The sequence below is a fragment of the Microchirus variegatus genome, assembly GCF_963457635.1.
Source record: "Microchirus variegatus genome assembly, chromosome: 5".
Lineage (NCBI taxonomy): Eukaryota > Metazoa > Chordata > Actinopteri > Pleuronectiformes > Soleidae > Microchirus > Microchirus variegatus.
Window position 1 is genome coordinate 36,996,064 of NC_139806.1, and position 139,690 is coordinate 37,135,753.

The 139,690-nt window shown below is 40.0% G+C and overlaps 1 protein-coding gene across 1 annotated transcript; it reads left to right on the forward strand.

Annotated features, from left to right (window-relative positions):
- Positions 1-18,871: 18,871 nt before the first annotated feature.
- On the forward strand, positions 18,872-117,073 carry sema5ba (sema domain, seven thrombospondin repeats (type 1 and type 1-like), transmembrane domain (TM) and short cytoplasmic domain, (semaphorin) 5Ba; the record flags this gene model as incomplete). Its single annotated transcript, XM_083889415.1, has 22 exons — positions 18,872-19,088; positions 35,971-36,070; positions 36,514-36,559; positions 63,062-63,124; positions 63,865-63,963; positions 64,085-64,298; positions 69,979-70,264; positions 82,705-82,840; positions 83,496-83,703; positions 84,114-84,321; positions 96,120-96,237; positions 97,368-97,552; positions 99,151-99,294; positions 99,744-99,891; positions 100,637-100,862; positions 102,741-102,953; positions 106,455-106,625; positions 108,620-108,694; positions 109,216-109,353; positions 111,217-111,261; positions 112,363-112,568; positions 116,897-117,073. The coding sequence occupies exons 1-22, from the start codon at positions 18,911-18,913 to the stop codon at positions 117,071-117,073; spliced, it is 3,384 nt and encodes a 1,127-aa protein (XP_083745541.1). The 5' UTR covers positions 18,872-18,910.
- Positions 117,074-139,690: the final 22,617 nt, after the last annotated feature.

Genomic DNA, 139,690 nt, shown 5'->3' on the forward strand with positions numbered 1-139,690 from the left:
AGATTGTGTGTTTCTGTAACAGTGGAATAAATGGCCAAACGGAGTCATTGTCATAATAATGGTGATCATGATTATAGCTGAATAGCTGAAAATGGGTAAAATCTTGTGGTCAGGCTGTGTGGTATTGCTTTTTTCAGCCAATGTTTCACTGATTGATCTTACAACACCAAACAACTCACAGTTAAGAAACTTCAAGTTAATGTTATTTTACATGACTTTTTGAAACACTACGAAAATGAAACAAAAACTATAATACAGCGACGGGACAATGCAGGAGCACATAATATGTACAAAAAAGTGGATTTTGGGTTATATAAACCTATAAATACTACACAGTGTCCCTTTAAAACAATGTTTTAATAATGAGTAGCAGTGCATCCTCCGTTCCAGAGGGGGGAGCTGTGCTTCTGAGAGCGGGTGTGCTGAATATGTCACTTCCAGGTATTGGCCAATCACAAGAATCTATCTTCTGGGTGAGAGAGTTGAGTCTCAAATCTCGCGGCTGGGGAACAGCGTCAGAAAAGAGGATTTCTATCGGCTCGTTTACAGCAACTAGGAGGTTTTTGACCATAAAAACAAGTTAATGTATGTAAGTAGACCTCCATAACTAACATATATGTGCAACAGGACCACTCTATGTGACCTTTAATGGGAAACAGGTAGGAGATGTTCAGTCCAACAGAGGTTTTCTATGATGCAGTCAGGGATTGAGAACAGGAAAGAAAGAGGCAGTAATTCAACATGAATGCCAACTGCTGTGACAACCCCATCACCATCCCAAGGTTTCCTTTAACACTGTGGGAAATCATTTGGTTGCTGCAAAACATTTAGCTGCAGCTCAACTGATAAAATAATGCAATTTATGGCAATAAAATACACAAAAAAACACTTTGATAATTGCTCTAAAATCATATAGCATGAGTGTGAAGAATTGTAGTGAAGCAGCTGAGAAGCCTTCACATTCACAGATCTCTCAAACTTCGCCTCCTTGATCTAATTTAATGTCTCACCAGAGCCTGATGGTGCAGAGCAACACTGGGCTGAAGTTTCTGTGTGAATCCGAGCTTATAGCCTCTGTCAGAAGAAAACAAACCAGGTCTTGCAATGCTGTGATTCCACAGCACAGAAAATACATCCGCGTGTCACCTTGAGCTTTGCTGCTTTTCATGTGTGAAACACTGGTAACGTAAATAAAAAAGCTTTTGAAGTTGTTATTATGTCATGAAGTGATTCTTTTACTGTAGATCAAAAACAATCAAAACGGTGATGTTTCCTTCCTAAACTCCGACGTGCGATATCACATTCACTCATAACTGCAGAGCTGTGGGTGTGAACGCATTTGTGTGAATATATGAAGCTGAAATAGGGGTGTGAGATGTGTGATGAGTGTTCATGTCGACACTGGAAGGTGCAGATTTGATTCATAGCAGCTGTTTGTCGTACAAGAGTGGCAGAATTTCTCTCAATGGTTATAGAGATACGTCTACAGTGAGATGTAGACACTGTGCAGGAAACTCTCCTTCTAAAAAAGTTATTTCAGCATGGGTAACCCCGTTATTTTTTTAATGCATAATCATTTTACGATGTTTCCATAACTAACAGGGGTTGTGAAAATTCTTTAGCATCCTCCACGGGTCTCGTAAGCATTTGTGCATCCACATCAGCAGTGTAGTTGTTTATTTTTATGAGTGTGTGTGTGTGTGTGTGTGATATGGGCACATCTTAATGCTCTCTGGCCCATGGCCCAGGGTGAGTGATCAGAGCAGCCTGTGGTATTGAATCCAGCCAGGTTTGCCTCTCATTCCAGACACAACCGTCTTTCATTGTCCCCCGCCCCCCCCCCCCCCCCCCCCCAGTCTGCCCCTGAGTATGACTCCAGCTGATGGGATCATGGCTATGGATCACTAATGCTAATAACACTTCTCACCCGACTCCCCTTCCTGACAGACGAGGGTATTGCGTGCCTCACAAACACAGCACTTAAATGCCACGTCGGCACACGGCGGTTACCAAAGCTGGGACGATGCAGTGGACGGCGTTTTTGATCCGTGTTATTTTAAGATTCTGCTTTTTGTCAGTTGTAATTTAGTCATTTAAAAAGCAAAATGTAATTTTTTTCGTTTTAGTCGTGCAGATGTTTTATCAATGCATTTTAGGTCAAACAAACAAACAGAAACAGCAGGTAAATAATCAACAGTTGCAGCCCTGCTTGATATTTGTTCAGGTTGGAAGTCGATATCGTAGACATAGACGGATTGCTTCTTTAATAAAAGTGTCTCCAGCTGGACACAGAATAGAGATGCCTGCTTTATGTGACTTGGATGAGAATTATTCCTGAATTTAATCATCTAACACTAAAATAAATAACCGCACGTCATGGAACTTCTGCCAACTCTGCAGCTCATGCAGATATTTTTATCCTCTTTACGGTCATGTTTTTGGTTTTACATATTCAGGTCTCAGCACTCTCGTCAGGCTCGTTTCCAGCAGCTGTTTTCAGAAAAACCAGGAGTGATAAATACGCTGTTCATTACCTGCCCAGCGCCAAAGCAGCTCACACTGAGTCAGAGACCGTTTGCTGGAGAAGGTGAAGAGACAGGGACATATATTTTCCCTCCTCATGGAAACCAGACAATAGCTAAGAGGAAAAAGAGAAGCATTCAGCTCCACATGATTGACTGACATGACTGCTGCTATGGTGCCTGTTTGCTCAAAGATTAGCCATAAAATGGTTACAGACATTTTCTTTATTGTCGCAGTTGTATCAAAATGGTTATATGTTGGAATCAATTATAAAAGTTGAATTGCAATCACTAAACCAGCTCATAAATAATTGAATTGCGTCATAATAAAAAAAATCAAGGGTAACACAGTCCCCTAATTACCAGGTTTTTATCTGGTGAATTCATGGTAACACAAAAGTGTTACTATGTAATTACCAATGGTAATAAGAAAGTAAATACACTGAAACTATGGCCTAAATACTGGCTATTCACCTAGTATCTATATGGTAAATTTTAGTGTATTATTGGGTTATAAACTGGTAATAAGCAGGTACCGACAGTCACCTAATTACTAGCTATTTACCCAAAGGGTAACCTAACCCTAACCCAAACTATGTGTGTAAGAACATGGTAATTACATGGAAACAAGCTTGGCTTTCTTTTACAGTACAGTTTTACTTTACACAGTACATTACTGTGCATTACCCAGTATTTTGGCAACGGTTTCACTGTATTTACTTTCTTATTACCCTTGGTAATTACCTAGTAACACTTCTGTGTTACCATGAATTTACCAGGTAAATACCTGGTAATAAGGGGACTGTAAAAGAAAGCGTCTCCAAATAAATAAACATGTTACTTACTTTTATTAAACACTGATTTGCATTAAAGCGTTTGAAATGCAACACGAGCCGTGCAAACATTATTTACACATGCAAACACGCGGCAGCAGCTGCTTCATAATAAGCTGCTGTGTTTGTGCTGCATATTGCACACAGCGTCATGTATCTGCAGTTTGCCTCATAATATTGTGTGTTAAGTTTTTGGTGCGGCCTCTCTTTTGAAGTCAGATGTAATAAATTTGCTCATCAATTACACTGCCTGGCTCAGCCGTCTGTGTGTGTTTTGTTTGGTGTCTGCTTCAGTTAATTAGAACAGAACATGTCGTGTCATCCTTGAGATAGCAGCTAATAAATGCGAGCTGTCTGAATCGCTGCTTCATAATTCCTGCTTTGCTCTCGACAGCAGAAAGGAGCGGCATGCAGAACAAAGGTGTTATTTAAGCTTTTTTATTTCAAGATAATGCAAAGGCAGTCGTCCTGAACCCCGGCACACCTGTGCACTAAGAGTGTAGCCTCACAGAGACGACCAAAATGCCATGAATGTTTTAGTATAGTGAGTAAATGTGCAGTTGAGTTGAGTTGTATTATTAATTCACCATTTAATTGGACCACTGTCCTTGAATGTCCAACTTTCACCATTTAATTGGACCACTGTCCTTGAATGTCCAACTCTGCGATGTGCATGTTTTGTCCAGTTAAACATATGCAACAGTTATTCAACTCCCAGTTTCATTCCAACTCCATAAATAAGAGTTAGCACAATATCAGACATAGACCAGACGTGTGTGTATTTTTTTTAAAGGTTCAGTTTTAGTTTGACCTAAATGTCATGTAAACTTACTGAGTGTTTTTAACACTTCACATAAACACACTGGTGTTGTGTGAGAGAGCTGGTCTGGAATTCTTCAGATAATTCAACATTGCAACGCCTTGATGTTCAAAGTAAAGAGATAGTACGATGAGTACGATGCCACTATCTTGTGTTATCAGCTGTTATCAGAGCAGCCAACGTTACTCTGCTGTGTCTGTGGCTCATCACAGGAGTGTAAGGGCTACAAATCACCAGGACCACAAATACTTTCAGGCCAGAGAGACCACCAGGGTTATTGACCAGACCTAAAATTGTTGACAGATAAAATTACAAATTTCGTTTTCATTTAAAGGCCAACAATACAATGCATGTCAATCTGTCTGCAACAGTCCTCATTCCACATGTAGTTACAATGCAGTAACAGCCTTAATACAGAGGATGTGGCTCTGCGGTGGAGTGGTCACCCTCCAACTAGAAGTTCAAGGGTTTGATTCCCAGCTCCTCTAGTCTGCTTACTGAAGTGTCCTCTGGTAAAACACTCAAGCCCAAAATTGCTTAATATATCCAGCCACTGGTACACAAGTGTACTCCTGATCACTATCAACAAAAGTGGATAGGAACAAATGTGCTGTGGTGTCGCCTAATCGAAAATGCTGAAAGAGGAGGAAAAAGAAGAATTCCAATATTACATGGTTAGTTGTGTGACAGAGCAGGTGGTCATTAAGGGCTAATGCGACAAATACTTGGAAATTGTAGTCATGTTGGGTTTGGTTATGTTAGTAGGGCCAGCCTGAGAACAGCTGAGTGTATATGAGCTGTATATGTATTTGCAATTCGCATCTCTGTTCAAATTGACCGTCCATTTACACTGCACGTGTCTTTAAACAAGGAAAACAAGCAGTAACCATGGTGACAGTTGGCAAGTGAGAGGGTAACGCAAACTCAATGCAGCTTGTGTTCCAACAGAAACATGTTGGCTGTGGGGGGGGGGGGGGGGCATATAGCTCACCTGGCAGAACTGACCCTCCCTTGGGCCGAAGTCATTTGCAGCAACTGACATTTTAAGTTCATCCTGAGTCCTGTGCTGCCAATCTTTCCTCCCTTTGCATGCTTTCTGTCCTGTCAGGCGGTAAAGGCTGAAAAATGCCCTAACAGAATTTAAACATCCTCTGTAGTGCTCTAATAAGGTTTAAACACTTTACCAAATCAAACAAACTCAAACAAAATCTTAGGGTGAACTGAGTAAAAAAAAAGTTTTTCCTCAGTGATCTATAAACATCTAATCAGTTGTTTTTTGAGCAAGCCCAGAAACCCTGCAGGAGAAAAAAAAAAACCTGCCTCCTCTTTGTGACCTTTGGTTCTACAACTGACGACCTCCACTCTGAGCATCGGCCGCCTCTCTTTTGTGACCGTGTCATGCCAGAAATGTGTTGGACAGAGCTGTTGTTTGAGTGGTTAGTCATGTCTCTGGCTTTTTGTCCACTAATAGCACCTCATCTGGACACTGTCCCTTTGACCTCACCACTCTGACACACTGCTCTGTGGCTGTGAAAAGGAAATGGCCGTAAATCTGGAGATGGTCCACAAATCATACCTGACTAACTGAGTTACTGACGAAATAGTAAACACTGATTTATTTAAGAGAATTGTATTGAATGTATATGATATAAGTAAAGTAATAGGTAGAGTTAGTTTTCATTCCACATAATTCCTTATACCTTTTACACTAAGAACTATTTCAGTTCAATGGGTGAAGTAGTTTGACTGTTACATTCGAATTTTAGTAGTTGGCATTGGTAAATGTATTCAGAGCCTATTTTTTTTTTTCTTTCTTTTTAAAACAAAGAACATATGTGTTTACATATATGTGTGTGTATATACATATATATATACACATTGCCAAGCAGGCTAATGGTCAATTATGCAAATTAGGCGATGACATCGTTTAGCAACTTCGAACTTATCGTTCATTTATCTTTATCGAGGTGAGCTGCTCAATATATGGTGATATTGAGTTGAGGCCATATCGCCCCGGCCCTAGATGAGATATTACATTTAAATATGTCAATTTTGGCTCCTGGATGTTGGGCATTTATCATGGGTAACTAATCAGTAGTTTTAATGAAGGTCTTGGATGTGGCTATCCTAGATGTTTCTTACAAACATATTGGTTCTATTAGCAGATATAATGAAGGAAGCATTACAGGCTGGTGATTGCTTCCAATGAATATCTTGGGCATCCTCAATTAAACAAACAAATTACTTTTTTATATGTCACACTCGCAACAGCTCTGTACATCAGTGTTCAATATCTCATCGTTGGCATTTATACGTTGTTTTTTAAACTAATCTGGGATGAGGTTTTTCTACCGTGAGGACAACTGAAACCCGTTCTCCATTATGTACTTCATCTCAACCTGTTTAGAACTTTCTAATGTAAAAGCGTTGGCAAAAAAATGAACAGTCTGTTTCTCCCTGAGCTTCTGCTGAACGTGTCGGGTGAGTTCAAATCAATACCTGCCTGAGGGCCAGAGTTCACACAATGAAACAGGATCAGGTAGAAACACAGAGAGAAATGCAGTCAATAATGTCACATTATAGTCTCTGTGTGTGAATGAAGGAGTAAGACTGTGGTGAACAGAGCCAAGAACAATCATAATAGAGTTTCTGAGGGTTAGACAGAGTGTGTTATTACAGACTATGATGTGGAAAGGTATGAAAGGCCTGGTTGTTACAGGTGTGTGTTAACATTGGGAGGCTGGTGAGGTTTTAGGTCTCTGTGTATGTCCTTGTCTTTCTATAGTCGTGAAGGCAGTTGTGAGATATTGTGGCCAGTCCTCACAACTTAAAGAGAGTTAAGATGTGGTTTTAGGATCAGAGTAAGAGGTTTAGATTAAGGTTAGGAGATGTGAAATATCTCAATCTGTTTTTCTGTGGCCAATGCTGATTTCGTATCACATAGGATTGATTTCACTTAAAGTGGACCTAGACCGGGAGTTCCAATTAATGCTGTTTTTTAGTGTGTATCTGCATCATTACCTTGTTTAAGAAGACCTGAAGGTTCTAAACAAACAGTTCAGCCACTGCTGAGAACACTGTGTTTTATTGTAATCTGAAAAAACCCGGTCCGGTTACGTAAACACCGGTTCTCCTGAACAGCAGATCCTCCTGCTCCGGGCACTAGTCCGGGCACATCCGGTTGCGTACATTGAACCACAGAAGAAGAATAACGTCCGTTGTGGAGGTGTTTCACGAGCGACAGTGTCTTCTGACTCTGGGTCTGACTCCGGGTCAAAGGTCGTCAAAGGGACTGAGGCGGGGAGTCGTGAAGAAGCTATTTTTAAACACTGTTAAAACACTGTTTTGATAATGAGGAGCAGTGCATCCACCATTCCAGAGGGGGGAGCTGTGCTTCTGAGAGCGGGTGTGCTGAATATGTCACTTCCAGGTATTGGCCAATCACAAGATTCTGTCTTCTGGGTGAGAGAGTTGAGTCTGAAATATCGCGGCTGGGAAACACCGTCAGAAAAGAGGATTTCTATCGGCTCGTTTAAAGCAACTAGGAGGTTTTTGACCATAAAAACAAGTTAATGTATGTAAGTAGACCTCCATAACTAACATATATGTGCAACAGGACCACTCTATGTGACCTTTAATTGATCTCACATGGGGGGAAATTCACTTGTTACAGCAGCAAAAATGGTGAGAAGCACAGTACAATGTGACAAATACAAATTATGGACAAATTATAATTCATTAACATTTATTAAACAACACTTATATTTTGTCTTTACAATCTGCATTTTGCATTATTGCCGCAGCGCAATGTTTTAAATAAAAAAATCAAACTTGTGAATACAAGAAACAGGTTATCAAAAAAGTGAACTTTGTTAAATAAACTTTGGATGACAATTTTTTTGTGCTTTGAGTACCATTTATCAAGGTTTGAATATCAAGGTTTCTTTTGAGAGTAATAATGTGGAAATTTATATATAAAAAGTTTCTGATTCATTTAATAATGATTAGCCCAAAAAGACCTGATGAGTGAAGGTTAAGGTTAGAAGAAGAGTCATTGTGTACCAGTGTTCTCACGACTATAGAAAGACATGGATTTGTGTGTGTGTATCACATGGCTCACACAATTCTCTGTGTGACAGCAAAGAGCGTGTGTGTGTGTGTGTGTGTGTGTGTGTGTGTGTGTGTGTGTGTGTGTGTGTGTGTGTGTGTGTGTGTGTGTGAAAGATGAGAACGACACAGACACAGGACTGTACCTGCCCTCAGCAGTAGCTGTCAGTCAAACCATATAATAGAGTCTGATTTGTGTTTAATGACCAGTATTAGTGTCTGTCTGGCCATGGCTCACTATTCTTGAGTCACACACTCTCCCATTTGCTCCAGGTCAAATTATATGCTTCTCCTTCTGTCTCCTCGTTGATACTGTTGATAACAGTGGTAAACATGTGCAGTGAATCTGAAATTATACAAAAACCTGGTGAAACAAAAAACAAGGGGAGAGATGTAATGATTTCTGCTTTTTGGGCCACGCTGGAAATTACAGTTCTTCAGCAAAGCATAACACATTTCTCAGAACAGACAGCTTTGCGTGCAATTTGCAAAAAAAATAAAAAATAATTTGCATTACTAAGTGCTGTTATATTTTCACACTTCATTTGTCAGGAATTTGATCAATTCCAGTCCCAATTCCAATTCTGCTTGTCCATTCCAGGTCTTCTATTTTACAAATTAGACAATAACATAAATAAATAAATCAGAGAAGTGTTAAAGGAAATATGTTTGAATTAAATATGTCAATAGTACCTACATTCATTCAACAGTTCAAAAATCTGCATATTAGCATGTGCATGTGATCTTTTTGAGTCTGTCCTCTTCAAATGCCTTGGTGGTAATCAGGTGTGGCATTGTGGGAAATTAGAGCCTTGTTGTCATTAACTGCAGTTGCAGAAAAGGTGTCATTTGTTTTTCATGTCATTAATTTGTGTTTGTTAGCTGCACAGCAGAGAAGGATGCAATAATATGGTACCGTTCTGTACCAAAGAGTTGTCCACACTGTTTGTTGTTAGCCCTGACAAGCTGCGCTAAGCTAACAGTTAAGAGCTTATATGGTGAAGGAGGCTGCACCAGAGCTTATATGGTGAAGGAGGCTGCATGCATAAATACCAAGAGGTCTCCTCAAAACTCACTTCAGTGGAGATGGAAGGAGAATGACAGTGGAGTGAGGATGGACCGCAGTGAAAGGATAGTGCAGCTGCAGTGAAAGGCTTCAAGTCCTGGTCATGGTTATTCATATGAATATAGTTGAAATTCAATCAGTTTTCTCCTTTGCTTTTAGCAGTTGTGCAGCTGATTTCACTCCCTCAAGCATTTCATTGGTTTCAGTTGATTGATTATAGATGGATTTCACTGTCAGTCTGCCGCTGCTGGAACTCTTTTTAACTGATCATTAACCTCTGACCTCGGTGCCTATACTGATAGAGATACTTGATATTATATGAGGCTACATGAAATGAGTACAAGAAATTGTAAGTCAAGCCCCATAGTTTTTCATTTTAATGGAACACATCGGTAATTAGTGCTCACAGTTAATTTGAGGATGCAGATTACTGAGCACAAAGTGAACCCCGTGAAACACTGAATTTAAAAGTTGTGAATGAGTGAATGACCAGATATTTAGAAGGAAAAGCACAGGTGTTACTGCTCACAGGATGATGGCTCTGTGAAGCTCTGAAGAAGCCAAATTCAACTCAGACACCAGACATTTGATTATTCAAACACTTTTCCTACTGTAAAAGTCTAAACTGCTGTAACACATAGAGCCCAGCGGCGCCTGACAAAGGATTTAAAACTTGGATCAAGCAAAGTAGTGGATCTTTAACAGATACTGTTTTGCCAACTGTTGTTTACAAAGTTGAGACTGAAATGATTATGCTCATCTGTGTTGTTTTTGTACAGATTTAAGTACAGATTACATTTTGTCTTTTACAGTCTGTTCATTTTGCAGTTTTTATAAAATCATTTCTTAGAGGTAAAGGGGAAAATATTCCCCTGTTGTACAGTGAGTGAGGTGTTACACAGTGTTCTTATCCCCCCCCCCCCCACACACACACACACACACACACACACACACACACACACACACACACACACACACACACACACCTCCAGATTTAGAAACATGGTTGTTGTCCAAAAAGTCTGAGGCTATGCTAAGGAGTCGATTGGACCCACACTGTACAGACAAACTATGTACACATATCCTGTGTCTTTTCATCTTTGTCCCTGTTTTGCTGTCTTACCTTACACCTCTCACATCACATCTCAGTTGTCAGTCCCACAGATGTGTGTGAGTGTGTATCAGGTGCCACTTTCCCTCAGGCACCATAATGCTGTGATTCCACTGCAGCTTCTGATTTGATATCAGACATAATCCAGACAGGTCCTGCCATCCTCGACACTTCATCAGCCCTGTCACTCAATGTCTTACACGCACATGCATGCACGCACACACACACACACACACACACACATTTGCACAGCTATTATTCTTAGGTCCCTGAATCGGCTTCCATTCATTTGGACAGCTTAAACAAGTGTTTACAAGCACACATTGGGGGCCAATTCCAATTCCTATCTTAACCCTCAAGCTCAACTCTTAATCTTAACAGGCCTCAAAACCAAGTGTTGAGGGTTATTTTGTCACTTAGAAATGGGACACCCCTTAAATGCAGATACGTCTTCAGACTGTAGGGGGCAGAATAACGCCAAAGCTGCGTCCAGTCTGTCAACTCCAAAAAAGAAGAAGAAGAAGAAGACATTTACGTCAGGATTATTTATTCTGATCCGTTTGTCAGTCAAGTTATTAGGTTGTCAGTTAGTTATAAGATGATACTCATACAAATATTCAGCTGACAGTTACCACACACCACGACTTATTGAAAAGTAAACCACACCGGCCGACTATTGACAAAAGATGGTCAAATAAAAATGAATGTTACGCAACAATGACGTCAGTAATCCATAATATGGGCCTAAACTAAGATAATACAATGGTTTTCATCATTTTTATATCTCTATTAACAAATAAATACTTAATTTGTAGCGTACTCGTTTCGCTGCTTTCGGCGACATCTTTGTTCAAACACACAATGCATTCTGGGTAGCCCTTGCTCCCAAGGGTGGTCTCGGAAAATCTCAATATTGAGGGCGATACAGCCCTTAAACTTGGCCTCAACTTAATTTTTCTGAGAATCTGGACAGCACTTGCACTAGAGGGTTAAGATTGAGGGTTAAGCAAGGAATTGGAATTCACCCTGGGTCAGCCCATCCTCATTCCTAAAGATCCTTTCTCTGCTTGTGCCTGGCTTCTCAAGCGTGAGTGAAGTGACTCAATAACAAGGGATACGTTCCGACACCCCGGCCATCGCCTTTTCTTTCTGAGAAGAGAAAGAGAAAAATCTGGTCCTTTAACCATCTCCACCACACATTCCTCTGTCCTTCCCCCAAGTGTGTTGTCTGTGTGTTCAGCCCTGCTCCCTAAAGGCTTTTGTTGCCTCTGCCCATCCCACATCACAATGCAGGCATTAAAGAGATTGGTGGGGTTGAGCTATTGAGTTGAATTAGACATGGTCAATGTAGCCTTTGCTGTACCGAAAACCCCCCGAGGATCACAGTGATAGAAGAAGAATAGGATGGAAATATGGTGGCAATATGCAGCCATAGTGTGGTTGTCGGCGTTCATCACGATGTTGTAAAGTCGATTTGATTTCTTAGTTTGATTAAACAGAGACACATGTAAACACACAGGTACTGTATGTGTTTTTTGTTCTTCTTCCAAACTTCTTAGGAAACAAGCTCTGTATGCATTTGACTCTGTGATGAAGCTGCTTCATTTGCATTAAGAATAGAAGGCATTCTTCATCTTGTATTTAGTTCCTTCAGGAAACAGGTGTTATATCCTTCTGTTGCAATTTATTTCAATGTATGTGAGAGTTTTCCTGTGAGCTTTTGGATGTGGAGGTGTTGGTATTCCTCTGCTATAAAAGCTAATGATGTGTGTTTGGAGGATCACAGCATGGCTCTGTAGGAACAACACATCTCTCATTCACTTAAAGCTCTAGAGCGGCTTAACTTAAAATCCTGTTTAACAGTCATGTCTAATCACTGCTAATGAATCAATGGAAACATGGAAAACTCTGGCGTCACCTATGCTGAAATGACCAATTATTTTGTATTTTCTACCTGTGCTGACAGCCCTCGAATGGGTTTGAAAGATGAGTGTTCGAAAATGAAAGGCTGCTTTGAGAGGTCATCAAGACTAGAAAAGTGCTATATATATAAATACAGACCATTTACACACACACACATACACACTTCTGTCCTTTTAAAATGACGTACAATTGTGCTCTTATGTTGGCAACTGCTTCCCTGTAGTTTCGGAAGCAATTTAATCAGTGTCATAATGGATTTGGTTGAGATTGTGTTGAGGGAGTTAGCACTGGCTTGTAATTACAGGTGCTCCCCTTTGCAGACTGGGTTGAAATGAGGTGGCAAACAGCCACCAAAAAGTGCATTGCACATTGGAAACTTCTGGAGCATAACTGACTGCAGAGTGGTGGAGGAAAGAAATTACAGGACAGACTGCAAAGCAAGAAGGAGGTTAAAGCAGAGAAGATTGTTCAATGAATAAAATGAAATGGTCGGGTACAAGCAGCGTAGACACACTTGACATCTGACTGTTGCAGGGAAGAGGAGTTGTTATGGTCCTGGATTCCTTTACGTAGTTGAAGATTAACGCAACATTTGGAGCCAAGGCACCTTATGTGACAGTTCTATGGTTGTTGGACTCACTGAAGTTATATACACTACATTCTTATCTAACTATTACCTCATTTTAACACATTTTTGCACACATTTGTCTACTTCAAGCTTTTCTTTGTCCTCAGCAATCCACTTCCTCGTACTGTGTTGCATCCAGCTCCCACAGGGATACTGTGCTGAAATACATTCAACCTGGTTCCCGCTGCTTGACTACCAACTTGCTGCACTGTTGCCATAGATACATGCTGGCACTGGCAGGGACTTATGAGCGCCTGTGCTAAGGAAAGGTTAAGATTTACTGACTGCCATCTGGATAAAGAGTGGAATTTCTCTTTAAAGAGTGGAGCTTACCTTGTTTATCCAGGTTGAGCTTTCCAAAATTATCTTGGCACCAAGGAACGGTGGTATTTTTTGTTTTTTTTGACAAAAAAGCCACTTGTAGGAAAAAAAAAGATTGGTTGTTTACAAAGCCACTCCCTAGTGAAGCATCCTGCTGAGATATTAATGTATTGTGTGCAATGAATCAATTACCTAGTTACAGACTGTAACAAATGATATTATTTTAAGAGGTAAACCATTTTCAAGAGATACATGTTTGATAAAGGCACCAAAATATAATTTCAAATATATGTTATGTAATAAATCTCAAGTAAAAAGCTAAAAAGAAATTCAGCAAAGCTAGTTGGCGACCCACAACTTATATCATGACCCATCTGTGGGTCCCAGTATCTGGGAATTACTGATATATAACAATAAAAGCAGCAAAAACTTGGTGGATCCAGCAGATATTTGATGTCATGATGGTTGAGTCCAAGCTGAGTGACCATTTATAGCGTTTCCTGGATGCAGGGTTCTCCTGTCAAACAGTTGTTTGTAGTTTTTTTTCTCCATCTTCTTTCTTCTTCTGACCACTCTTTCTCTCTCTCCTCCTCCTCTAACTCTCCTTTGCACTTCCGTGTCACAAAACTGAAACCATAAATGTTGATTGGGTGCAGAAAATCAGCTCCAATCTCTTAAATGTACAAACTGGGTATCCAGACACTTGAGCTATGTCCATGGCCAAAGATATCAGTGGCCAAAACAGGAAGTACATCACCTCTCAGTAACTTTAGACAACATTTTACATCTGCATTTCTACAGCACAGTAAACATTATACTGACTAGTGTATAAAATAAAGACTCAGGAGGACCTTTTTCGAGCATAATCACTAACTTAGTCAGGACCAGTAGTCCTCATGGAGACCAAAACCTGGTCGCAATGAGGCAGAACCTCATTTCTGAGGAACTGGTTGTTTTAATTGTGGTTAGATGAATCTTCTTGGTTCCTTGTTGACAAACACAGCAGGATGGGGAATTGTAAATTGACTCCAGGCCTCTTTGTAGTGGCCCTAAGGAGCCATGCATGGTTTAAAGTCACACTCATACACACACTCATACACACATGGTGTGTGTGGTTCCGCTCGCTTTTTTTCAAAAGTGGATGTTGGCAGAGTCAGTTCTGCCCACTCGCTGTGACCCCAGGATGGAATGTGACCAGCTGTCTGTGGCTGGATTTGCCAGTTTTCAAAGCTGTGTGCCTGTGTATGTGTGTGTGTGTGCACTTCATTTTGCTTGAGCACATCACACAACTTTCTCCAGAATTATTTTTTAAACATCCTCAGACTAACTCTCCTTGCTGCTGACAGTACGGTTCTCCTTGTGTGTGTCAAAGCAGCATAACTCACCCACCAAAGTTGGAAGTTGCCGCAGAATCCTGGTCATTCGTCACGATCTCTAGCCCTTCCTGCTCTCAGTCCAGCTTTTAGACTAATGAGAGGATTTGTAGAGTCAGCCTTTGACTTTCAGGACTCGGTGATTTAATGTGAATTAAGCTCCGGCCAACACAGCTCATGCAGATAATAGAAATTAAGTATTTGGTTGTTTCTACAAAAAAAACGCAACGCACTGTAAGCACTGTGCTCTTCGCTTCATTTCATTTTATCTTCTCATCCTTCACTGTCGCTCCTCATGTTTTCACGTCACTTTCTCCTGTCAGTTATCTAATAATAGTGAATTTCGGAGAAACAGTTTAAAATGTAATCTGCTCAAAGTATATTTTTCAGCAGAGGCCATTTTGGCCGTAATGGTTATGAAATAAACAGGACGTGATGGGAATAAATGGTCCTACTTTGATTTGCCTCAACATTCTGAACAGAACAAGCTCTGCTTCACTGAGGTTAAAGCAGAGCTTTTTGGTTGTTACTCCAAAGGACAAGTGTCAAAATTGTAAAAAAAAATGTTGAGCTTCTGTCTTTAGGGGTCACCCCAGTGGATCATCTGCCTCCATTTTGCCCTATCTCTCACAGTGTTAACAATGAATAATAAAACCAAAATACAGGACAAATATTATAAATTAAGGCATGAACAATTGAAATTTTACAATGTGATGGCATTATTTTGAAAGGACTCTGAAAATGCTGCTAACAACCAGTTGATGCTGCTGTTTTCCTTAAAAGGATGTGTCTACAGCCTACTAAATTGCAATGTTGTGACTTTTATAATACAAGTGTTGTACCAGTTCAATCTGTGCTTCTTTTTATACCAATACATTTTGCATTTCTTATCCAAACAACATTGGTGCCCCACACACACTAGTGGTCTTAGTAAGTCAACTGCCAAGTCTGAAGCCTGTCAAGCGAACCACTGGACATTTTTGCAATTAACAGACAGCCGGATAGACATTTCTTGCAATTATAGATAATTATGTATAGGAAAACTGGAATAGAATAAGCATTAAGCGTTAAGTCAAATGGCATATACTCTAATAAAGTGCAGAGACGATTGCATATTTAAATATACAGAGTATCTTTATGAGTATAATATAAGGATGGCTTATCAGTTTTTACAGTATTAAAACTGGACTCACTCAGCTTCAGTTCTGTCCAGCAAATGGAAATGAGACTGTGATCATGGACACTTCTGTTTTATTAGTGTTTGACCTCTGTGACTTTGATCATCTTAGCACCAAAAAAAACCCAACATAGTTTCACTGAGATAAACACATAACAAAATACAGCCAGACTTCACTGTGAATTATACATGGTAACAAAGTGCAGTCATTGTCACTGTCACTCACGTCGATATTGTTGTGTTGTTGTAAAACTGTTTCTGTCGGTTTCTTGTTTATGTAAATTATACTCTTTACATTGAAAACGGCATTGTTTGTGATTAATGTGGGCCAGAGGGAAAGGGGAAGGCAAAACAACTGATTTGCATGTGTGCTTTAGGTATGGCCCTAAAAACTCATTACTCAAACATCACCTGCAACACAGCTTACAGGTAACAGCTCAAACTGCCATTTTCTGTTTCATTTGGGTTCTACCGCTAAGAGGTAGTTTACTTGGATGTTGGGCAGGTTACTAGTATGAAATAATTACCATTGTCTATGTTCTTAAATCGTTACTGTGATCACAACTGCACTTTATGTTTATCTAGTTGCAATTTTATATTTCAATGTTTTGTTTTGTAAATGTTGCATTTCCTGCTTCTTATTTAACTTTTGATGTGTGATGCTGCCTTTCTTGGCCAGGTCACCCTTGTGAAAGAGATCGTGATCTCAATGGGTCTTTTATCTGGTTAAATAAAGGTTACATAAATAAATAAATAAATAAAACCATGAACAAGCACAACTCTTCGCTCGCTCCATAACAACCTTATGGAGCGACTTGGGAACAGGAGGCAGGAACTTTAGACACATGCTAATGCACAGATGCTGGACATTTACCAAGAGCACGAAGGTTAAGGTAAAGATTTGTGACCGTTTGACCGCTTACAGTAATTAAGTTAGTTAGTAATTGGGTCAGAAAATGAGGTCAGTTGAAGCCTTTACAGTCATAATCACAAGGTTCTAATGAAGAGTAGGGAAGGATGTGGAGAAACAAAGGCAGAGGAGAGAGATAATGTCACCATGTCATGAACACATTTGATGACACTCTCCAGCATTTATATTTGTTTTCTAAATGACTTTAAACATTTTAGAATCATGCCTGCAGTGGCATATTAAAGCTCAAGAGGCCTTTTGAGATGTAAACCTTTTGTTCTATGAGTAAAACAGACTACACCTGTATGACTGAATATCCAATAAAAATAATACATTTTATTAGTATTGAGGAAGTCTTAATGTTACCTTTAAAACCTATTGCGTAATGTGCCTTGAAATTGGTGTATATTTGGTGAGATAAGAATGATAAAAACTTTATATTGTGTTTTAGTGAACATCAAATACTACAATCTAAGGATTTAGCTGGAAGTGTATATATAATCAGGAGAGGACATAATGCATAAGTGAGAGATGTATCACTAAAATCTGATACTGTGGTTTGTATTTCATCTTCTGACTTGTAGTTTTTCCCCCAAGTACAAATACACAGTTTACTAAGTCAAGTCCAGCACATGCTTCCATCTGTATGTTTTTTGAGCAGAAGCTGAGATTCTGTGGACTCAACTGTACGTACAGACAAAAGGACAATGTGCATTTTCCTAATTAGTTACTACCTGTAGTGAAAGAGATAATTGATTGCAGGGCAATATGGTTGATTTGCAGTTAAACCAAGCTAATAATGTGGTATTGATTAAAGCATTAGCACACACACTAAAGAGGGATTCAAGAGTTATATAGATGCCACAGTTATGAAGAAGGTTGATGTTCTTAGTTTTTAATCTCCTTTAGCTGTCACTCCGCAGTGAAGCTTGATGTTCCATTGTCATTAATCAGGTGTACACATACTGAATTTAAAATATGAAAAGCTTTTATTGACCCAAATTGAAGACAAGACAAATAAGAAAAGACTGCAGCCTTTTCAATATAATACATGCTGTATCAGACAAATAATATTAAAAGATACAGCTATAAGACAGCGCTCCTGATGGGTTCACTATGTAAAACAGAAATGCAATCACAGAGCAATCATTTGCAGTTACCTTTTGACCATTATTGAATGTGTGGCTCAGGCTTTGCACGACAGTCTTAACTTGCTTTTGTAGCTGCAGCGATGCAGTATTTACTTAATGATATTACACCTCGCTAAGCTAACATCATAAGGAGTGCAGGGGCGCGAGATGATGAACTGCTGGTTTCAGCTTTGCATTGTGGACTCATATGTTATGACTGAAGGAGATTACATTTACTCTGGAAAGTATCAGCGTGCAGGAACGTTCGTGTGTCTCTCTCTGTCTGTTTTACTGGCTTTACTTACTACATGATGCATGTATTTTGGAGGCCAGACAATGACTGGATATCATTCTCGTGTTAATTTGAAGCACATGTGCATTAAAAATTGTTTTAGGGGTACAGGCATAAATAGTTCTGCAAGTTCTTGCACAGCACTCTGAAAAGTTAACTAACTTCTGCTTCACTGACTTAAGGAATCTTCTGCCCCGTTGAACAGTCCACTATTGTTATCTCTTTTCCAGTTTTAATCAGCCATTGAATTAACCTTTCCAGATTTAATTGCACATCTTAAATAATTATCTCCAGGTTAGAGGTTAGTTATTTCTCGTTCATTGTTAAAGCTTGAGTTTTGTATTTCCTAAGCTCTTTATTTCCTCTGTATTATTTTACTCTGCTTTATATCTTGTCTTTCCATCCACCCACTAGTTACCTAACATACTTGCTTTCATCCCACATTTGTCCAAAACTTTATAGCATGATTTTTTTTTCATTCGCTGTATATATGTATGTGCTGGATTTGGAGATGGGAGCCCTCAGGATTTTTTTTATTTTTTTTTGAGAGGAAATGATTTGGAAGTGACTAAGAGAGAGCTCATTTTTATTTGAAGCAAGGTGTAAAAATGTTGCATTCAGGTGCTGAAGTTGTCTCTTCTCTTCTGCAGCTGTATCCCAGAGGCCCACCTTGGCAGTTAGAGGAGAGGTCATCACCATGACAGCGTCCTCGCAGGACTCCAAACCCTCGTCTATGGCTGGCCTCTTCTTGCTCCTCCTCCTACCGACTGTTTTCACACAGACCTCAGTTCTGACAACTCCGGCCCCCTTGATGTTTGACCCACTAACCCAGTCAGAGTGCACAAAGAAAGAACATCCAAAGGTTTCCATCCAAGGTCAGACATCCTCCGTAACCTCTTGCTAAAAACCTGATCTGCATGGAAACTTACAGTATGTAATGATCATCCTGTTGCAGGGCTACCTGTGCACTACTTTGTTTGCCATGAGCACACTTTCTCACAGTGAGAAATCTGATTCAGGACACAGGGATACTCCTTTGCAGACAAGCAAACACAGCTGTTGACACCGCGGACGTGCAGTTGCTCTAATTATACTAGTTTTTCTACAGCGTGGAGTCCACTCAGAGACCATTTTGTAATAAGCCATTAGAAAAGTCAACTGGAGCTATTTTTAAAGGAGGTTTATGAAGCGTTTTAATTCACATGGTGGTGCAGAGGCTGGCATTGCAAGCAAGAATTTCACTAGTTCAGATCCCGGATTTGACCAAGGGCCTCTTCTGTGTAGAGTTTGCATCTCCTATTGTGTGTGTGGGTTCTCTCCAAGTTTTTGGGCTTTCTACCACAGTCCAAAAACATGCAAATTGGGGATTATGTTTACTGGACACTCTAAATTAACCATAGGTGTGAATGTGAGAGTGAATAGATGATAAACTTGCGACCTGTCCAGGGTGCACCCTGCCTTTCGCCCCATGTCAGCTGGGATTGGCTCCAAACCCCCACGACCTTAAATATGTTTCCCATTTCCTCTGTAAATGTAGGCATCTTTCAATTTAATGCAAAGAGTCCTCTTATATTGTATTGGTATTGCCCCTGTTGGTGATTTAATAAATTCCTTTCTCCTTCCTTCCCGGTTAGTTTGAAACGGTAGACTACGTCAAATTGTTATTATGTGGTAAGGACAGTGTGAGGACTGAGAGTAGCCATGCATTTTTGGAACATTATAGTACCTAGTATTTATCTTATCATGAGTATATTCTTTAATAGTGACCCATGTGATATTATCACAAGGAAAATAACTTAATTTCTGGAACTTTTCAGTCTTTTGATGGTAAATCGTCACATGCTTTCTATTTATGGAAACATACAGTATCTTCACAGAGACAAAGTTAACTTTTTTTTTCCAAAAATACATTTTCCCTGTGCCAAATAAAGCGAGAGGGGACAAGCTATGGACAGAGGGAAAAGATTGTAGATAGAAATGATTGTTTGGAATTGTGGTGCTGACTATCTTGCCCATTCATCTGTACAGTGGACCAAGAAATTAGGTATTTCTCATGGTATGAAATGAAACAGGACAGTTGGAGGCACCGCATCAGATAGATTTGACAGAATGAAATGTAAACATACACAAAATTGCTGTGTTTACTTCTGAATCGGGCTGTTTGTGTTCACCCTGAAGAGCAGTGACTTGGACAGAAACAGAGGTTTTTGTTGTGACTAGAATTATACCAGACATCCTTCAAACCATAGTTTAGACATTTTCGCAAGTGTTTCTTGTTTTCCTTTTTACAGCATCGGTACAGCACTGGTTCAGTGCTTTGGGTCAGCATGCCCATGTTGCCTGGACTGAAGTGGGACATTAAGTGCTCTGTGCTCACACACTTTTTCTTTGTATTATTATTCTGCTTCTGTGTGGTCTTTGTGTACAGAAACAATGTGACAGTATTCTGTATTCTGCATCCTTTATCTGAAAATTAGCTCTGTCAAACAATACTATCAGACCTGACACTTGGCAGTGCCAGCATTTATCAAATTCATTGAGCTGTAGAATTTATTTCTGAAGACATTTTTCTGTTTGCAGCTGTCTAACTTTATTAGCAAAAATGTTCCTGTTGCCAACGTCTTGCTTTGACAAAACAAATCACTTCCTGTGTGCAGTGAGGGTATGCCACAGGGCGACACATGATCTAAACACCACCATATTAAGGAAAGCAGACAGCTCGTGGGCTTAATGGGCATTGTGTCATCTCATTTGACAGTTTGAATGTCACAAACACCTGTTTATATTCAGAGGTTACACGCTACAGATTTAAGAAAACGATAAGTGCAGGTTCTTTCTACTGGAGTTTTAATCCCCAAAACCAATGAAATGGCTATTTTCATTCTCCACAAAGCTGGGCTGAGGTCACCTACGTGCTGCATCTTTCCCTCTGTCCTCCTCTAACCCACCAGGACTCCAGATGTACAGATTAGGTTGGGCTCCATTGAGGCTTCAATTCAAAAGGCATGCCACTTGAGAATGGCTCTCATGGCACAGAGCTGCAGGGCCACTGGTCTGTCAAAGCAGGCAGAGCTGGGCATTATGTGGAGGCAGCCATATAGAAAAGGCCTGCACAATGAAAATGTCAGCAGGAACCTGAGATTAGCCTCTGTGATTGATGAGCGTTTTATAGCGGCTTGTTGAAGCGCTACCTCAGTCACCTGGAGGAGACCAAAGTTTTCATTTGGGCATGGACACATCTGTATGTTCTTTTTAGATATATACAACTATAGGAACAAGTAATTGTGTTTGTTAACTCAACTAAGAAAGATTCTGGCACTTATGTGTGATGCATTGAGATTTAATCCTTGTAGTGTACAGTGTGAGCAGGTGCAGAGATCAGCCGTCTCCCCAGAGCTGGTTGGTTCACTGAAGCATGTTATCTGCATGAAAGCCCAGCTCTTTTTCTCCTTAAGCCTTACAGTCCCTGTAAAGTGATAAAAATATCACTGCTGACTTTTTCACCCCACAGGAAAATGTGTTAGTAACGTCCTCACCAAATGTGACTGATTAAAAAAGTTGCTAAGTGTTTAAGTTAGGTTTTAGATTTTCATTAAAAGTTCATTATCTGCTCTGAGACAGTGGGGGCGTGGCCACTGAACCCATTGTACACAAACGCACACTATTCTGGTCTGCCTGCTCAAGTGGGGACCAGAGTCCGCGATGTTTGTCAGTGTTTGTCAGAATATTTATGGTGTGGTTAAACAGAAAACTCAAATTTATGTTGCTTTTTGGTGTCTCTTCATGTCCTTTTCTATGAATCCCTAAAGTTTCACAACAAACAAGAGACAGTAAGGGACACCTTTGATCCTGCTCTCTAGACAGTGATAAAAATATCACTTATGACTTTGTTACCCCGCAAGAAAATGTGTTAATAACCACCACATTTGAGTGATTAAAATGAAATAAATAAAATAATAAAAATTAGGTTTTAAATCATGTAAAATTCAGCTCCATTCTCTGCTCTCAGACTGGGTGGGCGTGGCCACCTTCACACACACTATTCTGGTCTTCCAGTTCAACTGGGGACCAGAGTCTGTGAACATTGCAGTTCATCATTTGTACAGAATATTAACCCAGTGATAACACGTAGAGAGGCCACATTTTCACCATTTTGATGGCAGTTTAACGACACATGCACATAAACAGAGTGAGTTTAGCAGCAGTCCTCCACCCTCTCCCTCACAGCAGGAGTCTGCTCCTCTTTCTGTTCTCCTCCACTTCATTTCATCTGTAGGAATTTTAGATATAGTGTCAGAGCTTTTCTATGTTTTTACATCCAGGTTAAGACACAGAGCAAAACAAAGGAGCTTCTCTGTTCGTCAGAGAAAGTGCAGCGACTCACGAGGAATGGGGGAAACAGTTAAAGGTGCAAACGGTGTAAACGTTTTTACATCGACACTGTGTTTGAGGAGTTGAGCTAACTGTGGCTCCTGTGCATAAAACATTTTTTTTTATTTTACTGTATTTTCTTTTTCTCATGTTCTTAGCCACTATTTTCTAACACAATGTGTGAAGACAAGAGTAGCTGAGTTTGATTTACAGGATCTTTAAGCAACTTATTTGTGAAATGTTGCGTTAAAGTTTATGATAATATGCATGTATCACTCGTGCATCGACAGTTTAGGTGTGTCATTTCTTTGAGCCTTTCCTAAGAGATGTTGTAGTGTTTTCAAAATGGATATATGACAAAGGTCTACACTGTAAACCATCATGAGCTGATGGTTTGGATACTGTCACCAATTGGCACTTCTTGGGGTCAGTGAAAATACATTTGATAACTTTTAATGTGTCAGACAAGGATAGTAATTGGAAAGATTTTGTTAATCATAATGACATTATTGATTCTGCTTAATTTGTCCAGCTTCTGTATGAAGTGAAGATTCCTTAAACGCCTCATTGGATGCAGAGAGAAGCTGTTTTGGCAGCTGAGCACAGATAAGCTTCCAAACCTCCCAGGGTTACAGCAGCACATGCAACTCAGACAAAATAATCAGTTGAAAATAAGTGATTGAAACGTGCCCAGGTAATCTGCGTGCATGGGCCACCCAAGCTGAGATGACATCTCAACAATGTTGTGTGGAGTTGCTGCTTGGTTGGGAAGCAATGGCTCTCATATAAAATCAAACACATGACATTCCTGGAAGTTAAATCCATGTCATGTAATGTTGAGGTCTGTGCTTATCAGTGGTGTTTCCATCCTTATCTACTCGCATTTTACAGATCGTAAAAGAACTCAAACTTTCAAAACTAGAATTGTTGTCAGTTTTCTTTGTCAAATGAAGTCTTGTCATTCTTCCTCTCTGTCGTGACTTCTTCTCGTGACGAGTTTTCAGCAGCACAGAAGCAAAAGTTTGGTTTTGAGTTTCACACCGGCTGCACGTCTGCTGCGTCTGCTGCATCTCGCTCGCGCTTCTCCCCATGACACCAATAATGTTTATGACAGGTTCAGATTTAGCTCTGACAGGAAGGTTTAAAATGTCATATGATTCTTTTACTCAGATAGACAGAGAGAATCACCTGATTCCATTTTCTCCACATACTTGCTGTAATAGTTTGAAAACCGAACGTGTCACACATGGAAAATAGGCATAACACAAAAATAGTCGTGTGTGTCTCAGGCACATCTCATGCATGCATTGTGAACATGTCAGAACGCAGCAGTGATGCACACACCACACGTGTGATAAATAATAAGCATGTGTTAAAAATAAATAGAGCTGAAACAATTCATCAATGAATCGATTATTAATCGATTACTAAATGAATCCTCAACTATTTTGATAATCGGTTTGAAGCTTTTTTCATGATTAAAACAAGATATCTTATTGTTTTAGCTTCTTAAATTTGAATATTTTTCTGGTTTCTTTGCTCCATATAACAAAGAAATCAAACAGAATTTTTGTTTGTGCACGAAACAAGACATTTGAGAACATTCCAGGTTTGACAAACACTGATCAACATTGTTTTTTATTTTATTTTCTGACATTTCTTGGACCAAAAGATTAATCGATTAATCGTGAAAATAAACGACAGAGTAATTGATTATGAAAATAATCATTAGTTGCAGCTCTAGTTATACACAACAGGAAGTATAAAAAAATATAGAACAAAATATATATTAGCAATAATAAATAAAGAATAATATATACAGTATAAACAGCATTTTAAGCAGGATATTTACAACATGGAAACATTATGTACAGAGTGACCAGTGAAAGGTATTGCACTTGTGAAACACTTGAACTGATATTGCACCTTTAAGGAGATGGAGTTTGTGTGATTTACTGAGAGCGGTGATTTGTGTACAGTCTAACAGCAGCAGGGAGGAATGACCTATAATTCTGCTCCCTCTGACATTTAAGGTGGATCATCATGATTTGATGAAAATGAACAGATATCAGAGAAACAGAGAAAACAATGTCTGCATCCATTCAAACATTAACTTCAGGTGCTTATGAGTCCCATCGCTGAAGTAATGTTTGTTTACATAATAATTTTGTTTTAAACAATCACAGTTACTGAGGAACATTGTTTGTGTGATGACTTTATTTCTGTCCACCTGGCAAAGTCAAAAATTCACTCTTTCAGAGGTTATCTGCTAAATGCTCCAGTATATTCACCTGCATCAGTCACAACCTCTGGTTTCACACAAATCATAATCACCTACCTCAGATTATGAAATGATGATTTTGGCCCACATAGATAGAAAATGAAATACTGCTGTGAGATGGGATGATATGTAAACACAGTAGGTGGCAGCAGCGATGGGCATCGTCAGAAGAATGTGCAGAGACAATCTTGACCAACATTTACTGTGCTGAGAATCAAACTTCTTTATCAACCTCCACAACGTTGTATGTCCCCGATCTGCTTAAACACGTCTTTGTACGCAGTGATGTGTGTCAAAGACACAGCAATGGAATCACGTAACCTCTACCCACAGGCACACGCTTGTACAAACCGCCGGCTTATGATTCAGATGGATGATCTTGGCTCACGGCATGAGACCACAGGGCTGATAAGAGCGTGGCATGAGGGCAGTAACTGGAAAACTAGGGATGCAGATTTGAAACGGTGTTTTGGAAGTTACTAAGTCAGATGGTGCATTTTGGTAAAAGGAAAAGACTCAGATAATTGGAGTAAAGGGTCAACCTGGATTCTGAGTGAAAAAAACTTCGGTGCAGCAGAATCCATCAAAGCAAAGAAGAAGAGGTTGTTGTATGATGGCTCCACAGTATCAGTCGACTGTTCCACTCAAATCATTTCAATGTTCCTTTGCTCTGAAGAGGAACATTACCTTCCTCTGCAAACCTTGTCTTTGCCATTTACTTTTATTCCCTCTCGTATCTCCAGACTGTCTATAGTCGTATGTCTACCCATCTAATCTCTCACCCTCTTACATCTGTTCTCCTCTTCTTACTCCTCCTCAAATTCTCCTTCTCACTTTCTTACTTCATTTAGTCCTCATCTCTTTCTCACATTTTTTCGCTTTATAAAAAGTAAGAAAACCGTATGGTGCACTTTGTACAAACCCCTCGATCTTTTTCATTGTCTGGTTAATGGTGCTGTCATTTAGCCATTGTGTCGCTGTCAGAAAGGCTCCTGAGCATCAGACAAGCAATGCTCCATGTAAGACATGACTTTGCCATGCATTTTTAGTACTTCTGTTTTTCATTATAGATTCTGCTCTGACTCTGTTTTCCACCTCACTCATGATTACAGCGGTGGGTCTAATTGGAACTGTGCTATCAGAGCTTTGGTGAGTTTGCAGCCATCAATCAGGCAGCTGAATGGAGCTGAGTTTAGCATGCATCTGGGGCCAGTCTATCACCCACTGATGGCATGTCAGGATAACTGGCCCAAGAGACAGCAAAGAGGATCAAGGGGATAGAAAACATTTAAAGGCTTTATTGCCTCTTTCACTGAAAAGTGTAAAGGTAGCAGAAATATTGGCCTCTTTGATTTTTGTGTTGGAGCTCTCTCCTGTCACCCTGGGTAGTAAAAACTTGTGCCTATGTGCAACTCAATGTGTGGTTTCACATCTTTATTATTATTATTATTTTGTTTATTTTGTCCAGACATTTATTTTTTTCGTACTATGTCAGCTGGGATTGGCACCAGTTTCCCCAACGACCCTCAAGACCCCAAGATAATTGAGAGTGAGTTTGGTTAAGGAGGCAAATTCACGACATCACAACTACATTTTCCCTAAAACGCAGCTCAATCTTTCGGTTTTGACCTTGGATTTCTTTGCTCAGGGTGCAAAAATAAGTTCCTTAATCTCAGTGAACCTTTATTAACTTGTAGCAGAGAATTAAACCAATTATAAACAATACACATAAAACAATGATTTTCTTTCTTGCATCTGATACTGTGAATCACCATGATCGAGCAACTCTTTCTAACTCAAAATCTTATAATCCCTAAAACCGAAGAGCGTCATAAACTCTCCCTTTAATACATTTGGAAACGTATAATGTAGAAGAGTTAATTCTGACTGAACTCATTTTCATAAATGTCCTACAGTGTGATTATCTCTAGGAAAAAGGTTTACACACTCACAGCGTGAGAGCTCATAAAAGATGAAAAGGTTTGATAATCTAATAACATACTGTTCATGAAAGAAGATTCTTCTTTGTTCTTTTTTACTCACAAACATTAAGAGAACGATTTGAATGTTTGATAAAATAGTAGCTCCAAAGGAAATTAGGAGAGATTTTTTTGATTTATATTCAGCATAAGCTTTTTTGGCTTTAGTTAAGTTTTATCCACATTGTTGTTCAGTGAATACTAATCAAAGGAAAAGTTCCCTCATAGTGGACGTTGTAAGTCACGGTTGTAAAATCTACTGTTAATTAGAACATGACATTATTACACGATCACACAGATGAAACCATCTACTTAACTGTTAGCATCACTGGCTGTTTCTGCTGATGCCACTTTGACAATAATGCTCTCATTTCAGCCAGTTTTACAAGGTGATGCTGACACATTGTCAGCAGTTTTGGATGGTGTTACACCATTTGTTTTGTGAGAGAGAGGCAGACATCTTTACCGGTCTCTGACTGAGAAGCTATTAGCCTCCTGGCCCCAGAGACATTCCTCCCGTGGCTGCTCATTCCCCAAAACATCCTGGCCCTTGAATCAAAACTGTCTGAAGCTCGTGGACCCCTGTATCTGAATTAATTCAACCAGGAGGAGGGGGAGGAGGTGAGAGGACATACAGGTGAAGGAATGAAAGGAGAGAGAATGCTGTGCTTCACTGAGGCACAGCATTCTCTCTCAAACCATCACCCTCTGAAAGTCAGCGACAGTCAGTACGTTTCCATGCACAGTTAAGTCGAGTAACTGTGTTCAATTGGACGACTGTCATTGTCCCAGTATACAAGCGCTAATGAGCAATTGATATATTGAATGAAGTGTGTTCGTCTTCACCATGTGAGGGGAGACACGCCACCTTTCAGCTTGTTAGTATTCAGCTGTTTACAGTTTAGCTGGCGGCTATGGTAGTAAACATGTTAAAGCTCCCATATTATGAAAAATAAAAAATATCATCACTCGTGTTTTTGTGGTCCTCCTCAGTCTAAGAACATGAGATAAAACATGCGATGTTGACTTCCGTGCTCATCGGGGCGTCACAAGACGCTAAATTCCTGGAATTGTTGTCTGGTGGAGCTCTGATTTGTCCGTAAAACATGTAAGAGTGCTGGTGAGGGCAACGACATCCAAAAACCGGAAGTCTGCGAAGTCCGCAAAACGTTCTATTCTTGGCTCCAAAAAACAATTGAAATATATTTTTTTTCAAAATGTTTTGGAAACTCAAGATCTTGACTTTGACACTCAAGATTTAATTTTTTTTTTTTTTTCTCATGTCACTTCAGGGGCTCCGTAAAACAGAGCATTCTGAACAGGGCTGTTTTGGTGATTGAACTGCTGTGGTGCTTCATCCTTAAGGTATTTTGACCAAAGCATGTCATAGACATGTTCATTAGGACACCAGGGAACTAGGTTAACTTGGAGAAATAGGATATAATATGAGACCTTTAAATGCCCTCCATAAACAGAATATGCAATTCTCTAACCTGACAGAGCACAACATTGATCTCTTCATCAGTCTCGAAAAAATATATTGGCCTGAATTTTGCAATGTTTTTGGGGTGAGAACTTCAAAGGTGTTTTTAGTCAGACAAACACAACATTTATTTTCTTTCTAAAGTGGTGTAAATACTTTGGGTGTATATTGAAAGTCAGAACAGACACTGAAGAGCAGATCTGACTGAAGACCGATACGATGAAGACCAAACAAAACAGACTGAGGTAAGAAAAGATGTGGAGTGAAATGTTGCTCCTTTGAAACTCTGTGCAGAACTGTGGAAGTGTATGGTTCTACCTCAGCTTCTATTTGTACAAGACTGTGCTCACAGTAAATGGATATTGTTTGTAAATTTTTTATAGCGCAGAATGTGTTCATTCCTGTGCTATAATGTGGCCACAGTTGTTATTTTCACATTTCTTACTCTCTCGTTGCATCTAAATTTATTCAGAATGCATTTATATATTATATATATGTGCCAACTGGACACTGGAGGTGCAGAGCAGCACATTTTCATGTGACCTGTTTTAACAATATGGGATCGACTAACTTAATATTGCTTTTATTTCACAGAGTTGTGTTCCTATTAGCAAGACAGTGTAGCCCCTGAAGGCAGATTATAATAGACAGCTGCTTTTAGTACAGTATGTGTCATTCATAGCTCATTAAAAACGTCAGTGCTTGAGGGCAGAAATCAAATAGATGCCTGATTATCATGCTAATGGTAAAAAAAATAGCATGTGCAGGGTGTCGTTAGGTAAACATTTGCCGAAATATACTGAAAATAAAAACCCAAAGTGCAGAAAAGAAAGTTTTCTGCATCCGTGCCTCGTTCTTTGCCAGGGATTTGTTTGGCACTTCAACAATTTCGTCTCATTAACAACCACATTGTTCTTCCAGGACTTCTTCTAAATGGAGCTTAAAGCCATCACCCTTGCTAACACACACTCAAACACATTTTAATCCCACTCACCAAATCAATGCCTTTAATGGCACCAGTTCTCTCACTTTGTCTAACTACAACCCCCCACTTTCAATTTATTTCTGTCCCAGCATGGTATTTTATTCTGGAGGCTTTGTTTGCAGCATGTAAACAATATTCCTGTTGGGTAACTGAAAAAGACGGAGCGACTCCGTTCATTTTTTATCAACATGCAGTGAAAGAGCTATAGTTTTTTATCCATATTGTACAAATTGTGCCTTTAAAAGACCATTTCTACACCAGTCAGCAAAAACAAACTTTTATTTCTATCTGTTATGGTCCATCTGTTTCTTCCAAGCTCTGGTTTGTTATAAATAAAGTTTGATGTAATAGAATTATTGCATAGTTTATTTATCACAAATATCACCCAACCCTTTTTTCTGCTCAACTAAAGCCAACAAAAAAATCCTAAATGTCGTTCCATTCACATTGAAACTGAATCATCCAGAGAAGGACATGCTTTATAGACCCAAATACACAAAAGACATACAACGATCCATTGAGAAACCTTTTTGACATAAGCATGCAGACAAATCCACCCGTATGTCATGAAACTTTTGTCATTTTCGTACATCGTCCAACTATTCCTGCAACGCAAGATTCTCGTGGGCAACATGAAAACGAAACAAACTGAGAAACAAAGGGAGAGAATCACGAGGTGCTGATAGGCTCAATCAGCATTGTGTGAGCTCATTTCACTTTAGTTTGAATGAAGCGGACATTCGTTTAAATTAAAAAGTTATGCACTGCAGCTTTACGTGATGAATGGTATGATCCGTGCGTTCTCTTTGTTTGTCTGTGTGTGTCTTTTCCTGCTTTGACTGCTCTGTTTGTGACTCTGTTATCAGATCATGGTCATGGTGCCATTTCACTCTGTCCGCATGCTGGTTGTGTTGGAAAAAAAACAACAACAACAAAAACAAAAAAAAAGCTGAAGGTTCAAAAAGTAGTAGATGGAAGAAGATAGGAAGGTTATGATTTATATCTTTGTGAGACGAGTGTCTTAGCCTCTCTCCTCATTCCTCTGGCAGCCGCAGGCTCACGCATTAATCCGTCTGCCCGGCATTTGCAGGGGGGGAAACGCAATAATCGTTCATCAAGTCCAGCTTGGGGCCCCACGAGTCGACCGTGAGGGAGGGGGGGGCTTTCATATTCATCCCGGCTTTATCGTCCCTTTTTTACCTCACTAACCAACTAGACAGTTATAAGAGCAGGAAGTGAGTCACACATTTAAAAGCACTTGTACACAGAGGGATAAATGTCAGTCAATGAAAGACCCCCTCACTGTTAGAGAGGCCTCTCTACAAGAATAAACAAGGTCATGCTTCATCATGAGCTCTTTTGCATGCTACTAAATCAATTCAATCATGCTTTTGAAGACATATTCATATTGAGAGAAATGTGTATATGCACGTAATGTTCAAATTTCAAGTGATTTGTGCTCCACAATAAACTCTCTGAACTGAACTAACAGCTCCTGTTTTCTCTGTGAGCCGGAAAATGCTTCCGTGGGAATAATTCTCTTGTTTATCTATTTCGCCACTTCGTTTTCTTAGTTTATGAATCACGTCAAATCCTCCGTTTTCACGGCCCTATTTTATGTGGACAATAAGTCAGCTTTTAATAGCCTGCCTTTTCTGCAAATGACATCATTTTCTTTTTCTGGATGTTTTCCAGGTTATAGTTAGTATGTAATGTAGGAGGCAGGTCTCGTCGGGTTTGATGGGTGCTGTATTTTACCACTGCAGGCTGCACAGAGATTAGCTTTGGGTTTCCTTGTACTTTTCATGGGCAGAGGTCCTAGCTGTGTTTTTGCCTCCTTGTTGAATAATCACTCCACGTCTCCACACTTTCACCCCTCGTCGTATGGTAATGTGATCTGACTTTGGAAGTGAGTCAACTGGGAACACAGGCTGAGCCTGTACAGTGTTTGTCAATTAATGTTTCAGATTTCATGGCATCACTACAGAGTTTAGTTTGAACTCTGTGCACCCTAACCCTTTACATTGTGCATACAGATCTGTTATAATGTGTGCTCTTTCTCTGTGCAAACCTCTGAGCGAGCCTGGTTCTTTGTCATCTTCTGGTGTATTTATTGTGAGGCTTAAAGATGGTTTGCAAATTGCACTGCAGCTTCCCTCTGCTCATCCAGGTTTGGCTTCTGCAGCCATTAATCACAGGGGGATGTACAGATGGCCCGTCTCACCTCCTTTCACCAGCTTTGCATGGTTTCTAAACCCACATGACCAAAGATGCATGTTTAAGTTAGAGAAATGGAAACAATCTGTGTGCATATAGTGTTTAATATACACTGTGCACGGTGTATGTGCAATCTAAATGTTTTATTGAAAGAATATGAGAGATGGTCTTGGTGTTACATTTATCTTCCCACATTCAGTAATTCATTGTGTGTGCTGATATGATCAGTGATTTAATTCTGCATGTTTTAAAGTGGTTTACAGTTTATTATTGATTTATAAAGGTTACATTACTTCTCTGTGCCGGCTGGTTCATTAAAATTATGTACGGTAGTTCTCTGTTCATGTTTCACCTATTATGTTCTAAGTGAAACCATGAATTGCTGATATAATTAACCATGCATCATTGTGTTTTTTATACACCCCTGCAGTAACAAAATGGTGGTTTTTCTCAGCTTCTGGGCACCACAGTAAATATGATTATAACATGATTCAAATTGTAATTATATTCTGCCAAAAAACTTCTGTTAAAATCTTTGTCTAACGCAGGGGTTCTGAAAGTTGTGATACCTGAGGCCAATTTAGGAACCCAACAGTGGACTGAGGGTCGCCTTTTAATGACCAGATTGCAGTTGTACAGTTTACACTTATTGGTCTGTATCCAGTAATGTCCAATAAACATTTAACAAGCTTAGTAGCTCCTGGATTAAAACTATCAACTGTAATTCATTGCGAGGCCGCCAGAAATGTTTCTGCGGGCCACCATTGGCCCCCGGGCCGCACTTTGAGAACCAATGGTCTAATGTTTTGGTTTAGGTTATATTGTGCATAATCGATGTAAACCTAAAATAAGTTGCAGTTTTGTGAAAAAAATAAAATAATATACAGATTTACAGATTTTGTTTGTAAGGAATCAAAACACATTTAAATATGTTTATGTTTTTCTCATTATCTAAGAGTTAAAATAAAATAATATATAAAGAGAAAAGCTCCAGCTAAAATGTGGAACTTTCCTGAACCTCCCTGTTGAGCTAATGTTAACGTCCCACAGTGACAGCATGAGCTACTCCACTGCCCTAAACCCTGGAGGTTTGAGTTCAGAGTCATTCAAGAGATTAACTTTAAACACTGTACTCATGTAATGTGTCTAAAGCTTCAACTAGGGGGAAACTACACTGTTCACTGTGTACAGTCTGTCACTGGAAGCTGTTAAATGCTACATTATTCAAACTGTTATATCATTTATTGAAAATGTGCTGCTCTGTTGGTCTTTCTAAGCTGTTGTCTTGTTGCCTTTGAAGAAACTCACACAGAATAGAGTTTCTATCTCTAGCCAAATGATTTGGAAACATTAATGAGTCACTCCACTGGTCTGGTTGACACAATATACAGTAGACTGCCCTGCTGCTGGAAATGATATACAATTAAATGATGTATTGATGATCTATAGTCAGTGTTTGGTAACAGTTTACATTATAGCACAGTAGCTATATAGTAATGTCATTTAGTAACATTAAATGTGTGTGTGGGAGATGAGGGATTATGAAGTTCAACTTTATATTATTACATGATAATTATCAATACTTCCAAAACATTTAAATGATGTGTGATGTCTACACTCATGTTTAAGCCTATGTTACTTTGGAAATAAAATGTATTATATTATCTTACAATTCAAATCAATTAAATTCAGAGGACTTTATTTGTCCTGAGGGACAATTTAAGACACAGAGAGCAAACAGAAGATGGCTTTTTTGTAAGAATAAAAAATACAAATATAAGAACCAGAAACTATATTTACAGAGGTGCACGTTGCAATGGGAATAGAATAGATAAATCAAAATCTAATTGTGTATTATTTACATAAGGTGCAGAGTTGAGATTGCGGTAGATCAGACTATTACCCACTATTGTATTAGCAAGCTGAAAATTGCATTAGAAATACTGTAAAGACAGAATTATCATAATATAATATTACCTCCAGGTCACAAAACTGTTACAATAATATTATCATGTTTCTGGATTTCAACAAAAACCTGGAGTTACAGTAAGTTCAGTCAGAGAGAAGCAAAGTCTTCTCTGCTCCACATCTGGAGAAAGCAGATTGTGGCAGATAACTGTCATTTTCCTGATGTTCCCCGTCAGCACTGACACCCTTACTCATTGAGGGTGTGTGTGTGTGTGTGTGTGTGTGTTCTTGTACTTGCAGCATACTGAGGACCAGTGAGGGTTTTTAACCAACAAAGTGAGGTCATTTTTACGAAGTGAAGACATTTTTGCCGGTCCTCACTATGTTTTCATTTAAATCACTTCCTTAGGTTATAACCATGCTATATTCTGATTTTAGGTCTTCAATTTGGTACAAAAACCTGTTTTCACACACTTTTTGTGTTTTTCTGGGGCTCCACCTGCAGACATGTTATGGTACTGCACCCAGTAGATCTTTATAGATGAAGTAGATATTTGTAATCATGTTGATTTATAAAGTGGAAATGCTGGTCCTCACTTTGTCAGCTCTTACACCCGGTCCTCAGTATGCAGCAAGTACAAGAATGTGTGTGTGTGTGTGTTTGCTGTCTGAATTTTAAATGAAGAGCAACATACTGCAGTTTATCACTCATACCTTTACTTATGTTGCCAGGTGACCGAGCCATATGGGTCCGTTAATCTTAAAATCTCTCAATTTTTTTCCTGCTCCAACGCTTTGATGTCGTCCTTCACTGTGATCGTTAATCCGAGCTTTATTTTTATTGTTTTAAAAATTAAGTTTTAAGGTTTTTAATGTTTGACGTCTGTTTCCATAATGACTGCAGTCATCAGCATGTGTGGATCTTTTTTTTCTTTTTCTTTTTTAATCACAGCACTTTCCCTTTTTGGCCCTTGGTTTACTTGGTTATGTTGTTGTAATTAAACCACAACAATAAAGTTAACAGGTTCACTATGTTGCATTAAGATTCACAGATGTGCAAGGTATTAAAATACCCCCTTTACGGCCACTTCTTTCTGCCTTAAAGGTTTTGTGGCAATAGCTATTTAACACAGCTTTTGGAATTGGTTAAGGGAGTCTGAATTCCCAGTGGCTGCTGTGATTCTGTGTACAACATGGGAAATAGGGCAAATCCCTTTACGCTGCACAAACCTCCCATGTGGTGAGATCCGTTTTAAAAGTCTGCACTCTGGGTCACACTGAGATTTCATAGAAAATGCTCCTTTCCCTGCAGTTTTCAACGTGACATATAAAGCCTTGTCAGATTTGTGGAAGCCGGTTTCAAACTGCGCGCAGGACTCAGTGTGTGTGTGCCACACAGAGCCGTGTTTGTCCGAGTGTCAGCTTGTATCAGGATTGTTGTGTCTGATGTGGTCTGGACATTTTGTCCCTCTCTGCAGGAGACACAATCCCAGTGGTTGAGGGAAGCTCTCCTTACACAAGTCACTGAATTTCATTTTATGACAACTGCAGCTACAACTTTCTCATAACTACCGTATCAGTCACTCGAAAAAATAAATGTATGAACTGATTTGTCAAGGATTAACAGAAACACCCACATTCTAATTTCATTTCGGCGGCTTCAACCAACCAGTTTTGCTTATTTTATAACTCTTGATACACTACTTGTCACTTGTTGCATACATAAAACTTATGACTAGAGTTGTGCATAAACTACAAAATATGAAAAACTATACCATAGGACTGGGTTAAAAAAAATGATTTCAGTCATATCAATCTGCATTTGAAAGAGTGGTTATCGATTCATAAAATTATTTGATTGATCTTCTAATATGTGCCATTTCCTGTATCCTCTTCACAAATCTCGTGAGACTATCAAGACTTGACCGCAAAAGTCTAAGGTGACCGTGAGCTGTTAGCTGAGAGCTAACAGTCGAGCTAACAGCTGAGGCCACAGATGTACTGTATTTATTACTTTGTCGTCTGGTGGAGAACCAGAAATACTTCCACAACCTGCTTTTTGGATACTTAGTGTCGTGATTGACGCCTCACTGTTGTCTTCTTCTGATGAGCAAAGAGGGCAGGCCTAGCTGTGTCCACCAGTGCCCTCTGCTGGACACCTTTGTAGTTACTTCAAACAGTCCGGTGAGCTTCTAAGCTGGATATCTTGAATCAGGATCAGAATTCTGTGGTTTTAACATTAATATTTCAATGATGCATCAGGTTAGAGAGAATTTATATTTCTGAGGACATCTCTTTCATTACCAAGCAAATTTGGTATTGACACGAAAATGTCCCTAAATGAAATGATATTGAATCAAATTAAATGAAATGGGGACCTTGTGAATCATAATCTAGTCAAGTCACAAAATCAGTAGCAGTACGCAGCCCTACTTTATGCTGTTTAACTACTATTGTCTGTAAATGTCACTGCTTTTATGTGATCCTACTAAACTTTTCATTCTTTTCTTTCTTTCTTTTTTCTTTCTTTCAGCTCTCAGTCCATGGATATCCACTTTCTCCCACCCTGATGTGAAAGACTTCTCCCAGCTCACCCTTGACCTGACTAGAAATGAGCTTATTGTGGGTGCCAGGTAAGAAACTGTAAATCCACTCGGCTTTTCACCCCGCGGAGCACATTACTGAGAACATGATACCCTTTTCTCACTCACTCATACATTTCGGATAATGACGGCTCTTAAGTGCTCTGCTGAGCTATAGTTGGACCGTACTCATGCTTTGTGTTTGGCAGAAGGGATGAATTTGAAAGAAATATGTCACGCACGTGTATATGCACGTGTCACTGTCAGTAGCTAACATGAGTTTAAATTTCTCCTGGTTTGACCCTCTTAAAAAACACATGCTTACACAAATGTAACACGTAGACACAAAAACAAACACCACTCAGGCTAAGTTCTATAGCAGCTAAAAATCAAACAAAAAAAATATAGGTATCATCAAACACTTTTTTTTCCTGGATACATTTTTGTCAATATTGTGTAAACACTCAAAAAATGTTTGTCTCTCCTCAATCCAGAAACTACCTGTTCAGACTGGACCTCAGCAACATGTCACTGATACAGGTATGTACATTAAGTCATATATTTCCTTTTTTCTCTCTCTGCTGAGCATAAATATGTTATGGTTAAGCATGCGGTCGAAGAAACTTCTCTAGAAAGTTGTAGTCAACTGAAAAGAGTAATTTTTGAGATTCTGTTACTTCGTGATGGAGATATGGTCATATTTTTATGGTCGTGATCAACATCTGTAGTAGCACCAAATGAGAATCTGTCTTTATTTTGGCAATAGCATCGTCCACTTGTTTGTGTGATTTGAGATGTGGGGACATTGTGTGTGATTCCAGAGGATGGAGGCATGTTTGCCCGATTAAGCCTATTTGACAGAACCCCACATGCAGACACAAGAACTAGTCAAAAGTTAAATCAAAAAATCTTCAGTCAGTCTGAAAACAGTGAAAAAAACTAACTAACAGCAATGCTGGCTCAGCAACAACATCAAAGGAGGCAGACTGTCCAGAACAGACACGGACAAACAGGGTGATCCTGCAAAATAAACAGCTAGGAATAAAAGCTGAGAAGGTGAACATGAAGGCTGAGTGTTAACGGTGAGCAAACAAAACAATCTGGGGAACACTGGTGAGCTGATCAGGCTTTTAAACAGGAGTGACAATCAGAGTAATCAGCTGCAGGTGAGTTGGAGGGAAACCAGGTAAAGGGGTTTCTCTGGCCAGCCTGCAGGGGAAAAGACAAGCAGACACGCCCACAAACACACCCACTCAAGCAGACAGGGGAAAACAGACAGACACACACATAACAGGAGGAAACAGGAGATACATTTTATGTCATAAACATCATCAATTCATTTTCAAAACAGATTAAAATATTTAGCATTTAAAGGTATTTTTTTTTACAGTTTGTGCTTTAGTGAGACTTAATGGTGTAAATTAATCATATGTGTTATGTATCTGTTTCATATGACATGCCATGATACAATTATTTCTAAGGGGTTGTTGACTGTGGAGTGCAACAGTGTGACGCATCTCTAAAGATAGAGCATTACAGCACTCTTTGTCCTGTGATGCTCATTGATTTGACGTTACGTAGCATTTCCTCTGGGATGTATGTGATATTATGCATCTAACATCAGAGCTATAATGTTTGTAACAGCTTGATAAAATGACAAATGATAGCACTTATTAAATGTAAAATTAGCTGCTTTGAAATTCCATATTTACCCAGAATATTGTACATTGTAACAGTGAAAAAAGTATTGGATGCTCCCGTTGACTGATTTAATTGCCAGTTCTGAAGCAAATGCTTCCTGCTGTGACAGAAACCATTTGTCAATATGTGGTCAATATGTGGCTGATAGCAACGTCACCTCTTTCCTTTGATTCCGTCTCAAAACTGTCAGCGATGCGTGTAGTTGAGCCACCGTCATGCTTCAACTGTTGAGCTCTTAGATTGATATAAAAAAAAGAAAGAAAACACATTTCCCAGATCTGCCCAAAGCAATACAGCAGGGTATTAACTGCCACTCTAACAAAATATAAAAGTTGGATCAGTATCACAATTCAACATAATACAGTTCAATTATAACATGAAAGGTTTATTGTAAAAAGCAGAGGGGGGTCGAGGAACTTGAGCAAATGCCTCAGAGCACAACCATTTTGGACACAGTTGAGATGGTTTTGAAACTGATCAATAAAACAGATGCTACCTCCAGCAGATCAGACTGATATTTTCCATCTGTACAGTCTCCTCCTGTTGAAAAGTGTCAGTATACTTATCATGATTGTATCCACTGTGCTGAATAACAGTAGCATCTCACCTTGTCTCATTTGGTCCAATTATGTAAAGGAGCCATATTCCTCTATAAATCCATTATCTCCAGTACAATTAACTTCACATTATAATATGAAACATATCCTGCGTTTACAATAAACTTTTTAACAATACATGATATGCTATAACATGATACTGATCTGTTTTCATTTTTGCTGGAGTGGCAATAATATGCAGCTGTAAAGCAGTATTGCATAATATTGTGAAATTAAATCATAGTATTTTTCATTTGCAGGATATATTTCAATTATGTGGGTGTCATGCATGTATTCACATACACACGTGCACGTCTTTGTGTTATTTGCGTCTTTGTGTGTGTGTGTGTGTGTTCCATGAAAGGCCTTTGGTATTGCGATTACTTTGCAGGAAACTCGCTTCGGTATCGTCAGGAATTTGAGCTCCGGGCACATCGGTTGCCTTCTGATTGCATCAGTCATGTTAAAAGACAAAGCCTCAATCCTCTATAGGATGTAATCTATACTGATATATCACTTGTCAATGAGGAAAGAAAAGCAATCCTCGTATAACCCAGAGGTCAATACGCAGTTTCCTGTAGCACATGCACACTATTCTTTTTAGTCTTTTACGTGTGCAATGCCAAGTTGAATACAATCTTCACTGCTAGCACTGGAAATTAAATGATCACTGTAGTAGTGGTGTTTCAACATGTTTTAGCCAAGAAACAACAATTTGTTTCTCCAAACTTACAGTAAATTTGCAAAATATTAGATAATATATAACATATATCTTAGTGCTGCATTAAAGGAATCTCTAAGCGTTGTTCAATATAGATTTTTCGGAGGGTACAGTATGAAAAAATAACTTGTTTCATTGTATCTTTCTTTTTAAATACAGAACTTATACATAGAACTATGCGATTTCAAAGAGACTCAAGCCTATCAAGCGCCAACCAGAACATGTGTTAACATCACAACCAAAAAACTCTACCTGAGAATGTACTTTGAAACTCTTGAAAGAGAGAGAGCGAAACAAAAGCACAGTCAGCCATGCAGGGTAGGTGTCCAAATGGGAGTCGCTGGGCAGCTGCCAGCATATTACGGGCACTATCAATGCCTTGAGTGGTTAGTTTGCCACTTATTTTCCACTTGTTGGCAATGTGGAGGAATTCCTCTGCACAGGGCTCAGCAATTAGTCGCACATCTGTTTTTTTTTGACAGTCAAGGCAAAAGGATCACAACTTCCAGTCATTGTCAATGAATTGTGCCGTGACACTGAGGTAGTTATCATAGTGCATATAACGTTTGATTTATAAATGATTCCATCCCTCAGCTTCTTAAAATGGAACCTTCCGCCCAACAATCCCTCACCTCCCTCCATCTTCAGCTACTATCTCAGTCTGTCCGATCTGACTGACAACTGTTTCATGTCAGCGCACACCAGAAGCGTTAGTTGCGTTAAATTATTTTATCTTGTTAATCTCGGCTGTATTCATCGGAGCCCTTAAAAAAAAAAATCAATCAATCAATAAACAATGCTGCGCCTGATATTAGCTTTATAAAATGCTGTATCCTTAAAATAAATGAATAAAATGCACTGAAGTGAAAGCAAAGAGGCAGCATCAGTCTGCTCGGTGATGCAGCTTCAGGAAAATGCATTTACGTGCTGCAGTGATTGAGACATCATCATTAGTCCTTTTTCTGCAGAGGCTTGAGTTTTTTCGTTTTCGGATTCCATTTAAAGTAACCAGGAACAGCACGAGAAGCAACAGTTTCATTCTAATTTAAAGGACGAGAGAGAGCCTGCATTATTTTACACAACATTTCCCCACAGGATGAAAGACTCACCAGACTTGACTTTGTCTGACAAAGTCTCCTTTCACAGCAGCACAAGTGAATGACATGATGTGTACAGCTGCCACCCGCGTGTCACTGCCAATATCAATGCAGCCTTTGTGTCTATGTCCTAGTTGTCGAGTTTTGGAGTCAAGACGTTGACTTATGAGGGTTTTTCATTTGTTTTCACCACAGTTGTGTTGTTCTCTGCATCTCCATGAAACCATTCTCTTCACCCTAAAAACACATCTGCTATTACCACATCTTTGTGACATCACACACACACACACACACACACATGCATATTCAGTGAGTGTACAGAAAAACACAAACATGTTACCTAAATGTGTCTTTCTCTCTCACACAAACACACACGCCTACACACATCCTCAGCTTTTTGTGAGCTTAGAGGACAAATGAGGTAGATCCTACAATACTCTGGCCAATGCGGAGGTGTCATCCTGCGATGCCAAGGCTGAAATCAATGTGAACATTATGCAAACGGCCCAATGAAGCAGAGCGGAGGGTCTGTACCCTCACGCTCATTTGCCAGTAAAAGGGAAGCTGTCCAAAGAGACGGAGGAGGGCGGCATCTTAAAATACTCCCTTTCTTTTGTTTTATAATCGAATGGAAAACAAACCCAAAATCTCCCACTTGCCAATCTGAGCCGCTGCTTCTTCACCATCAAAGACTCAAATGCCAGAGGCTTTTAGTTTGGATCCCCAAAGCAGTAATACAGTATGTTGGTTTCTGACAGGTGGTTTGGGTATTTAAACAAGACTGAAAAAAGTAGCTTTTATATTAAAGTGGACCTAGACCGGAAGTTCCAATTAAAACTGTTTTTTAGTGTGTATCTGCATCATTACCTTGTTTATGAAGCCCTGAAGGTTCTAAACAAACAGTTCAGCCACTGCTGAGAACACTGTGTTTTATTGTAATCTCAGGCTCAGTGAGATCTCTGAAAAAACCCGGTTCTCCTGAACAGCAGATCCTCCTGCTCCGGGCACTAGTCCGGGCACATCCGGTTGCGTACATTGAACCACAGAAGAAGAATAACGTCCTGTCAATGTTTTGATAATGAGTAGCAGTGCATCCCCGCTCTCAGGGGAGCTGCGCCTCTGAGAGCGGGGGTACTTCTGGGTACTGGCCAATCACAAGACTCTGTCTTCTGGGTGAGAGAGTTGAGTCTCTAATCTCGCGGCTGGGAAACATCGTCAGATAAGAGGATTTCTATCGGCTTGTTTACAGCAACTAGGAGGTTTTTGAGCATAAAAACAAGTTAATGTATGTAAGTAGACCTCCATAACTAACATATATGTGCAACAGGACCACTCTATGTGAGCTTTAAGTACATTTCAATGTACACAGGAATCGGGTTAATTAAGTTAATGGACAGGTTCATGGACCTCTTGTGTGTTTGAGGTCAACAATTAATTCATTCGTTTGTTCAGTTTAGGGCAATAAAAGTAAAGACTTGTGCCATGACATAAATGCACAGCACTTCCTCCGTTTTGATCAGTTCAGTACAAAACATGACCTACTTATACAAGCGTTATGTATGAAGTTCATTTTCTAGCTCAGTAAACACCAATCTGCTACAGACTCACAGTTTTGTGAATTTTGTTTAGTAAATTTTCGGGGTCCAGCAATGAGGATTCATACAGTGCATCACAATTGCACTAACAGATGCATGTTGGAGATTTTCACATTTACAAAGCTGTTGATTGGGTTCCTATAATGATTCAGTTCACTCCCACTCAGCTTTGTGGAAATAAGTGTTTGTTTGGGTACTGAATATTCACTGTATATTCAAATTTGCTCTGACAGGAGAAAATGTATGATAACATTAATCAGCGAGGCATTTTCTCAAGAGAGTGGTCGAGGTAGAGAAACCTTCATCTTTGCTCTGCAAGTTTTTCCAAACCCCTCACTGCTTTAATCATCAGCGCCTGCCTGCTTTAATTCAATAGTTACTGAGAAGAAGATATCTGATCCCATCAGTCCCAATCTCTCTGTGCTCGCTCTGCAGGGATCATATGCTGGAAGGAATGATGAGTTCAGTGATTTTAAAAAGCTTGACATTAACTGTGCTGATGTGCTGTGTAAGTTAATTTTCCAACATTGATCACTGAGTTTTGAAACTTTACTGTACTTTGACTGGAACCACTGGATGTATTCAGTTTTGTTTAGTTTACTTTGCTTTCAGAGTTGCCATTATTAGGGCTACCACAATTTGAATCGACTACTAAATTAATCCCTGACTATTTTAATTTGAATTGATTACTTGAAAAATGTGTATTATTTATTATGTTCCTTTATGACACCAACAAAGATATTTGTAGGTTGAAAGAAACACTAATGGACATTTGTTCTACACTTTTCTGCATTAAGTGGATGAAATGAGAATAATTCTTAGCTGCGTTAGTCATTGTCATAATAAACAAAATCAGGCAGCCAAAACAAGTGTGTCATTTAGATTAATGCTGCTTTGAAATGTTTACTATATTCCTGACTGTTATTCCTTACTGTTTATGACTGCATGTGGAAATATTCTCAAAGCTCACTCCACGTTGTGATGCACTTTGATCCTTTCTAACATAATTGAAGCTTTTCTCCAGGCCTTTACCTGTGTTTTTTTTTTACCTTATTTGTTTGTACTTTTTGGATGTCACTGTAATGCAGATGACAGAGTCCTCAACCACTTTCACAAAGGTGAAAGCGTATTTTATTGTCAGTCAACTCGTCAACACAGAGCACTCAGGACTTAAACGACTTAAATGTCAAGCATACTGTGTACTTGACTTCTCAAGTCAAGGATACGACCTCATTTGATGGCAGCATCAATGGCTGGTGTGAACGTTAACTGCAGCAGCTCCTCACAAACCAAGTCCACCACCTGTAAAGAAACAGAGGCAGCTCTATGGAACGCAAATAATGACTGGGTTTGCCTCAAAATAATAAGGTTGTCCGACGAGTGCAGGTTAGAGTTGCACTTTAGAAAGGACTTGCTGAGTGATTGAAAATAAAACCAAAGAGGGTGGCCTATTCACAATGCTGCATTTCCCGCTCCTGTCTGTTCATCTATTGAGACTGTTGGGCCTGTGCTTTTCCAGCTGGGCCATTAACAGGCCCTGTAAACACTATAGACTCTGTATATAAAAGGGACATAGTCTTTCAATTTGAAAATTGAAACCAAGGCTGGGTGTAGACGTTAGCCACCAGGGGCTGACTCCGCTTGTTGCAAACGCCAGTATATTTGAAAGGCCACCAAAACCAAATGACTAATTATAGTCTCTGGTAAAATACACACTTCTGTCAGCATCACCATCTTTACCACTTTTTTAGCGTTAAGACATTGTTTGTGATATAATGTGTGTAGATTCCTTGTGTGTCGGCTGCTGTTACATCCATGACAGCACCAAATGGGTCAGTCCAGACCAATCTGTCACAACAACTGACGCCAGAACAACTACGTGTCTGGGTGGAAGCAGAGGAGATAAAGTGCTGGATGTGTTTTGTTTCTTTTATATACAGCTCTCTGTGTATGCGTTTGGAGGCAGACAAGTGTGCACATGCCAGCTTTGCAGTTTTTTTTTTTGTGGTGGCAGAAGGTTTTGAAGGCAGACCATGCCAGGGGAGTGACCAACGTGCTGATGCCAGGGCTTTTAAAGTCTCAGCTCGGGCCGTTGTGTTCAGGCACCTGGGAGAACACCTGCCACAGCTATTAGTGAGCAGGCAAGCGTATAGAAGAATAAATGCGTAGGCAATCAGTGAAGAAAGAGAGCGAGGGAGAGGGAGGAGAGACAGGTAAGGAGAGCTGGGGATAAAGAGGTAGACAGGAGCCACAGAATGAGAGACAGGAAAGATAACGTGAAGAAAAGGAATGTGAAACACAGGCAGAGACTAAGAGAACAAGACAGAGAATCACACCTACGGAGCTGCGATGAAGACAAATGAGAAAGAGAGGAGTGAATATGAGGTGACAAGCTTTCACTCTGCTCAAGAAGTTTTCCTCGTAAACATCTGTGTCTATGAATTCACAGAAAATAATCTCGCCGGGGTTCAGTGCCTGCACACAACGAGTCTCTGGAGAGCGTTCAAAGCCTTCACTGACGCACCTGCAAACACCACCTCCCTGCTGTTGTGTTTTATAGGCGACAAGCACATTTGCAAAGTGTAGATGGTTTCAGTGTCCGAGTGAGTGATTATTTCTCTACTGCCTTGTGAAGAAAAAATAGACACTTTTAGAACTACGTTGAGAGTAAATGTTCACAATAAGTCAACTGGTCCCAGTACTTTATCCACAGGAGGAAACTATTAACAACTTTTACAAACATAATTTGCAATATTTTCCTGTGTTTATTTAAAGGTTAATCCAGGAGCATCACAACTTTTTATTTTGCTAGCTTTGGCAGCCATTTAAAGAGCGCTGAATCCAGCTCCACGGACCATAAAAGCCACACTTGCATTAACAGATTGGCATCAGCACTTTCATTCATGCATCACCATCAGTGGCTCATTCATCTGCCGTCGTCAGGCTGCCAGCTGAATTTTACTAGCAGTCATATTTATCCGAGTGCAGTGGGTGGCAGTTGTAAGGCATTACTCTGGTCACTCATGTTCATGTCTTTATCCCTTTTGTGCTACAGTTTTAAGTATCGTTGACTCAAATACGTTTACATACAGTATGCATGTGTCAATGGGATTGATGGACACTCTCAATCAAATCTAACTTGATAACAATGCACTGTAATTGCTCACAGAGTATTTACTAACAGCTCTATAAAGAAGTCTGACAGGTCATGAAATGTTAACAGACAGATCATCTGATTGGGTTGTAAACACTGACATTATTACCCATGGTAACTGTCTCCTGTAAACATCCATTACAGTTTAAAGAGAGACCTCGTGGCTCAACTTTCAGGGAAAGTACCCACTGTAAAGTCTATTTGACCTTCTGACCACTTGCAATCAAGCTTTGCTTTTTGCAAGTTTTATGATACTAAGGGCCAATTCCAATTTCTATCTTAACCCTCAAGCTCAACCCTTAATCTTAACTGACCCTCAAAACCAAGTGTTGAGGGTTATTTTGTCACTTAGAAATGGGACACCCCTTAAATGCAGATACGTCTTCAGACTGTAGGGGGCAGAATAACGCCAAAGCTGCGTCCGGTCTGTCAACTCCAAAAAAGAAGAAGAAGAAGAACACATTTACGTCACGATTATTTATATACTCATACAAATATTCAGCTGACAGTTACCACACACCACGACTTATTGAAAAGTCAAAGATCGTAAAATAAATGTTATGCAACAATGACCTGGGTTATGGGCTAACCCTCTATTAACAAAGAAAATACTTAATTTGTATTGGCGCCATCTTTGTTACGTGAAAACAGGCAATGCATTCTGGGTAGCCCTTGCTCCCAAGGGTGGTCTCGGAAAATCTCAATATTGAGGGCGATACAGCTCTTAAACTTGACCCTCAACTTAATTTTTCTGAGAATCGGGACAGCACTTGGACTAGAGGGAGAACATTTTTGAGATTGAGGATTAAGATTGAGGGTTAAGCAAGTAATTGGAATTCACCCAAAGTGATAGATCAGATGATGATGAGCCAGTCGGCCAAGGTCCAGTGTGTAGGAACTAGTGACATCTAATGGTGAGACTGTAGATTGTAACAAACAGATGCTCACCCCTCCGTTTCCCAAGTGTGTCAGGGAAGTACAGTGGCCATCGAATACCTGAAAGGATGTTGTTCTTCTTGGTTTACTCTAGCTTTGCCTTTAAAACACAAAAACGTACACTGTGACTGCTTTGATCATTCAAGCAGCCATGGGAACATGGCGGCACAAGATGGTGGCGTCTTGCGTAAATGCAAGACACTTGCAGCCTGCTGCTTCATAGTCTTAGAATTTGGCGTCCAGTTTTCTACATTCATTTTTAAACCCTTCACTCGCTCTCCCTGACTGTTTTGGAAGATGTAGTGCTGGTAGTAGGTCTGATTGCAATCCACCCACCAGCTCTGTCCTAGAAGTACCTTCCAACAGAGCTCTCTCTTGCTTCCTCCCTCTCTCGCTGTCTCTCTCCCTCACTGATGTGCTGGTCGGCATGAACTCCACCGCAATCAGAACAGCGGGGGGAAGGCGGTGGGAGGTTTGTGTGTGTGTGTGTGTGTGTGTGTGTGCGCTGAAATTCTCAAGTGTTCAGTGGGTGGGAGGGAACGGGGGGGGGGGGGGGGGGGTCTGAGGCAAAGGCTCTGTTTTTGTCATCTGTGTCATTCATGTTTATTTTTCTTTGTATCACGATGCAGATCTGCCAGATGTGCAGTATGTGCATTTCCACTGCTGTCAAGAAAAAAGGACATTTTGAAATAACAGGAACTTTTGATTGGCAAAGTTTTGTGGTGGAATTGAATGCACGCTTCTCCTCCTCCTTCCTTTTCTCTCACCTTCTTTTGTAGTCTGAAAGTAACATAGAACAGAACGCAGCCCTCGTTTCGGCTTTTTCCTCCATCCTCGTGTTGCCAGGTACTAACAGGAGATAGAATAGAGTATTGATTTGTCTCCCACTAAGACCACAGAGCTACAGAACTGTACTGGATGTCTCTGTTTTTTGGCTGGATGGCTTTTCTTTGTTGTGTGTCTGCGTCATGATAATCAGCATTGGCCTTGTTAGTCTGTATCAGTTACAACTGAGGTTTTGTTTTTTCCTTTGTCGGCTTGTTATACAAAGAAATGCACTGATACTTGAAGGCCATTTTGTCACACACACTCAAACAGTGACATAATTACTAAAAACTATGACGTGTACTCTTAAATCCGTTTACCCTTCTCACTCTTTTTGCCATATACACTCACAGGTGTGTAGTTATCTGACAGTGTCAAGGAATAAAAGGCACCTGCAGTATCTTTGGTGAAAAATGTAACTCATGTATGAACCACTTAGTCCTTACAGGGTCACAAATGTACTGTCCCCGTCTTTTATTGAGCCTCAGTACCAGCATTAGAGAAAATATGGAAGGTAATTAGTCGAGGAAAAAGACGATTATGTAGAAAGAGTAATATCACAACCTGATCTTTGCAGACAGAGACAAAATACATGCGTTTTGTATCCAAGCAGCTAAAAGAATCGCACGTTTTGTAAATTGAAACACACATTCTTATAGCATAGGTTTAAAGAAAGAAATAATCTGCCATTCTGCAGCAAAGTGTAGCTTCTTTGAAAAGGGACAGCAGCTGGAGTCAGTGTGGAATCACAGCAGTTGGTTGGAAAGATTCCATCCATCACAAAGCTGAAGTTGCAAGTTGATCTCAACCCACTCATGCAGGATATTCCTCTTCTCAGTGGTCTTTTCTTACGCTCAATAAGTTCCAAACACTTTTTCCCAAAATGTTAAAATTCATTGAGAATTATCTTCTACAAGCCACTCGAAGAGCTAGAACTAGTGAATAGTTTACCAGTCATTGGTTTAATGGCTTAAACACATTAAGAAGGAAATTGGGATTAGCAGTTTCAGGTTTACGTGAACCCAGAATGTCCCAAAAGACAGTTTTCTTTCTCATTCTGTACATAATCTGCGAAAAACAATTCACTACATAGGCTAATTCCAGCAAACAAACAAAACATTATTTCAAGATGTTTGGTATTCTAACCCAGACAGCAAAACAAATATTTAAAATAAATACAGCCTGCAGAGCTAGGAAAAAAGTTTTGCTTGTATCAGAAGGAAAATAATTGAAACTGAATGAAGGGACCTGTAATAACAAAGCAGCACACACATATTCAAGGTGAACTTACACTCAACAAATATTGCATTTTTGTAAGAGAAGGTTAATAAAAGGAAGAAAACAAACACAGTAAACAAATATATCATTTGAATGTTTCTTAATAACAGATGTGAATTCTCCTCTTACTGATGTGTGCAAATGTGAAAAAGTAAAGGCAGCAGATGGGAGGAGGTGGAGGAAGAGGGGGAGGAAGAGGTGGAGGAAGAGGGGGAGGAGAGAGGTATTTGTCAGGCCATCAGATTACCTTTGCATAGATAACAACGGTGGAATGTAAACACCATATTATTGTCTGGATCTCCACATAATCTGTCTCCATCCATCCAACGGACTTAACACTTCACCATCTCACCTCTATCAATTCTACATTCTTAAAGTCTACTGGAAAAGAAAATCACAAGGCATCCATCTACAAGACTGTTGTTGTAGAGCTGCAGTTGTGCTTCTGGCCATGTTCCCCCCATGTTCTCCATCGTGTGGAACAATCAGTCTGTACATTAATATGCAGACTTTTACTCCATAAGTACAACTCGAGAGTTGTGTGTGCTCATTTCAGCTCTGCAGACAATAATAAATGTGCTTGGCAACGCTGCTCATTTATCCACATCAGTGTCTCGTGTAGCTGTAAAGCCAAGATGTTTTCAGATGGGACTGGAAAACGTGCAGGAGGAGTTCATACTGTTAATCTTGACTTTCCAATTTTGTTTCCTTCGGATCCAAAATACACAGCATCCGCCATATCATGTAGGTTTGCTGATGTTGAGCTGCAGTCTTTCACAGTTTCCCTCTGATTGGTTTGCCCTTTTTCTAAATACATGAGGTTACTGAGGTTATAGAAGGGTAAATATAGACTTTTTTGTAGCTCATAAGGGAATAAACAAAATGAAGAGCCATTAGTCCTTATATGAAGGGACTCAAAGTGGGCTCTTGTTATTTTCCAGGCTGAAACTTGAGGTCACTACTAATTTGTTGTGTCTTTATTTTCCATGTGGGGGGGGGGGGGGGGGGGGGAGAGGGCTTCTTGTCACTGAGAAAATGCCAGAAGTTCTGAAGCACGAGTGATCCCCCGTGTGTCAGTGTCCTGGGATTTGTCCTTGACGTGGTGTTTGTGTTTGGGTTGTTTGACGTGAGCTGTGGTCTCTGGCTCCCGCAGCCAGCTGATGATGAGAAGCCCCCAGGTGATTGACCCGCTGGGCGACATGATGGTCTGTCAGGCTGGGATGTGGGATACAGGCTAACTGTGAGGTTTCACTCTGACACCTGTCTTTTTAGCTCACAGAGAAGAATATTATTTTTCTCCTTGCAGTTGTGATTTTGTAAGTGGGTATAAATTATATTATGTCTGTGCATATATCACATAGAAAATTATTTTTGAAATTTACTCTCATTTATGTCCCACACAACCAACCTATTACTTGGTGAAATAAGATGGTATTGCCAAATAATTACCGTCCTATTACAAAATGATCAATATATTATTAGCTTATTGGTACTGTTCTGTAATTTAAAGTCACTTTCAGTGATGACGAAAGAGGGGAATGGAGCTCCTGAATTAGAATAACATCATATTTAATGTAGTCATTCATTCTCATCCTTTAGATCCAAAGCCAACATTAGAAGTACCAAAAACTCTGAATGCTTTGTGCTAAAACTTGACAGTAGTGAACAGTCTGTGTCATAAACAGTATGTCACTGAAATGACAGTTACAGCTGGATGAAGGCAGCTGGTTTGTCTGTTTGCTGTTGCTTGATCCCAATGTGTATCACGTCCTTCTGGTTGATCACAGCCAGGGGAGCAGCGCTGACCTCAAGGGTCAATGGGTGAACTGCCACTGTTTTCTCATTTAAACAGGAAATGCCTTGTATCATCAACATCCCAGAACACGAGTAGAGAAAATAAATGCAGCTGCCATCGAGGTGTTTTTGCTGGACGCTTGATATTCCCTTGGGGCAAGAGGAATCAGCATGTGGTTAATCTGACGACAGACTGACCTTTTCTCATGCCGGTCGTATTTGCAGGAGTAATTCAGGGTCTTCCATGATCTCACATCAACATTATGCATGTCACATATAGCTACAGTCACACTGCTAAAGGGCAGAGTAGATTCACAGAGAAAGTCAGGGTTTGAAATGATTGAAAGGCCAAAGCACAGACATTAAACTGACCCCTCTCAGATATTCATACCCGTATCATGCTCCACTCTCTTGCCCTGACTTTGATGAGTCATAGCTGATTTCATTCACACTCTTCATTAATTTCTGTGCCGCAATTTGGCCAGAGATTTAATTATTGATGCGGTCTTTGTCAGAATGGACGGATATTCTCTGAGCCGCAGAGATGAGAGCAAGAGGGAGCTTTACTCTGTAATGCGCTGCATCTCAGTCTGCAAGCTGGCAGAGAATAACTATCACTCCTGGTGCTTTTCCATTATACAATTCTATTTCTATTCTTTTTTTTGCTTTTCCATTACGTGATACCAGGTGCTTTTTTTTTGGTACTTGCTCTGGCGAGGTTTCAGGCAAGCTGAGACGATACTATGTGTGACATGTGATATGTGACGCCAACAGACGTGCCGGATACTGATTGGTCAGAGTGTTATCATTGAAAGAGTCATGAGCGCGATGTTCGATTCAAGAACCAAACCCACCATTTTTAAAAACCGGCAATAGCTTTACAGTGAGATGCCTGATGGCTACTGCGTGACTGCTGTCCGCAAAAATACGCTGTGGTCTGTCGATGAGGAGCAGTCGTTCCTGTGGTTGGTGGCTGACAAGAGGATCCAGCATGTTTGTGTATAAAACAACGTCACGGCAGTTATGTAGTTTTGCACAGCCGTGCTATGACTAACCCGCCACATTGAGGAGGTAGTACTGGAAAACATGCTGATACCCAAACCGAGTAGAGTCGAGTGGTGCTAGTGCTTGTAGCGCTAACTGTATGGAGATACGCCATATGTTTGTGTGTGATGGTGGTCGTGCACTGCAAGTATGCATAGATGAGCACTGATTTAATTTCCCACACTAGCATGTTATTATGTTTGCTGCAAGAGAGAAATATGACATGCAATGCATCAGGTTCAAATGAGAACTGCCATCAGTCACTCAATGCTCTCTTATTGGCATCTATACCTATATTCAAAAAGGTTAATAAAACATTAAATTAATAGGTGGATTTTTCTCTACCAAAAATAATAACCTGATTACACAATGGCAGTCTGACACCTCATTACATCCAGCTGCAGAGAATAATCTCTCTGATAGACATGCACATAGATACACATAGTGTATTTTGCCTGGTTAACCTGGGGAAACATAACATGTTCGCTGTCTACATGTCAGCGGGTTTTACATCCATCCTCTGCTGGTAATTACACAGAATAATGATGTATGGGTAAATGACATGTACGAGAATGGAAACAGATATTATGGATTATTTAAAACATTTTAATTGGTCAAATTATTTTGCAATTAACTGACTGGTCGTATTCAGAAATGTTATCAAACTTTTTAATTGGCATCATCCTCATACATTATGAGAATGTACCTGAACACACCATCTTATTACAAACAGTGGTAAACTGTCTGCAAACCTGCCCATAAGATATGCTATCTATGTGCATGAGCAAAAATAACTGAGTATTCTTGTAATCCATACATACAAATGCAAAGACAAAAGGAAAACAATGATTGAAGTATTTGAGTGTCAAACCTTTTAATTTTCCATTTGTAGCGTTTTTGCTTTAATAATAATAAGCTCACAAATACGAGCCCCATGTAAACACTCCATAGTTTGCCCATTTGACTACATTACCTGCATCTTTGTCTGTATGAGTGGGTGCAAACAGTACAGTAAGTGTCTGTGGATGAGACGGAGTAATCCACCGTGCTGGTTGACTGGTCACAGAGAGATGGTCTGTTTTCACCTGCCATCTTCCCTAATGTGGAATTACAGTGAGTGAGTGGGAGGCAGCAGCAGGCTGAGTGGGCAAACAAATGCAGACTGTTAGGGTAGGATGTATTCAACCTAACATTAGAGGGGGAAACAGCTTCCTGTTCCTATCTGTCAGTACGCATATGTTTGTTGTTGTAAGACACCCACAACTGTGACTGTAAAACTGTGACTTCTCAGATTCTGCTCCTTCCAACATTTGCAATTATAAAGAACTCCACTTTCTTGGTTGGGCTAAAATCCGTTCAGTTCTTCAGCTTTGAACATCACATTACTCAGTTTGTTTACTCGGCCATGGCGGCAGGAAAGGATTCTGAAAAAATGAATGATGCCAATGGCAGTTTGAAGTCAGAGTGTGCTGCACAGTCTAAATCCATAGAGATCGAGCAATATATCTCAGAACCTGACCGACTGAATATGTTTGACCCCATAATGCCCCCGAATCGCTTATCATGAGAATGGGAACAGCCAGAAAAGACATTATTTCAGACCTGCAGTATTCTAACATCTCCCTCTTTCTACTGCGGAGAATATCGCAATAACATCATATACAATTAAAAAGATATGTTAGTTGGCATTGGAACCTATGATATGAAGTGATCACTACACAAACCGACGTTTTTTCGATGTCTAACGATCTTTGGTGACCTGGTAAAATTCTCTCCTGTTTGCTTTTCACAAAATGGTTTGGCATCACATTGCAGCTATCCACCATCTTCATCTTTTTATTAAAAACTGCCGGTGAAGAGATGAGTTGCCTGACATATTAACTGATATACAAGCTGCTAGTAACATATGTCTGGATTTGCCAAAATTGCTTTGTTTTGGTTCCAACCACTACATGACAGGATTGTGTCATGTCAGCTCTATAGTCCTTTATTCATGATTATAGTATAACGATGTAATAAAAGTAGGATATTTTTTAGTTCACTATAGATCACTGAGGATAGTACATCCTTAAAAGATGTTCTATGACAGACTCATTTTACATTTTATATTGATTGTTTAAAATGTAAGTATGACTCTTTATCAGAGGTGGACAGTTATTTTGCCCAAGGGGGAATTTGATCTCTTAGCAGTAAATTGTATTGTTTTGGTGTAAATTAGGCACCATACACACACAATAAAGAAAATTAAGATAAATGCAAATTTTATTCAATTATAACTAAATATCAAATCACTACACTATATCATGAATACTATTACACTAAACTACTATAGTGTAGTGTTGTGAATAAATTGTCTGACACAACCTCAACAATAACAATAAACACACAAAGGACTAAGTAGCAGCACTTGTTGATGCCAGAGGTCAGAGGAGAATAACCAGACTGGTGCAAAGTGATAAAAAAAGCAACAATAATAACTCTCAACAGTGACTCAAGTAACCATAATTACTTGTTACGACTGAGGTGTGCACAAAACTATCCCCGAATGCACAACACATTGAACATTGAAGCAGATGGGCAACAGCAGCAAAAGAGCATGCAGGTGCCATCACTCCTTCTGTTTTAATAGGTGTGCTGTGCACCTAATTAAGTGGCCAGTGAGTGCATACAAATTACCAAATAAGAAAATAAATCAGTCACTAGTAGCATGATGGTGCAAGTTAAATGCCCCAAGCTTAGACTGTTGGTATTGCTATCTTTGCACACGTGCTGTATATCTCCAAGGTAAACAGGCTAAACCTGCACATACACAGACAGATGACAGGTTCAAAGCACCTCCACTGTGTAATTTCCTTGGCGGACACACAATCTAAGTAACAGATCAGTGGTTGCCAACGGGAATAGAATATATCAAAGGATCCTCTTATGGAGAATTTGATCATCGTAGAAACGTTTTGATGCTGATTTAGAAGATGGGATTGGAGAAGATTTCCCCATCAGAAGAATTATTCAATTAATAACAGGGAGGTGAAATCATTAGCTGCTATAGGGACACGTTTTGGTGTGTGAATCTGGGTTGTGAAATGATTCCTCAGGAATGCATCATACTGTGTCCTGCCTTTGTGGAAAAATGAAACATTTTCAGTAGGGTCAGCCACACTTAAATATACATTGAACTGACTTCTGTGACTTAAAAGTGCACTGGGTATACAGTGTTTATGTAAATGCTGCTTTTCATGCTTGAAGTTGAAGCTGAAGTGGCACAAGTTCATGTAAAGGATCATTTACGTGGCTGAAAGAGTGTCTCCTGCTGCTGGCAGTCTGTGCTGCTGTCTGCACACATAACTGTTCTCCTTGACAATGTGAACATTTAGTGAGAACACCCTGAAATTGTGTTTGCTGGAGTGAGTCAGGTCAATCCACAGGACTGGGACTTCATCCAATACAGACATCCCCCCCACCCCCCCCACTAAATGTTTTATTTAGTGTCAACTCTACAAAGATTGTATTTCCAGTACTATATGTCAGTGTCCCTTTCTGTTTCATTAAAGCGCTGACATCAACATTGTCCACGTGTGAAATGCTAATAGAAAACACATACTGTAAATTTGGATTAGTTTTGATATGAATGTAATGCACTCTGTGTGTAAAGCACACTGAAGTGCTATATACATTACCTTTTATTATTATTATTACTGCAGCTCATTATGTAAATAAACAGCAGTCTGCAGTTAAAGAATGCAATCAGAGAAGTGAATTCAAGCAGAGGTGTGCAAAGAAAATGGTTCATATACAGTTCAGTGAGATTTGGCCTTTGCATCACAGATTTCAGGTTCTGCTGTCACAGTTTGAAACTACATGCTGGGGTTTACTAACCATGCTAATGCTAACCAAGCCTGAACAATCACACTGATGCTTAGTACCGAAGGACGGATATTTCCAATGACATTCTTGATGACGCTGCAATTTTAGCTCCCAAGCAAACATGCAACCCCTCAGCAGATTTTCAAGATCTCTGCAAAATTCTGCCCAAACGTTAAGATCTGGAAGGTCACTGCTCATCCAACGATGAGGTGAAGTGAGATCGCAAAAATATTTACACACCAGTGATTTCAGAGAAGTAGGAGGGAGTCCAAATGTGTGTCGCCCAAATCAGCATTTGCCATGTTTACTATTAGTTGGGGGCAGCTTCAGGTTAGCGGGAGGAGGTAACGTCTAGTGGTGCTACAATGGCAGCACGTCACATTGTGGGCGTGGTTAAATCCAAAGGTTGAGATTTTGGCGTCGTTTTGATCAATATTCAATGAGATTGTGACATCCCTATTACCTAAGGTGTTTTTGTGTGAAAATTGAGGCACCAGGATTACACAGGTGCCATGGATGCCACAGAAAAGCTTCCTTTACTTCCCTATTAGATATATATTTTTTTATAATGTTTCATATTTTATTAATATTGTGGTAGTGACCAATAAAACAGATTCCAATATAAAAATGCCTTTAGCAACTGCATTAAACAACAAGTCAATGTTTGTGTTGCACTCATGCACTGGGTGATGAATTAATAATGTACACGTGCACTGCAATGGATTTACCAAGGTAACTGTACACTGTGTTAACAAGTATTGCCCTATATTATATCCAATATATTTACAGTGGATCATAATATAGCTCACAGTTAAATAAACTCATCTACTGCCAACTTAACACTAATATTTACAGGATGCTTCTTCCTCCGCTTGCACATCACTGATTAGCATTTCAGGCTCTTTTGTATGCAGGTCACACAAGTCATGTTTTTGCCCCTGGGCTGGAGACAGTCATAGCCATAGGCATAAAGCTGAGACAACATACATAATGCACATCCATTAAGCTACAAATTTAAGGTTGAGTTTCCTGTAATTCAAACCACCATCACTATCATCCACTATCATTGTCATTTTGTCCAAAGCAGAAGGTTGTGTGATTTTTATAAAATGGCTGCAGAGAATAATTATATGGAGCCAAAGTGATGGAGCAGTGACTTTGCCTGTGTTTTAAAATAGCATTTCAAATCACATTGCATACGAGTCACTGACACATACACTGTAATGATCTCAATTATATTGGAAATCTGTAATAAAATGTTCCAATATGAGTTTTCTGGCTGAGGCTGAACAATCATTTTCAAATCAAAATTGCCGTATGAAACAATGTCAGCACTAAATTGCAAAGGATGTAACTTAATTGTTCTATTTTTTAAGTTGTTTGTTGTGTTTTGCCAAATTTATTAAATAAAATGCACACATGTTGTACACATTTGATATATTTAACTTATCCTGGCATTAGAGTACAGTAGTTCATATTTTGATTCACAGATAATATCTCACAGACACACAGAATTAGAAAGGAAATTGCAAACAAATTGCAATATAGACAGAAACATTGCAATGACATATTTTCTCCAAATTGTTCAGCCCTATTTCCAGCATCACAATATTTACACAAGTATATAACAAGTGTAAGATGCATCATCACAGCAGAGTTTACTCCACCACCTCCAACTGAGCGCCAGTTTGTGCCAAAATCTGCCATATTGTCAAGTTGTGACTTTACAGTATGTGATATCTAAAAGTGAAACATTGATATAGTGTTGGATGTGGGCTAGAGTGTGAGATGCTTTGAAGTGAGTGCACCTTAGGTAGGTGGGTGGGTGGGTGAGAATGCAGAAAAAAAGGTTGAACAGCAGATCGTCCTGCTCTGGGTACATCCGGTTGCGTACATTGAACCACAGAAGAAGAATAACGTCCGTTGTAGAGGTGTTTCACGAGCGACAGTGTCTTCTGACTCTGGGTCTGACGAAGGGACTGAGGCGGGGAGTTGTGACGAAGCTATTTTTAAACATTTGATAATGAGTAGCAGTGCATCCACCGTTCCAGAGGGGGGAGCTGTGCTTCTGAAGGCTGGTCTGCTAATTACGTCACTTCCAGGTATTGGCCAATCACAAGACAGTTGGGAAAGCTCTCGCTGGCTGGCCAATCACAACACAGTCTGTCTTCTGTTGGGTGAAGAAGACAGACTGTGACAGTCTGAATCAGTGCGGCTGACAAGAGCTTCAGTAAGGAGAGATTTCTAACTGCTCATTTACAGCAACTAGGAGGTTTTTGACCTCCATAACTCACATATATGTGCGATAGGACCACTCTATGGGCGCTTTAAAAGAATGAAGTCAAGAGAAATATTTCCAGGAGATGACTTCCCTAAATACTTTCTAAGTTCTAAATGTTCATTATTGATCCTTACAGAGCTATAACCCTCAGAGTATGCCGGCAGAATGGACTATTACAGAGTTCAATGCTGGACATACAAATCAACATTTTTAGAGCTTTAATCATGTATATGTTGCTTGTCACACAACCGAATAATATCACTTTATTTCCCATTTCCTAGTGCATTCTAGAGGTTGCTTGCTATGCCGTCAAATCTACTTTGAGATGTTATCACTCATCTTGCACATGGGGAAGTTGCATCCAATCAAGAGGTGTATGATTGTTTCAATGTCCTGCCCCACCCCACCATGACCTACAATTCAGATATATTAATTCCATCGCGGGGATGAGCCTGCGTCGCTCATGGTCTCTCCCTCCTCTGCTGCTCCGCCGCCGTGGCCTCATTTCAGAAAATGTCTTTATCACCATCATCATATTCCTCAGAAGCGTCAATCTGTCACAACAGAGAGCGAGCTGCCTTTTCTGTTAATCTACAATATGTCATCGTTGTAATGCGCGTTCAGTGGCGTTTGGCTACTCAATATGGCCACAGAACTGGATATGCATTACATAAATATGTGGAGCCATGTCATGAGGACTTTAGTGAATATATGTTGCTCATAATAGGCTATAGTTTGGATGTTGAAATTATTAGTCTCCATATTCAAAGAATAGTCCAATTTACACACACACACACACACATACTGGTTTATATGTTTCCTGGGGACCAACTTTTTAATCAGCACTTGTGGGGACCACCCTTTCTAGAGGTCTTAGAGGTGTGAAAACAATGAGTACTTGCTGTATACTGAGGACTTGGTTGCTGACAAAGTGAGGACCAGAATTTCCACTTTATAAATCAACACAATTACAAATATCTACTTCATGAATGACATCTACAAAGAACTACTGGTTGCAGAACCATAAAATGTCTGCAGGTGGAGCCCCAGAGCAAAAGAGCTGGAAAACTTTTTTTTGTTTTTGTTTTTTTGGTCCAAAATTTGACAAAAATGTCATACTATACTATGTCGTCCAAAATTTGAAAAAATCGTTGACAAAAAAGTTTTGGTCCAAAATTTGACAGAAACATCATACTATACTATGTTGACCAAAATTTCCCAAAAAAAAATTCCAAAATTTTTGGTCCCAAATTTGACAAAAATGTCATACTAAACTATGTCGTCTAAACATTTTTTTTTTTACAAATTGAGTATAGCATGCTATAGCAACCTAAGGAAGTGAATTCATTGAAAACAAAGTGAGGACCGGCCAAAATATCCTCACTCCGTAAAAATTACCTCACTTTGTTTGTTAAACACCCTCACTGGGCCTCAGTATGCCACAAGTACAAGAACACACACACACACACACACACACACACACACACATAGAGAGTGAAACATACTCTATATCTTTAATACAGTTAGGTCAAATTCCACTGCACAGGTATAACAACTCTTCACTGTCCAAAGTGCCTGCTCCTATTCAAACAACCATTACTCTCTTGACATTCTTATTTACAATATTCATGAGTTATAATTAGTTGTCACACATGATGTTAGTGGTTTGTCAGTGAGAGGAAACCTTATCAACACAGCACCACATTTCAGGAACATGCATTTGCTGCCTTCACTGCTCACTTTACTTCATTAGTGTTTCCTGCTCTCCATCTCTCTCTCTCTCTCTCTCTCTCTCTCTCTCTCTCTCTCTCTCTCTCTCTTTCCATTTCTCATGGAAATAGAATTCATTTTCGAGGCTCGGTCGCAATCTTTCTTCACTAAAAAGTGATGAATCCTCATTCCTGCTGTACTAATTGTGTTTCTGGAAATGTATGCACACCCACCCACCCAAAAGAGATGCCTGCGGCGAGATATTCTTGTGCATGAGGAGCGCTGAAACTGAGAGAGATTAGATGTCAGGTTTGGAGGGTGTGTGCTGCACATGGTTGTTGCCTTGTTAATAGATGGAAATGAACTCTAACATACATCTGTGGCTACAGGCACAAACAATAACAGGCTCTGTGGCCTTGGGCTTTATTCAAGCATGTAAAATGTTTGGAACTCATCTCAGTCAGACTTTTTAATTGTCTGGTATTTTGTGCTTTTGGGGCCATTGTTATTATTACTCTTAATACATTTCCAGTTAATCTGCAATTTTAATACTGTATTGTATTGTGTATTGACTGTCACAAAAACTACAGTATTCATTGTTTATTCCTCTCATTACAAGCACATCTAGGGACTGTGTAAATTGTAGAAATACTGACTGTGATATGGTGCCAAAAAACCTCTTAACCCTCATTACAACTTCTCCATCAAATTACAGTCGTTGTTCTAATGTCCACCGGATAGAAAGCAGATTATGTTTGAACAGTCAGTGGCTCAGGAATGTTTCCAACATGTTTGGGGGTGTTTGACAACTATTTTTAAGCAAATGAGTGAATCTGAAACTAGGTGCAACAGGCTGTCCTGTCTTTATTTTTCTGTCAGTAGCCTTTTTAAGAGAAGTGACAAACAAAAACAAATGTGGATGATACAGGATAAAAAACCTTGTCCTGTAATCATAGAGCACAAAAGCAAACTTGATTGAAGTGCTTAATATGCCAGTGTTTGCTGAATGTAAAAGTGAACTGAACTTGAATCAGTGATGTTTATTGTGAATGTAAGATGACTTAAAAGGAACAATTTGGCACATCTGTTGGTTAGGTTGTGGTCATTTCCAGTGAACTATAAATGCTCCGTCCTTCTCACACAGTTTGCTGCTTTTATTCAGGCCATTCATGGTTTAGTACAGAAAGAAGGTATTTGAAAGACAGAGAGAGGATGTGGAGGCAAAATCTGTATTCTAACAGACGCCGTGTGAGTGTGGCTTTGTTCCAAAGTGGTGTGAAGAAGAAGAAGAGATGGACGGGGAAAGGAGGGGAGGAGGAGGAGGAGGAGGAGAGGAGGAGGAGGAGGAGAGGAGGAGAGGAGGCACTTTTTGGTGAAGGTCAGCGGGTTAAGCCGAGAGGAATCCTTGGAGACGGGGTCTTGCCAAAAAGATGGTAATGCCCCAAGCAATGATTCATTGCGATGGCATCCGTGTGTGTGTGTGTGTGTGTGTGTGTGTGTGTGTGTGTGTGTGTGTGTGTGTGTGTGTGTGTGTGTGTGTGTGTGTGTGTGTGTGTGTGTGTGTGTTTACAATGACGTCATCTCATCAGTCCCTGGGCTGTCAGGGTCTGACAGACAGTGTCTGTGGAGGAGCAGCGTTTTCATTTCAACAGGCAGGATGATTGACTGCCAACAGAGGGGGTGGAGCTGCTCTCTGAGTGGCAGGTGTCATGCTGTTCACTGTGCTCATGGGAAGTGGATTTGCGGATTATTGACTGTCTGAGCAGTGTTTGCCGAGCTCTACCACGACTAGCTGAGCTCCTGTAGAGCACATTAACTACTCTATAGTATTTTTTTTATTTACTTTTTGTTCGGCGTCTGTAGCTCAAGTTTCATTGTAATCACAGTGTACTTTATATAGCTGTATATACGGCCTCTCTCTCCAGTGCTGTCTGAAGCAGGTTAATTGAAGGGGGTCTGATGTGGGAGGTAGGGAGAGGAGCTGTAACTATCAATATGGACCAGAACCTACTTACTGTTGCTGTACCAGCTGCAGGAGCTAAACATAGCTTTATAGCACTAATGAAACTGTCTTATTCTCAATCTCTAACCTGTTCTTACATAAGGTTGTAGCTTGTAAAGTTTTATTTGGTTTTTAATGTGTGGCTGAGCCTGGTTGCTTGAATCAACATTTCTACATAAATAAGTGTGTACATGTCTTATAATTATTATTATTATTATTATATTACAAATAATTATTATTATTGGACACTGTAGCACCTTCCAGCACTTTTGCTCAGCCAACAGCTGTCCTGTCCCCAGCTTTCTCACCATCCTTGTTTTTAAATGAAGAAACAGTGTTTATAACTACGTTGTTGAACCTCTAGCAGCAAATAACCAGATATTTCCCTACATTTGCTTCTTTAGAGACACATAATGTAACACATAGATAAGTTTTAAGGCGCCTTGTTCTTGTTATTCTAACTTGTTTATACTTGTATTCCTTGAAAGTTGGACCTGTGCTTCACTGCCATCTTATTTTTGAGAAACTGTTTTTCACCAGTATTCAAAGGACCCTAGAATAGAATAATCTGGCGTGAGAGGGATTCAGCCATTGGAGCATGTGTTGCTCTGGGATAGAAGAACATTTTATGCATTTGAAGGAGCCCTTGAAATTAGACCAGTGCCAGTTATGACACTTTCATTTGTACAATCATTGCTGAAGTGCGACATGATCTGTGAAATCAATCATCTCATTATACTCAGTGAATACCAAGTAGATTTGCATTCTGCCCTGAGGATCTGAAAGTTGAAAGGTGACGGACTGATAAAAAAAATTGTATTTTGTTAGCTGGAACTTCTTGGGGCTATGCAGTTTTTATTTTTGGTAACGCTTTCTTTTACAGTCCCCTAATTACCTGGTATTTACCTGGTAAATTCATGGTAACACTAAAGTGTTGCTAGGTAATTACCAAGGGTAATAAGATAAGTAAATACAGTGAAACCGTTGCCAAAATACTGGGTAATGCACGGTAATGTACTCGGTAAGTAAAGTAAAACTGTACTGTAAAAGAAAGCCAAGCTTGTTTCCATGTAATTACACACATTTTTAGGGTTAGGTTTGTTAGATTACCCCTTGGGTAAATAGCTAGTAATTAGGGGACTGTAGGTACCTGCTTATTACCAGTTTATAACCCAATAATACACTTACATTTACCATAGTTTTGCCATAGTTTAGCTGTACATACCTTCTTATTAACAGCAATAATAACACGCTATAATTAACTATATAGTTACCAGGTAAATGCCCAGTATTTTGGCAACAGTTTCACTGTATTTACTTTCTTATTACCATTGGTAATTACCTAGTAACACTTTGGTGTTACCATGAATTTACCAGGTAAATACCTGGTAATTAGGGGACTGTAAAAGAAAGCGTTACCTTATTTTTTGTTACAGATTAGCTGTGGGTGGTGGTTTTTTTCATTATTATTATTTCCATGGAGTTTATGGTTTGTTTGAGTTCTCCATTTGGCTCATGTATTACTGACCCAGTTTAGTACTGACTGTTGTTTGGCCTCAGTTGGCACAGACTCGTGCTGAACGTTGGGTCTCAACTTTGTCCCACTGCCCAATATTGTGGGGAGAACAGTTTGAAAGATCTAGATAATTATCAGCAACTGTTTTGTCACGTGCATGACAATAATCCACCTTAGAGCGGAAAGAAAATAAAGAAAGAACAACATGACAAAGTAAAAGTAGGAAGACTGGTGTCATATAATAAAGTAATAGCAGACTCTTTTAAAAACGTATACTTGGGTAACAGGATCACTGAAGGGGGGGGAGAGTAAAATGAGGCCACTGACACACAGCGGGGTTCCCCTGGCACCTTACATATCATGCCAGAAAAGGGGGAGATCAATCCTCTTAACCAGAGCCAGAGTTGCTCTGTTCACCAGGCAGCATGTGTGCACATGCATCAGTGTGTTTGCAGTGCAGTCGTGCAGCGCTGCTGCTGCCTGCATCTATAATTAAGCCCAAGACACAACCATCAACAGGAGTTGGCCGGTAATAGTGAAGGGGGGGGGGGGGGGGGGGAGGGGGGGGGGAAGGGGGGGGGGCAGGAGTGGAGGCGAGTGCTGCAAACTTTCAGATGTAGAGCGGGAATAAAAGAAGGGAGAGGGTGGAGAGAAATCTATTTACATGCTAATGCCATCCTCAGCCCTTCAACTGCCTCGTTGGGTACCTTGCCCATTACCCTCGAATAAGCTCTTGGCTGCTAAAGTGGTCGCCATGTTTACACAATAAACAAACAGCAATGAGGTTTGAGTCTTTTCATGCATTTTTTTTTTGTGATTGCCTACATAACTAGCAACAGTTGTTGCAAAACTGTTTTGTAGTATGTGAAGGACTCAGCTGACTGCTTTTCTGGCTTCTGGACTTTTTGTTTTTGTTTTTGTTTCCTAGGCAACAGAATGGGCACCGGACGAGGAAACCAGGAGATCCTGTCAGAGCAAAGGCAAAACAGAGGTAACCTCGATTTCGCCCCCAATTACAGCACTTCATGTCAGCACTGCCTGGCTCACAGAGAAGCCATCTTGATATCTTCTGGGTTTTGTGGTCAGGTCCTTATGTGCCCTGTGGGAGGGCTCTGTACAACAAGCATTTTAGACACTTCAATCCTTGAGTTGTTTTCTTTCCTTAGAGAGAGAACGAGGGCAACAGGAAGGGAAGAGAAATATGCAAAACAGCTTAGAGCGAGAGAGCGATTTACACAAAAGAACTTTATTTCAAATATGTCTGATAACCAGTTACATAAACAGTTCCAGTCCCATGTGAATTATTTTTGAGAAATGATTGCAACATGTGTTTTTTTTTTTTTATCCAATTGTCCCGATCGACCAAAAGTGTGATACAAAATACACAAAACTGAAAATGTGTCCTCTTTGAAACCAGTCCCTGCAATTACTGCAGTTTTTCTTCACAAACAAAGGAGTACAATTCACACAAAAAAAATGATACAGAAAAGTCCAAATAAATCAATGTCAAACATTTGTTCAAATATACTTGGCATTTTTCCCCGACACATTTCTGATGTACTGTAGAGCATCTGTCAATGACAGAAATACGCTTCCATTCATATTTTTGAACAATAGACTTACAAGAGGGAAAAAAAGAGTCTTTTTTAGTAAACGTTGAAAAGTATTTATTTAACCACCTAGTGTGTAAAAAAACATGTCTTTGAAAGGCTTCCTTCTACTTCTCTGCAGATTGAGTGTCAGAACTACATCAGAGTTCTGCTTGTGAACAAGACCGAGGTCATGACCTGTGGAACCAATGCTTTCCAGCCACTGTGTATTACTCGAGAGGTAAGGATAAATGTGTGATTGCTGTCACAAATCAGTGAAAAAACCTGTAAGCCTGCCTTGTTACTTCCCTTCCCCTGCACGTCTTTTTTCCTCCATGTCACGACCTTTTCATCCTGCACAGGTGGGCAACATGAGCAGCGTGCTTGAGCGGGTGAACGGTGTGGCGCGATGTCCATATGATCCTCGTCACAATTCCACTGCAGTGGTGACAGAGAGCGGAGAGCTGTTCGCCGCCACCGTCATCGACTTCTCCGGCCGTGACCCCGTCATATACCGCAGCCTTGGTGGGATGCCACCTCTTCGTACAGCCCAGTACAACTCAAAATGGCTCAATGGTACAGTAACGCGGCGATAAATGCCACATGTACATTTTCTGTGAGTTAATTTGAGCATCATTTATTTCTTTGTCTCTTTTTCTGTGCTGCAGAACAATGATTCATTTCATTATGACAAAAGGAGGCTTAATGTTGTCAATGAGCAGATGCTATTGCAACCCTTTCAAAAAACTAATGGTCACATTAACATTTGAACCAACAAATGTAATTTTTGCTTCATACTTGAGCACATTTTTTTGATAAAGTGTTGATTTGGAGCATTTAGAGTCCTGTGAACTGAGCATAAGGAGTGATGAAATATTGGTGAGAGTTAAAACATTGAGTGTTTTTTTTTTTCTTAGGATCAGTATCTTGGGGGTCGTACATATGTTCCCCGGGTCCTGTGTTCCCCGTTTTTCCCAAAAAAGGTCCACTTTGTATGTGACAGGGGAACATAGGACCCTGGGAACATAGATACGGTCCCGTATCTTGTCTCTAGTTCATATCTACAGTCCCCGAAGTGACATGAGAAAAAAAAGATGAAAAAAAATATATATATATTGAAATCTCGAGTTTCCCCCCCCAAATTTTTTTTTTTTTTTTTCAAATTTTTTTGAAAAAAGAAAAAAATAAATAATTTTTTTAAATTTTTTTTCATCATCTTTTGGAAACCCGAGATCTCGAGTTTCAAAGTCAAGATCTAGTTTCCAAAAAAAAATAAAAAAAATAATTTTCCATTTTTTGGGGGGGGAACTCGAGATTTCAACTTTGAAAGTCGAGATTTCATTTTTTTTTTTTCGTCTTTTTTTTTTTTATCATGTCACTTCGGGGGCTCCGTACATATCAGCTGTAAAAAAAAAAAAAAATTAAACGAATAGGATTAGGATTAGTAATCTCATCATGTCTCAACTGAGCACCAGGTGAAATTACTCGTCTCTGAAAATGCCTGTTACTTAAAGCATTTTCCTCGGCCTGGCTGCTGCAGCAGCTCAAGTCTGCACTTTTGCATCCAATATAATCATCTCTTTTGTTAGAGCCAAGCTAGATCAATTTGACATGGTTGTTTTTCAAAGGATTAGAAAGACTGTTTGGAAATGAAGGTGTGTATAGAACACACAGTACAGGTTAGACAGAGGAATGGTGGGATTCATTTAATGGCGAGGAACATGAAATGCTGGTGTCGGTGTCAATAATCTCCCTGCTGCTGACACTGTGCCTTTATATTTGACCGTACTGCAGGTGAAAATCCGTTCTCACACATTCTGACGTCTGCAGAAATATTGATGGACTTTCCGCTCGAGGCTGTGGAAATCCTTTGATATGCAGAAAAGCTTAGATTATTTGATTTATTGAGCTATATGGAGCAGTGGAATGAAACAGATTATCTGCATAACAGATGATGTTAAGTGAGAGGGGCATATTTTAAGATCAGGGTAATTTTATGTGAAGACAAATAGCGTTAAATGCAGTTGTGTAACAAGGATAGACACTCAAACTTGAGCCATAGTCATATTTTTCTATATTATCATTTAATTTGTTCTAAATTAATCCTAGACGACAATCATTCAAGAAAAATACCTTTTTCTGCTTTGTTCGATATTGAATTGTTCCTTACTTTCCTGTTATATGACGAATGCATTAATCAGTAACAATCAGCTCTAAATGTGTCTCTGTATAATTCAGACCTCAGCTGTATGATGATGAGAAGTAGTTGGCGAAAGAGTTGGACTTTATAGGGAGTTTGCTTGAATAAAGGAAAATGGAGAGGCAGGAGTGAATGGAAAGAAAAGGTAGAAGGTGGAAGTGCCAAGGTGTACGATGTGTGATGACGCCAGTTATGGGGCAGAGGAGACGATGAGAGGATGAGAGGGAAGTGGAGAAGATAGACTGAAGATTCAGTGAGAAATGTAATTATTCCTCTCAGCAGGGAGAGGGTGAAATTACAGCGTGCTGCATGTTTCCTACCAGAGGGGGACTCTTGACGCTTGTGTCTGCGCGTGACTTACTGTATGTGGTGACTGTATGCAAAATATCTGTGCCTCTGTGTGTGTGTGTTCAAACACTGTGTGTGTGTGTTCAAACACTGTGTGTGTGCGGCGCTGCTCTGTAACACAAACATACACACACACACACACACACACATAGTGCTGCAAAAGGAAGGAAGATGAGTGGCAAAGTCGATTGTGTCCTCATCAGCATAATCATAAGTGGCTGCACACACAGAAACACACAAAACACACATTGCAGTCCACTCCAGCTACATAGCTGCACACACACACACACACACACACACACACACACACAAACACACACACACACACACTCACACCTGCCATCACAAAGCGTGCTTCCCTTCATGGCTGATTGTGCTAAGGATATGACTCTATGTTCCTGCTGGATTTGGAGTGTGAATGAAAATCTAATTTCCAGCCCTAAGCCTCACAGTTGAGGAGAACTGGAGACAGGGAGGAGGTTCTGGATCTAATTAATCTGTTCCCTAATTGGATTGGGGTCCTGCCAGGTGCTGACCAACTGTTTTCCCATCATGCATCTGAATGACATGAATCTCAATTCATATTTCTGTTATTTGTGCTCAGTTTTTTAATGTAAAAAAAAACAACAACAAACAAACAAAACACAGTGTTTTGGAATAAGAAGAATATCACACCAACATAACACGTGTGTGTGTGTGTGTGTGAGCTGACTGGTGTGTTGAAACTGGCAGGGAAATGAAGAGATGAAAGGATCTTTCTGAGAAAACAAAAACACATCTTGTTGTTCAGGGGTTTACACATGAATGAAAAATGCAATTCTAAATATTATGTTCAATTTCTACCAACAGATCCTGTTATCCTGCACACTTGTACTATGGTGTTGTGGTCCAGCATACAAATAAAAATAGTCTAAATATGATGTCTTTCTGCAGCAGCTCAATAACATTTGCTATTTTCTTATTCCACGACAGTAGACGTTATCCACTTCAGTCTGCACATATTAAGAGTAAAAACACAGCAGCAAATACATTACCATTAGATTAAATTAAACAAAACAATAAAAAATAAATAAATACAAATGTGGCAAAGCCTGCAAGCTGAACTGTAGTAAATATTAACTACACATCCATCTCTCTCTGTCATTCCATTAGTCGCCTCGTTCCAGCTTCACCGTCTGTTCTGTAGCTCCACCACCACTCCAGCATCACCTGTAGGCTCTGAAAGGTGGTTTAAGATCTCATCGCTCACCCCCCTCATATATAATGCAAAGCTCAAAACACGAGTTGTCTTCACTCCGACCAGACCCAATCGATCCATCACACACTATACTGATCCCTGAGCACAAACGGATCATTCTAACATCCTCTTATCTGAATATCAATTAGCACTTGCTCATACTGTAACTCTTTGATCTAAAGTGTCGTGATGACGATTGAGGCTTCACTCCTTCACCACACAAACAGTGAGATATAATAACAGTGCCAGATTGAACAGTCTGTTTACCACTCAGCAGGGTGCTGGAATAACTCATCGTAACACATCCCTCACCCACGCAGCTTCAGTTATAATAATATGCTGGAATATCTGTCAGCTCCATCTGCTGAAACAGGTACAGTATGTAAACACAAGTGTGCACACACACACACAGAAATATGTTATGCACACACACTTATATATACAAACTTTAAATACCAGAGACGTGGAAGCACAATTAGCTCCTGTGGCTGCAGAAGGAATAGCAGCCCTGCATTATGATAGTTGTCACATGACAGCTCTCCCCTGATTTACTGTCACGCTTGTTAGCGGCAGGTTATGACTGCACTTCATGTGTCATTAATTTAACCTTTAAAAGATAACTATATATATGCTCAATAAAGATTTTATGCTTCAGTAAATATAAATTACGTTCTGTAGATATCAGTACGACTGTGTTGTTTTATTGGTTCATATTTTAGTTTTTTCGCCGCTGTTTCTCGTTATTTGTGAAACTACACAAACAGGAATAGAAAGGAGTGAATCGGCTTCTTGTTTACACACAGGTCAAATGATATGTATTTCTAGGCATGTCAGTGTCGATGCAGATCACTTCTGATAAAGTTCTCTTCTGAATATTTGCATTTATTTATCCAAAATTAAAATATAGCTGTGTTTTATCAGTGTGAGATCTTTCCATATGTACTTCAGTAATGCTTCACAACGTTACAGTCATCCCCGAAGCTGTTTGGTCCCTAAAATGTTCTCCGTTTCACTAAAAGTGTGCTCATATAGTGTGGTCAGTCCAAGATTGTTTTTTTTAATAGTATGAAATGTCATTGAAAATGAAATTAAATGAAATTAAGCTGCTGCAACAGCATTTCACATTTCTCAGAAGCCCCTGAGGCGAATTCCATCAAAGCTGTTAACAGATCATCTCATCAGTGTGTGTGTGTGTGCGCGAGTGTGTGTGCGCGCGCGGGATGACAGAGAGAGTTTATAGGTGTGCATGAATCGGTGCAAGATAAGGATTAGTTCTCTATCTGTGTGTGTGTGTGTGTGTGTGTTTGCTTGGCTCATATCACTTCCAGTAAATGCGTCTCAGAGGAAACCAAGTGATAAGAGCAGGAGTATTTTCATAGTGATGAAACCACAGAAAACTGTCAGAACATCATTGAGAATAGTGTCCTTTTTTTGACAATTTAGCCATAAACTCAACAAAGAACTGAATGCAAGTGAGATTTGAATGTGGACTAATGAACTAATTGTGAATTAGTTTTTAATAATGCTGGGGTCACTTTAGTTGTACACCTGTTGAAGTTTGCGTTGTTGTTTTGGAATTATCTGAAAATAGACATGGATTTATTTATTAGTTTTCTATTTTTATGAACATGTAAAAAGATTGAGACGACTTCTGTAGGTTTTATCAAAAATGTGATGCTACATAATCAAACATAACGTACATATTTTTTTAGTTTTCAGTTGAATTTTGTGCACAAGAAAATCCCCTCAAATAGAAAGCAATGAGGCATCAGCAGAAGTGTCTGATACAAATATCCTCCAAAACTACTGTTTAAGCACAGTTATAAACAAGAGGGAAAGTTAGATATTAAAATAAACCAAATCTTTAAGCTGTATCTACAATATTAGCATAAATGAGATGGATTTACAGAATGACAGTAGCATCCCATTAAAGCCATGATTCACTCTGCTTTACCTGATAACCCGACTATCACGTAGGGCAATGAATCATCCCTTGCATCACCATGAGGGCAATAAAAGCGTTGTGAGCATCCAGTTACACAGACATTGCTGAGTTACCATCAAAACATCAGACAGATTTATTAGTAACCATTTTTTATCTTCTCCTCTCCGCCTCGTGCTGCACCTTCCCTCATTTACACGTTTGACATTGACACTCTTTTTCAGACCGTCATAAACAGGAATGCAACATTATAATTTTGAAGTTTTTATTGCAATCAATAATAAGGAGTACAGGGGTCAAAGCAACAACATCGAGAAGATAAATGTTGCAAATATTTCTTTTTTTCCCCCTGGAGTCATCATGTAATGATTCCTCTCCCTCCTCCTTCTCCCTTCTTCTTCTTCTTCTTCTTCTTCTTCTTCTTCTTCTTCTTCTTCTTCTTCTTCTTCTTCTTCTTCTTCTCCTTCTTCTTCTTCTTCTTCTCCTTCTCCCTTCTTCTTCTTCTTCTTCTTCGTCTTCCTCCTTGCAGAGCCCCACTTCATCTCAGCCTACGACATCGGCCTCTTCACCTTCTTCTTCCTGAGGGAGAACGCGGTGGAGCACGACTGCGGCAAGACGGTCTATTCGCGCATAGCACGAGTCTGCAAGAACGACATCGGTGGGCGGTTTCTCCTGGAGGACACGTGGACCACGTTCATGAAGGCGAGGCTCAACTGCTCGCGCTCCGGGGAGATTCCTTTCTACTACAACGAGCTGCAGAGCACCTTCTACCTGCCCGAGCAAGACCTCATCTACGGCATCTTCACAACTAATGTGTAAGTGAATGTTAATGAACATTTGTTCCAGCAGCTGTTTACACATGTGATGAACGTTAATGATGCTTGTAATGCAGGAAACACACACACACACACACGCACACATACATACTGTATGTAGTTATATGTAGATATGCATTCATGAAGAGCAGGAATTAAATGTTGCATTGTCAGTGCTCATTGATTTGATTTTCTTATTTATGACTTGAAATGTATAATCTAGCAATAATTAGAACCATAGACACTATTCAAACCTAATAAGTTTCTATTTAGCATATATGTATCTTAAAAAGGTCTATATTGGCAGAAGCCTAATGTATGTATGCTGTATATGTACTTTAGGCCCTTTCTTTATAGAGGTTCTACAGCAGCCTGAAGAGAAACACTAAATAGTGTGTGTTCCTCGTTTCTTATGACTCAAACTTAGAAGATCAGCATCTTCTCTTGTATGTGAAGGTCACTGTAGTTGACTGACATGATTGGGAAAGTGAGGTCTGCAATCTGCTGTTGCTGTTTCAATACAATAACACTTTGTTAAAAAGGTTTGAGTGAGTTTTCCCTTAGAGCAGAGAGAGTGTCAAACTCATTTTAGTTCAGGGGTCGCATACAACGCAATTTGATCTCAAGTGGGCCGGACCAGTAAAATAATAATAATAATAATAATGACAAGATCTCCAAAGTGTTCCCTTTGTTTTGAATTTAATGAAGTATCTTTTTTCAAAATGTATGATGAACAACTTGATTTTCTGGAGGAAAATAAGTTGCAATACTATGCAAAAGTTTACACATGAATAGCAACTTACAAATTACAGTGAATCTACAAAAACATTTAGTCACAGGTATCTGAAACTGACAATGTAGTTTTTGTACATTATGAGCAGACTGTAATCATTATGTGACATTTTAACAAATTCATCGTGCGGGGCGGATTGGACCGTTGGGTGGATTGGACCACCTTTGCCTTAGACCTTCATTGTGATTGTGAACTGAAGGAATAAGCTTTGGTGTTGAGACCCTGGAAGGAAACAGATCACCATGAAATCATTCCTATTAGTTTGGTGCTATGAAGACTTTGACACTGATGGTGGTGATGAGGAGAGGAAATCTTATGCATGGGTTTGGGTTTGACAGATGAAGGCATTTTTGGAAGGATGGACAATATGACGAAAAACACTATGTCAATAAAAGATCATTTATATTTGTGATAAAGGTCATATAAATAAAGATTGATTTTGGAACTGGTCAATGATGGTTTGAAACATCTTCATGCAGAAAATGACAGAGAAACATTCAACATTCTGAACTTATGTTATGTTATTGTGGGTCAAACAGTGATGATGATGCTGAAATGACAGCTGATGTGTAACTGGTTCATGGTGAGCATGAGCATGTTGGTTCTGACTGAATTAAAACAATAATGTGCAGGTTGAGCTTATGCTTGTGACTTAGGAGGCGTGAGCAGAAAGTGAGTTAGCAAAGAGTTCTAATTTGTTACCATTAGAGCTCTTTGTTTGCTCCATTCCTGTGGCTGACTGAGTCACTTGTTGAGAACATCTTCTCACATTTGCCACTTTATTTTTGGAGTTCACATTTTTTTGCTGTGAAATATTGTGCCACACAAGCTCAGCTATGAGCAGGCACTTTATCCAGGAAAGTAATTGGAAGCAGTAGTTGCAGCTGAATAGTTGATCCACTTATCTTGTCATTATAACAGCATTTCAAGGTCAGTCTGTGGGATTTAGTTTGGTGTTCATGCAAATGAGGTTTCAAGAATTTGTCTTTGATTCAGCTCATATTATCTGTAGCAATCTGTCACCACACAGTCAGACAAGCTAAAAAAAAAAAGAAAAAACTCCTGGGTTCTAACAAATGCCATCTTTTTTCCTCCTCTTAGAACAGGAAACGATTTTGATGAGAATTCATTGAAATAACAGGATCTAATTTCCCCGATTCCATATCCTGCCACAGTTTATTTCATCTGTAAAGGAAGAACTGATTTGTCAGCACATTGTTCATTACTCAAAGACAATTGAATGTATCTCATTACTTATAATTACTCATTTCAAAAGCCCATTACCTTGATAATTACAAAATGTGCACCTAAAAAAGCTTAGCTCAGATCATTTATTTTTCGAGGAATAATAAAATTGGTAACCAGGCACAGACTCTACTATCGCTATGGTTTCAATGTGTGTTTCATGTAGAGGAGAAAAAGTCTTGACATTTATATGACTGCTGTGTCTGTCTGTCTGTGACGGAAGTTGGAAATGAATGCAAAGAGTAGAGTGGATGCACTTGGACATCATTTCATCTGAAGTTACTCTCTGAACAAATCAGTCACAGCAGATGATGAGCTTCATGCAGCACAAACTGAGAACAAAGCAGTATATGAGCATTATAAATGGAAAATCATTGTAATGTGATACATCTCTCTGCTTTGCTCCTCAACATCGTCTTCGCTGTCGGATAGAAAAGATGAACAAGTCTAACAGAACCAGCTGCAGCGGTGCTGAAAAAGCCTTTTAATACCAACAAGAATATTAATGTGGGAGAGTGACAGACACACTAGAAACCCATTTTCATTTTAGCCCTCAGATTCCATCACTTCAGTTGTTTTTTTGTTTTTTCCACTCTAACATTCCCCCCATACAGACAGATTTTTTTTTTTTTCCGAGGGTTTAGAGCCTCCCTGCTGCTGTTAATGATCAGTGTGTATGCATGCAGCTCTCAGTCGAGCTGGATATACAGACTGACTCACACTGCCTCTGGTGTTTGATTGCTCCGAGTGGGGGCATCACAGACTTCATTACAGCGACAAAAACACTGAGCGACAAGCTGTGTCGTTTTGTGCTTTTTTTCCATGTTAAGTGAAAGTGTAAGTGCATCACATTGAAGTCTAACATGTCAAGATACTGCTGGCTACACTGACGATTAAAAAGTATTCCTGTTTCCCAGAGGATGGCCACTCCTGGGACTTCATGATCTTTCATCTAAAGTCACCACCAGGTCAAAATTCCAAAATAATTATACTCAACTTTAATCATATAACTTTTCATAATGCCTCTGAGAAGCTGGTGCTTTTTTTTTTTTTTTTAATTAAATACTAGTGTGATGAAATTCTATGCACATTCCTGCCCTCCAGAGGATCATTTATTCTTATGCACAGAAATCACTAAATAACAAAGACACAATGAGACCGATCATGTCGTCTTAGGCTGGAGGCCACACTGGATGACTGCAGTTCACAGCAAAATCGACAGTGAAAAGCTACATTCAGATTATCATCCACTTTGTTCAACTTACAATACAATTGATTACAGATCAGATTTGATGGTTCACATTCATGATTTCTAGTGTCTTGAATCTGACTTTTATATCAATGCAGCCGCTCTCTCAAATGGCACGTTTGCAGAAAAGTCAACATTTGTAAGACCCCTCTGTATTGAAGTGGGCAAAATATAAGATAAGATGTACCATTATTGATTGACCATAAGAAATAATACTAGTATAGTAAATAGAAATACAAATGTTATTTCTATTTTCTCTTGCGTTATGTGTGTGTGTGAGAAGATGTACTCTGTGTACTATCAGGGGAGAAGCTGAATCCTGTCTTGCTCTCTCACCTGTAAAACTGCAGGGATTCTCAACCACACGGCAGATTCCTCAGCCTGCGTTTCTCTTTAGTGATTGGTAGAATGGAAAATGGATGGGAGACAAAAGAAAAGACAGAGGGATAAAGATGGAGATGGAGAGAAAGAGGAAATGAGAAGCAGTAATGAGAAAAATCAGGGAGCTCCAAGCTTTTGTTCATTGTCTTTTGTCTCCTCCTTCATTGCCCTTCCTTTCTGAAGCAAACTCATTGAACCTCCCCCCAAAAAACCACCTCTCTCATTGAGGTTGGATATGTTAATGCAATCACCACAAACACTGTCACTATCTGCATGGCCTAAATTGAACAGGCTCACAGCTGCTCATGGGAGTTCAGGGATGTAAAACACAACAAGAGAAGTTGGAACAAAGTACGCTCTTTGTCTGCTTGCGATCTGGGCCAAGTCCCTCACACCCACAGAGGGATAGTTCCTACAATACTGTTAAAATGTATCTCGTGAATTTAGTCTTCAGACTGGGCCGTAACAATTAAAGCTGCAGTAGACCAGTTTGTTTCATCATGCGGCTCGTTGTCCTCCTCTCATCAGACGTGCACAGTATGAACATTTTTAGGCAATCTTCCATCCCTGTTACTCACTGTTGTTTATTCTCATACTCTATTTTAGGCCTTGCCCTTTTTTCAGGTTTCTTTGCAGTGTAGGCAGCTGTTGCTGATGCTGGAAGTGCAGTCACCTGTCAGCAGAGAAATTCAGCTGACCTATCTGTTAACAGAGCCCAGAGAAGATGCAGAAGTAGTTATCCCTTGACACACTTCATACTGAAAGGGCATATCTAATATTGATCAATAACTGAAAAAGATTAATTCTGATAATGAATTAATCTGCTCAAGTCATCAATGAAGCAGAAATTACAACTTTCTTTTTAGCTTTTTCTTGAATGAGGGTATTTGCTGCTTTCTGCTTTATTTAATTGTACATGTAATATCCTGGCTCAGATATCAGAAAAGGGAGAATAGCATTTGTCTGCATTTTCTTAAATGTTAAACGGTTAAGGGAACACTCCACTGGTTCAGTGTTAATGTCTAATTTATAGTAGACTTAAATGGAAAAGAAATGTCAACTGCAACCAAACCTGCAATCCATAGTGCAAATGAGCGTGTCTTAGTTGTACAATGTCTGCTCAGCCTGAGGAATAAAAAAAAAAAGAGCTGCTTTAGTCCTCTCACCCATGATGCATTTAGGGACAGCAGAAGTGTAGGTCATCCACATGTCAGTGGTCACTGTGGTAACGTACAAGTGTAGCACAGAATAACCTAAATCTCAAGTAAGTGCAAGCATCCAGTGAACTAACATGTCGTCATGCACCCTGTGCACCAGCTCTGCTGATTCAAATATTTGCAAAGCAAGATTTCTGACCGAAAATTAATAGTTGTGAAAACAAACCCTGTTTAAAAACAACCAGGTTTTTTTAAAAGCATCCCAGACGTGTGAGCTGGCAGTATTTTTGGGAGTGTTGGGTAAAAGCGAGTACTCGCAGACACTCAGGTTCAACTGCCTCCATATTTTGTCACTTTCCTTATTGGTGCCATTGTTAACCAAATCAATAATCCATAGTTTAGGGGCAGCAACAGAGAAGGCTGGGTTGCACCACATTTTTTAAACTGGTCTTATGTACATCCAAAAGCAACCAGTTAGTTGAGCTTTAAAAATCAAAAACAACACAGGAGTGATGTGGTCTTATTTCCAGTCAAGAGGTGAGCAGACACATTCTGGACAAACTGGAGTCTTTGATGCATGACTGGTCTAAACCCACATACAAAGAATTAGAATAATCCAGCTGCGAAGATAGGGAGATAGGCCTTCACGCTGGTGGAAAAAAGCTAGACTTGATGATATCCGAGATCACCAAGGCTCTTAGCTGACAAGTGGGTTTTTGGTGCTCGAGAGCCCAATGCACCCACATCCACATTGATCCAGTCAAATAAAGGCTTGCGAGAGTTCCTGTTCCCCATTTCAGTGGCAGGAAAATTTGTACATCAGCAAAACCATGGAAAGTGACTGCATATTTTTGAAAACGCAAAAGCCCATTTACAACTGTTGTGCACACGATTTTTCAAGCAGGTTAGGAGGATTGTGTGGTCAGTGGTGTCAAAGGCAGCAGTTAGGCCCAGGAGGACCAATATGGCAGAGTCTGGGGAGTCTTAAGAAAGCAGTTTTTGGTGCTATGACATGGTTTGAACCCGGACTGGAACTTTTCAAGTACTTCATTATTGATTAAAATCCACTTCCAGGACTTTGGACAAGAAGGGAATTTACAGTTCCGCATAGTTATTTTAATATAAGCCATTTTCACTTGTAGTTGTAAAAAAAAAAGAAAAGATTTTTGATGTGTAAAATTGGCCAACAAAATGATGAATTAATCAGTTGCTCAAGGCTAGCTTCATGAGATTTTTTTTTTTTTTCTTAAAAAGGAATAGAATGATTTAGCTGAGATGAGAAGGAACCAGCAGAGCCTGTCGGCCTCTGTCGACAGTTGTTACACGGTGAAGGCTTTTAGTATTCTATCATAAACTGGACATTTAAAGCACAGCCAGGTCTTTTAATTAACTCCAGGCCCTTTTTGGCAGAGTCTCTTTCACATGTGCTTAAAAAAGCCTGCTGAGGTGTAACCTGTCATTTCTATTTAATTATGAAGCTTATCTATTTCTGTGACTTCAGTTACACTCTGCACAGTATTTGAAGGGTCTCATATCTGAGAGGTTTTGGCCGGGGATGAGAAACAATGACAGAATTTCCAGTTGGAAGATCAAGTTAATATATTTGCAATACACAATTATGATTAGTGATATGTCTTTTCAAGGTTATTCCTCCTGATTAAATATGAGTTAATAGTTCTCACTTTAAATCATTTTATGAACTGAAAATAAATAAAAATAGATATGGAAATATAAAAGGAAAGTAGCATTACATTTCTTCCAGATATTTTTAATGATTCAAATACTTTGCTTATTTAAAACATAATAATAAAGTGTCAGTGCAGGATTGAAGAGGTGAAATTCATTTGTGTGGCTGAGTTCAGCACAGCTGTGCAGGTCAAGTGAAAGGCCAGACTATGCTGGAAAAGCATTGGTTTGTAACTATCGATTATTTGAATAGCAAAACATTTTCACTGTCATTGTGCAGGCAAAATGCAAAAAGCAGACTGTCACAGGCAAACAAATTCAAGTCTGATAAAAAAAAAAGTCTGGGGAGTTCAGCTGGCAGGTGGTTACGTGGGCTCAGCTCAGACTCAACAGACAGACAAGGCAACTGAAGTGAAGTCTTGAAGCTGAGAGGAACATCTGAGTGGGACTTTTCAGGAAGACAACAACAAAAGTCTGGTAAACACACTTGTAACTGTGGGCTAGAGTCACACACAAACTACAATGATCCAGCAGAGACTGGCAGTAGGAGCAGGCTTCTTAAGGTTAGTTAATCAGGTCGTCTGCAGGTGTTCTTGATTGGTGAGCAGGTGTGAGGAGAGTAGAGGGCAGGACTTAAACACCATAACCACTCCCACCACAGTCCAAAGAAAAAAAAAAAAGACCAGTCGAGTGTCACAGGTGGGTCGTGACAGTCTCAGGTGGAGTGAAAAGCTGATCTATAGATAGAGATACATATCATTTAAGTCTGGGGATATTTGCTGCTGATTTTCAGACTTTCTCTTCTGACAGGCATTCATAGTTTTGTGAACATTAAGTGACAGAAATTGTTGATAACTGGGGTAAAAAAAAAAAAAGATAAACCTTTTACTTTTTCGCCTCCACATACGTGGCAGATTGCTGTGTCAAGTGGATGTGAATTGGATTGTTGCTTACAGTTGCAGAAATGGTTGCTCGTGGCATCAGACAGATTTAAATGGCAATTCAGTGTGATTATCGGTCTAAGTAATGATCGTTTGCAACACTAATAAAGAGTTTAAGTGGCAAACGGGAAATGGTCCGTATTTATATGGCACTTTTATAGTCTTGACAACCACTCAAAGTGCAGTTTCACCATCACGCCCATTCATACAGTTAATCCATATGCAACACTCATTTCTTTTGCACATCGTTCACACTCTGCCGGCACAGCTCTCTGGGTAGTTTGGGGTTCAGCAAGCAGACTGAAGGCATCAAACCAACGACCTTCTGATTAGCGGGCGGCCCAGACTTCCTCCTGAGTCACACCTCTGTTGTTTGTCACCTTTTCCTGCTTTTGAAATTCACTGAGACGTGACGCATGTGCAATTGGACATATACAGACCACCTCCCGGGAATCTTGAAGGCCTTCCTCTACATGGAAAATATATGTGACTGACTCCAAGTGAGATCAGATTTGACGTGGATGATAAATGATGTGCTGGCCAGCCAAGTAAAGCAGGCCACATAACTGTATGGTATTTCTGGTTTTAAACGACTCCTCATATCAAATTTACCTTGAAATGAACTGCAAGCCCCCAGTGGAAGACTGGGCCTGATCTGAATGCAGTTTGACAAGTGGCTGCTCGTGGACCAGTAGATTTATCATTCCCGTCACAGATATTCTTGAAATGACCACTTCTCTGATTTCCCCTCAGGTGCATTTTTTTTTTTGAATGTGAAAACAGATAATGCAAAGCTTAGGCTAAAAAACATATTGTTTCACCTCAAATGTTAACAATGGCGTTATACTCCAACTGTGAACTGTGCACTTCCTTGCGAAAGCTTAAATCTAACACCTGGGGTATTGTGCAACTGATTGTACCTGGTGTTGTTTTATTGTTTGGTGTATGTGCTGCTGACTCTGACTGAGTCAGCAGTGACTTTTTTGGGCCAAAGCTTTTGCTTTTGCTGGCGTATTGTTGTATAGTATAAAAATATGTATGGATAATCCTGCATGGTTCAATTTCTGCAGCCATGCATCTCTGCTTAGTGGACCATTTTTCAATTTTTGCTGTGATACAGGTATTTACTGAAGATGACTCATTGGTTTTATTGTACTTTTAGATGATTTTTTTTTTTTTGCACATAAATTGAGGTCAGGTGCATTGGCCTAGAACCTCAGGTCTCAGCTAGACATGACTGTGTTCTCTCTGCTTTGGTACACTGATGCAATTCTTATGGACAGCTTTTTTCTTGTCAAGTTTTTATTTTGCACAAAACCACTGACCAGACTTTTGAGTCTGATAAAAAATAATGCAGTTACAACATCCAGTCGAAAGAAGATAAAGTTTTCATGTGAGATGGATATAAACTACTTTCTAACACTTCATTTATTTGGTGCTGAACTGATCACAATTGTAAAACAGTCCTGGCATTGACACTGTTGTGTTCCGGTTGCTGAGGTTTTCTGTCACATGCACTGGCAGAGAAAAACCCAAGAGAACGACGAAACAGGATTCAGTTTCAGGAAGGTTTGATTTATTAAGTCAAAGTCAGCGTTTGAAACGAGGTCAAAAAATATCAGGATATCACTCCATTCACTCGCAATCAAAAAAAAAATGCTATAATGCTGGAGCACTTGGAAACCTCCTGGCAAGAGGCAAAAGTAAGGTGAATGTGGACTAATGTATAATTAGAGAAACTAATGAGGAGATGAGCTGCAGGTGATTTGAAGGGTTGGGGAAGGGAATGACTTGATTGCATGGAGAGCAGGATCTGAAATGACATGAGAGTTTGTGAAATTACATACAAGCAAAACTAGGGGCCACTGTCCATGAATCCTTCTTGAAGAAACAATTGGGTATATAGTCTGATACAAATGCTACTCAAAAAGAAGTGAATCCACTACAGCAATGTAACGCAATTATCTACACAAGTACTTTCAATAAGACTTAGGGTGAATTCCAATTCCTTGCTTAACCCTTAATCTTAACCCTCAATGTCAAAAATGTGCTGTCCCGATTCTCAGAAAAATTAAGTTGAGGGGCGAGTTTAAGGGCTGTATCGCCCTCAATATTGAGATTTTTCCGAGACCACACTTGGGAGCAAGGGCTACCCAGAATGCATTGCGTGTTTTGACAGAACAAAGATGGCGCCGAAAGCAGCGAAACAAGTACGCTACAAATTAAGTATTTTCTTGTAAATAGAGATATAAAAATGATGAAAACCATTGTATTATCTTAGTTTAGGCCCATATTATGGATTACTGACGTCATTGTTGAGTAACATTTATTTTTATTTTACGATCTTTTGTCAATAGTCGGCCGGTGTGGTTTACTTTTCAATAAGTCGTGGTGTGTGGTAACTGTCAGCTGAATATTTGTATGAGTATCATCTTATAACTAACTGACAACCTAATAACTTGACTGACAAACGGATCAGAATAAATAATCCTGACGTAAATGTGTTCTTCTTCTTCTTTTTTGGAGTTGACAGACTGGACGCAGCTGAAGACGTATCTGCATTTAAGGGGTGTCCCATTTCTAAGTGACAAAATAACCCTCAACACTTGGTTTTGAGGGCCAGTTAAGATTAAGGGTTGAGCTTGAGGGTTAAGATAGGAATTGGAATTGGCCCTTAATGTGAGTAAAGTACAGTACATTGAAGAACATGGCACACTGGGGACACACCTGTACACACTGATCTCTCTGGTCTGAGATATCACAGAACAGTGACAAGGCATTTTTCTCTTTCATCCAGGTGACACAGCAAGAGCAATCACTATGTGTGATATGAAGATCTGATAAAGGGGTTTCAAAAAAAAAAAAAATGATTTCAAGGCACAGAAAAGAAAAAGTAGAGACATGACAGAGGTTGAATTCTATACATTTTATATAAATTCTATAAAACCATGCACACACAAAAAAAAGATATCAGACATCAGTGACATCAGATGGGCTTTTGGGACGAGATGAATCACTTGGAGAAATAGCTTTACTTTCATCATGGTGCTGGACCTGAGAGAGAACCAATAGCAAACAACAGCAGCTGTCAAACAGCTTTCATTCACTTCCCAGGGCTTTAAAGCAGACTCTGAACATATGTGGAGCAACCGTTTGAGCAATAGACTGTATTTCTCCCACTGCTTCCTTTTACTCTGCTCACTTTGTGTTATGTGCAGAAAACCACTGCTGAGGAAGACATGTCAAATAAAGTAGATTCATGTCAGGTGTGTGTCGATGTATGGCTTCACTGCAAACTGTAGAAGAGTGTGACCACAAAGCCACAGTTTAACTTCCCAATGTGTGTGTGTGTGTGTGTGTGGTTACTGCTCAGTTATTGCAGCTTATTTGCCTGTGGTTTTCCTCCAGTTGGGATTTTGTTACCACAGCATTTTACTTATTCTGATTCACACACTCTCCACTAGAGCCATTGACAAAAACAAATCAAGAGAGAGAGAATGAATTAAGTATTTTTTTTTTTGCTTCCTCCTTTGTTTGACCAGAGCTGAGCTGAACAGACCTCTGTGATCTGGAATTCTTAAAAATGAAATTAGCACAGCTACACATTTGTCATAGATATCTTAAGAATATTCTTTTAAGTCTTAAAGTCCTAAATATCTCATCCTTATCTTAAGGTTTATTAAGATAAGGATGAGTCTCGCAGATATTAAAAAAGGATCATAAATATATTTTAAACTTAGAATCCAAATAATGACTTTCGTTATCCGTGATCAGAGACTTTCTTGACAGAGATGAGAACAGAGGTCGTAGATAAACTCACTACAACTTCTATGTTTTTTCCTTTACTTTGATGTGTGCTTAAGATAAATCTCACACTAATTAGTATGTTGAACATTATTTTCACTACATTTACACGAACTTCAGTGCACAGTCCACAACCCCGTCATGATCTGAAATTGTATACTTCAAGTCTTTGTATTGCCTCTTGATGAGCAAAGTTTTGTTTTGTTTCAAAAATCCCCTAAAACTGCTGTCACTGTAATAATAATGTGGTTTGCTAAGCTCAGAGATTAATGAATAATGTCATAACAAAATGGAAATTAAGAGAGTGAAAATCAAGCAAAAGGCAGCCCACTGGTTGCCAATCACATGCTTGGCCTCACCAAAAAACATTTCCCACATAAGAAAAGTCACATTTTACTGAGCCTGTTGTGCCTCAGACGTGTCAGACAGACACTTTCACTGATTAATACTTTTCCCAAGGAACCAAAACAGACCACTTTAGTCATTCTGTTCCTCCCTCACTGTCAAGATCTCTGCTGTTATTGCTGTTTCTCTCTCCGCGATTCTCTTGCGCTCTGCCCGATAATGTGATCACTGCATATCTTCTAACTGATGGTCTATCATCATCTCACAAGCATGTCAACATGGCCAGATGCATAGTAATAAGTCTGAGGTGTAAAAACAGTCTGCAGAGGCAGGAAGTCAAGACGCTCATTACTGTGCAGCATAATTGTGACCAGAGAGCGTCACGATATTATAGTCACTCTTGCTGTCAGTTTAGCAGGGTTTTACTCTTGTTGGTAACACCTGTGAGGTGGATGTGTGTGTGTATATGTGTTTGTACGTAATCTGTGCAATTACCTCCTGTATCCTCAGTTTAATATTGTCCCCATTCACAGCACAACGCTGATAGCATAGCTCACCCTACAGCCAAATAAAGCTAACAACATTGCTCCCATGCAGTGCTGGTATAAAAGAGAGGACTTCCTTTACAAAATGGCTTCATTACACAGCTGGAGGCTGTTGATTTCTGATATGGTTTCACTTTAAATTCCAACATGTAATGATATGAACACTAGTGTTGAAGTAATATCTTTATTTTTACCTTCTTTTCTTCTCTCCTCCTTCAATCATTCCTTAACCTCCCTTTCCTTTCCTTTCCTTCCCCTTTCGACCTTGTGCTGTCTGTTCATTTCTCTATAAAGCAACAGTATTGCAGCATCTGCGGTGTGTGCCTTCAACCTAAGCGCCATAACGCAGGCGTTCAACGGGCCCTTCCGCTCCCAGGAAAACCCTCGCTCCACCTGGCTTCCTACACCCAACCCCATCCACAACTTCCAGGTTAGTTCAACTGCGTAAGTGACAAAAACTGTCACCTAGAAAAAGGTATCATAGTCCATTTAGGAAGTTGATCCAATACCCACAATTGTCTATACATACATCTAATCTGAAGCAGATAATTGTTTAGGAAAATAATCGAATAATTCATTATCCTTAAACAGACATTATCCTTAATTATCCTTATTATTAATACTTCAGAAAGATGCTACTAATCCAGTATTACAGACACTTTCTACATTTCTTAAATCATTGCTCTTCTTCCAAAATGTGTCTGTAACTGCAGATGCCAAAGAGAATTTGAATGCTTCAGCAAATCAATGTCATTTCAAGTAATCAGGAATGAGCAGAAGCTGCAATCCAAAGCTGAGTCCTGTAACCCAAACAGAAAAAGCTTTTCAAAAGACTGTCATTTCATATTTATTTTTCTACAGTGTATCATTATGTCGCTCTGTTGTTGCTTTGGTCAAATCACAGTCAAAGAGTCATTTTGAAAAAGTTTCCCTTTCTGAGAATAGAACTGGAGAACAGGCAGGGCTTATTGATTTAGACAGGTGTGTTCAAAACTTCCTCATTGTTTGGCTTTTCCTTCTTTCTTTCTACCATCTCACTGCATGAACTCACATAATTATCTGACTCCTCCCGATTGTCTTTCCAGTGTGGCACCATCGATGATGAGGGTCCCAACGAGGGTCTCACAGAGCGCAGTCTGCAGGATGCTCAGAGGCTCTACCTGATGAATGACGTGGTCCAGCCAGAGTCTGTTGATCCTCTGGTGATGCAGGATGACGTTCGCTTTTCCAACCTGGTTGTTGACATCGTTCAGGGCATGGACACGCTCTACCATGTCATGTATATCAGCACAGGTTAGCATACGAGAACAAAACTGTGACTTCCTTCTACAGACTTCATGTATTAAAGGTCTGGTGTGTAACATTTTGAAGGGCTTATTGACAGAAACTGAATATTCAACCCATAATGATGTTGTATAAAATATAAATAATTTGTTTTTTGTAGCCTTAGAATAAACTTTGTACTTCTACTTTAGGCAAGGGCTTGATAGAGGTCGCCATCTTGTGCTGCTATGTTTCTGTTGCAACACAAATGTGTCAAGTTTTAAGAATAAGAATCAGAATCCACTGTTTGCAGTCTTAAAATGGGATGTACACATTCTTATACATATACTGGGCCTTTACATAGAAACAGCCATATATTCTATATGATAATGCCTACTGTAAATATGTGAAATATCTCTGATATCCTCTTGTCAAATCAGAATATGGCACCATTCTGAAGGCTCTGGCTACACCCAACAAGAACCTACAAGGCTGTTACCTAGAGGAGATGGAGCTTCTCCCACCAGGTGTCCGAGAACCCATCCTAAGTCTGCAGATCCTGCACAGTGACAGGTCACTCTTCGTGGGACTTAACAACAGAGTCCTTAAGATCCCGCTTGAGAGGTGTTCCAACTACAAAACTGAGACGTAAGTCCAGCAAAAAAAATTGGCACAGACTTGATTGATACAACTTTGAATGCAGTTTTCACATCCATTAAATTACCAGGATCTGTCTCATGTTCTGATGACGGTCATTTTTATCCAGCTATTCATTATAGCTGTGGTACTGGACTAAACAAGGTAGTCCAAACATATTTTCCAGCTTTTCTCTTGGGGGGATCATAAATTGTCCCCAAACTGGATACACAACTTCCAGTAAAAATTCTACCCCAGTTTACACAAGGCTCTCTTTTCAGTTGGATATGCTCAAATTACCTCCAAGGGCCCATTGACCTGAGCTCCTGCTGGATGTCCCTCACTATATAATAAGGCTGAGCCGAGATATACATGATGAAGGATGCTCATTTTTGGAAATTTGTATCTGTGACACTATTTCTTCCAGTCTCAATCCAGAGCTGAGGAGGATCTGGATGTAGATTAACATCTTGTTCAATTCTTCAATTCTCTTCTTCTCAGCCAACCCCTGTTCAGGTTTCCCTAAGTCTGAGTCCACAGTTTTACCCTGAAACTTGCAATCTTCTACAAACCAGATCACACAACTTTTGTTCATGATCTTCAGTTTCAGTTTGTATGCTCCTCTCTTCTTTCAGTTCAGCAGCTCCTTCATACTGCTGACAATCCAGGGCTTTTTGTTTGGGACTTTCTGAAGTTGTTGTCGTTGACCTTACTTTCAGGGGACAGAAGGCACAACTGAGTAATTGTGAGATATACGTAGGGTATATCCTATTGTTTAAATTCTGCATTTCGGCAGTTAATTAATTTTAATGTGGGTGGTCCTATTAAAGGTAATTTTCTGTCGTCACCTGGGATTAATGTCTGGGAGACCTCACCTATAATCACTAAAGTCCTTATGGAACCTGATTAATGGCCGTGGAAGCATCTGCTCGCAAAGAAAGTTAATTTGTTGTGCTGTATTTTTCCCCGGTAATGAAGTTCACACAGACAGGGAAAGCACAGCTTTGGCTTTTGTTTGTGTCTGAATCAGAGGCTAAACAATGGTGTGTGTGTGTGTGTGTGTGCATGCGTGTGTGTGTGTGTGTGTGTGTGTGTGTGTGTGTGTGTGTGTGTGTGTGTGTGTGTGTGTGTGTGTGTGTGTGTGTGTGTGTGTGTGTGTGTGTGTGTGTGTGTGTGTGTGTGTGTGTGTGTGTGTGAGATGCTACAATGTACACTGGCAAGTAGGTTTGTTTGTGAGAGAGAGAAGGAGTTGGGGGACTCTTGCTCAGCCATCTTCAGCCCCATGTTATTCATGTGAAAAACTTGTGTCTCAAGGGTGAGCGAGGCAGAAATGCTAACTGTCTGTTTGTCCAACTTTCTGTTTCTATCTCATCAGTGCTTCAATCAGGATCCTCAGTGAGCTACCTCAGTTCTTCAAAGTCATCTTCATTTTAGCATACAAATGGCTTGTGTGTATGTGTGTGTGTGTGTGTGTGTGTGTAATTGTGAATGCGTGTCTGATTTTTGGAGGGCCGTCCACTCTGTGAGATTTCTGTGTGGGTTGGTGCTTGGATGATTTCTCATATGCGCACTGCCTGATGAGTCAGCTCGCCGTCTCTACTTAATCCAAAGTCCTAGATACAAAGGAGCAGACACACACACACACACACACGAGTAAGGAAAACATTGCATTTAATATGATGTGGGTGAAATATGTGAGATGAGAGAGAAAGACAGCGAAGAACAGGAAGCGAGATACAAGCCTATCAAAACACAAATGCAGAGAATTGTGTGTAGTGTCCTATATTTAAGACACAGTGAGGTGGAATGATATGAGTTCATTCAAGGGCACTAGAGAGAGGAAGTGTGGGAGGTACAGTGTGTCGTCCTTAATCCAGTTAGCAGTGTTTCGCCTCATCTCTGCAGTTTACTCAAACTTTCAAAGGCACTTTGGCCAAAGCCAAACTTGACCAGCAGAAAACGACAGATGTGATCCTGGGACACCTGAGCTTCTGTGGAGGGACTTGTCGGAAAAAGAGCAGATGGACGAGGTTGAGTAAAGAATACCAGGTAGTTAACTGATGCATGGCAGAATGACTGCAGATAATATATTTTTCTAACAGAATCTGGGGTGATATGTTAACAAGGTGCTTGTTTTGTCCAGTCAGCTGTCTAAAACCCCAACATATTACATTTGTCAACAAAGAGCAAAAGAACAAAGGAAACAGCAATGCCTTTTGAGCGGTGGGGGGTCTCCATTTAACGCACAGAAAGCCATATTCTTACAACAGGACTAATTAGTGAGTAAAGATTTTTCATTGACTAAACCTGATCCCGTAGTGATTTGCAAAATCAAATCTGATTCCGAGACTGAGGAACATGAAAAACTGCTGGAACCTCATTCTCTTCACAAAAGAATCGCAGCAAAATATGTCAAGGTACTGAGAAATGTGTCCCTTTGGATAAGATATTTATTAGAGTAACTTTACTTTCTACTGTATCATCATCATCCCCTTGTTCCAACTGCTTTTTCACTATGTCGTTTTTTACATTCTCTGCCCATCCATTTTTCTGGATTTTCCCCCATTCAGACTAAAGTCTCACCTGCCGTCTGTCTTACTCTGTCTGAACACACTCCCCGTCATCGTGCTGCTGCCTGAATGAGCCTTTTTCTGTTCATCTGTGTGTGTGTGTGGTCGTCACATTCACTTGCAGCCATGTATCGCTCACTGATAACAGCTGAATATTCTCAGATGGATTTGTAACAAACAGCAGCTCGTCTGCAGCCATTCATGTCCTCAGCCACAGTTCACCAGCTCTCAGTTCGTTCGCGAGATTCACGTCCACAACCACAATTCACCAGCTCTCTGTGTGTCAGTTCATTTGCGAATCATGACTGAGTCAGTGACTGACAGCGGGAATGAATCACAGCAGCACGGCAGACACAGTTCTTCTTACTAGTCACTCCCTCCCCGCTCGGCGCACGTTGGCTGGCGTCGTTTGCCGAAGATTCACGAGTGAGTGACGGCGTCGGCGAACGACTTCACGAGTGATTCACAGAACGCTGCAGTTCCACTCCCGGCCACCACGATCGCTGCTGAGCTCAACTGAACTAAGAAAGGAACGAATCAGTTCATGAAGTGATCCCAGTCAGTTCGTTCACTCAAATGATTCGTACTTTCGAACGAATCCCTCCTGACCGACACAACACTAACAAATATCTAATCAACCAATCACATGAAACAACTCAGCGCAGTTGACAACCTTCTAAAGTTCAAACCATGCATCAGAATGATGAAGAAAGGTGACTTTGAAGGTGCCATGGTTGTTGGTGGAATGAGTATTATAGAAACCGCTGACCCACTGGGGATTTTCACACACAACACCAATGGTTCAACAAAAAGCAAAAAATCCAGTACATCGCAGTTTCTTTGAGTGAAAATGCATTGTTAGTGCCAGAGGTTAGAGGACAATGACCAGACTGGCTCAAGATGAAAGAAGATAGGTATGAAGAAGACCATCTCTGAAAGTGCAACACATCAAACCTTGAATCACATCAGCAGAAGCTCACACCAGCTGCAACTCCTGCATTTTTTTAATGTGTCCTCTTTACCAAATTACGTGGCTGGCGAGTATAAGTTTACAGTCGTTAAATTGTTTAGTTTAACTGCTGACTTTTACTGTTCAAAGCTTTGACAGCAGTCAAGTATAGATGTTGGTGTGAACGCCTGTGCCATTGTTGCACACTTTCAAGTCATTTATATTTTAGTGCCTTTCATGTTTGCTTTCCTTTCTTATTGATCTGTATCGGCAACAGTCGCAACCCTGAGAATAGAGAAATATGTTCATCAACGTCTTTAACTGAAGTGCTTTTTCTGTTACACGGCTGAACATTTTCAACAGTCGTGATTTGTAGCCTTTTAGCTCGTAGACAAATTCTTATGTATCTGTGTGTGTGTGTGTGTGTGTGTGTGTGTGTGTGTGTGTGTGTGTGTGTGTGTGTGTGTGTGTGTGTGTGTTCTTGTACTTGCAGCATACTGAGGACCAGTGAGGGTTTTTAACCAACAAAGTGAGGACATTTTTACGGAGTGAGGATATTTTGGCCGGTCCTCGCTTTGTATTCATTGAAATAACTTCCTTAGGATGCTATAACATGCTATACTCAATTTGTAAAAAAAAAAAAAAATTCTAATTTCGGACGACATAGTATAGTATGACTTTTTTGTCACATTTTTTTTCACATTTTTTTTCCAAATGTTTTTCAAATGTTTTTTTCAAAAAAAAAATGTTCAATTTTTTTTTTCAATTTTTTTTTTCAAATTTTTCTTTCAAATGTTTTTTAAATATTTTTTTCAAAAAAAAAGTTCACATTTTTTTTTCTATTTTTTTTTCACATTTTGGAAGACATAGTATAGTATGACTTTTTTGTCAAATTTTAGACCAACATTTTTTTTTTTTTTTTTTTTTTTCAAATGTGTTAAAATCTTTTTTTCAAAAAAAAGTTAAAAAAAATGTTTCATTTTTAATTTTTCACATTTTGGAAGACAGTTTTTTTTTCGGACCAAAAATTACAAAAAAAAACAAAAAAAACATCGAAAAAGTTTTCCAGCCCATTTTTCTCTGGGGCTCCAACTGCAGACATCTTATGGTACTGCAACCACTAGTTCTTTGTAGATATTTGTAATTGTGTTGATTTATAAAGTGGAAATGCTGGTCCTCACTTTGTCAGCAACCCAGTCCTCAGTATGCAGCAAGTACAAGAATGTGTGTGTGTGAGAGAGAGAGAAAGAGTACATGCCTATGCCCTCTATTTGCAGTGATTATAGTTGACCTGACCAATTGGCACCTCTGGCTAACAGCACCACTCTGTCCTCCGTCCAACTCCTATCTCTCGATCTTACTGTGTTAGTGGAGTGATTTATTTTGGCTGCGGCAGCAGCAGCAGCAGCAGCAGCAGCAGCAGCGTAGTTGTAGCGTAGTCGCAGTGTTGCATCCATCAGGGTTTTTTCCCTTTAGTCCACGCTGCCAAATGTATGATGAAAATACTGGGGTCACTCAGAAGAGTAGCATCATGCTACATAAAACCAATACTGAAGTAAAGTGCTCGATTTTTGGTTTTGCCTATGCAGTGTGAGCCAGCTGAGCACACTGACTTGTCCAAACTGACTGATATTTGTCAGTATGGAAAATGAAAAATAAATGCTTCGTACATTTACAAGATGGTTTGTTTTTTTGGTGGAATAATGACAAGAATAGACATGGCACATGTAGCATGGAGCGCCGCCCCTTCGCTTCCGTTCATTCCTATGAAGCTGCTCACCCAGCACATATGCCAAAAAAGTAGTGTCACTACCATATAAGGATCTATAAAAACCTGTGTCCTTGTCTCGATGTGTCCTGTGGACACTTTTGCATGCGTCTCTTTTACTATTGCGGTCAATGGGAAAATTGCTTTTGGGCTCCATGGGGTTTTCTGTTGCAGTACCCACAGTGGCCACCATGTAAAAATTGTCTTCAAGGCAGAGGGGGTGGTGCTCTATCCAGTTCATATTATACATCCATGTATGCTTTGCGCTGTGCTTCTTCTCTCTTTGCTTCTCTATTGCTGGGTGACAAACCAGCTGAGATTAGCGTTACTGCCACCAAGTGGATTGGAGTTACTGTGCGCTCATTTAATGGGCTATCTCGGTGTGATTACGCTCCATTCGGGAGTGTAAGTGTAACCCGGTTGGTAAAATTGCCTGCATGGCCTGGTGTTTAATGTCAATCTCTTTTGAAAATGTTTCACTCATTTGTGAAAAACAAAGGTGTCAGAGAGGAAAAGTGTTGTTCATGAGCATTTCAGGAATGTGTTTTTAAGTAGAGAATGTGAGAGAGAATAAAAAGGAAAACATATTCAGACTGAAAAAGGATGAGGAAATTGTGAATGAACTATGAGGAGACTGCTGAGAAGAAAAAAATGGAACAAACCCAGCTTTTTGAAATGACTCATTTCCTGCAGCAAAACCACATTGGCTATATCAACATTAGGTTTTATGGTACATATGTTTTATTGGTGGTGGTTACATTTCTGGCTGAATGGCTTTGGTTTTGTTTGCTGTTTGTCTGTGGTTGTATGTGTATGATTAACAGCAAACTGGCAGCAGTCACGAGAGTCGCCTGCAACAGGAGTTGAAAACATTAGTTAACCACTAAAGTGGCCACTGAGGAAAACCACTCACCAATAACAATCACAGACTCTCTCTGTGTGTTTTAGTGTCTGGTTTTTAATACCAGCTCATTCAACTTTGCAGTCCCGCTTTCCTTAAAAGTTCTTCAGCAAACCGGACACCGATACAGTGGGATGAATTTCACTGTTCATGTCTGTGAACACAGTCTGCTGTGGTTTCTAACCTGTCAACAGGCCTCTGGAGCTCACTGCTGCTAAGCCTGTATGACCAATCAGAGGCAACCTTCACCAGCCAAGGACTGAGAGAAATATGTTGTTCATGCTCTGGGTGATTTATTACTGCTGCTGAATGTTATTTTTATTACAGCCTCTGTTCTGTGTATTGCTCACTTCCTCTCTATTTCTCTCCATATTGCTTATCTTGTTGTCCTCTGTCGTCTCAACCTTGATTTTGACTGACACTAAGTCAACCACCAGTTCACTGGCTTTCTGTTCCCCTGATTCTGACAAAGTCAAACTACACTGGACGGATTTTCAGAGGGAAAATGTAATGAAATGAAAAATAAATCAAAACAACCGTGTGACTTTTACGTAGACCCAGCAAAATAGCTGCTTTTGAGGTTAATGTTGAGCTGAAAGGTATGAAACATCCAGTGTTTCATACCTTTTTTAGTAAATCTAATGTGTGAGTATTATACAGTAAAGGAAACATGCTGTTTTATGACATTGATGAGCTGTCGTTATCCCAAAATGATTGTTTTGAAAGATAAATTCAAGAAAATCAAAATGTGTCTAATTAGAACAACTGAAATCTTGCTGATAGTCAGTTGGTTGTCGCCCTACACTGCTCCTCATTTCCAGATTGGACTGTATTTACCTACAGGTTGTGAACAAATAGTAGGCTGCTCTTGTAAACTGCAGTGATCCTGTCTCATTAGTCTATAAAATAAGAGCACACAGATAAAATACTCTCCAAATTATCCTAAGTCTCCAAAAAGTTTCATTTTTTTCTTAAAAGCATTGCTTGCTCTATGCCCCTTTAAGACGTGAGATAGGATAAACCAGTCTATGTGTGGATTTAATAGAATTCATATTTGATATGTGGTTTCGATGCTATGATCAGATAAATTGACTGAATTGATAAAAATGGTGAACACAGTCCTGAAATGTCAGTAATTCAATTTTCAGTGCTGTTTTCAGCTTTGCCTCGCTTACTTTTTTCTTTATCTAATATTTCTGTCCACGTTGAAGTGTCCATCTCTGTACTATCTTGTTTTTTTTGGAATCTTTTTCTTTCATCCATTTACAATTTTTCTGCCATCTGTTACCTTCCTTCCAACATATTTATACAGCATTTTTGTCCATTCTGTTCTTGTCTGGCTTGTCTCTGCCTCCCCATTGTTTCTACATGATGATGCAGCTCCTTTTTATTCACTAGGAGTGAAGACTGTACATGGGGGACAGCAGGCATTTTTTTGGCAGCCATCTGACTTCTTTCCCCCCTTTTTTTTTTTGCACCAATGGGGCCTAATTGCATGTATTAGGGCTGAGTGCTAGCACGTATTCCCTGTGTTTCCGATTCATCGTGAGCAGAATTCTCGCTCAGCACAGTGGAGGAAAAATGTCCCAAAAAACAGGACGTCTCTGACAGAGAGAGGATGAGGAGTGAGAGTCTGTCAGTCGTCATCTCCTGAGAGCAGTGACAAAAAAAAAGTCATTGCTCGTGTGTGGAACTCATATGTTTAACTAAATCAGACCCTGCAGACAGCCTGTGCTAACATATTTCCAAAGATTTAAGCACAGCACTTAATAATGTTTGATTGAAATGTATAATTCATCAGTTCTGGTGATCATATTTGCAATTACACACTGACGACCTGTCATTAGATGCGAGGTGCACTATTGTTTTTATGTCTATTTGTTAAGGGGCCTGTAATAAAAGGAGACACTGGTTTTTACAGCACGCACAAATGATTTAAAATGTCAATTACACCCCCACAGAGAGACGCGAGCAGATTTATCTCCCGATGCCGATCGTCCAGACATATTGTTATATGGGCTGGTGGGTTTTGCCGCTCAGTCTGTTTAAAATTTAACAGGTCATGTTTCGTGGCTTCAGTGTTTTGATAAAGTGTGCTACTGGGCACATGCACGGCTGAATTAAATATCAGCCAGTGTCCTGCAGTCTTGTCCAAGTGATCTCACACATGGTGGCACATCCACAGGACAAATACCAGCACTTACAGACTGCAGAAAAGGGAGGCATATTTCAACAAAAAAAAACACACTCGATTATGTACGCTCATCAACAAGCTGGTACAGTTTGGAAGCCTGGCTCTCCAGTGTATCTGCAGGACTAGCTCCCCTTTGCACCGCCTGTTACAGAAATTAGATTTTCTATTCCCATCACAGCGAACCTTTCTCCACCCACAGTGCTTCTAATTGACTTTTAAAGTGGTCCTGTTTGAATAAAAGGCATCAGGAGCATTCGGCTGATGTTTTATGCAGCTGCAGAAAGGTCAGAGTGAGAGATAAACGCCTCAGCACACCCCCCCCCCCCCCTTTCTGTCCAATAGCAAATCCTCATCAATTAAATGGCATCAACTGAAGGATGTGCTCGGGCAAATACTGACACTACAAACCTCTTTAGTGTCCCGATTTCATGATATACTTGTACAAATATGTATGTTTTATATGACATAAGAGTGTTTTTCCATAAGTATGTTATATTTACACACACTGGGCAAATCGACGTTGTGTACTGAAGAATGTCATACACTCTATACCAGAGGTGTCAAACTCATTTTTGTTCAGGGGCCTCACGCAGCACAATTTGATTTGAAGTGGGCCGGACCAGTAAAATTTTTTTTTACAAAATATGAGAAAAATAACTGCAGTTTCAATAATATTAACCCTAAATGTACCATTTACACATCACAAAGGTAGTTTAGTATAGTATTTCAACAACAAATGAATCCTGCCAGCCGGATCAGACCCTCTGGCGGGCCAGTTCTGGCCCACGGGCCTATGTTTGACACCCCTGCTCTATACGTTGTTATACGTTACCCCTGCATTAACCATTGTCCTCATCTGCACTCTTGTCAGTTTTTTCATATATATATATTTTTTTCCCAGCATAAACATGTTTTCTGGTCCCTGTACTTTCAGCACAGTTGCCTCGGTCGAGCTGTCGTCATCATCTTTTGTAGTCAACGTTTTTCTTTATTTCAATGACAAGCAGGTTGAATCAGGGACTAAATGTCTCTTTCCCTCGGGTCAGAAGCCCCATCGCCTGCCTCGCAGCACATTTTACCCAGAGCTAATTAGGCTTCAAATCTCTCTCTTTCATATAGCATTATTTATTCCATCCTTGAAATATGCACTTAAAGATTGTTCTGCTTAGCTGATCTCTGTAATAGTGTGTGTGTGTGTGTGTGTGTGTGTGTGTGTGTGTGTGTGTGTGTGTGTGTGTGTGTGTGTGTGTGTGTGTGTGTGTGTGTGTGTGTGTGTGTGTGTGTGTGTGTGTGTGTGTGTGTCTTTGTGAGGGCCAACAAACTTAACAAAAACATTGTAAGCTGGTATTTTGCAATGGTGATGTCATTTTAGCAGGTCCTCACACATTTAATGGGCTTTTTGAAGATTTAAGGACAAACACGAGAGAACAAATCAAGCGTCTCTTTACTTGTAGCGGAAGTCCCGCCTCCACTCTCTCCGCTTCGTCTGCTACGACTGCGGTAGCTCGCCCTCTAAAGTTAGGGTTAGGCCAGTAGTAGTTATGGTTAAAGTTAGAGTAAGTTTTCAGGAAATGAATACAAGTCAATGTAATGTCGTCTGAAGTCATGGAAATCAGATTGTGTGTGTGTGTGTTGGATGCTAGTATGTTAATAAGTGAGTATGTTAATAATCAGTAAGCCAAATGAGAACACTGCCGCCACAATGACGATGCAATGCCGCATTTCAAATTAATAACAGACACAATATGGCGACCTTGAGCCAGAATGGCAACACACTCCTCCTTCTGCCCTTTAAAATGGACCATTAGGTTCACTGAAGTGTGAATTTGTGGCCAACCTCATTAGGATTATTGTTTCATCTGCGTCTAGTGTTGCAGTAATAGTGTCACTTTATTAAAATGGCACGTAAGGAGGTTAGCAGTGAATACGTCACACTCTTGAAGGAAGTCTTCTCCTGTCAGTGCCACAGAACTTTGTCTCTCACTTTTGCCGTAGAGTGTTTGATCACACTTTGTCTGTGGGGTCACCTCTGTTGTGCTGGATAGACATAAACGTCTATTGGATCAAAGATGACCTCAGATTCACTATGGAGGCCCAGATGCAGGACAGAGAGCTGCATCAACACTTTAAGACTCCTCAGGCTCTACACTAAAACACTGCAATGCTCTTCAAATAAACCACATCAGTTTGTGCCAGCAAGGACAAAAACCCAGCGAGAACAGGAGAAGTTATTCACTTGCCTTTTATTCTGCGTTTCTGAGGAATCAGCTCTGGCAGCTCAGCATCATTAACAGCTTTAGAGTTAATTAGCCATCATTAAGTCTCTGTTTTACTTCAAGAGCTTACAAATATTTAATCACAGTTTGGCCGATGTGGGGTGTTGTTTCTGTGGGAAATGAGCCTGAGGCTCTGTTACATATAGATTGGCAACAGGATCATAGCAGATCAGAGTCACAGTGTTGGTATTTGTTGTGTTTATTTAACAGAGCGTTAAAAAACATTAAATCCCAAACCTCTGTAAAGAGACCTGAATAAGTTGATGTTGCTGGAAACACAGGATTTAAGCGAGACAGAGAAAACTTTGTAGCTTCTACTCGTTTTTCACTATTTTCCTCACAATTTAAATAAGTATAAAGCACATATGCATAAGTACACATGAGTACAAATCATAAATACAAAGTGGGTGTATTTTTCCAGTTTGTCAACCTGGAAGTACAGTAGATCGTATAACCTCAATAGGGTAATAGTAGTAATAGTAAACATTTTCCTGAGGAGTTTGTCTTAGTGATGGTCTCAATAACTAGTTTCAGGTCTTCTCATGTCAATTCTGTTGATTATTATCACATTTAGAGGAAACTAACAATAAACCGTGGCTCATATGAGTGGAATCTTGTGTGATTGAGAGCTGTTATTGTCCAATACTTGCAGAGTTGCAGGTGATGTCTGTGAATTTTCCGTTGGCCCCATCGCCAACTCGAGGTTTTAAAATGGGAGTTCAGATTCTTATGAATATATAACTGTAGCTGTTGTTGTTACTTGACCAGATTTAATTGCATGTGCAATTTTCTGGGAAGCACAAATGTAAAACAGTGTGGTACATTTAGTTCAACGTTTCAAAGCGACCAGCCACAACAATGAAACAGGTAACTGGTTTTAATGTTGTGGCAGAGCAGTCTGTGCTCAGTTTTAAAGGGGGTTTTATTCTCAACCATCTGTAATGGCATTTAAATCGTATTTTGAATGTTGTATTGTTCTCCATGGCTTCATGAAAAAACACATTCATCAGCCACAACATTGAATTAGTTAGCAGTTGTATTGTGATCAGTGTATAATGTGCACTGTTTTTGTTTAACAAGTAAACTATTCACTTTGCTGACACTGTTCCTCCTCCTCCTCCTCCTCCTCCTCCTCCTCCCTGTTCCCTACAGGCTGTGTTTGGAGGCGAGGGATCCCTACTGCGGCTGGGACTTCAGGCAGCGTAGATGCACCACACTGGAGGACAGCTCCAACATGAGCCAATGGAAGCAGAACATCACTGTTTGTCCGGTAAGAGCGATGTCATTAAAGCATTTACCGTAAGAAACGATGAACTCAGCATCACATCTGTCCTGGGATGCAAAGACTCAGGTCATCTTTCTCACGGCATATTGACTTTCATCCTTGACTGATGACTTATCAGTGTGTGTCATTCAAAACAGATGTTCAGAAGGAAGAAAGGAAGGGAAAAGTAAAAGAATGTCATTTGAGAAAATGAATTACATCAACCGGACTAATTTGACTGAAGTGAATATGTGGTTGTTTTGGGATTAGATTTGGGGATTAGGCAAATTGGACACTCTAAATTACCATACACCATAGGTGTCAGAGTGAATAGCTGTCTCTGTGTGGCCCTGTGATTGACTGGTGACCTTTCACCCTATGTCAGTTAGGATTGGCACTAGTTCCCCCCCGTGACCCTCATGTCGAGGATAGTGAGTGAATATGGTGACGTAGTGGTTAGCACTATTGCCTCACAGCAAGAAGGTGATCAGTTGGATTGCTGGTCGGTCTGAGACCTTTGCATGTTTATCCTCTGGGATTCTGATTTCCTCCAATCATCATTATGGGTTAGGGTTAGAATGTCAGCACATTCGCTCAGGTTGGTCCCTTGCGGCGGCGGCACATTCAGTCATAGTGACTCTGATCAATCCTTCATCTGACCTTGCGATTTCGGTTGTATAATGATCCTTTCATATGAGTAAATGTATACGCAGATATATTAATTATATTATATCATGTACTCCAAGATTGGGCAGCTGTAGCTCAAGGGGTAAAGCAAACATTCCACCAATAAAATGGTTCCTAGTGCAATCCCTGGCTCCCTTGGGCAAGACATTACACACAAAATTTAGTAAAATAGTTGGACATGGGTGGGACCACCATGGAAACCACACACACTTAGGCCCAATATTCTCAGACCCCTTATGGGGCCCACATGGAACTGCTGGCTGGGGAACAGCTGTGCCGGCATTATATGAATGATGTGATGATGACAGAAAAGGTGCAACATGATCTATGAATATGTGAAAGTTTGATCATCAGGACTAGAAAAAGCATTGGTCATATAAACACAGACTATTTACAGTCACCAACAAACAAACATTTTGGGTGGAATAATTCAAATGTTTGTTTTCCAGCTGCGAAACCAAACCACTAATGGCGGCTTCGGAGCCTGGGCACCATGGCAACCCTGCAACAATGATGATGGCGTGGATGGCGTCAGCTCCTGTTTGTGTCGCTCCAGGTCTTGTAATAGCCCCGACCCTCGATGTGGAGGCAAGAACTGTGAGGGCCCCACCATAGAAGTCGCCAACTGCTCAAGGTAAGGACAACTTCAACTAAATCTTTCATCACTTTTATGTTTTTTTGAGGCATTTTATTATTATTATAACAATAGTGCCATGTAATATAAAGTTTGTAATAACGATTAATTACTGATGATTTGTTTTGTGTAATCACAGACCAATGAAAGCAATAATATGCTAATGACACGTCATAATAGATAATACCAGTGTATGACATGTTGTATTGCTGGTTGTAAAAGTGTTTTCAATCAGTCAAAAACAGTGTTTTCTAACAAAGACAAATGCCTCTAAATGCCAATACCATTCCCCAGATTACTTGCAGAAGTAAAAGGAGTAAAAAGCAAGTTGGAAAACTTTATTTTAAAACTTAAATTGACACAAGTATTGCATTAAAGTAGCATCTTAAACTGCCTTTTATCACACAAAACAAGAATCAAGAGCTAAAAGGATTATCTCTTGACAGGAATTAGAGAAACTCATTCCACTCTTCATCCCCAATAGAGTTAAGACTGTTGTGATGTCAATTTATGAAAAAGATTCAGAAATACCAGAGGTCTAACATGAGACAGGAAATGTAGCACATTATATCCTCTTCTCTCAGTTATTTGGAGAATAGATTCTAAGACGCTAGTTTATAAATTACTGAGCACTCTCAGACTAGCTTGAAGAAAACAAAGCCAACGGATCACTTAGATCTTAAGGAATAAGACTCTTTAATAACTTGAAGCAGAACCAAAACAAAGCAGAAGCAGCTTTCAGTTACAGTAATGTGTTAATGTGTCTTCACTTCTCTGTTATTACTGCAGTGTTTTTTGAATGTAAATGCTCCTAAACCCCGATTACTTGTCTCATGTGTTCTATTCATTACTCATTTCTTTCATTGTGTTTTTTGCATTAATCTCCGTGTTTGAAAGGCACTTTACAAATGTAAACCATCCTTTGATTCAAATCAAACACCAACGTGATGCTGTGGATTTGCAGCATTAATGGAGAGTTATACACAGCGGTAAATTGTGATAAATAATAGAACATATCTACCGCCTATGATAACTAAAACAGTATGGCGTGATCTTATATGTGATCACACAGCGCTTGTCATTTGGCAAATTAGTCTGAAGCCACATCACATGAACACTTATATCCTCAGCCACTATTTACACTTTGACCGAACATGTGGTAGATCCTGAATGTGAATCTAATTAGAAAACGTTGGTGACAATCCTGGTGCTTCCGATGACACATCTCACTGTCTCTGTCTGCAGAGGAATTGGCTGGTCGGTGTTACAGAGTGAGCAGAGACAAAGAGATTTGTCACCTTTCGTCCCACTGGATAACGCTGCCAGATTTAATCCCTAGTGTCGAAATTGAATTGTGCTTTAGTAGAAAGTGGCAATTAAATCATGAGAACTGCTACCCAGGAAGAAAGCACTTAAGCAAATTGAGTGAATGTCTACCAGTCAGGATGTTCTCACACTGTGTTTGCCTTTCTGTTTCCAGAAGTGTTTGTTTTTCCCATAAGAGTTGGAGAATAACAGAGAATAATAGAATAATATTAAAGCAGAGGAGGACAATTCTGCAGGTTGTTGAGTGGTTGATGCTTCTCTGTATGTCACAGAAATGGAGGCTGGACACCCTGGTCATCGTGGGGACAATGCAGCACGACCTGTGGCACAGGATTCGAGCTGCGTCAGCGATCTTGTAACAACCCGTCACCTCGACACGGTGGACGTGTGTGTGTGGGGCCGAGCAGAGATGAAAGGTGAGGGAAACTCTTCAGGCTGCAAAGACAAACATCTGTGTTTAATCTATGTACGTCAATCTGATCAACTCCAAGTCATCATATCGTCACTGCTCAGGTATGATGCAGTAGAGATTAGATTTAGTCAACCCCCTTTAATCAGGACATATCAGCTCTTTGGGGGTAAAGTAAGTCTCAGATCCAACAGATTTGATATAAACAACTAAATAGTGCCAAAAATAAGACTTTGAAGTGTGTTTTTTTTATTATCTGTTGCCATCATCAGCAAAACATCAGTGCCTTCCAAAATGAAAATAAATATTTTCTTACATTCCATTTACCACTATGATCACTAGGAAATTTAAAATCAGACAGTTTCAACTCCACAGCTCTCACATGCACTGCATGTTTGTCACATTCAATCCTCGTGTGTTCACCTGCTCCGTCCTCCCTCGCTGCCGTTTCCCCAGGTTCTGTAACGAGGGCGTGTCGTGTCCTCAGCCCATCTTCTGGTCTCCGTGGGGCTCCTGGACCAAGTGCAGCACCGAGTGCGGGGGAGGTGTCCACTCCAGGGTCCGCACTTGTGAGAACGGCAACAGCTGCCCAGGATGTGCTCTGGTAGGAAACATGCAACAAGTGAAACTGCTGTGGGTTTGTCAGAGAATGTTTAACTATTGTGTTTTAGAGGCTAAACAATGAAAGTTGATTGAAGTGAAGCCAAAATCATCACGGGGTGAACAGTCGATGGTAACAGCAGACAACATTTTTGATTTTCTCTCTTGACCTTGAATAAGAGGGCGTTTGGTTCTTTACCATGACAACATGTCTATATTTAGGTTTTTCCAAAAAGTTTAGTATGAGAAAACTATTTCATAAACTAACAGTTGTGACATTTGTTTTGGATATTCATGTTTTTTCCTTGATGAACTAAAAACAATGTCCCATTGTTAGCTTTAGTTTAACATACTTGTATCGTTTGTTCTTGTTATTTGTGTTTATTGTCCATTTGTGTTTGTTATTTTGCTGTTGGTTCATGTTATCAGCTCTCTTGTTGACTTTAGTTTAACATACTTGTATTGTTTTGTTTCATTTTTCCTTGTTACGCCTCTCTTGTTTTTCCTCTCCCCCCTTTCTGTCCCCCATTCCTCACTCACCCCAACCAGCTGGGGCAGATGCACATCTTTGAGTCTGGTTCTGTCAGAGATTTCTTCTTGTTAAAAAGGGATTCCCCTCCACTGTTGCCTAGTGCTTCCTCATTGTGTGAACTGTTGGGTTTCTTTCTTTTCTTGCCTTAGCAGGAAAGACACTTTGTAATATTTGATTAGATTACTTCGCCCCTGACTCTTAACACCTTTTAACCCAGGAGTACAAGGCCTGTAACCTGGAGGCGTGTCCAGAGGTTAAGAGGAACACACCTTGGACTCCCTGGATGCCGGTCAATGTAACGCAGGGTGGAGCTCGTCAGGAGCAGAGGATGCGATACATGTGCCGCGCACATCTTTCTGATCCACACGAGCTGCAGATTGGACGCAGGAAGGTGGAGACGCGATTCTGTCCCAATGACGGCACAGCAGTCTGTGAGACGGACAGTAAGTAAAGCAGTTGAGGGATGAGGGCAAATAACCTACATTTAAGGGAAGACCCACTGTGAAAATACATTCACTCTCTGTAGACCAAAACAAAAGTGAGGTTATCTGATTTGAATCAGCTCATCACGGTTAAGAGAATAAATGTGCTGCCTCTTGCTCTTATCTTGTGAAAAATAAAATTATAAATCTATAAATCACCATGAGATCAGATAATGGTCCGTCCTCTTTGACAGTCAAGTGACTTCATCACATTTGCTCAGTGCACATCACATGGCATAAATACTTTTGGATTTAGACAACTTTATTGATTCCTAGAAAGAAATTCACTCGCAGCTCACCCTGTTTATAATTATACAAACAACAATCAATATGTCACATGTCAAGGCACAGACCAACAGGGAGAGGTCAATGAAGAACAATGAGATAGATAACAAATGTAATCAAGCAGTAAAAAAAAAAAGAATAAATAAATGGATATTTAGTTTAGTAACATGATAGCAGAGGTAATGAAGAATTTGAAATATCTACTGTTTCCCCTGAAGGTGCATGATAGTGTCAGCTGAACGAATCACTGTGAACTCAGAAGACAAAACATGATTAAAGTGTTTGATAACGGGCTCTTTTTTTTTTGCCTTCTTTATCACCTGTTTTTCCACAGGGAACATAAGTCTTTCTGTCTGACTCCAATTATCTTTGAGGAGACTTTGACAGCGCTGTGTACTGTTCTTTTCTTCGCTGGATAATAAATCAGACAACCAGATAAAAGAGAATGTTAAAAGATAAATGAACAATAAAAGTTACTTAAACTCCTATCGCTGACATTAAAATAGTTCCTCATAAAATGGACATAAGATAATATCTATTCCTAGGATCACTGCACTTCCTTCCCTGAGAATAAGCTCCTACTGTGAGAAATATCATCAAATATAGGCTTTGTCACTTTTCTCAATGAGTCCTCAGAGTTTCATTGGACTTCATAATAATTCTACCTGATAACCTTCATGTTCTGTGGCAGCAGTGTGCGTTTGATGTTTTTATTTTTTCTGTTGAGTGCAAAGACTTGTTGGCGGCGACGCACCATAAATTAACTTAACATTAAACTTAAAGTCAGAAAGTCAAAGTCAGATCAACTCTGTATTCAATCCCCCCGCAGGGACACAGCTGTCCGAATGAATATATATGGAAATAAAGAACAATAATACGCTGCAAATTCAGAGTGATTTTTTTCCTTAAACAATATCTAAGCACATTTTAAGTTAATACAAATGAAAATGTGCGGCCAAGCAGCCTGCTGAGATTTTCTCTCAGTGTGATCTCAGTGTGCTGAAAGGCTCCCTCCTGTTTGCTTCCCTAAATGCTGCAACTGAACAAGATCACCCAACAACACTGTCAGATACACTACAACACAGAGAGAGAGAGCGATACACAGGATTATAGTGGTGGTTCTTTCATGGCACCTTCTCCTAAATCAATTACCTGTCTCCCCCTGTTGACCTCCCTCAGGGCTGCATTGACTTTGACATTCAAATGAAACGCAGACATGAGAGATCAAGTTTGAAAGATGGGCAGAGACAAAAAAAAAAAAAAAAGTGCCCGCTGGCAAAGTCATATCCACTGTGTGACTTTCACTCAAATAATCTGCATGTGTCAAATCCCTTTTTAAATTCTTTAAACTTTGGGCTGTATTGTACTGATTTAAGCTCATAGTCTAAACCACAGAGTGAGAGCATGTATGACCACTCTAAATACACTTTAGTGGGTTTGACAAGGGAAAGAATCCCAGTGTCAGGCATTTATATTGAAAAGTTCATACTTGTCTCTTAATTGATAATTAGTGTGTGTGCTTAAGTTTTTACTGGATTCCTTCCTCTCCTCTAGCACTTGTTGAGGAGCTGTTGAAGATACCAGTGGTTAGAGTGGCGGGAACCAGCTGGTCGTCGTGGGAGACGTGGTCAAGCTGCTCCCAGAGCTGTGCCAAAGGATACCGCACACGTCGGCGCTCCTGCAGTGGACCAGAGGGAAAAAGTGCCCCTGTCGCATGTCGTGGTTCACCTGTGGAGTACCAGGACTGTAATGTCCAAGCATGTCCTGGTGAGTTTTATCATTTCCTTGAGAAAAGGGCATGCACACTGAGGCAGGGACACACCAACACACACAGAAGGAGGTCAATGATAAAATAATCCTGAGTGGATTATTAGCTTCCTTAAGTAATGGTTAACAGGTGCTGCAGCAGTGCAGCAGGAGTCCTTGGGAAAATGAAATTACCTTTTAAAAACTACAAATCAAACCATAATCACCTGTCCTGGAACTCTGCCTACCACAGGCTGCACACACACACACACACACACAGGTTTGCACAGCTCTTCTTCTTAGGACACTGCACTGACTTCCTTTCATTTTGACAGCCTGAACAAAGTGTTGTTTAGGGTTAATGCTGAACCCCAAACTTAACTTAACCACATTTAAATCTTAACCAGTTCCTCCCAAATTGTAGATGTTTTAGTCTTCATGAGGACAACTGGTCCACAAGGTCAGTGTTCACTGACAGAAAAGGTCTTAAAGACAAGTACACATACATGCACATTGACACAAAATGGCTGGCATCAGAAAATGTGCTGAATTCTTTGCCTTTAAACAGTCATGGCCAGCATCTAATGAATTAATGATTATCAGTTGGTAATCCCAAAGCTGATCAAACTCAGATGAGTCTTTAGTATCAATTATTGTACATGAAATCTTTATTTGTTCACTTTGCAATTGACACATGTCGCCTATCAAAGTCCAGGTGACGCAGCCTTGGTTGACTCGTCGGGAGGTAGCCAATCAGAAATGATTTTGCCGTTAGTGAAAGACTAACTGTGTCTGTCCTGGGAAACAGGTGAGAAGGACAAGGTCAGAGTCTAGAGAAGGTAATTGATGAGCTAAGAGAGAAACACTTTGTTTAGGCTGTAAATGAATGGAAGTTAGTCCTGAGAGGAATAGCTGTGAGTGTGTGTGTGTGTGTGTGTGTGTGTGTGTGTGTGTGTGTGTGTGTGTGTGTGTGTGTGTGTGTGTGCAGGTGTATGTGTGTCAGCAAGATAATGTGAGACAGGCATCTAGTCACCGAGGAAGTCAATAAGTTGCAAGTGGCCTGAATTCAATTATCCCTTTCATTACAAGAAGCTGGAACCTACAAAACAGCCTTGTAAGGTGACCTTAAAATAAATCCAGTTCCTGGCTTAATGTCAAATGAACAGCATTGTCCCAACATTGTTCTTATTATTAATTCAGTCAATCAATCATGTCCCACAGAGCTGTTTCTGGGTCGAGCCATTTCTCAGGTTATTTGAGGAAACATCACAACTGCGGTCCAAAGCATTATCAAAACCAGTCTCAAGTCACTTCTTAAATATTAATTTGCAAACCAAGCATATAAACATGTAGACGACATTTGCTCATTTCAAATAAAAAGTTCAGGTTAAGTCAAACTCCAAACATCAACAAGGCCAAGGTTTTGTCAAAAGAAAATGATCCTTTTTGTCATTCATACAATGCACAGTAGTTTGTAATTATTAATTTCAAATGTTTTCTTGGTGTTAGTGAGAAACATGAAGGACACTAATTATAAATATTAAAGGTGCATTATGTAGTAAATCATAAAATCCTCCTAATATGTCACAGAGACTCAGGAATAATGTTCATATAACAAACTGAACTCACCAACAACAACAGTACAGACAAAATATTTGCATTAAAAAAATATTTTGCAGACTGCAAATCATGTTTATGTTTTGAAATCATTGTTTTGGCATGTGGCGCCACCTACCGCAGTCTACCAACCAATGCAGTCAGTAGCGTCTCAGCTGCCGAGCAACCACGGGTTGGCAGTTACGTCAGAAAACGAAACCTAAAAGACCTCTGTATTTTGAATTTGAATGTAGTAACTGTTGTTGGCCACATTCTTACATATGGCGCCTTTAAGTCTTAACAAAATCTACATATAAACATAATGACCACAGTGGCCGAGGTCAGTCAGGAAGTCAGTGAACCATTCAGTAAATCAGTGAATCAGACACTCAGCTCGTCATCCAGGTAAACAGCCAGTTAGAGTCAGTCATGCAGGGAAGTGACAGACTGTGAGACGTGGTCACAGCTCGCTTCGCTCTGTGTCACACTAATCCACTCAGCTAATGGAGTTTTCTGCAGCGCTGTGACGTTACCTGGCAACACCGCCTCTCTCCTCCGGTCAGATGGACATCAGCCAGTCAACCAGTCAATTAGTCAGTCACACTCTTCTGATTAGATCACATGAAACATTAACGGTCCCCATGGGAAGGATAAATGAATGACAGGGTGAGGCTGGAAGCAGCAAAGGCAAAGGAGAACATGATCAGGCAACAATGGAACAAAATTAGGATAGAATATCTGTGTGAATGCTACACAGAAAACGCACAAGAAAATGTGAATAGAAAGGAAAAAGACCTGGTATATGTGTAAACAAGGTCTGCTGGATATACAAAAGTTGCTCAGGTGATGCAACAGGTATGAATTCTGCATCAGGGTCAGAACGTGTTTTGTTCACAGTCTTGAGATACATTCATCCCTGTAGTCCAGGAATACACACAAAGAACAGAGTAAAAAGAAACTGGCAGAGCTGATTTCTAGAGTCATGTCAACTGGTTATTTAAGGTGCATTATGTAATAAATCTAAAGCAACTAAGTGTGAAAATACCAACCATTGATATTGATATATGATTTCTGTTGATCTGTTGATGAACCTCACAAGATTCTTATTGTATCTGTTATTTAATAGATCCAAATGTAGGACTTATATTAATTAACTAACACCTCTGTTCAGACCTGGTTTTTAACATCCATCCTCAGTGATCTGAACACATGCGAACAGACCCAGGTCTCCTGTGATCAGACCTGGCCTTGATTCAAAAACACACTGATGTCGTGACTTTTTGCAAGAACAAAATTTTAACCATAAAAAAAAAAATAAGTATTAATATTTCGGGGGTGGCTGCAAATGTATTAATATATGAGTACTGACTAGTGGAGAAATAAAACTGCTGCCTATCAGACAATGCCATCTGAAAAAGGCGATCTCTAATCAGCCCTGAGGATAGATGACATTCACACAGTTCAGCAATGTGACCACATTATGTCCTGAATCCACTTCCTAATGTGGTTTTTGTTAACTGATCTGATCACACATTCAGGAAGGATTGAAAGTGTTTAGATCTGTAGCAATATGTGATCGGATCAACAAGTCAAGAATTACATGTCAGGTTGACATTAAAATCCATATAAAGAGTCCATATTTATTGAGGCTTACTGAAGAAAAGAGTTGTCCTTGTTGCTGGAAGTGCATTATTATCTTAACCTGTGGCTCGGATTGTTTGGATCCATGCAGGGGCGTTACAAGAGCAAAAGGGACCTGGGGGCCAATGCAGTTGGGTCTATGGTGTTGGGGTTTTCAACAATGGTGTCATTGTAGTCTCCTGTAAATGACTTGTTGTTTTTGGGCAGGACAGTTTGCTTCTTATCATTTCTATTAAACTTTATTCTGTTTATGTCATATAATGTTGATGTGTGTGTGTCTTTCAGTGAGTGGTGCTTGGTCCTGCTGGTCATCTTGGTCTCTGTGCTCAGTGGGTTGTGGCAGCGGTCACTACCAACGCACACGCTCCTGTAACAGCCCTGCACCGGCCAGTGGAGGGAACATCTGCATCGGACTACACACTGAAGAGGCCTTGTGTAACACACACACTTGTGATGGTGAGGTCACACATTCATTCAAAAGCTCAGCTCTGTCGCGCCGCCATTGTTTTCCAGGTCCTTTCATCGCAACCTCCAGGCCGGCGATCGTCTACCACCCTGCATTGTTGTGTCGTTCCCACTTTGCTAAATTGCTTCTTTCATCTTCTCCCAATGAATAAAAGCAGGTTTTGGAGATATGAAGCGATAAACAGTCATGCAGCGAGAACAAAATGTCCTCCCAACACATTTTTCCTACTGTGCACCTGGAGCTCTGAGCACCATGACAACCTCTCAAAAACACTCAAAAACGAGATCCACTTGTGTTACGTAACCCAAACAGAAACCTCACATAATGCATGTGAGTTTGTTTTAAAGCTCACATAGAGTGGTCCTGTTGCACATATATGTTAGTTATGGAGGTCTACTTACATACATTAACTTGTTTTTATGGTCAAAAACCTCCTAGTTGCTGTAAAGGAGCCGATATAAATCCTCTTTTCTGACGCTGTTCCCCAGCCGCGATATTTCAGACTCAACTCTCACCCCGGCTTCCCAACTGTCTTGTGATTGGCCAGTACCCGGAAGTGACATATTCAGCACACCCTCTCTCAGAAGCACAGCTCCCCCCTCTGGAACGGTGGATGCACTGCTCCTCATTATCAAAACATAGTTTTAACAGTGTTTAAAAATAGCTTCTTCACGACTCCCCGCCTCAGTCCCTTTGACGACCTTTGACCCAGAGTCAGACCCAGAGTCAGAAGACACTGTCGCTCGTGAAACACCTCCACAACGGACGTTATTCTTCTTCTGTGGTTCAATGTACGCAACCGGATGTGCTGGAATAGTGCCCGGAGCAGTAGGATCTGCTGTTCAGGAGAACCGCTGTTTACGTTACCGTACGGATAAAACTGTGGGTTACTGACTGCTCTGTGGGTTATCCACAGTGAAGAGTATCTCTGTTAAACTTCCCTAAATACAATTTGTCACATATGTGATCCAAGCAAACGTAATGTGTTGTACCCCAAGTGAAGTGGAGACCAAATATCAAGGTCTAAACTATTTAGTTACACCTAAAACAAATATAAAATGTTTGTTAGTCATTTTTTTTAAATAATGGCACAGATTTAGACACAAATGGGATTCAAATGTGTATTTTTCCATTGCGTTGTAGTTAAGCTTACACAAGTCTCACATTATGAAATGGTGAGATGTGCAATGTATAACAATGCACATCACCTTCCCCTCTCTAATCTCACTCTGCTTTCACAAGGACACTGAAATATTTATGAGAGATCTGCCTTCTAATCCAGGAGGAGAGTGAGCGTCCAGCACCACATCACATCACAGCCTCATTTGGATTCTTATGTACAGTATATGCAGCCATTGTTGTGTGATTGCCATGCCTTTCTTTGTGAATTTTCCTGTAAAACTAAACATAATACTGATGTGGTTTCAGGCATGTGTAGTTAAACGTGATATCTGAGTGCAGATTGTTTTTGTCTGAGTGAATTAAATAGAAATTCCCCCTTTTTGTCAAGATGCTAATGAGCCTCCTTTATTTATAATGTTTTCCTCTTTGACCAACACATCCCTTTTGGTCCTCATTGATCGACCGCTCTAACAACCTCTCCAGCACAAGTCTGTCTCCTTGTGTATGTTATTGACAGTCAGTGCGTCAGTCATCTACTGGAGTCTTCCCAGAGCGACCGCCTGCCCTGCATGTGTAATTAGAGACAAGCCGGCTGTCAGTCACTGGAATATTTGATGCACCTGGTGCAGGTCATTTGATTACAGTGTCCGGTCGGTAATAGAGGACAGCAGGAATAATGGTCAGGAGAGAATACTAACAAGGAGCCTCGGGCCTGATGCCGTTCCTTCTGACTCAACAGAGCGAATGTGCAGGTCGCCTGGGTGACAACAATAAATGGGAATAAATGAAGCAATTAAAGTGGGCTGTAGTGATGAGGGTTATTAAAATTGTTTGAGATGGTCTGTGTGTTTTGTGTGTCTAGACGGTTGTGCTGCAAGAAGGGAGCAGATGGCGACTGAGCAGCAGCCTGTCGGTGAGCACCAGACTGATAGGAACGGTACAAGAGGCCTGTCCTGAGCCTCCGCTCTGGCCCGCTCTGCCAAAAACTGCACACTTGAGTGCACACTGAATAACAAGCCAGCTTTTTTCATTAGCCTTTCATTGCAGTAGACTGTGCTCCCTCCACTCTGGTTCTTTTAAATACACGGGGAAAGAATGCATCAAGTGCATGGTTCAAAGGGAGGAGCTGAGCGTCGGGAATTTTCTCTTTCCTCTTGGTTAGGAGCCTTTGTTTACTGCTCGGTTGCCTGCTGCGGGGAAACAACACTAAAGCTTGGCTCAAGGGACAAACATCTCCGCTATGCACTAAACAAACTCTCCATGGGATTTACTCTTCCAATCCTGTTTACATCACAAACACTTTTGCTGTGTTTAGGCTGTTTGGCCCGACCAGGGAGGTTACTGGCGCGGGTGGCGACAGCCTGGGTGGGCCTCTTTGCTTCCAAGCCATCTGAGTTTGACGTGGCCTTGCGATTGTCTGGGTTTGTATTGATGGTTGTTTGTTGTTTCTGTGTTCAGGTGGCTGGATGGCCTGGTCGCTGTGGTCAGCCTGCGATGATTCAGGCTTGCAGATGAGGAGTCGAGTGTGTGGTGCTCAGGGAAACACCCCGTGTGTCGGGAACAGCACTCAGCGCAGAGACTGCAATGAGATACCTGGTGAGTGAGTCAGGTCTCAGATACACACTGAGCATGTGCAGCCTCCTTTCAACGTCATTAAAACAGGTCATGGTTTTCCAGGTTGTCTGTGAGTGTAATTGAGAAATTTTGAGTGGAATGTGTGAGTTCACTGTTTGAATGTGAAATTCTACAGTTACACACATTCACACCTTAGCAGTGCTCACACCTGTCAGCTACTGATCACCACTGGAGAATTTGGTCTCAACACTCTGATGTCGCAGTGGAAGAGGCAAACGCCGGCAAATGAACTGACGATGTACTTCTCTAACCTTTGTGGCTCCCGACAACTTTAAATATCATTTTGTGACCTGGTATATTTTATTTATGGAATGCAGAGTAAACAACACGTACTATGGATAATAATTATTTGACAGTTAAAATAAATCGAATGAGTGAACAAGAAAAACACAGACTTCCATCAGCTCTGACGCGATCATTCTTGCATTTTCTTGCTGTCAAGCCAAAAGAAATTGGCAATCCCGAGTTCCCAGAGCTCAAAATGACATCTTCAAAGTTGCTTTTGTTTGTTGGACAAACAAAAGAATCGTGAAATGCCAAATGCATGCACACAAATACACCCTTTAATTCAGCCAAAGAAAATGTGTGTAATTCTGGGCCATTCAGAATAAATATATTTGTCAGGATTGACAGAACAATAACACAATTATTATTATTAACACATTATTCTGTGCAGTTTTCCCCTGATTAATACCCTACAATTACAATGAACTAGCCAAGTTATCACATTATTTAATACTGTTACCAGTCCTATGTTAACAACAATTGAAAATGTAGAGTAAACTGCATCAGGTTAATCATATGAGTTCACATAAGTGTCTCCAGAGTTAGACCAAACCTTTGTGATCATCGTCTTATGACGTCATGTCACTCATCTGCCATCGTCGCGTACATAACATCAGTCATTTATCGTCAGCATCCTCACATCTGTGTTCTTGTTTGTGTGTATGTGGCCAACATCTTATTTGTGCTTTAAACTCATCTCTTTTTGCTAATTAACAATAATTAAATCCATGTGAATCCAGCAAGTATGAGGGTTTGAGCACATCTTCTTATGCTGGTGACCATCCCAGAAAATTTCTCCTGAAATGATCTTTCATGGCCTGCTCTAGTCAGTCCTCCCCACACTCAGCATCCCTAATGAGTCCAGACGAAGGCGATTAATATTAATGGGTTGTCACAACACCAAATCACATCTAATGGTTTCAGTGCAAATTTCAATGAGGCGATGGATGGATTTGTTAAGGTCACTGGCAGAGGAGAGGACGGCTGCAGGGAAGCTGAAAAATGAGGGCAAAAAAAAAAATATCAGAAGACGGGGGCGCTGCAATTAAAACTGTTCACACACACACACACACACACACACACACACACACACACACACACACACACACACACACACACACACACACACACACCAGCTCTCCCTGCTCCCTTTCCTCTGAGCATACGTGAGGGTCAGGATGTGTCGTAGCTGTAAGTAATTTCCTCGCTGTCAAGTGTCCCTCACACCATCAGGGAGGGTCAACTAGATGAAGCGGCGTCCGTTCATATCTATAAAGTGTTGGATTTCACTGAGGAAAAAAAATAATCTCCACGGACCGAATATTTAAAACAACATTTCAATCCTTTCATTCACTGTTTCTTTTGTTTTTCCATGTGTCAAATCCCCTGGTGTTACAGTCTGTGCTTGTTGTGTTGTGAAGGCTGCTTCTCCCGAGAGAGTGTATGTATGTGTGTGTGTGTGTGTGTGTGTGTGTGTGTGTGTGTGTGTGTGTGTGTGCATGTGTGTGTCTGACCCTGTGTTCCTCTCCCTCTCTGCAGTCATTCTGCCTGCATCTGGTTTTGATAAGGACCAACACTGTGGCGGTAAGTGGATTAACAGCTGCCTTCACTTTGTTTCTCTGTGCGTTTTTTTATGCCTGTATGTTTCCACAGATGTCTCTCCATGATGTGAGTGTTCATACATTATATGTGCATCTTCATACATGTGTTTAGCAGAGTGGAGGTGAAAGAAGCACTAAATACACAGTGGTATAGCTGTCTAATTATTGCATAATGAAAAACTAAAATTACAACCCCAACAGTACATTAATGTCCTTGAAAAGACAGATATGTACACAACAGAGTTGCACTTAAACACTTAAAAGTCAGATGTGTAAGAATTAGTGAATCTAAAGGTGGGTGACCTTCAAAAATCAGAAATTAAGTTGTCGTTTGTTTGTGTTGAAAAGCTGCTACTTCAAAAATGTGAATGCATGTTCAAGCTGGTTTAGTTTGTTTGGGCTGCCACAGAAACATGGCTGCACAAAATAACAGCCTCCATAAAGCAAGGTCAATAAACTGTTATAAACACAGGAACTTTAATTCATGCAGACTTTGTTGAAGAAGCATCAGCATCTTTTTTTTACAGTCAAACAACAATTCAGGCATTGAGTTCAGTCTGGTTATTTGTAATACAGCCTTATTCAAAAGTCTGCTTTTTTAAAGCAATGAGGTTCTTGCTTGTTAGAACTAATCCCATTAAAACACACTCACACACACACGATACTGTATGTTTTTCATTTGACTTAAATCAACCCAATGAAAAACATGGGTGAGGATGAGGTTTTGTGGAAGAGCGCTGATGCAGCACACAGTGTTGTCAGTGTTGTGAGCACTGTGAAGAGGGTAATACTGATGAGTGCACCTATATGAATAATTCTGCACATGCAAATCTCGGGGGAGGATGTGCAGCAAAGGCTCGCACTGAACGGAGGAAGTTAGTTATATTCTGCAAGTTTTCAGCGTTATACTCTTCTGGATAATCTCTGCAATGCTGATATGAAATCTGTCATAATCCTGCTCTGAATGATAATTGTGATCAATTTTGAGCAAGAAACAAGGAGTGCAGGAAGACGGTATTTTAAAAAAAAAACTGTATATATGACCTTAATAACAACATATTATGTATATTCTCTTATTCTCCAGCGTTTACCTCCATCCACCTAATTGCCACTGGTGTGTCTTGTTTCCTGGGGGCGGGGCTACTGTCCTTCTTAATCTATGTCTACTGTCAGCGTTACCATAAGCCCTCGCAAGAGTCAGCCGTCATTCACCCCACAACCCCCAACCACCTCAACTACAAGGGCAACACCACGCCAAAGAACGAGAAGTACACGCCCATGGAGTTCAAGGTACACGATCACGAAAAAGTAACACAAGTGAGGAACAAACCCACACACACACACACACACACACACACACACACACACACAGGCAAACACATGCATTGTAAATGTTGAAGATTCAAGGGCGATGACTGTGATTCATGTTTTATTTAGAGCTTTTATTCATGCATTTATCTCAATTGAGCGTTAACCACAGATGATGAATTGCTGTTCATTTTTATTCCTCCCTGCTCTTATAAAGAACCTATAGGCTGTAAGCTTTTCTAATGCCCACAAACCAAGTCCTTATTAATGAGCCCCATTAACTTTCTGAAGGGTTATCCAGCCCTCCACCTCCTACTGATACTGCTCTACTGTGCATTCAAGGAACTATGTTCAACAACAGGTACTTTTTAATGAAGTTTTGTGCCTATTTTCTGTTGACTCAATGTGAACTGACTAGTAAGATGATTGGTTTTCAGTAATCTTGCAAGTCATCATCATACTGGTGTTTAAAGGTTAGACATCCGAATTCTGTTGATTCTATATCTTTGAAAGACACACTTTCCATATTACATTCTACATCTATGCACTTTGCCTATATCTCAACATTATCATCGTTTTAAAATGTTGTTTTTTGTTAAAGGTGCCATATGTAAGAATGTGGCCAAAAACGGTTACTACGCTCAAATTCAAAATACCGAGGTCTTTTTAGGTTTCGTTTTCTCCGTCATTGTAGCTCATATATAACCCGTGGTTTCTCTGCAGCTGAGACTCTACTGACTGCAATGATTGGTAGACGGCGGTAGGTGGCGCCACATGCCAAAACATGATTTCAAAACATAAACATGATTTGCAGTCTGCAAAATATTTTTTTAATGCAAATATTTTGTCTGTACTGTTGTTGTTGGTGAGTTCAGTTTGTTGTATGAACATTATTCCTGAGTCTCTGTGACATATTAGGAGGATTTGATCATTTATTACATAATGCACCTTAAAGCATTTTGATGTAGAGCTACATTATAGATATAAAACGGTGCTGTATAAATAAAACTATTATATTATTGTTTATCTGCTAATGAGATCAGTGTAGACGTCGTCATCAGTCAATTCAGACGACAAAAAGATGGCATTTAAGGCTTTTTCCTCAATGGCTTTCACTTATCGACTGGCTTCAGCAACTATGACAGCGATAGACAGATGGTTCTTCCAATTACCTGCCAATTATTTTTTAAAAGTGCCTGCCCTGCCCTTTTCTAAAGATATTGCAACAAATCAGTCACAGATGGTTCTGCGTAACGAACCATATGTTGCTTCAAGTTCCCGTTTCGGTAAAACGCTTCAAACTGTGCTTGTTATCAACAGCTGTAGATAACAAGACTTGGTTGATTTAGATCTTCTTTGTCAGCATCAAAGCTCTGATCAGACTTTCTTTTCTCTCTCACTGACTCCAGTTAATTAGAAGTGTGTGATCTGACACCATCAACGCTTTGTCTCATTATTGATCCCCACAATATTTTCCCCAGGTTATCTTCTTCTTTTCTTTCAATCTGTTAAATGTGGACTCCTACGCTGCCTGTGTGATTACAGAGCATATTCAAATTATTAAGATCAAATAAACTTTATTGATTGACTATTAAATTAAATTGCAACCAGACATTTTGACAGCTCTTTCAGACACATAGTAAACTTGCCAATCAGAGGATATTACATTGACTGTTGGCACTAATCCATCATAGCCCAACACTCAAATTCCACTAATTGTTTGCTCCATGTGTCAGTCAAAGAATGCGTAGACTGTTCCAGAACTGAGTGAGATATAAATACACACATTTTTATTCATTAGAGTATTTGATTTCAAATATATTTAGTCTATAATATGGTAAGTACCCTTTGCAGAAAAGTGAGAGACTCAAAATCAGACTCAGACAGGTTGAAAGGACTCTTTACTAGGGCAAACTCCAAGGTCGGTACACAAAGTATCAGTCTGTAGAAAGTAAACAAAAGTAAATCTGCAGGCAAATATAGAGTCAGGAAACAGGCAAAGGGGATCATGCACTATAGAAAACTCACTGGGTATAACTGCTGGTAAGATATCAAAAAGAACAGAGGAACTGTCAAGGGATTACGTGAAGACATGAGTGGAGGGAGAGTGGATAACTTGAGAAAAGTCCAAACAAAGAAGTATGAGGTCATGACAATAGGGAACAGGAAGTCCATCCATTTCACGTTCTAACCTACAGACAGTTTAGAGTGTTCAATTGACCGCATCCCCAAGTCTGCAATGGAGAGAACCCACACACAAGAGGGTGAACATGCAAACATGCAAACTCCACACAGAAAGGCTCAGTCGACCTGGGATCTGAACCAGTGACCTTCTTGTCGTGAGGCAAACATGCCAGCCCCTACACCAGGGGTGTCAAACATACGGCCCGTATAAATTACTTTTCATCAGCCGCATCAAGCTCATTCAGACTTCTTGTTAACAGTTTAAAATGTAAACTACTGTTTCCATTCCGTTTCCCATCAACACGACCCTGTCCAAGATCCTACCAAGGAAGTGGCATGAACAGGCCGCCTGATCACAGTGACCCTCCCCTGTGTTTTGATTGTGTCCAGCCTCCTGACACTTATTGTCCTCGGTGCTATTGTTTTTGCTGTGTGGATGCAGACGCTGACAGCTGCTGTGGTGTTGAGAGCCTGAACTCATTAGCTTTAATAACCAAAGAGGGCACAGCGAGTCTAAGCTGGATGTGAAGCCTGTGTCGTGGTGTATCAGCACAGTGCTGTTTATCCAGCAGATCCCTCTACTCTACTCTCAGCCAATTTATGATGCCCGGCATTGTGCATTTCACTGACTCTAACCTGATTATCTTACTGCCTTGGCCCTCCTGAGTTGTTCAGATGGATTACATTACACTAATGCTTCACCTGGAATGAGTTTCATCTTATGTTCAGCTTTTACTAAGGCTCAGCAATTGTATTAGGAAGAAAATGTGGGTTTTAGGTGTAGTGAATTCCTGCCATCACATTTATTCATGTATTGAGTGTGCTTGACAAGACCTAAATTAAATTTGTTCAATTGGTTTGCTTTGGTTATGAATACACTCACATAAATGCTGTTACCCCAATGCTGGTGGATCTCTTTTATTCACCTGAAGCCAAAAATATACTGATATTACTACAACCACAACAATCTATTTTTCAGCAAACGTCAAAATAAATAAATAAAACAAGGAACACAAAGACAACACAAATAAAGGACAAATAAAGTAACAAACAAGTCCATCCACACACTCAGTTTACTACAGTCACGTTTGCAGTTTGTAATAGTACGACATTTCAATTCAGCACTACATTATGGTGGAACAGTCAGACAAAGTAAAAACATTATGTTAGACCAGACTCAGTTTTATTCAGGAAGTAATACATGCAGGTGATTAAAAAAATGAAATGGAAGGTTTAGCTGAAGACCAAAACACAGCCTTTTTTTACATACTGAGTCTGTATCAATACAGAATCAAGTATTTATAGGTGAAGTAAGTAGTTTATAGTGACATCTAGAGGAGAGGCTGAAATTTACAACAAAGAACTGCTCCTCTGCTCACCCCCTCCCTTCCCTGAGCGATACGCTATCCTCAGCCGGTCAAATGTCGTCGTCCTCGTCGCGTTTCCTTTTCTTTGCGGGCGTACGGTCAGGTACTTGTGTTCCTTTATCCGCTGTAAAATACGTGTGGTCCTCCGTTCTAAACACGTAAAAAGATCTGCTCTCACCCTCGTCTCTGCGCTCTCGACTTCAGCTACAAGTAAAGAGACGCTTGATTTGTTCTCTCGCGTTTGTCCTTACAGGCTCCTGTAGAAACATGGCGTCTCTCTGCTAACAGTGGCTATGCAACCGCGGCCCACGACCATGTTATTTTACATGACTTTTTGAAACACTACGAAAATGAAACAAAAACTATTATACAGCGACTAGACAATACAGGAGCACATAATATGTATAAAAAAGTGGATTTTGGGTCATATAAACCCATAAATACTACACAGTGTCCCTTTAAGAAAACACAACTAAACTTGAGTTGCATTTGAATGGATACAGGGAATGTGCTTAATACAAGATAATGCATTAGCAACATCATTATCAGTTATGAAATGCTTAGTCTCAGTGCCAGTTGGGATAATTAAAAAATGAAAACGTTTGGTATCTTGCCGAGAGTGACATGAAAAGCCACAGTCAGTAAACAAGTAGCCAGACAACTGGCGTGGAAATCAATAAAAGTGATTAATTCTGGATATGAAATATTAGTCTTGATAAAAGTGAGACGATTATTTCTTCCTCTCTTTCATTTTCCCAGACACTGAACAAAAACAACCTGCTGCCAGATGAAAGATCCAACTTTTACCCAACACCGCTCCAGCAGACCAACGTCTACACCACCACCTACTATCCCACACCACTTGGCAAATATGACTACCAGCCCAACTCCTCCCCGTCACCATGCAGGACCTACAACCACAGCAACAACAGCTGAGACATGCTCCCCCACCGGCTCTTCAACTCCCCTGCTGCCGACCCAAATGGACACCACCGCCCCCCCACCCCCCAACGCCACGGTGACATAACTGAACCGACGTGAACTGATAGGTTTCTCAGAGTCAGGTTCCTCTGTTCGCCCATGGCCACTCTCCTCACCCCCCGTAGTCTCTTCCACATGGTAGGCTTTGTGTTTTCAAGGGCGTTTCTGGAACTTTCCATCAGGAGATGTGTGAAAATGCCCACGTCCTGGTGCATTCAGGGACCAGTGCAACCAGCTTGGATTGTGTTATTGCAAAGGGGGCCTGACCTGACTTAGCAGTGTCAACCCAGAGCATCGTCTTCATGAGAGGATCCAGTGGGAAAACAGTGGAGTTATGGCTTCAGACAGATTATTATGACTAGAGCACATCAGCACAGGTGCTGAATTGAGCAATTACAGAAAAATGTCATGAAAACATAACATTTATCTGGGTCAGCGTTTTCTGCCTCTCTAACACGAGACACATTCTCAGCCTGTAATAAACTGCGAGTCCCACGTCAACAAAGGCAGTTACTGAGAATAAACAGTGCATATCGCTACGTCCTTGCCACACATTACAGAGCAAGAGAGCAACAATTCACTCATTGAAGTCAATGATGAAATAAATTAGAGATCAATATCAGCTTGGTTGTTTGTGGCTGATGAACGTCCTCCATTGTTGAGATTTCACGTGACGGGAAAAGATAAGAACTTTCAGTCAAGTTTCTGCACGGCTGTTTGGAAGAGTCACAGCACTAAACATCAGCAGGAATCAGAGCGGAATAGACTTATGATCGGAGTCACGTGGACAAGGGTGTTTATTCATACAGTCAAAGCAAAGGGGATTGTGGGAAGTGGAACTGTACATATAGCTTTTGGAATGCCTCGGGTGCCTGTATGCAATAGAGGGCAGAGGCGACATATGTTTTCTTTCCAATACTGTTTTCTTTTCCACAAGAACAATAAAGACTTGTTAAAAAAAAGAGAATTGATTGATTCTCCAATTGATTCTTCAGTGGATGCATCGATTCTACTGAGTGCTAAAATAGCTCGGTGGTCATATCAAATATGACCAGTGTGCTGAACAACTGGATGGGGTTTTCTATGACGGTAGAATAAGCTAGTAGATGGCACTTGTTCTGTTTTTTAAGTTTGTTTTTTCAAGATAATTGTTTTATGCTCAGATGAGCCGTAGCATAGGAGGAAATATTTTGTTATATGAGCTATAGCTAATTAATTGTTGTTTCTCTAATTTTACTCTGATGAATCAAACATTCCTTCATTTCTTTTCTTTTCTTTTTTTTTTGTTGAGCAACTCCGTAACCATGGCATCTTCAGCTCCTGATATGTTAACACACACACACACACACACACACACACACACACACACACACACACACACGATACAAACAATAAATGTGATGGAAAAACTGATGTCGTTTTTACACACACAAAAGAAAGATAGCAAGGTAACACTTTGAATTACAGTACAATAGCAGAATGGTTATAATCATTTTAATATGGAGGTGATTATGATTAATATCATCTTATTTCCAAGGAAATTTCCAGCTTGGTAATAACAAATGCAACAGTGTAGTAATATGGAGATTTCACCCTATGTCAGCTGGGATTGACTCCAGTGACCCTCATGTGGACGATAAAGCAGTAGAAGATGAATGAATGAATGAATGAATAAAGTTAAACCATGTAATATTTAAAGTAATGAGAGTTATTGTTAGCTACCATCACTGTAATACCTTCACATGAAATGTTTGGGAAGTAAAATGTTGAAATTCATCGCCTCTCATGCCCCAAACACACTGTTTTACAGTTATTACCAACCTATTACTTGTAATTACAATGCGTATAAGGCTGCATAATCATAATATTACTTTCCTAATATAATTATTACCATATTGTTACTGTGCTCTAATGTGAAGTGTTACCAATCTTTAAAAAAAACTTTTATTTGGCTCCAATTTTTTTTTTTTTTTTTTAAATAACGGAAAAAAAAAAGGAAAACTAAATGATGCTTGCTTTGAGGTTTGCGTGTGTGAAGATCTAAATGAGTTTGTGTGTGAAGACGTGTGTACATATGTACTCTCTCTGCCTGAATGAGTAAAGTGGTGTTAACTGTATTTTGTACAATTTAAACACTTTCATACTTATGACGACATGTGAGGAGTTGTGTAACAGCTTTTTTTTCAACCCCACATTGTGTCACTGACCCTCCAGACATTCTCCTGTTTTTCTTTCTATACTTCATGTATGAGATGTTAATCATTGTAAGTTAAAGCTCCTCTGGTTCCTGCTGGAGGTTGAACGGACTCTATTTATAGTCAGTGCTTGGTTTATAAAGGGCATTTCCACAGCTATATTTTATTATTATTATTGCCTGATCAACGAATGCTAACCCAGAAATGCTTTTCAGTTTAGCTACATGCACGGAATGAGAGCTCTATGTGTATATAGGAGCGACAGCCTTCTGCAGCCCATGTAATGACCACAAGAGGACCATGTAAATGTATCTGTATAGTGTATAGCTAACACTGTTTGTTTAAAAGAAAAAAAAAAAAAAAAAAAAGCCTTATAGTTGTTTTGACAAAAAAAAAAAAAGAGTGCAGCAGCTAAGTACACACCAACCATGAGGTTTGTTCGGGGAGAAAGTTCAATGTGACCAACTGACTTTGGCTTTAACCTCCTCCAGCTGCTCAAACATCCAGTTTGCAGAGACACGTGAATCCAGGCTGAAAATAAGTCGCATTGATCCTGAGAATTCAACATGAAACACACATCAAATGGAATTCAGTCCCGTCTCAGTCCTGACTAAACCTTCATTGGCCCGGGGGGAGAAAGCCAGTCGTGCGATTGGTCCATTTTGAGCTCTGTCCCCGTTGATGTGAGGCTCTTTGCCCTTCTATGCAACTTACCAGGTGTACTGTTAGACCTGTCATGTAGACTGTAATCACTGCCTTTTAGACACTGTGAATTTTTGGTACCCTATATTTTTGTATATTGTACATTATAAAGGATAATAAACCTTGATGCCAACACACACGGTTCAGCCAGTGGCTTTGTCATGGGGGAGGAATTGAGATGTTTTTAAAGCATTTAGACATCGATTGTGAAGCTACCATTTAAGAAGCTCTCAGCTTGAGCTTGAAGGTGGATGAAAAGGTGCTGTGCACTCCAACTGCAATGTGAATTATGAATACTAATAATTATAGATTTGTTTAACAGTTGATCTACACTCTGCCAGCAGGATACAGCATTTCAACTGTGCAGAAGTGAATTAGGTTTATGCCTTAAGTCAATACAGTATCTCGTGAAAATATAGAAAGCTCTGTTAGAAGATGATCTCTCTCTGCTCTACTTAAACCTGTGGTGCATCACTGTCCAATATATTCAAATGAGTTCACACAGTGATAATGAAGCAGGTTCACATGACGCTCTCTGTGTTTCTCAGGGCGCATTCACACCAGGAAAGATTGGGTGAAAAAAATATGGCATACTTTCATTTGGTTTGGTTCACTTTGACATTGCACTTTTGTACCAAACCACTTTTGACCAAACAGCTGCTGACCAGGAAGAAGAAAAAAGAAAACCTTGATTCACCAGGACCAAAAACATCCCCTTCAGCTGTCTTGTTCACCACAAAAACAAACAATGAAGCCGCACAAAATGTATATAGTCTTAGGGTTTCTGTTTTCACTTGGGTGTTTTGTTTTTTCACAAGAAGTTAGCCCGTATGAGCAGCAGGTGAAGCAGCGAGCTATTCTCACTTCCTCTCTTTGGTTCACTGGATAGTCCGTTTGCATTTCCCACTGTAAGTGAACCACATCAGGGTTCAGTTGTAAGCAAACCGAGATCAACGTTTTCAGGCGGACCAGAGTTCAGACGAGCTTTCAGTCCTGCTCAAACGAAGCAGACTATCCAAGGAAATGAACTCTGGTCTGTTTAAAGCAGACCAAACAGCTCTGGTGTGAAACCATCCTCAGTGTAGCAGCATTTAGAGCTCACCTTGACTGGCAACAATCCTGCATTGCACACAGGAAGTGATTTCTTTTATGTCAAGACAGATGGACGCAAAAGAAATATTAAAGCGAGATGGTTACAGATAAGTCGAAGAATAACTGTTATGCCCCGACCTCGGGGTAAACTGAGCGTAACATAAAAGTGCTCCCCCTTTCTCCCAACTCCCAGAGACAAATACGATCAGAGTTGATGGTTTAACTTCAGGGTGAGTGAGGCCAACATAACAAACAATTTCCCGTTTGTCTGTACATGGCGTCTCTCTGCTAACAGTGGCTATGCAACCGCGGCCCGCGACCATGTTATTTTACATGACTTTTTGAAACACTACGAAAATGAAACAAAAACTATTATACAGCGACTAGACAATGCAGGAGCACATTATATGTATAAAAAAGTGGGTTATATAAACCCATAAATACTACACAGTGTCCCTTTAAATATTGTGATATTTGTGTATCAATATATTTTTTAGCCGCATTAATGTGGTGCAGGTGTGGAGGACAATGGACAAGCAAAAACGTCTTAAACACCCGTTTAATCCTTTAGTACCAAAACACAGAGTCTATCCTTCCTATGACTGTATTTAAGGCACATTAGACAAACTTCCAGTCAGATGTCACAGCAGTGCATCCTGTCCTGTCGCCTCCACAACAAATAATTGCAACACTGGAATACTTTGCTGTGTGAGATGAGGAGAGATGGATGGAACAAAAGAGTCAAGGAGTCAGGGTGTGTCCAGCAGAGTGACCGTGGATCACTGCTGCTGCCAATGGCCGAGACACCGACACTTTATCATGACGCCACAGTGATTCTGCTGCTGCTGTGCACAAAATCAAGATCAAAGCTGGAGAACAGGAAACGGCACTCAATAAAAATCATAAAACATTCGGTGTACGCCCAGTCTTTAGCCTTCACATAAATAAGAGCGCACTGTTTGTATTCTACACAAGAGTAACTATGTCACTGGTTGTCAGAAGCAAGAGGAGTTTACTCTTCATCCACAGCTCACATGTCTCGACTGTACATGTCCTTCTTTGGTTGAATGCAGCCCTTTGCTGTCCCTCTCAATTAGACAAATCTGCCTCTTGGCAGTTTTATTAATGGTCACAGTGAAAGCATTAATCAGTTGGTATTCTGCTGACGGACAGATGCAGTGATGGACACTGTGGCATGCAGCCAGGAGGAGGTCGCCAGGAAGAGGCCGTGGACACGAGGCCGTTCGCATAAAAGGGCTGGATTTGATACGATTCACCCTCTGTGTGACAGTGAGGAATGAGAATACGTCTGAGTAAAAGTAAAGAAAAACATTATGCAGCTTTGACTTTATTTTATCTACATATGTTAATGAGGGGGATGTGTTCCCACGGCGATAGCAGCAGCAGCATCCGCTCCACAAAGTGAACACAGTGTTTAGGGTTCACATTCATCAGGAATTATCATAGAAATTAAAAACCATTTACAGATTTGTTAACATTTAAGACGATAGAAGAAATAAACCTTAAACATTTAATAATATGTATTTTCCCGGTTAGTGCATTTTTAATAGCAAGCAGGATGTCAGTTTAAAGGACTACTTGGGTTTGTAATTGTAACTCCAAACATTTTCAATTATTGATATCATTTGTTCTGCCTATTAAGTAAGTTGGGGGTTTGTTTGTTTGTTTTTTTTTTAAAAAGGGTCTTTTTGTATCAGCCCTGAAGGGGTTTAGGAAGTGCAGGTCAGGACAAGTTGAAATAATTCTCTTTATATTATACTAAAGTTTTTTTTCTTCATTAATGTACACATTATTATTCACACAAGTAAATATTTTAATTTCAGGGTTATGTGATTTTTGAAAGAAACAATGAAATACGTTAGGGTTAGGAAATAAGTGTCTCCATTAAACTGTCCAAATAACAAATCTGACACACCAAAGGTTGATTTCCCTCATTAACGGTGATAACTAATCTAAAATGTAAAGAAATTGCTTATTAACCAATAATAGCCATTCTTAGCTTACTATAGTGTAAATATAGATTATAATACAGAAGGCATTAATGTATTAAGTGTGTTATAGCCAGTGCAGCAGCCCAGCTTTGATCTGAGAAACACTCCGACACTACGAGCACTAAAGATCACAGTTGCATAATATGACCATCTGATGTTTGTTTCGTGTCGTCATGTTTACAGAGCGAGGCAGCCGGTTTGTTTGTGATGTGTGTTGAGTAGCATCCCAGGAGGCAGCCGGCAGACAGACGCGTCAGTGTTCTCACACAACCAAACAGGATGGCCAGTTCACACACACACACACACACACACACACACACACACACACACACACACACACACACACTGTCTGAAGTCGCAGCCAGAAAAAAATGCTATCATGGTTTGCAGGAGTGGAGACCATCTCCTCCGCCGCCGCAGCTCCGTCCTCCTCCATGAGAGAACAGATTATGGGTTTGATATGATTCATCAGCTCAGCATTAATCTACTGGCCAGTTCTTCTGTTTGTGAGAGTGTGGCCTGGACAAAACCCGTCCAGGGAGAAATCCTCCAGAATTGGCTGCACTGGAAATGAAATCAAAAAGAGTCAAAAAAAGCAACCAGAAAGATCAGTGTGGTGTAAAACAACAAGCTGGTCTTTTGCTCCAATATGATACTGCGGACGATTTCTTTCTTTGTTTTTGAATTCACACTTCTCTAACACTCACTCCAACCTGGGAACAACTGCTCCAAACATACAATGTAATAGAATAAGGACGAGTTTAATTAATTTCACTAACTTCCAAAGTGTTTGAAAAGGGCCAATTCTCAATAGACTTTATCAACTACACATTTTTGGTATCAGGGTCAAGTACAGAGGTCTTAAACTCTCTCAAACTGTTAGATTGTTTGTTTTTGATAAGGAACAATGTATAGTTCACAATAAGATACACATTTATTTTTAAAAAATCATGCAAAACATCCTCATGATGGAATATTCTGATGCAGTTTTAAGCTCATATCGCCCTCCCATAGTGAACAAATGAGAACAAATTTGAGATTCCTGCGACAACCTCTTTCCATCGAGAGCAACTTTCATCGGGAAGAGAAAATGATGCCATCTTTGTCTCCAGCATTGAGTTTCATAACACTTACAAGACAGAGTGTCATGAGCAATTATCAGGTGTTGAGTTAATGGCTCCTTTGTCCTAATGTGCATGAACTGAACAGAGACACCATTAATGTCAACAGTAACACCTGTGCTTCTGCTGAAACAATATCAAAATGGCTGCTGAACAATGTCTCAGTGAACCATCATGCACCTCGAAACTGATGAAGCTAAATTAATGGACCTGGATAATCATTAATTACACTTGCTATTTTGAATAGGAAATTGGTTTCATATTAGCCTGTATTGACCATGCAGTGTATTTAAAGTACCAGGATGATGCTCTACAGTCAAAAATGTAGTGTTCATTAAAATGGACATATCTCACTCAACTGTCATCATTTTTCGGTGCCATCAGGAGTATTATTTTAATTTTGCACATGGCACAGAAGGAAACTTTTTTTCCTCCCTGTACTTTATTTATTTAAATACACAGCTGTCACTGTGAGCTGTGATATGTGTGGATTTTATTTATTAGTTGTGATGTGTGCACAGTTTCAGACACACCTGGCCAGCATTTTTGCTTCACAGCAAGAAGGTTGTTGGTTTGTGTCCCAGTTCAGGCCTTCTGTGTGTGTGTGCAAACGTTTTCTCTGTGTTGCTCTCACATATCCTAAAACATGCAGAGGTTATTTTGACACTCTAAATTGCTCATAGTTGTGTGAGTGAGTGGTTGTTCATCACCGTCACTACCATATAAAGAGCTATAAAAGCCTGTGTCCATGTCTCGACGTGTCCTGTGGACACTTTTACAGGCGTCTCTTTTACTATTGTGGTCAATGGGAAAATTGCTTTTGGGCTCCTTGCGGTTTTCTGTTGCAGTACCCACAGTGGCCACCATGTAAAAATTGTCTTCAAGGCAGAGGGGGCGGAGCTCTATCCAGTTCATATTATACATCCATGGGTGCACCCAGCTTTTCACTGCGATTGCCAACAGCTCCTCCCCCCCCCCCCCATGACCTTCATGTGGAAGATAAAGCAGTAGAAGATGGATGTTCATAAAACAAAAAAGTACAACAATTCACCCTTAAACCAGGTAAAGAAACAGCAGCAGTTAGTCTGACTTGCAAAAATCACCGTCACATAATTGTGGTAGACATATTTCGTCAGTGCCCATCAAACTAGATTTTAGAACAATATTGAACTGCTGGAATTCTCAATTCACATCAGTGACGATGCATACATTATGTTCTACATTTAAGAATGTATGACTGTAAATGAATTATCATTTATAACATTCACAACTCATGTGAAATGTAGAGAGTAAATTCTGTTATGACTGTTATGTAAGATTCTCCCTCTGTAAACCATTCAAAGAGACTCTGGCCTTCATGAGGTCATGTATGTGAAGGAGACACTGAAATGAGTTAATGTTGCCACAAGTTAAACTCGTGTGACAGAGAGAGATGAGTGTGAGAGAGCGAATGGGCAGTGACTGAGGATCTCCTCCTCCTCCTAATAAAGCAGAGAGGGGAAACCAAACGATGTTAAATTACCTCTAATGTCTCCCTCTCACACAGAGCCTCCACATTCAGACTGTAAAAAGTAGCTGCTGCAAATAGTGGGGTTGTTTCCAAGAAGCTCATTTGTGGAACATTGAGGTTTATGGTATTTGTGCAGCACAGAGCATGAGTAAGCCATTTGTGTTTTATCCAATCTACTTAACCAGCTGAAGGAGACTGTAAAGGCTGGAGGCTTCGCTGAGTGGAGGCAATATTGATGACAATGCCATAAATAAAACTGCTGATGGTTGGGGCATGTTGGTGGGGACATGGGTTCCTCTGAGTATTAAGCAAAGGTAACCTATTAAATGCATGAACATCATCAGAATTATGTGAAGAAGTCTTACATTTAACATTCACACATTCATTGTTTTTACATTCACAAGCCACTTTATTAGGCGGCATATACCTAAAGAGTGTTCCGAGGTTTGACACGTGTGTTCAGAGTGGATTTTCTGCAGTAAACCTTGGTTGCAACAAGTGGTTATTTGAGTTTATTTTGACTTTCTCTCATTTTGAACCTGTCTGGACATTCTCATCTGACCTTTGGCATCAAAAATTCATTTTCACCCCGAGAACTGCCACTCAGTGAATATTTTCTATTTTTCTCTACAAAGTTCTCCTGGACTGTGCAAATCCCAGTAGAGGCAGTTACTGAAATACTGAAACCAGAGACTGTCAACTTTAATGTCACTTCAGAGGAACACAGACCGTGTTTGATGAGTGAGTTCAGAGTAACTGAGAATAAGGTTCATTTTTGTTGTATTGTCCTTTTTATGAAGAATTAAGGGATGTTCTTTTTGGTAAAATGTCCTTTATGTGTTTTCTTTCGGTTGGTCAATTATGAACAACTTGACTAGTGCTTCAGGAAAGAAACTTTTGCAACAGCTGATTTTATAGACTTGGGGCCAATTCCAATTCCTATCTTAACCCTCAATCTTAACTGGCCCTCAAAACCATTTTCATATTCCCATAGCAGCCTCCTTATTAAAACTACTTTAGTTCTTTTTCACTGCGGTGAGCTCAACAATGATTGGACAAATGCAGAAATGACAAAAAACTCACTTCCATTGACGCTCAGCTTCTCTGGGAGTCAATGATCTGTGGGCGGATGATGGGCTTCTACATGATGATTGGAGCAACTGTCTGAAACCAGTTTTTGATTGACAGAGTTGCAGAAACATACACATAAGCTTTTTGGGGGGAAACTGTTATTTTCGTTATACTGTCTATCTTTAGAATTGGTTGACTAAAATGTTATCAGCAAATCATTTGGTACATCCTGCATGACCGGAGCACAGACCCTGTCTGTATGATTGCTTTCGCTAAATACACCAGACACTGCATAAAAACCCAGATTAAAGGCGCCGTGAACGCTTGATAATTGCCGCAAACGCCCATGATTCCTGGCCGATATCAGCAGTTCACCGCGACGTTCGCCCGTGCCCGATAATTGTCAAGCATCCACAGAAGAGGTCTGCACTGAGGAAGAAGTGTGGTTCTGTTTTGCTCCACAAGGCAAAATCTTCCAGTGGTATAGAGCATGTCTATCCAATACAGACTTACTGTTATAACAGTGTAATACAGTCTCTGGCAGCACAAAAGCAGAAAATGCCAGCAAATGTGTTGGGAGATGTATATGATGGACAAATGTGGCACAATTATGAGTAGGTAAATGGAGAGCCTTTTTTAGCAAAGCCAAATAACTTGGCCTTGGTGCTGAATGTGGACTGGTTTCAACCTTTCAAATATGCACCTTATTCAGTTGGTGCCATCTACTTGGTCATTTTAAATCTGCCCTGTGAATGCCGCTTTAAGGAAGAGAATAAGATTATTGTTGGACTGATACCCGGCCCAAAGGAACCATCATTAGACTTAAATGTTTTCTTGGATCCCTTGGTTGATGATCTCCACGAACTCTAGCATGGTGTTCCAAGACAGTGCTCCCATAGGATATCAAGTCTGCAGAGCTGCTCTGCTTTGTCTGCCATCAGATATCCCAGCAACTAGAAAATGTGGAGGCTTTATAGCATACAGAGGTCATTTAAATAGCCATGGCAATTTTACCCACCTATCAATTGTGTCTGTGTTTTTGAATTCTAAAATAGGGTGGACTACTCTGGATTTGACCAGTGGACATGTGTGCCACATACATCAGTAGAACACATACGATATGCTGGATTAGCAGGCGAGCAAAGACAAAGGCAGAACAGAAAAGATTTGAACACGAGCAAGATGGTCAGAACCTTTTCACCTGAGCTACTATGATGCCATCAGATTTGTTGTCATTGATCCAATGCACAACCTTCTTCTTGGTACAGCAAGACATGTTCTGACTGTAGACGGAACTTGGGATTTTAACAACAAAGAGCCTTGATGAACTGCAAGCAAGGGTGGAAAATGTCAAAGTGCCACATGAGATTGGACCAATTCCCTTACGGATTTCATCTGGCTTTACAGGTTTCACAGCAGACCAATGGAAAAACTGGACAACCATTTACTCCTTTTACATGTGAAAACCTTCACCACTCCTAGTAGCTGGGGGTGAATTTCTTAGATTTCTTAGACTGCAAGTTTACAGCAATTCCTGGCAGTTATCAGCAGCTGAATCAAACTTCCAGTTGATTGGGAGTTTCACAGCAATTCACAGGGACGATAACTGCCGCAAATCCCACTTTTCATGCAGTGAGAATCATGAGATTTGTGAAATTTCAGCCAGGGTGCATATTCAGTGAACTAGATCGCCGATTCATTCGCAGTACTTTGCCTGGGGCAGGGGGCCCACAGTGCTCTGGGGAGTTCTCACAGGGAGCAAGTGCCATAAATGGGTGGTCAGGGCCACCTGAGGCATAGGAAACACCGGGGAGGAAACACAGTGAGCAAGTGCACGGGGGAGAGACAGGGAGGGAACGCAAAAGTTTGGTTGAAAAATATTTCCCAACATGACTATACTTGGGCTCCATATGATTCCTTGCAGTTCCGTGCTGCTGAGAATATCTTTGTAACTCATTCCCAACCTAAAATAAAACTCACTCTCTGTCCATTGTGCAGCTTCAGCCCTCTTACACCCCTTTTTGCTCATGCAGCTCTCAAGGTAATTCATGGGAATGATATCAGTATTATTAGTATTTCATGGCCAGAATTTAGTATTTTGTAAACACAAATTGGAGGAGTTTTTTTTCCTCCCCATGTCATGTCGGGGCTCCGTGGTAACAATTTGTCCAACATGAATCATTTATGCAGCCTGGGGCTTTGATTCTTACAGCACACTTTGAGAACAGAGGCCTGTATCTGAGGCATGGGGTTTTAAAAGTGCTGAAACAACAAAATATAAACATGGGTATTAAAGTTTTCAAAAATGAGGGAGCAACAATGTAATTGCAGACCAGTTTCCAGCGAGGCCTTTGTCACATGCTCAGACAGGCTTTTAAGTCATTTCCCTGTCCTTGTTTAATGCCTTTTTCCTGCAAAGTCACTAAGACACAGTACACACACACACACACACACACGCGCACACACATTTGTGATCCATTAACTGACCATTATGTTACAAAAGAAAGTCAGCTATAAGAGGTTTGAGAAAGGTGTTCTTTCATCCGTGCCCTTAAAACAACAGCAGGCAACAAAGGAAAAATTTAATCACACTGATTATAGTGGAGAAAAAACTCAAACGTGTATTATTAGCAGTGTGTTTTCAGCACTGGCCTTGAACTCTGATGGAGTTATTAAATGGTACAAGTAATAAATGGAGCACAAAGTAATTTTTCTTTAACATGTCTCTTTCCTCCTACAGCCTTGGGACATTATTACAGTACTAGTACTAATTAAACTTCACTTCTCCTGGTTCTCCACCTCGTACCCAATCCAGTAACTCAAATAATATGTATGGTATTAAGCTGAACACTAAAAAAAAAACTCAGTTCTCCACAGTTTTGTGGAGAAAAGGACATAAAACCACTTCCCATCCTGTTCAGAAGTGTTCCATTGAGATGAGAGCTGCATGTGGCCACTGAAGCCAAGACCGTGTCGGATTTACAGTCGTGCTGTGCTCAGTTATGCTCTGCATCCCAGTTGTAAAACCAGTCAGTCCAGAAAATAGCAGCGGGCTTTTAAGTTCGGAGCATCACAAGAAGATTTTGGCAACAACCGATATCTCGGCTTCCTCCGCGTCCACACAAGGCTGAGGTCCTTGATGCACTGTTGCACTTGTGGCAGAGACAAACCAGAGAGTTTACCCTGAGCACAACAAACAGGTTTAGTGTTACAAGGTCTCTCGTCATGTTTACACTGTGAAGGCACAGAAAGCCTGTAAACCTGCTGCTCTCGTCACAAACACACAAAAATGTTTTCCCTCTTCTTCAAAAGGGGCTTAACATAATGATGACTGATCATGTTCTGAATGACCTATGGGTTATTCCCACTGTTCATTTTATTCAAAGGTTAAGGGTAGACAATAAAAAAAAACACATTCATTCCAAGAGCCCTTTACTTTCCCAACTTTGACTGAAAAAGTCCAAAAGATGTTGAAACCACGCGTTTGATTTGTGTTTTTCAGCAGCCAAACCTCTGTTCAACATCCCAAAGGTTTTGATTTGGATTCAGATCTGGCAGCTGAGACCAGTGAAGAACATTTAACCACTATGAGATGCCACTTTCTTTGCAACTTCACTGTAATCATGCTGGAGTATAGAAGTTTAGAAATAAATATGGTAAACTGCGGCCATTAAAAGATGCAAGGTCGGCAACGACAATCAGATATTTGCATGAATAAGCACAGGTGTTTATTTATTTATAAATGTTATTTATTTATGTATTTGATAAAAACAATGCAATTCATCATAGTTCGAAGACAGTGCATAAAAATGAGTTTCTAGCTATTGATAATTTGAAACTCTACTCCTTAGTTGGGCTTTTATATGTAAAATACTAAAAGCAACGTACTATATAAAGAATTTCAACCTTCATGTCTCAAGATTATTTTGATGGTACATTAACCCTTAGTGCTCACGTGGCACAGGTGTACCCTCGGTATATAGGAAATGGAAATCTGGAATAATGCACAATTCCATATATGGACATCCTAAGGGTGTATGTTTATACATCACATCTTCAAGCCTAACAAAACGTGTTTTTTTTCGTGCTCTTATGTGTTGAGTCAAAGTTATGATTAATTCTGTAGTGCATTTTTTTTTATTAACAAAAAACCAGAGTAGTGATACTTGTGCAAAAGTCACAAGGTAGTTTTTCTTCTGTTTGTTCATAAAAACGAGCCAAACGAACTTTGAAATGTGACATAATCCAAATTTTCCAAATGACAAAAAAAAAATGAAATTAAAATTGAGTACTTTCTGCTCATGCACGTTTTACGTGGAATTGGGAAAAACACTGTTGCACATTCTTATAGCATTTATAGTAATGGAAAAAGCCTGTTGTAAGGGTTAACTTACATCAGGGTGAATGACCAGCCTCTGGCTTCACTGTGCCACAACATTGTAGTTTACAGCATAAGTGGTTCAGCTCTAAACCTCGTTATGCCAGTGACTGTCCTCTCAAGTTACAAAAGGATCAATGTGTGCTCAACATAAACACAAAATCAATCCTGCAGATCAATCTAATGACATGGTAAAGACAGTACAGCCTGATTGTATTGATTCTGACTGCAATGGCAGCTTTTAAACACTGGAGCTGTCATGGTTCTTTTATCTTTGTGAGACTGTCAGAGGGAAGTTGATTCAAGGCCAATAATTACAGTGATTGATTACAGTTAACAACCTCAACCATGAAGGTAAAGTATCTGTTCTTCTAGGTGACTTCTGAATACATTGTACACAAATTCATCATATCCCTTTAATTACTAAACCATCTGAGATCACTTCTTTGGAAACCCTTATTGTTAACATATGTACCAACTCTTTTTCCAATATTTAATTTCACCTCAACTGCCACAATCATACAAGAATCACAAGAAAATCCCATTGACAAGAGTGAATATATCCATGATGATACCAGTCATTTATAGCTTCTTTCAATGCTATATTTAACAGATGTTTTCCCCTGATCAAAATAAACACCCTGGGTTTACCCATGGTCTCCACAAGTCTTTATGTACTAAGAATAAAATGTACAAGAAATGTATCAGAAATCCATCCCCTAAGAATATTGCCAATTAGAAGAAATATAGAAACAAACATAACCACCCAATTAGAATTGCAAATAAAAAATACTTATTTTTTTGGCTTGTGGGACACCAAAGGCAGCTGATGGGTATCGGGAGGCCAAGCGCAATGCAGCTTTGGCGGTCGCTAAGGCAAAAACTTGGGCATGGGAGGAGTTTGGTGAGGCCATGGACAACGATTTTGGGGAGGTTCTGGTCAGCGATCCGGCGACTCAGGAGGGGTAATCAGTGCACCATCAACACTGTACAGTGCTGCTGACCTGGACTCGGGACATTTTGGGATTACTTCAAAGACCTACTCAACCCCACTGACAGGCCTTCCAACATGGAAGCAGAGCCTGGAGACTTGTAGGTGGGCTGTCCCATCTCTGGGGCTGAGGTTGCCAAGGTGGTTAAAAAGCTCCTCGGTGGCAGAGCCCCGCGGGTGGATGAGATCCGCCCAGAGATCCTTAAGGCTCTGGATGTTGCAGGACTGTCTTGGTTGACTCTGCAACCTCGCATGGACATTATTGACAGTGCCTCTGGATTGGCAGATTGACGGGTGTATGTGCCAACTACAGGGATATCACACTCCTCAGCCTCCCAGGTAAGAGTCCGTCAGATAGTCGATCCTCAGATTCAGGAGCAACCGTGTGGTTTTGGTTTTGTGTGGATCAACTCTAGACTCTGGGCAGGGTCCTGCATGGGAGTCCGCCGAACCAGTCTACATGTGATTTGTGGATTTGGAGAAGGCGTTCGATCGGATGGTCTGAACATCTGTCCACAGTGTACCCGCCTATCATTCTTTTTTGATTTATGTTGCGTATTGACAGATGATATTGCTGCTCGTCTGTCCAGGTTTATGAATAACTGCACTGTTGTGTTTGCTACTAGATATTGAGGAGAGATTCCCCTCATGAGCCCCTAGAGGTTTTTCTGAATCTCTCCTGCACAATGTGTATTTATTTATTTATTTAGTTACACTGCTTTTGTTTTTGTTGTGCAAAATAAATAAACCTGAGACCTGATATAGATAACACCTCATTTCTGTCTAATAAAACTCACCAAATATAACTTGACTTCACAAACACATAATACAGAATGTGTGTGTGTGTGTGTGTGTGTGTGTGTGTGTGTGTGTGCGTGTGTGCGTGTGTGTTACATTTTCATCTACCCTGTTTTATTGCAGGAGCATTGTGCTTAAAAATGTATACAATTAAATGTGTTCTATTCAGTGTTGGCAGCAAATGACACACCTGAAGAAGACAAAGAGAAAAAAAAAGGCAATTTCTTGCAGCTATTTTCTTCCAGCAGAGGATTTAAAACTCAATGGAGTGTTGTTTTTTTGCACATATCACAGGGTCTTTATTTTATTTATTTTTTTCCTCTTCAGTAATCATCGTCTGCACACTTTCTGTGGTTCATCCCAAACAAATCAAACATTTCTCTGCCATCTCACAGGTGGAGGTTTGGCATCTTTCTGCAGCTCCCTGACGTCAACACCTGCTGCTGAATTATACCAGGTGCTGTTTTGTTGCATCCAGGGAACAGTCTCTCTCAGCCTGGACATTAATTGTCCACTTGCACCTCCAATTTTCTGCACAGTGGGGTCAAAATCACAAACAATGAGACAACTACGTGATTATGAGAGAGACGATCATCATTCATTCAGCCACCTTTCATGGTTTGGGAAATTCAATAACATTGTTCTGTTTTGGGTTCTGGTTTGTTTGTTTTTTTGCACTAACTGCAACTTTTACAAGAATATTCTGAGCTCATCTCAGTAGAGATTATGAAATGACTAACAACAAAAAACATGATGCAAATGTGACTATGCAGCAGCAGCAGCAGCAGCAGCAATGGTGCTGTATCATGCCCTGCTGGGAACAGGTGTACCAGCCTGCAGAGGAGAAGGAACTCAGTCACATTAAAGCCTCTGTTTCCAGCCAGCAGTGTTAAAGTGACTGCTGGAGAATGCGTCAACCTTGCTGCCATCTTGGGAGGGGCACTGTAAGGGAGGAGGACGCTGTACTCTTGTGCTGCACACACACACACACACACCACTGGGAACAAGATACAATATTTAATTTTGTTTTTTTTAAAAACAGAATGTCATTATTCATTCATCCATCTTCTACCGCTTTATCCTCCACATGAGGGTCACAGGGGGGAGCAGCTGCATGGTGCAAATCCCAGTCGACATAGGGCCTGGAATGTTGTTATATACAATAAAATATGTCTACAATTTTATCTCATGGAGCGTGAAATTAATATAAACAATTATTAAAAGCTGTTCAGTGTCAGCATAGTTTCAGGCTTTATTCTGAAAAGCCAGTTTCCACGTCTTGTATTAGTTTTACATATGGCCAAAAGTCTATTATGTCCTCTTTTACCATTCCATCTGAACCAAGCACACACAATTCACCTGGAGCCAAAACTTATACTCAGCACTGAGAATCAGAACTGCACATTCATAATAGATTTCCCTCAGTCAGCATTCCGGTCTTTTAAAGCTATGATACCAAGCTACTAAAGAACCACGGCTTCCACAGAGTGTGGATAAGCAAACTTTATTTAACCTTTGGAAATGACCATAGAAGTAAACACATCACATTTAACTCTAACACGATTCCAGGTGTTATTTTACATTCCACGGTGTTAAATGGACTCTTTTCATATTTTATTAACTAATAATTCAGTTTGTGAATTTGTGAACTTTCGTTGCGTTCTAATGTTATTCTGGTGATTTTTATGATTTTCTCTCATCTGTGAAGCACTTTGTAATGTAAAAAATGTCTTTGTTCTTATAAGTGATTCATGACTCTTATCCTCAATGTGACATTTCCTTTACGTGTTTTCTGTTCAATACAAAGACTTACATCATCCTCTGATATACTGTAAAGTTATTACAGCTGTTGTGTGAATGGCCATGAAAGGAAACATCACTCACTATGTCTGCACCAAAACATATCACATCATTATTCACTTTTGATCAGGAGTGTTGAGTCATGACTCAAAAAGCTGCATATGATGTCAGGAGGAGTCTGTTCAGAGATCAGGCTACTTTTTTTTTTTAAAAGTCAATCTACGTCAGCTGAGGATGAATCTGTAGTGGAGGTGAGTTGTGATTTAAAATAGTCAGTCAGCTCCATCAAAGCCCATCTCTGTGTTCTTCTGGTTACTGCTTTCCACTTGAATGGTTATGATAATTGTTCTTGCTCAGAGGACACAACGCTTCAGTCAGAGTCACGTCCTCCTGCATTAGAGCTGAGCAGATAGACACCATTCCCTTTTCTGAACAACACCTCAGGAAGTCAGAAACAGTTAGTTTTAGGAATAATCAGAAGGCACTTTGTCGCCGACAGCAAAATTGCTTATACCTTTAACTCAGCCTGTTCTGAGTTCACCTTTTAAGATGTTTTTTTTTTTACTGACCTTTGAAATCTAATTGTACTTTCTCCTCTTAAAGTTTAACTCCAAAAGAAAAAGTCTAAGAAAGTTTCTGTCAAAAGTGGGATGAACTTTAGCATCAAAGAACGGCACCGATGTTAAATGAGGGTTTGACCGAAGATCAGACCCTGGAATGATTATATTGAGCAGCGATGTCTTAAGTTCTCACTTTGCAAAGAAAAGTTTATTGAATCTTTGAAAAGTGGCCAAACAACAACATTCATACTGTGATGTGTGTGTATGTGCTGCTTCTCATTTGTACTCAGTGTTTGAATGTCGCACACATTGTTTTTGAGCTTTAGATCACGATGAGACTCACTCACACACATCACGTCACTCCTGTCATTTACCGACTGTCTTATAACCATGTGATGGTTCCATTGGACGGTATTTATACCCTTACCAGCATGGACAGAGCCATGATGGGATGTTTTAGCTGGTTAGAAATGTGAGAGAAAATTCTATAATCATCGGCATAAAACCCCTAAAAACCCCAGAGTGTGGTGGTAATGGTGATGAACACTGGTTGGAAGGAAGGGCCCCCTGGGAATTTTTGCCTAGGGCCCCTACAGACTCTAGAATCGCCTCTGGTTCAAGAGGGAACGTAACATCAAAATCTAGGTGATTTGAGTGCAGCGCTACAACACATCTGTGGCAACAGCAGGAATAACATTAGGTTTATCAGTAGAGACTTTGACAAATGTTCAGAAATGTGTAATGAGCCAAATAGTCAAAGTTTACTTTCCAGGGGAACATGAGTCCTATTCAGGAGAGACGAGCTCACTCTTCTCTCCCTTGTAATTCGAACCACGTTTGCACTACTGACCTTAAATTGCTCAAGTGCCACTGGAAGCAATCTTTTATAACTTCTGTCTCCAAAACACTGCACAGTTTCTCAACAGTTATGATCTAAAGCTCAAAAACAAGCTTCTGGAAGTAAAAACTGAGCTTCTGCAGTGAAATGCAGTGAGTGACAGAGATGTGGGGGAAACATGTCTTCTCCTGTTCCAGACTTTGTTTTACATGTGACACAAACTTATAAAGCAGGTGTTTTCAGTACTCAATCATTAGACTCAGTTAATTTAAAAAAATTCTCCAACTGACAATCACTGATCTGAAATAAGGGATTGTGATGCTGCTCGTGATCGTCTCTTTTACTAAATACACCAGACTCTTGTTAAATGTCACGATTTTAGAAATTTGCTCACTTTACTAGCTTAGCTGTTACGCTTCCTCCTTCCCTCAATCAGTCATGACGTACAACACATCTCTGTGTGCAGCGTGGGAATGTTGATCACAGAGGAAAACACAACATTGCTATACTAGAGTCATGTGGAGCTGATAGGAATAATCAGCATCATGTGAACTGTGAATGTATCAGACTGTTTATATTTTAAAGTTACATACTACAGCTTTAAGCGCGACAGTAAGTGACACATGTAGAACTGCAGTTGAAGCAGGTTTCATTAACATTTTATTTGAATTAAAAACAACAATTTCAGCTGTGACAACTTTAACAATGAAAATCTGACTCATGTTATTGACCTTTTAAAATCTTTTCAGTCTATTATGACGTAAAATCTGATGTGTTTGAGATTCTTGAGAGAGAGATATCCACATTTTTCAGGGTACAGAAAACATTAAGCATCTTAAAGGACTCGTCTCTGCATATCATTAAAACATACATCAGCATCAGACATCAACACACTAAGCTCAGCATTAAAAACACATAAACGATAACTAATGTAACCATATTCAGTACACTATATGCAATTTATTCATGAATGTATATTTTAATAGGGATATGTTGGCACTAAATGTTTATGCTATGCGAGTGTGTATGATGTTACTTTTCTCTTTTATTACTCTCTTAACCATGTACATTTAAACTGAATTTTGTCATATACTGACAAAGGTTGTCAGTGACTTTCACAGCCTATAAACCTGTGACCATGTGTGTGGATCTCCCATCAGCCTGTTTCTTGGTTTTTAGAAACAGTGTTGGAGCATTTACATCTTAATATTTAAGATGTTTTCCCTCATGTCCAAATATCTTAAACTCACCAGTGATGAATTGGCAAATTAGTGGCCAGCTGTCAAACGTTAGCTTGTGTTTCTGCAGCCACTGCTCCTAATCGAGAGCACCTAGCCTTTTTTTATTTTTTTTTCGTTTTTTTATAATAAATTGAAGATAAAGTAACAGGCACTGTGATAGCAGATCTGCTAAATGAGCCATTTGAAAGCAAAGCTCATTTTTCATAATCCCACTGAAGTCAATTAAGGGACTTGTGGAGCTCCAGGGGGCCTGAGGAGAACCTGAGGTGCTACATAAAAATGAAAAAAATAAATAAATAAAAAGGGACACTGAGTTTTAATCACTGGAGGGAGAAAAACAAGCAGAGGAATTAAAACACAGCAGAGAAATGTGAGTAACTGTGTCTCTGCAAAAACAGGGAACAAAAGAGTTTGTATAAAATGATCAGACAGTGACTCAGACAGTTTTCATCAACCGGACGACGCTTCTGTAGCCTTTGACAGTCTGTAGTGCAACAAAAGACAAATACCCAAATTGCTTGTCAGGAAAAGAAAACTATTGTTTCCCCTTTTTGTGGCTCCATCTGCTCCTGAGAGGCTCTTAACTGCCACGATACCACTGAGCCAGAGGAAGAAACTGGAATTGAACTCCTGCTGAAGGCCTGTTAATAAACGGTTAGTGGTGTGTGTGTGTGTGTGTGTGTGTGTGTGTGTGTGTGTGTGTGTGTGTGTGTGTGCGTTGTAGGAAATGTATTCATCATTAACTTATCTCCCTCTGACAAGATATCGATGCCACCCTTTTGTCCTGTGCTTGTAGCACAAGTTTGAATAAGTTTCCTCATTTTGACATAAAAAAATAATAAAAAGTAGTGTTTTCTCTTCAGGGAGAATAAAATCCTCTTTATCCACCAATTTGCACAACAGACAAAAGTGGATTTAGATCAGATTGTTGTGGCTCTGTCTCTGATGTTATTCTCTCTTTTTTTGAAAGATGCAAGTTTACACTCTGGACAGGTCACCAGAGACAAAACATCCATCGACATTCACTTTAGAGTCTCAATCTCAGCCCAGTCTCCATGTCCTTAAAGGAAGCTAGATCCATCCATCTATCCAAATTAGAAATAACATTTCCTCATGTTCTTAAAAAAGGTAACAAACTCAACAGCTAACTCAGCCTTTGTGCATTATATTGACTAAATTAATATCTGATTTAATTCGACCAAAGCCTTCTGCAATTACCAGTAAAAAGGGCATTTAAGTAAAACATCCAAGGCATTTTATTTATGGTTTATATACTTCTGGGTCACTTTAAATAAAGCCACATCAATGCTTAATTGGACACTTTGAGCAAAAGATTTCATTGCAAAACAATAGTTTTCAAACAAACAGCTTTGATTATTTGGCCAAGAACCATTTAAAGAAACTCAAAAACATTTATTTGGGGCCGTTTCTTAAATCCCCAACACCATAAATAAATAAACACACCCACAATAAAGTGCTGAAATCAATGGCACTCTGTTGTCTCTTTGAGTAGGTTTATATTCATTTAGAATTTTTGTCATTTTATACATTCCATTTCGATTTTTGGCTTCATTGGATAGAGGGGGGGGGGGGAGGGAGCTGGAGCTCCGTCAATAAACTGAGCAAAGCCTGTTTTTTGTCTTTAACACAGGACGTATGATGAATGCATGTGACAGCTCCTCTAAAAACAAAAACAGATCACTATAAAAGCAGTGGATTTATTTTACATCCCCACTGGACTGTTTCTGTAAATACCAAGCTATAATTTGCGGCAAACCCAAAGTTAAACCACTCAATTTGATACAATAGTTTTTTTTTCCATGTCATTGGTGAATTAATGGTTCAGGTCATGAGTTCTCGTCAGTTATAATGACAACAGTTCAAAGGATCGTGAACTGGCAAACTTTTCTTTTTTTTTTAGATTGGGGCAAAATGTATCTCTAATTGCAACCAGACGTATGCAACTGTCTCCTGAATAAAAGTTCAGCCCTACAGATGTTGAGACATTTAAGAATGAGCTCATCCTCAGCTGGGTCACCACGGGGGGGGGGCTGTATAGTATTATACGGCTCATGCATCCACTTAATGCAGGGATTAGAAAGAGTGAGGTCATACATGCTCATTGTGATTTGTATTGTAACACAGAAGTAAGAAGATTTCCTAGAAGACAGGATTCCTCCCTGAGAGCTTCACTGTTCTCCTTCTGCCGCAGGACGTTGTGCGAGAACGTTTCTGTGCTGCCAGAATAACAGAGCAGATGAGT